The 144,179-nt window shown below is 32.0% G+C and overlaps 11 protein-coding genes and 3 non-coding genes across 16 annotated transcripts; 10 read left to right on the forward strand and 4 right to left on the reverse strand.

Moving 5' to 3' along the window:
- Window positions 1-1,060: 1,060 nt before the first annotated feature.
- On the forward strand, window positions 1,061-3,692 carry ARA4 (P-loop containing nucleoside triphosphate hydrolases superfamily protein). Its single transcript, XM_022282510.2, has 2 exons — window positions 1,061-1,596; window positions 3,108-3,692. Exons 1-2 carry the CDS (start codon window positions 1,260-1,262, stop codon window positions 3,425-3,427), a joined length of 657 nt encoding a protein of 218 aa, XP_022138202.1. The 5' UTR covers window positions 1,061-1,259; the 3' UTR covers window positions 3,428-3,692.
- A 5,193-nt stretch (window positions 3,693-8,885) lies between these two features.
- Window positions 8,886-11,052, reverse strand: LOC111009296 (RmlC-like cupins superfamily protein). Its single transcript, XM_088124665.1, has 7 exons — window positions 10,812-11,052; window positions 10,690-10,739; window positions 10,556-10,594; window positions 10,184-10,212; window positions 10,022-10,084; window positions 9,781-9,884; window positions 8,886-9,686 (listed from the first exon to the last, which is right to left on the reverse strand). The coding sequence occupies exons 1-7, from the start codon at window positions 11,009-11,011 to the stop codon at window positions 9,203-9,205; spliced, it is 969 nt and encodes a 322-aa protein (XP_087980791.1). The 5' UTR covers window positions 11,012-11,052; the 3' UTR covers window positions 8,886-9,202.
- An 11,718-nt stretch (window positions 11,053-22,770) lies between these two features.
- On the forward strand, window positions 22,771-26,640 carry LOC111009430 (U3 containing 90S pre-ribosomal complex subunit). The gene is made up of 6 exons (XM_022282508.2): window positions 22,771-23,082; window positions 23,255-23,450; window positions 23,570-23,642; window positions 25,542-25,591; window positions 25,845-25,958; window positions 26,160-26,640. The coding sequence occupies exons 1-6, from the start codon at window positions 22,815-22,817 to the stop codon at window positions 26,293-26,295; spliced, it is 837 nt and encodes a 278-aa protein (XP_022138200.1). The 5' UTR covers window positions 22,771-22,814; the 3' UTR covers window positions 26,296-26,640.
- Window positions 24,231-24,314, forward strand: LOC148211195 (small nucleolar RNA Z122). Its single transcript, XR_015791132.1, has one exon. It is a non-coding gene; the product is annotated as a small nucleolar RNA Z122 (small nucleolar RNA).
- LOC148211196 (small nucleolar RNA Z122) lies at window positions 24,411-24,494 on the forward strand. Its single transcript, XR_015791131.1, has one exon. It is a non-coding gene; the product is annotated as a small nucleolar RNA Z122 (small nucleolar RNA).
- On the forward strand, window positions 24,853-24,934 carry LOC148211197 (small nucleolar RNA Z122). The gene has a single exon (XR_015791133.1). It is a non-coding gene; the product is annotated as a small nucleolar RNA Z122 (small nucleolar RNA).
- Window positions 26,641-28,965: 2,325 nt separating the features above from the next.
- Window positions 28,966-30,850, reverse strand: LOC111009369 (UDP-glycosyltransferase 92A1). The gene has a single exon (XM_088123553.1). The coding sequence runs from the start codon at window positions 30,751-30,753 to the stop codon at window positions 29,260-29,262; it is 1,494 nt and encodes a 497-aa protein (XP_087979679.1). The 5' UTR covers window positions 30,754-30,850; the 3' UTR covers window positions 28,966-29,259.
- Window positions 30,851-36,601: 5,751 nt separating this feature from the next.
- Window positions 36,602-37,285, forward strand: LOC111009409 (putative lipid-transfer protein DIR1). Its single transcript, XM_022282481.2, has one exon. It carries the CDS (start codon window positions 36,758-36,760, stop codon window positions 37,055-37,057), a length of 300 nt encoding a protein of 99 aa, XP_022138173.1. The 5' UTR covers window positions 36,602-36,757; the 3' UTR covers window positions 37,058-37,285.
- A 1,792-nt stretch (window positions 37,286-39,077) lies between these two features.
- On the reverse strand, window positions 39,078-54,917 carry LOC111009248 (prolyl 4-hydroxylase 1). The gene is made up of 12 exons (XM_022282271.2): window positions 54,637-54,917; window positions 54,005-54,052; window positions 52,891-52,959; window positions 52,172-52,224; window positions 50,709-50,774; window positions 48,067-48,141; window positions 44,028-44,102; window positions 42,760-42,830; window positions 42,616-42,667; window positions 42,431-42,520; window positions 40,382-40,474; window positions 39,078-39,373 (listed from the first exon to the last, which is right to left on the reverse strand). The coding sequence occupies exons 1-12, from the start codon at window positions 54,701-54,703 to the stop codon at window positions 39,260-39,262; spliced, it is 873 nt and encodes a 290-aa protein (XP_022137963.1). The 5' UTR covers window positions 54,704-54,917; the 3' UTR covers window positions 39,078-39,259.
- A 5,759-nt stretch (window positions 54,918-60,676) lies between these two features.
- LOC111009382 (mitochondrial import receptor subunit TOM40-1) lies at window positions 60,677-68,579 on the forward strand. Its single transcript, XM_022282447.2, has 11 exons — window positions 60,677-61,059; window positions 61,386-61,467; window positions 61,586-61,685; window positions 61,764-61,859; window positions 61,958-62,008; window positions 62,724-62,789; window positions 63,762-63,863; window positions 65,594-65,662; window positions 65,889-65,972; window positions 67,667-67,762; window positions 68,309-68,579. Exons 1-11 carry the CDS (start codon window positions 60,909-60,911, stop codon window positions 68,363-68,365), a joined length of 954 nt encoding a protein of 317 aa, XP_022138139.1. The 5' UTR covers window positions 60,677-60,908; the 3' UTR covers window positions 68,366-68,579.
- Window positions 68,580-70,267: 1,688 nt separating this feature from the next.
- Window positions 70,268-72,520, forward strand: LOC111009246 (chitinase-like protein 1). 2 transcript variants are annotated; one of them, XM_022282267.2, is made up of 4 exons: window positions 70,268-70,434; window positions 70,515-70,913; window positions 71,049-71,208; window positions 71,756-72,520. In XM_022282267.2, the coding sequence occupies exons 2-4, from the start codon at window positions 70,529-70,531 to the stop codon at window positions 72,171-72,173; spliced, it is 963 nt and encodes a 320-aa protein (XP_022137959.1). In that variant the 5' UTR covers window positions 70,268-70,434; window positions 70,515-70,528; the 3' UTR covers window positions 72,174-72,520. The 2 variants fall into 2 exon arrangements, with proteins under 2 accessions (XP_022137959.1, XP_022137960.1); XM_022282268.2 differs by lacking the exon at window positions 70,268-70,434 and having other exon boundaries at window positions 70,441-70,913.
- Window positions 72,521-76,038: 3,518 nt separating this feature from the next.
- On the forward strand, window positions 76,039-89,540 carry KU70 (ATP-dependent DNA helicase 2 subunit Ku70-like protein). Of its 2 annotated transcripts, XM_022282221.2 has the most exons (19): window positions 76,040-76,479; window positions 76,586-76,663; window positions 77,353-77,469; window positions 78,561-78,675; window positions 80,238-80,343; window positions 80,504-80,621; window positions 80,707-80,790; window positions 80,881-80,939; window positions 82,976-83,109; window positions 83,209-83,252; window positions 83,534-83,610; window positions 84,316-84,463; window positions 84,841-84,902; window positions 86,754-86,814; window positions 87,418-87,510; window positions 87,585-87,702; window positions 88,596-88,698; window positions 88,819-88,999; window positions 89,209-89,540. In XM_022282221.2, the coding sequence occupies exons 1-19, from the start codon at window positions 76,414-76,416 to the stop codon at window positions 89,320-89,322; spliced, it is 1,878 nt and encodes a 625-aa protein (XP_022137913.1). In that variant the 5' UTR covers window positions 76,040-76,413; the 3' UTR covers window positions 89,323-89,540. The 2 variants fall into 2 exon arrangements, with proteins under 2 accessions (XP_087980148.1, XP_022137913.1); XM_088124022.1 differs by lacking the exon at window positions 77,353-77,469 and having other exon boundaries at window positions 76,039-76,479.
- Window positions 89,541-91,814: 2,274 nt separating this feature from the next.
- On the reverse strand, window positions 91,815-96,059 carry LOC111009466 (Far-red impaired responsive (FAR1) family protein). Its single transcript, XM_022282553.2, has 3 exons — window positions 95,947-96,059; window positions 94,664-95,220; window positions 91,815-92,252 (listed from the first exon to the last, which is right to left on the reverse strand). Coding segments are annotated over exons 1-3 (753 nt in total). The 5' UTR covers window positions 95,948-96,059; the 3' UTR covers window positions 91,815-92,057.
- Window positions 96,060-97,829: 1,770 nt separating this feature from the next.
- Window positions 97,830-105,465, forward strand: LOC111009345 (uncharacterized). The gene is made up of 5 exons (XM_022282396.2): window positions 97,830-98,057; window positions 98,942-99,114; window positions 101,824-101,922; window positions 102,021-102,172; window positions 104,833-105,465. The coding sequence occupies exons 2-5, from the start codon at window positions 98,944-98,946 to the stop codon at window positions 105,218-105,220; spliced, it is 810 nt and encodes a 269-aa protein (XP_022138088.1). The 5' UTR covers window positions 97,830-98,057; window positions 98,942-98,943; the 3' UTR covers window positions 105,221-105,465.
- Window positions 105,466-144,179: the final 38,714 nt, after the last annotated feature.

Genomic DNA, 144,179 nt, shown 5'->3' on the forward strand with positions numbered 1-144,179 from the left:
TATATAGTGAGGAGTGAGCGACACTTCCATATATTATTGAATTTTTTTTTGATAAAATATAAAGAAAATATCTCTAATTTGAAACATAATATTAATATTATGAAAAAGGAAAATTGATAAAACATAAAGAAAATATCTCATCTGAAACGTGATATTAATATTAATAATTTTAAAATTATTTAAAAAGATGAAATATTTATTTGTTATGAATTTTTTACTTTTTAACATTTTTAATTGAGACATCAATATTTCTATCGACATTTAGAATTTTGTTCCTGCCAAGGTTTTAAATGTCGATATTAATGGAAATGTGGAGGTCTCAATATATATAGAAATATTAATGGAAATATCGATCAAATGTCAATGTTGATCAATATTTTTAGAAGGGTTATAAAAATAAAAATTCGTAAAAATTATTTAAATCGAACAAATAAGTATTTTATCATTTCTAAATAAGTTAAAAACAATTGATACGTCTATATTAGTTGCAACGAGGGTGAAAAGGTAGACTGCCACGCTGAGCAGCCTAACAAGGTAGGCCAACCTAGTGATCAACTAGGTCATCCTCGCTCAGTCGTTGCCATCATTAGCATGCAAGAAAGACACTTGACTGAGCGTGGTTAGCGCCAATCACCAATCTGGCCACCAAGATCTGCAGAGGGAATCTCATCCTTCTTAATTAACCAATTCGTCTTCACCTATAAGTAGGAGTTGGTAATCCATTACCAAGGTATGTTCGAATCTCTTCTGAATATACTATACTCATTCTCCAACCATATATTAACTTAGACATCAGAGTGTTCACTTTTGTTTTATAGGTCACCCGACACACGGAAGGGATAAGCCTTATTATTTAGACGGACATTTCCATACACAAACATTATTAGTTATATTTTGTTAATATTCTTTTATATTTTATCGACTTTTTTATCATACCATAAAAACATCGAATTACCCCAACACATAAAAATGTAGATAAAAATATCGACGTGTCAACAGAAATCTCGGATATGCTACAAAATAGGAAAACAAAAGAAGATATGATGGAGGCAAGGCAAAGCATTACCACTAGCACTACATGCGCAGTTTGTCTCTCTGTGCCAGCTTAGCTTTTATAGCTTCTCTCTCTCATCCTCCATTATTGCTCTCTCTCTAAAAACTTGCAATCACATCTTTTCTTCCACAATCCTCTCCCCATAATCTTCATTCTTTGATTGATTTTTGTTTCCAAACGAAAGCAGAGGAATCAATCGGAGCCAATGTCGTCGTCGGACGATGAAGGCGGCGAGGAGTACCTGTTCAAGATCGTCATAATCGGAGACTCCGCCGTCGGCAAATCCAATTTGCTCTCTCGCTATGCTAGGAACGAGTTCAATCTCCACTCCAAGGCCACCATCGGCGTCGAATTTCAGACTCAGGTTATGGACATCGACGGCAAGGAGGTTAAGGCTCAGATTTGGGACACCGCCGGCCAGGAGCGGTTCCGCGCCGTCACCTCCGCGTACTACCGTGGCGCTGTCGGTGCTCTCGTCGTCTACGATATCAGCCGCCGCTCCACTTTCGACAGTGTTGGCCGATGGCTCGACGAGCTCAAGAGTGAGTAGTCCCAATCGCTTTTGCCTTTTGTTCTTGTAGATGTTCTAGATCTGGACTTCTCTTTTTGGATTTTTGTTCGAGTCGGTCAATTGATTTTCTTATACGCTTTCTTTGCTTTGGATTGCTATATTTTATTGAAGAAGTAACCGAGGCGCGACCGCTTAAAGATTTAAGTTCGATTACTTGAACTAACTCCGTGATGTGAAGAGGATGACAGTCTTGATTCTTGAACTTGAAGTTTTGCCGGTTCTCTGTAATTATTCAGATCTGATCCTATTTCGTGTTTTCTCTGTAGAATTACTGGCAACTTAGTAGTGAAATTTTGTCGGTTAGTTCTGCTTGTTCATTCCCCTGAAAATTACCCTTATTTTTAGCATCGAATTTGTGATTCATTTTTCATGTCGGTAGCTACTCATCAGCTTCTTTGAGTGTGCCATTTTGATCGGAAGTTGCAATGGACAAATTACTTGATCATTCTGTCCTTATGGTCTCATCTTGGAGTTTAAAAGATGTTGGTTTAAATTCTTGATTCCTGAACTTTTATCATATACTCTTTTGCCCTTAATTTTGAAATATTTTGGTTTGTTCTCTGAACTTTGTTAAATATACATTTCAGTCATTCTTGTTAAATTTTCATAAACCTAAGCGTGAGATTTCTGTTGAATGCCCTACTGAGATTTAATGTCGAGGACTAAAATGGATTGAAGTGAAAATTTTGAGGGCCACCATAATAGAATATTTGGGAATAAGATCATGGATTAAAATGTTAACTAAGGGAGAAGAGATGTTTTTAAGGTGGAAATGTTTCCCATGTATGAGATAAAGTTGTGTTGCGATGGGGTTCGTTTGGGTGGATGCTTATTGATGTAGTAAACCTTGCTGCTTGTATTGGATATGATGAACATATGCTACTGATGATGGAGTGGAGTGCCTATGACTTCTCATTTGCTCAATCACATAGGTTTCGTCACTACCATTTCTATTGTTGACATGTTCATTTCTTTATGCCCATAACCACTGTGAGAAGGGACCCTCGAGTTCTTTAGTAGTAAGAGTAAGGTTTTCAAAAGGCGTAAAACAATTCTCCAAATACCACTTTGATGTTACTTGTGTGCGAGTATCATTTGATCAAGAAACCACTTAGTCAAAAGATTCAACATGTTGAGTTGAATAGGTCATAGTGTATCTGGATAGGACTTTTTACTAGAGGAATCCAGTTGATTAGTATACAACATAGCTTACAGCCAAGTTTCAGTTTTGAGTTCAGAACAGGCGAATCACCTGGAGAAGTTGAAGGGGCCTCCTGTAATTGACCTGATAGTGATACAATGTGGACACATTAATCAACTCTATAAGTTGTAATTCATTAGCTACTTCATGCTTGATTTCTCTGTTCTACTGTTTATGTCTTAAAGTTGCTCTCTTTCCCTCTTTAGTGATGAATTTAATGCATATATACCTAATTGCTTAAAATGATCAGTTTTCATATCTTCATTCACATCATTATGCAGCTCATTCCGATACAACCGTGGCAAGGATGCTAGTCGGGAACAAATGCGACTTGGAGAACATCAGGGACGTGACTGTTGAAGAAGGCACGCAACTTGCGGAGGCCGAAGGATTGTTCTTCATGGAGACATCTGCTCTAGATTCAACAAATGTTAAAAGGGCTTTCGAGATCGTGATTCGAGAAATATACAACAATGTCAGCAGGAAGGTCCTGAATTCCGATACCTACAAAGCAGAATTATCCGTCAACCGCGTAAGCCTCGTCAGCAACGGCGGATCAAAGCAATCTGAAAGCTATTTGTCTTCTTGCTGTTCGAGGTGATGTTCATATCTCAGCTCCAAAAATTGAGTGTTTTCACCATGTTGGCCTCTTAGATTCTGTTTTTGGTTTGGTGATTCAAATTGGTTGTCTTTCTTTGTTTGTTTCCTTTATAATTTCTCTCAGGCTCCTCCAAATGCAATGTAAGACCATTTCCATATATAGAAATGAAATTATTTCTTTGAATTTAATTCAAGAAGAAACACTTTTGTATTAATTATTATTTGAAGCAAATAGTGACAGAGCAAATATCAACAGTTTATTATTATTTTTTTTTATAATTAATTTTTCATTTTGTAAAGTTAGTTGTACTTGGAGATCTTTGGATAAATCATGATCAAGAGGATCTTCTATGTTCAGAAGTTCCAATTATTTGTTTATTTTTCTTTCTTTTTTCTCCTTCTGTGGGGCCTGTTTTCATATTTCTACAGATTTTTCACTGTAATAGCAGGTCCTTTTTTTTTTCCGGAGAAAAAAAATAATGTTTTATGTATAATTATACTCTGCTTTTTGTTTTCTTTTTTAATTTTTTTTCTCATTTGATTCTGTCTCTTATTTTGACCATTTAAAATTAATTCCTTGAATTATAAATCTAGTCCTAGTCTTTTAAACTTCAAATAATCTTATGGTTTAAATTTCATTTCTGTCCTTACTTTGTTGCGTAACTTTTAAATTTTCTAATTTGGTTCCTAAACTTTCTGTTTTATTGTATTTTATTTTAGTTAGTGAACTTTTAAAATATTAATAGTAAAACAAACAGTTGACAAAATATTAAAAGAATTTATCAAAATATCATAAATATGGACATAAAATTAATAGTAATAACTTTAACTCATTTTAAATGTAATAATTTTAACTTATAAAATAATGAAACACTTATTTGTTAATTTAAATGGCTTTTTTTTTAAGAATTTCTTAATTTTTATTATTTTTTTTTTCATAAATAAACATTAGTATCGACTTTTTTATAAATTTGAGATTTCTAATATTTAAATTAATATCAACATTTAGTACCTTGAGAGATTATATCAAATGCTATCAATTTCTTAAATTGATAGATTGATTGAGTGTTAATTTTTTTTTACTTAATGAAATTTAAATAAAAATAATTTGTTAGTATTATATTGAAATTTCTGGCAGATTTGAACAGCCTAGAATTTGGGTGGAAATTTTGAACGGTAGCTTCCTTTTCTAGAATATTTAAAAATATGTTTTTTTTAGTGATTAAAAATATAATTGCAAATATTTAATGGAAAGATCCTTGAAATAATTTTAAAATTTTGTCAATTAAACTATGTTTATGTGTGGAATTGAGCGATGTTTGACGTGGACAAGGTCGGCCACGTGGGAGAATTGACTTGCCTTAACGAGAAATGACCTACCCAAGAGGGCAAACTCTTCGACACTCAAGTCAGTAAATAGTTCAGACTCAATATAAAGTTTGAGGAGAAATGCAATGCCTGGTGTGGAAATGGTGCCGTCTATTTATAGATCGATGATTCGACAGATCTTCCGACAGGCGGTTATTCATGTCGGAGATCATATCGGATATGTTGGAGAATTATGGTCGAACCAGGTGGTAGGTTGGACATCAAAACAGTTGTCGTGATCCGCATTTGATTATGGACTCCACCTCGTCGAACAGCTTTGAGGTGGACCTAGGTGAAGACGGTTTCCAGATATACCAATCTATGTCCTCCATATAGCACTACGATTTTCACCTCCAAACAAACTATATAGAGATGAAGATTTGGACATGTGACTTTTAAGACAAATGTATCATGCATTAACCAATTAATCTAGAAAATTTTAGAAATCATTGATTAACTTAAATAATGGTAATTACTATGTTTTTGTTTTATTCGATTATCATGGGTTAACATATAAATCCACCATTAACTTAGATTTTGATTAAGTTACATATTAATTTATTGCAACTACTAATTTATGCATTCTAATTTTTACTATATTTGCAATTATTTGTTTTAATTATTTTTTCACAACATTTTATTTAAATTATGCTATAGCTTGAATTTAGAATTTTAGGGTGATGAGTTAAATGTCATTCTTTTATTACGATCCCTACTTTTGAAAGTTAGGAATCTATGAAAATTAACAATCTATGACTCTGTGGCTAGAAAAAAATTGAATTGAAATTTGAATAGAAGAGATTCTCAAAAGAGATGAGTATAAATTTGAACCAATGAGCAAGTTGGAAAATGACAAACCAAAGTGTGATACGAGAAATAACTTCTTACCGCGAGTGTAAACCTTAAGTTTTAATGAAATGGTAAGTGACTATCGATATCATCCACGATATTAGATTTCTAGTTTATTCAAATACCACAAATACAATCGCTCAATTTTATCTAAAGAAACAACAGCGGATTTATAACACAATTAATAAAGAATAATGCAACTAAGATTGAATATGCAACTAGTCACAAATCATTCATGTCTCTTCTAAGCACAATTAATTCTCTCACTTAATATGAAACCAATATTCATATCTAGTTTCGTTAACAAATAAGGCCTTGAGTCTACTTCTTTTAATAACTTCTAAACAATTCTAAATCTCCCGATCTTAGAACTATCCTAGTCATACATTCAAGTTCCAATCTAAACCCACGTCTCCCGAGCATAAGATTCAGATTTATCAACAATTAGTTTGTGATAAAGAGATTAAAGATATTAAGCAAATAAATGCACAAAATAGATTAAGAACAAATCAATCCAGACAAAATTCAATCAATTTAATTCATAAATCGAGTGGCTACATTAATTCCTAAGACAAGAAATGTAGTTACTGTTCATGAAAATATAGAAAAATCCCAACAAGGGTCTCATTACAAAAACTTGAAAAGTCAAGGAAAATGAGAAAGACTAAATTTGTTGTGTCAATTGATCGTCCCGAATTCAATCTCCACGATCACAACCTTTAGACCGTCTCCCTCGTTCTTGTCTCTCGAACGAACTTAATCTTTTTTGCAAAAGTCCTCCATTCTTAACGGTGGTGCTCAATATTTATAAACATTGCGACAGTGTTGAAATGCTAAGGGCAACGTCTCAACACTACACCCTAAATAAACTAGGAATCTTAGTCGTTGTATACTTAAATAAATGAGGAATCCAAGTCGGAGCATCAAGACGCTACAACGATTATGCGGGATTGAGCTTCCATGTTCATAGCGTGGAGATGCTATGGGGCAGTGTCTCACTACCCCAGGACTTGGCTGCATGTGATAGCACTGAGACGCTCTGGCAACGTCTCAACACTATTTCCTTGGATTCTTGACTTCAAATTTGCAACTATATATAATTTCGTGGGTAAAATTAATTCGATTTTCGTTAATATCCGTAAAAATGAAGAATCCTAATGAAATTTGTCAATTATTCACATTATGGACACTTTTTGAACAATTAGATCTCAAAATAACATGAAATAGACTCCTTTTACTCTTGAAATCAAGAGTTATCAGGTGTTGGAAAAAAAATGGAAAACTAAAACATTTGAAAAGGAATTGCTAGATGCGCAAGAAGAATGTGAGCAAGAAAGCTCTACATTTACACAGTTCTCTTATAGATAATTAATTTAGGTGCGTCTTTTCACATTCCTATTCGAGTGTGGAGATATTTCAAATAAATGATTATTCATTTAGAAATAGAAAATAGTTCTATGAAAAAACATTCATTAAACATAGTATTGTTTAACATTAAGTAATATTAATTTATAACTTCTAAAAGTTGAAAAGAAAGATTTTGAGCAAATGTGTAAACAATTTGAAATGGGGAAAAGGAGAGTGGGAAATTCACATTTTGCAATCAAGCTCACTCAAGATTATTCTAATTTTGACAATTTTGTGTTGTGTTCCCATCATCTTCAATCCAATAATTTCCCAATCCAATTAATACAAGGAATAATTGTAACTCAAAGACCAAAATAAAGTGAGGGGGAAATTGTTCTTTTTTCTGAGTGAAATTTCACCAAACTCAAATCTATTTCTCAATCATTGTGAGCTGTGATCACTTCAATATATAGTAAATTGATGACACTAATTATTCTATGGTTTCATACCATAAAATTCGAGCATTTTATATCATAAAGTTACCTTGTGCTGCCAACCTGAGCATAACTCAATCAGTTAATTAAGGTAAATTTGAGGTTTGAATATTTGCCTCCCCACGTGGTTGAACTCAAAAAAAAAAAAAATTATTATATTATTTTGTGCTTAGAGAAGATATATTAAATTAAACCAGTTATTTATCTTATTCCATCCATTGCCCTTACTCCCAAAATAAAATCCAAAGTGGCGCCGATGCATCATTTATATTATGTAGGTTCTTGATCATATTATGCCCTGCAAACTAACACGAACAATTCGTTTTCACGAAATCTTAATATGTTTAACCCTGCATATCATTTGGCTTCGTTTGGGCTTCCTCTTTTACACTAACGACAATCACTCCCCTCCGTCTTCAACCTCATATATCACACAAATGTACTAGCCTAATGCCCTTAGCAAATATGGTTTTGATGACTTAACCATAGTACTAAATAAACTTCATCAAGTTAGAGTATACATTTCAGCTAATTAAAGCATCAATTACATTTTCTTATAAAGTCAACCGGAATATAGCTCAACTGGTTAAAAACATACATCATCGACTAAAATTAAGTCAAAGGTACGAATCTCCACCCCTGTACTATTATTTAAAGATCCAACATTCAAATCCTCGTATCCATTTGCAATATTATATTCTTAAAGAAATGTAAAAATGAGTACTCCATTGGGAGATATCCACCAAATTTTGACAAAATAGGGTTTTGGGTGAGAAAGGAATTAAGATAAGATTTTGAAAATTCTTTGCCCAAAATTTAAAAAAAAAAAAAAAAAAGTTCTATCCCTCCTTTTTTTTTTCCTACTCTAGTGGTTGTAGCAATAACATTTTTGTTTATGGTTGGAGAGTCACAAATGGGAGTGTTTTAGATATGATTGAGAAACTCAACTCACAAGAAAATATATAAACCCCCAACCCTACCACAACTTCCACCAACAACTTCATTTTCTCATCAAATCTAAAAATACAATAAACCAAAACAAATTTAAATAGCTTAGTCTCTAATATTCGCGTGTTTTTTTCAAATCGTTTTTCTAATCCTTTAGGCTGTGATTTAGGTTCTATCAAACTCTTTTCGTTACTAAACGTTGAAAGAAAGGTGATGCACAAATTCAAAAAAAAATTTTATAGGTCATAACAATGTCAATGTCGATTTAGTTTAACAATATCAAATAATCAATATAAAATATTTTATTTTATTTTATTTTTTCAATTTTTATAAAACGGTACGTCATCAATTTGGGAGAATATTACTTGACTATGTTTAAGTTTTATCATTCATACCCATATAAGATTGAGCTTAATCACTAAGAAATATAAAATGACATAAACTCTTAGAAGGTACATTTAGCCAACAAAATAGTTGATAAAATTTATAATAAAAATACATAAAAAGAAAAAGACTATTACAACCCTTTACCACCAACAAAAGTAAAAATAAAAAAATAAAATAAAAATAGATAAAAACATAAATTTTGACTAAGATAAGCTGACCCCAACAGAAGATTCAGCAGAGCATTTGGGGGTCTTCTAGAAGGTTTCCTTTCCTTAAAATGTAAATATTTTTGCTCTGTTTGGATAGAGACATTGACCAATTCTTTTTTTTTTTTTTTACTTTTCAAAAAATTCCCTTTTTTTTTTTTAGCTTTTTTTTTATTCTCACTGAGATCTCCAATGCTTTGCCATTTCAAACCCATTTTTGGAGTAGTGATAATCCTCAATGGCTTGATCAATTTCAGATTGTGTGTTCATCACAAATGGTCCATATTGCACAATTGGTTCATTCAAAGGCTTCCCTGCAATCAGAACAAACCTCAATGGCTTTGAAGATCTGTTCCACACGCTCACCCCTTCTCCAACTCCAAGCACTAGCACATGGTGGGCGCCCGCTCGAGACGAGCTTGGTGCCCCGAACACCCCTTCCCCCTCGATTATGTACACGAATGCGGTCCACGAATCCGGGATGCTTTGGTGCACTTGAGCCCTTGGTTTCAGAGTGAAGTCGAGGTACATGGTTGGGGTTCGTGTGTAGATTGGAGAGTGCACTCCCATGGACTCTCCTGCTATGACGCGAACTTCAACCCCGTCTTTCTCCGCTCTCGGAATGTTCTCGCTTGGCAGCTCCTGATACCTCGGCTCCATCCTAGCAAATTGCCACAATGTAATTGTCAATATAACATTCACGATCGATCATATTCAATAATTTCTCTCTTAAAACAGTTTTTTTTTTTTTTTACGTTTTGTCACGAGATGAGAGATTGATCCAAAGCTGCAAGCCCTTTTGACTTCCTTCTCCAGCAGGCATTTCCGAATGGATAATTCCTCTCCCTGCTGTCATCCACTGCCACCTCAAAATAACCCAAAATGTCAATTGTGACGTAATAAATAACCTCCTCAATACATCATATTTAAAAATTAAAAATAAAAAAAGCCACATAAACTATATATATATATTTTTAAGGAAATGACATATTTAACCTGGACATCTCCAGTCCTGATTGTACCCTTGTGGCCAGAAAAATCTTGATGGGTAATTCCTCCCTAAAATCCAAATAAATAATCAAAATTAAAAAAGAAAAAAAAAAGAAATTTGTCCCCACACCATAATTTCTTAATTTCACCACAGAAACCAGATTTTACCTGTAACATGTAGGTCACTGTCTCAAACCCTATTAAAAAAAAAACAAATCAACATCAAAATATGAGAAAATAGGAGACTTATTTTTAAAATAAGATACTTGGCCCCCCAAAAAAATTTAAAAATACTCCAAATCTTTAAAAATAAAAAAAAAAGACATTTCACACTCATATATATAGGAAATCGTGGTTTTAGGACACGGTTTCATTTAATACAAGACTTCAAAATCAACTTTATAAATAGAATATTCAAGAATTTTAAAAAATACAACCTCTGCTCAAAGTTAAAACGCGTGCATTAAAAAAAAAAAAAAGGAGAAGAAGTTTGTTAGAGGAGTTGGTATGAAAATTCAACGGAAGGAATTGAAAATGAACCTCTGTGAGGATGGTCAGGGAATCCAGCCGGCGGACTGACTGCAAAAGATGAATCGACGGAGAGAAAATTGAATCAGAAAACAGAGGAAGAAGAAATTAAAGCGAATGAATCTCAAGAGAATCGGTTCCGGTACCGGAGAAATCGTCGAGCATGAGAAACGGATCCAAATTCTTCAAATCAGTTCTGAGGAACAGAGAGAAGAAGAAATGAGTGGGCGGAGAAGAAGATTGAAGAAGATTTGAGAAGAATTAGTACCTTCCAATGCCTCTACGAACGACGGCGCCGTCTCCTTCGTGCTGGAGCTTGGCGAGAATCTTCTTGAGGACCAAGCGAGGAGCGGCGAAGGGCGATGAGCGATCGGATTCAGACATGGCGGAGGAGGCGGCGGCGGAGCGGAAGAAGGAGAATCTGGAAGGAACAATGGCGGGGAATTTGGAAATAGAGGCTGTGATCATGAACTGAATTTGGGAATTGGGAAATTGGGGATTTTGATTAGGGATTTGGGGATATATATATAAATGGAGTGAGGATTTGGGTTTGTTGGGGGTTCTGACAGAGAGGCGACGCATGGGGATTGGAATCGTGGGAAAATTCAGAAGTGGGGTCCAATAATTAAATAAAAATTATTTTGTTTTGTTTTATTTTTTTGATTCATTTTGGACCAATCATCAATATGATGTCAAGCTTGAATCATCATGATGAACACCTTTCTAAAACTAAAACTATTAACTAAAAAGCAAACACACAATCTTTTGCCCACCAAAAAACAAAACAAAAAAAACTTCGTCTTCTTCCTTTCTTCGGGATGATCTGTATTTGGAACCTCTGATTTTGTAAGGAGCAAATTATAGTGATTTAAAAAAAAAAAATTGCTCGTGATTAGTAAAGAAATTGGAATTTAAAATTGTGAAATTTGAAATTATTTATTCATGTCCAATTCCGAATTCCGAATGTCAAACACAAAATTAATAATTGAAAAATACTTAGGTATTTACTAGTCACATTCTATCCTTTGCTTACTAGGGAGAAATGCATAAATAAATAAATAAATAAATAAATAAATATATATATATATATATATATATATATATTAATGTTTTAGGAAGAGTTAGCCCTAAGATACGTAATTTTAAAGTATTGTTGTTAACAATTCAGGGGTGGTGTTTTTTTCCTTAAAATTGGTTTTCTAAAATTGGGTTTAGCTTCTTGTAAAAATGAGAGGGGTTACATTATATAAAGGTCATACTACGCGATTCCTCTTCTTTTACCTCGAAAGTTCCCAATAGCTAACCTATCGACCTCGATCAAAGAGGTACCAAACAGCTCGGTTGAACTGGAGATAGCTTGGAAAGGCTATATATCAAGGTACCTAGGTCAACGGTCTAACAGAACGGGTGTGTAAGCCCCCACTTCATTTCATCTATAAGTAGGAGCATCATTTCGTACCGAGGTATACTTATCTGATTCCTTGGTCTCAAAAACATAGTTAAGATTCTTATTAATTGAGTATCACAGTATTTGGTTTCTTTGTACTGTTCTTACCTCACATAATTCATTCCGAATAATTCGGCCATATCTGCTTCACGTGTGTTGGACAATCTAAAATTATCCATATAAACAGTAGATAAGACATCTATTATATTATTCCAGTGGTCAATAGTTCAATCAAAGTTCATCAACCTATTATAGAAATCTTATTTTGATTCCTACTTTCATGTTTATATCGTCTTGATTGAACTTTGATTATACGAAAACCAAAAAGAAGTCAAAAGCAAGCATAACTCAGCGGTAATTAGCATAGATCTTAAGTTCAATCCTCTACCTACACATGTTTTACTAAAAAATGGAAAAGCAAAAAAATAAATCTTTTATCATTTTTTAGTAAAACACTATTATGGTACGTTCCCTATTCATTTACCATTTCAGGAGAATAAGTTAAAATCAGGCCAAATCTTATTTTGATTCCAAAACTTCTAGGTGGGTCTACGTATTCATGTTAAGTTCAGAGTGCTTTCTTTTTCAAGTTATTTCGCGACTCAATTCAGACATTTTTTAGCTTCGTTTTAAGTTTTTGTTGATTGAATTTTGTGTGATAACCAATATATATATATATATATATATATATATATATATATATATAAGTTTAATGTTAAAATTAATTCCCCACTCGGACGTTTATGGGTAAAAAGGAATGAATTTTGCCTTACAATTATTGAAGAGGCCGGTTGTAAATTGAAAATAATCATTCTCAAACCTAAATTTAAAAAATAAAATAAACAAACGAATCAAAAAACAAGCTTTTAAAAAATAATTCTCCAAACTTTTTTATATAAAATTTAACTACCCTTTGATTACACTAGCAAAATTTTATGTTTTGTTTTAAAAATTATTTTTGAAATCTCTGAATCAATTTGGAAAATAAACCCATAGGATTTTAAAACTATTTTTTTTTTCATTTTAAAAATTGGATTGAGATTTCAAGAATTTTAAAAAAAATTAATGTGATGACTTGTAATTTTATAACATAAATTTTATTTTAATTTGAAAAAAAAATTTGTAATAAATCAAATATAAACTACTGAGTCTGGAATTTTAAAATTATATAAAGGACAAATAAGTCAAAAATAATTTTGAAACTATCTCACATTTTATATAATAAAAATTGATAATCAAAATTTAAAAATTAAATCAACGGCATGATTGAAATTATTAATTGAGGAGTTCGGGTAGAATTGTCCAAAAATAATTCTCCAATCTATTACCTTTTAATATAGTAAAATTTAATTATTTTTATATTTTTTATCTTTCGCAACCTTGACTTTGTTTCATTAAGCTATTTTAATCATCCTCCTCCCTATCAAAAAAGGCTACTTCAATAAAGAATTTGCAATTATTAATTAAATAGATGCTTTATAATAATCATAGATTCCTAAATAATCAAATGGGTATGACATATGTAAGCTATGCTATTTTTTAGATATATATTATAGGTAATATGTTTAATAACTATTGAAAAACGTAATATTTAGTATAACTCAATAAATGGTTGAAATATTTAAGTGATAATATTTGTTATTTTTTTGCTATTATAAATAATTACTCAGTTGTTATACATGTCAAAGTGAACATAACTCAACGGTAATTACATACTCTATACTTTGGCTTTTGAACACTTTTTTCTGCTTGGGTTGTGAACTTGTGAATGTAAATTATTTCATAAGCTTAAATTTAAGTGACTGAAAAAATAGAAGAATTAAAAAATTCATAGCAAAAAATTAGTAGATCTGGCGACCTACCCAAATCTCGCGATCCCACCAGATTAGACGACCCACGACGACTCCACCAGCAACATCCACATTCGATATCCAAATCCAACGACCACCTACCCGATCAGGCGACCCCACCAACGATGTCCATGAATGGCAACCCAAGTGTCAACTCCACAGTGGCAAGATCTGGATCATGCGACGATTCCAACGACGATCAGACCTAGAATCAGCAACGAGCGACGCTATTATTTTTTTGTTCAAAATGAAAAATGTTAGGGAATGACTTAGACCCATTATTTTTTTATGAAAAATTTTTCAGACGTTTTTGGTGTAAGAAAAGTTTTTTTTTTCCCTTGTAGTAATGATTCGAAACACATAAACTCAATTTGTCAACTCAAACCCATTAATATGAAATTATATTTATATTTATCATATTAATATAGAAATACAATAAATTTAATAAGTTATATTTAAAAAAAATTAAAAGAAAAATAAATAAATAAATGGATGAGGTAAAGATGAAATCATGCTGGCCATTGGATAATAGATTGTCAATTTATGTAGAACCTTCTTCTTCTTTTTTTTTTTCTTCCAAATAGATGGACAATAATATATTTGGACAAAATTAAGAAAAGTACATGTGGATATGGAATGACATATCACATAATATATTTATGTGACTTTGCTCTTTAAAGTCTATCACTATCAAACCATAAAACACACAGAAAAAAAAAACACATATTATTAAACTCGGTTAAATCAAGTTTTATTGTCACATCTCATCATTTGATTAAACCCTACATAATATCATAATCATATATGAGAAATAGAAATTCATCAGGATAAGTTATTTATGATCGTACAAAATCTTACTTTGTCGTTTTTTTTTTCACAAAATAATGTCTTAAAACGTAATCTAAATTCATACTTCTTTTAATGATGTGGTCTAAATTCTTGTGGCATTTCAACAGTAAATTCATTTTTCAAATTTCAAAAAAGAAAAAGTTAGTAACTTTCTTTATAAATCAAATGTTTCCATCTTGGTTTATTTCTTATCGTTCCTATGTTCTTTGGGACAATTATCTTTTTTCGTGAATTGTGATGGGATGCATGGTCACAGTGATGTAACTCTTATTTCTTTTTAATTCAATGTTTTTTTATTAAAAAAAAGTTTCAATCTTGATATTTGTAATATATGAAATTACATTATCTTATTCAATTAAGATAGTGTGTAATTAAAATTTTCTTAATATTCTGATTTGATTTGATTTTTTCCGACGTTTTAATATATATATATATATATAAAAGGGGTGATGAATCATAGAGTAGGAGATGTGGAGTTTTGGTAGGCTAATTTAATGTTCATGGAAAACCTTTCTAATTTGGAGGTCTATTTTTGGAATTTTTTGGTTGGAAATTCCAATTTTTTTATATTCAAATTATTTTAACTAAATATCGAAAACCAAAAACCACATAATTAAAAAATAATAATAAATGACATCCCCAATACCTAAGCATTGCGTTTCCTTTCAATTTATACACACAATATTTAATTTTATATTACATAAGAACTTTGACTTCTTCTTTTCTCTCTCATCTCTATCTTTTCATTTTTTTTTCTTCCACATGAGTGGGTAGCCACCTTAATTTGCTTCAGTTAAAAAAATAGAATATTAAAAGTAAAATATTATAAAATAAAATAAAAGAAAAGAATTGTCCCAATTTGAATGGCTAATATGAAGAAATATATGTAGATCATACAATATGTAGTATAACTAAAAGAAAAATATACTTTTTGGTAGATTTTTGACAGGTGTCAATTTGATTCCTTAAATTTCAAAATAAACATTTTTGGTCCCTGAGATTTGAGGTAAGTGTCAATTTGGTCCTTAAATTTTAAAATAAACACTTTTGATCCCTAAAGTTTGAAAAGTTGTTCTAAATGATCCCTCAGTATTATTGGACCGTTGGTTAACTTAACGAAAAAAAGACCGAGTAATGAACAAGTGACTGGTTAGGAACCAAATTGAAAAACAAATTAAAAAATTCCAATCACCAATTAATTACCACCTCAGAAAAAAAAAATTCAAACTTTAGGGACTAATAGTGTTCATTTTGAAACTTAAAAGACCAAATTGACACCAACCCCAAATCTCAGGGATTAAAAGTGTTCATTTTGAAACTTCACGGACTAAATTGACACCTATCTCAAATCTCATGGTCCAAAAATGTATTTTTCCCTACAATTAAATATAAAAATGTATAGTAGAAATAATAACATTGAGTTGAATATAAATGAGGTTCAGACTTAAAAAGGTAAAAAGGGGGTAAATTTGTAATGTTACCGATGCTCATTTCAATTTTTCTAAAAAAGATATTAATTTCAATTATCTGATCTCATTTCCGATAAAATATATACATTAAAACTTGGTCTATAAAGAATGAAAAAATTAGAAAAATAAGTAGTTTGGAATTGAGATGTGCCTGTGTTTGAATGTGCACATGATGTTCTATACCTATAAATGGGAAGCATGTATTTAGTTTGTATGGAATTAATAGATGGGTAATTTAAAATTTATTTTATAAAAATATTATATTTTTAAATAAATTGACTTTTTTGTTTGACAGAATAATTTGACTAATTTTAAAGTAGTGTGATAGGTATATTATATCAATCATGTTCGCATGTGATAAAAATTACATGATATTTGTAAATTTGATATCTTAATTACTATCCAAATTTTATATTTGAGTATTTTTTTTTTTATATAACAAAAGAGAGATTGACTTTCAAATAAAACAATCTTATTAAAAGAAATTAACATGTGACTAAATTTAATAACTTCTCTTAAAAAAAATTCAAATTAGAGGTCAAAGGCAATGGATTCTAGAAAATTGCAATTAATATTAGAAAAATACACAACAGCTACCTCCTATGGCTAATTTATTCCAGGGTTTTTTTTCTTTTCTTTTTTTAAAGTGTGTTTTTAGTCATTAAAAATGTGTTTTATATGAAAGTGAAAAAATATATGATAGTTAAAAAGGGATGGTTTTGGAATCTTTTTAGGTATGTAGTTAGTTTGGAGAAGTCAAAATATAACTGACGTATATCTCTAATCTATTCATATTATGAATAATGTGAAGTTGTCCGTTGAATTTATAATATTATTAAATATAACAAACTATTAGAACGGTAATATTTAATAGATGATTATTATATAATGATATAGTTTGTAGTCCAACATTTTTTTAGTATAACATGTGGGTTAGAAATCGAACTCGTTACTGTTGAGCTATATTCGCTTTGACCATTTGTAGTCCAATATTTATTATTTTTATTATTTTAGAATATTATTTTATTTTACATGAGTGCCCACTAGAATAGATCATTTAAATTATTATCTTCATCAGTGAAACTGTATATTGATTAAATGATTACGCTGCCATACTTTTCCAGAAGTGCCATATTTTCCAAAATATTAGTGAAATATGCAAAATTTTTAAAAATATCTTTTGTTAAAAAAAAATGAGGTCATTAAGGTGTAGCTAATTCTTTTTTTTAATACCTAAAATCTAATTATATTTGAGTTTAAATAGTATTTTGATTGATGTTATTTGAATTTGATTCTTTTTAGTATAGTGATTTCAACTTTTATTCATTTTAAGCGCAATACTTCTAAAAAGTAATTATTTTGATCTCTTCATTTTTATTTTGATCTTATTTTTTTCGGTCTTAATTTTAACATGACACTTGACTTACTAAATTTCTTAAAATATAATCATAAATTTTTACTAAATGGTTTCTATTCCGTATAAAATTTGTGTTAAAATTTTTAAAATATAAACTAAAATTGATCATTTTTCAAAGGTACATCGATTAAAATGGATATTTTGAAATTAAAAAGCTAACTAAAAAATAAAAATGAAAGTGGTAGGACCAAAACGTTTTAAAAAGTACCATGAGCGAAATGAATCAAAATCACATTTAAACATTATATTTTTCTAAATAATTAATTCAATGAAGGTTACAAGTTATATTAAAATTGTTAATAAGATTTTATGCAATAAAACTACTGTATACTAAATTTAGAATTAAGTATTTCTAATTAAAAATAGATGACGAACTTTTGTATCAATATTTTTTTTATGAGTTTAAAATGTCAAATTTCAATAATAACCCTTTGTCAAAAAAACAAAAAATCAATAATTACCTTGACTTTGTAAACTTATTTACTACTTTTTATTATTACGTACCAGATGTGTCATATGAATAACTTAAATGTATTAATTTTTTTTATTAAAAAACACATTTGGTCAATGTACTTTCACTAAAATAACAATTTAGTCCTTGAACGTTAGTTTCTAACGATTTAGTCCTTGTACTTTAGCTAAAGTAACAATCTAGTCCTTGAATTTTAGTTTGAAACGATTTAATCTCTATAGTTTAAAATTTGTATCAATTTAGTCCCTATCGTAAAAAAATTTATTAAAATTAAGTGTCAAAATTTTTCATATAATACTTTAATCTTTCTAATTTATAAACATGTTTGATCCCTTTATAGTTAAAAACTTAACCGAAAAAAAAATCATGATAAGGACTAAATCGTTGCCAACTCTAAATTACAACGACTAAATTGTTACAAATTTAAAAGTACAGGATCAAAAGTGTTTTTTTAACCTTAACTTTTTTAGTACAACATATGAGGATGAGGATTCAAACTCTTGGCTTTATGGTCGGAGATAGATATCTTAACTAGTTGAACGATATTGATAAATATATTATCTGCGTCAAGGGAAAATAAATAAATAAATATAAGATTTCAAATTGGACCCTATTTGCATTCTTTATTCACAACTTATTTTTTTAGAATGAATATTATATCATAAATATAGAACTTTTTTTTAGAGAAGTAACGATGTCTTAACCAAAATATTAAATTTCCATCAACATATCAACATTTCCACGAACTTCCATATGTTCATGAACTTGACATTGATACGAGGATGAAACAACATTTTCTATAGTATCACAATTCGACAAAATATAAAGAATATCAACATAATATCACTAATATGGAGATAACGTTAATATTACTAATTTTTAACTTATTTAAAAAGTGTGGAATACTTATTCATTAATTTAGATATTTCTTACAATTATTTTTTTTACTCTTAGTGTATTTAAAAAAAATATCCATTAACAATTGACATTTCCAACAAAGATCTCCAACATTTTCATCAATATCATCCACATATAAAACCTTGGTTTTATTTATGCTTAAGCTGACTCAATACTATTTTAATCTCATATTCATGTTTAGTGATAAATTTTAGTAAATGACTATAATAATAATTAATGTGCACATAAATATTTTAAGAAATATATATATGAATTATGTTTTTTTAAATACAATATGGAGTCAGAAATCGAATTTACAATTTCTCGATTGAAAATATATGATAAGTAACGCAGACGTATACTCGTTTTGGCTATATGAATTATTAGTTAACAGATCCAAAAACATAAAAAATAAATATTGTAAAGAGAAAGAAGATAATTGTTTTAAAACCCTAATAAAATAATTGGGTAAAATATTAAGCAAATATTTAGTTTTTTTTCTTTCTATTTAACTGAATCAGATATTTGTACTAAAAAAAAAAAAAAAAAGACCCCCTGGGATGTCTGACTTCGAAAGATGTTAAAATCTAATTTGGCGTCTAGATCTAGGTGTGAACCAAACGCTGCCGTTTTGTTTTGTCCATGGCCAGAGTACAAAGGGTGATGCCTATAAAAGATTAAAAAATAAATTCTCTCCAATATATATTTTTTAATTATTTAAAATATATTTTGATCTAAAACTTTCCAAGCTCTTCCATTCTTTTCCTATATCGACACGAATGGTGAACCAACATTTCTATAGACTTTTATAGATTCATGCACCTTAAATTTAAATAAATGTTGTAATTTTTACCTTAAACTAGAGAAAATATTGTAGAATTTTTGTTTGAAGAATTATGAAAAAAAAATTATTCTCTATTAATTACAAAACATGTCTTTTGTACTCAAATAAAATTTAATTTTGTGAAAATATTAATTTACATTGAAAAATTTATTAAGCTTTTAGGGATCTTTACATTACAAAATTAGTGAGTAAACTCGAAGAAATTTAACATTGAGTAAAGATTACTATATTTATCTAACTCTATGGTCCAACTGAATCAAAGTGAAAGATTATGATCCAAATTTATACACCTGGTAAGTTTACAGTAAGAAATTGATTTTTCCCCGTAGTTTTTTTGTCCTTATCATTAATTTCCAATCATATAACAAGAGTCAACTCGTTTGGAAACTTTAAACACCTAACTTGTTACATGGGTATGCCTTCCCATGCTTGTTTATTCATATATCTAATGATTAAGTGAAAAAAAAGTTTTATATGATATTAAAACAAAAGTATCCCCTTCATTTTTCCTTTTCATGTATCTATCCGTAAAATTTTATAGAAAAAAATTGATATATTAAGAAAATTAGAAAGTTAATTTGAACTTGTTAATTTATTATAAAAAAAATAATATATTTTCTAAAAATGTGTGTTTTGACTAGTCAAGGGCCCATAGATGTTCGTGAACTGATTAACAAAGCTTAATGGGCCCTAACGGCCCATTTAGAATATGTTTCCATCATTTTAGAACAAAATTTTAGGGGTTCTTTTTTTTTGGTTGTATTGAAATTGCAATAATATGAACCGAAAAAAAAATTATCATAATTTAAGATGACACTTGGCTAATTGTTTGTGCTAACTTAGTCGTTATCTTCTCTAAATTTCTGTCAATTTTCTAAATATTATGTCATGTAAGTCTATTATTAATCAATTTTGAATATTTATCGATAATGAAAGACTAAATTGAAAAATCTTTTAACACATCAGAGATCAAATTGAAATATTTTAAACATCATATAAATATATATTTAGCTTTTTCTTTTAATTGAAAGGTGATCTAGAACCTAAACACTCACCAATCTTAAATATATATTATTAAATTGTTCTATACTCGTTATCTTGTTAGGTGGAACAACCAAACAAATTTGGAACTCGAACAAAAAATTTTTTTTGGATACCGTGGGTATCCAGACCAGTTTACGCGCATGTCGATTAATCTCACGAGACAACCGTCTGACCCTACAATATTTGGTGTCGGAAAACATATAAGAATTACTAATTCTTAAGGTAGGTGACCATCATGGGACTTGAACCTTGACCCCTAAACAACTGGAACAATTAGATTAAACATAAAACGTCAATTAACCTAATCAAAATCAAACCCAACAACATCACTAAGATCATTACATTGTTGTACCACTCATCCATTCCCACTCCAAAATATGAACTTCAAACCAAAAAAAATTGAAATATGTATGGGTCATGTCTTATCATGATGATTTTAAGGATATATTTTAGTAACACATTTGAAAAGAGATAGATTTGGTATTTCTTCTAACCCTCCAATATGTTTGTCAACTTCTAGAAGCAAAGGTGGTGATTCCACCATAAGCTCTAGTGGGTGATTGGGGAGTTTAATTTTTTTTTTATTGACCTTTTATTTTTTTTATATATATTTTTTTCCATTTCAAGAGAATCTCAAAAAAATGTCAAACACTTCACTAGTGGACACTGCCCAATGCTTGATTCTCAAATCTTATTTTGTGAGAGGTTGAATTGAAAGTATGGTTGAGTTTGAAGCTTACCAACTCCTATGGATAAGTGTTGGAGATTGTGTTTGTATGAATGTAGTAAAAGGAAAATTCACTTTTACCCATTTATTTAAAGCATTTATGATGTTGTAATTCGACTCATACTTCTAAAGTGATTTTACAGGGTCAAAAGCTCCAAAAAGTTGTTCTCTTTAAGATTATTTTACGGTAATTTGACATTTGTAGATTAATTACTTTCATATATGGTGCAATAAAATAAAATTTGAAATTCACTTTTAAGAAAATATAATCAAATGTCAATACGAGCATAGCTCGATGGTTAAGGCAGTTTGCTCATTTCCTAGAGTTTAGAAGTTTAATCCCTTATAACCAAACACCAGCATCAGCATAGTTTAGAGGTACAATCCTCCATTCTCAAATTTGTTGCACCAATAAAAGAAAAAAAATTAATTGTAACCAAACATACAATTATTTTAACTAAAACCCTCTTTTATGAAAACCTTTTAAGATTTTTTTTAAGTGAATAAATTAAAAGTATGCCAAACTCACATCAAATCTATCCAAATCATTTATAAGACATGAAAGTCTCAAACCTTATGGTTGTAGGTATATACCAATTATCGTTGAGCTATGCTCGTTTTGACAAAATTTCATTCCTTTAATGGTGTTTATTAAATCGTAAGAATGAAATCAACTTGTAGGACCAACTTCAAACTTTATAATCACCCCCCCTAAAATGGTGTAATCTCATTTTCTCATACGACCTCGTCAATTTCATTCTAACTCCTTGTTCTGTGGACTACACACCTTTATAATTATTACTTTACAACATTTATTGTTTGTTTCTCATCTATTAATGAGACTCGTAACTTTTTAATTATTTATTTTATATTTTTTTGCCATTATGAGCTTACCTTAGCGGTAATTAGCCTATATCTTTGACGAGGAGGTCATAAGTTTGAATCTCCTCACCCTCATTTAAGAAAATTTACCGTAAACAACGTCAAATCAATATTGATTTTCATTTCATTTGCGCAAGTAAACGGTTCCTAAAACTTTCTATAATTTCCCTTTATGGTTGGGCCAATCAATATATATCAAATTTGGGCCGGGTTTCGATGTGATGGGCTATTTGATGGGGCAGAATTAGCCCATTTACCAAGCCCACCAAAGGCCCTGACTTTCCGCTCTCTGGGAGTCCCCCGATGCTATAAGTTTCGGCGTTGCATTTCTCAACTGAAACTAAAATCTAAAACCCTAGCTTCCTAATCGGCCATGGGAGCGGTGGGTTTAGAAAGAGCAGCCACGGCTTCCCAAGCTTCTCCACGAAACCCTAAAAAGAAGCCTAAACAGCCCAATTCCAAGACCAGCAAGAAGAGAAAGCACGCTGTGACCACCAATCACGAGACCCAAATTGGTCCCAATGACGTTGGAAGCAACGCACCGGAGGCTCTTCCGGTGGAGCCCCTCAGTTTTTTTCTCGACGAGTTCCAGACGGCCAATGATGTTCACGTTTCTTCGCTTGAGTTTGAATCCATGAAAGGTACTTTGTTTTGCTCCCTTTTTTCCTCCAAAACCCGGACCACATTTTCCATGGGGAAATTCTGCTGTATAATTATTGAACTATGGTTGTAAATGGTCTTTAACACTTCTTTGTCTACTCCCTTGAGTTGGAAATGTGCAAGATTTCACCTGCCGTTGTTGATTTTCTGTAGATACATGCATTCTGGGTCCCCCTCAAAGTTCAGTTCAGGATGATAAAACCTTGATGAAGTATATCAAGGAAGCTTTTGGGTCATCGTGGAAAGAGGTTCTTTGTAAAAGGGAACTCTTGCATGGAAAGGCTGAACCGGGCAGTCCAGCCGTTCTTATAATCAGCACATCCGCATTGAGGTCGATTGAACTTTTAAAGTAAGATGGGGATTCCTTTCATCTGAATAGTTGTTGTAGATTATCATATCTGTAATGAAGTCCTTTTCTGTTCATTTCTCATTCTCTAATGCACATACTAATATGTATTATTTCATCAGGAGTTTACGATCTTTAACTCAAGAATGCCATGCGGTAAAGCTGTTTTCAAAACACATGAAGGTTGAGGAACAGGTAGTTAGAATTTTCTTTTTATGTCATTTTTTTGTGATATGGAGATAGGAGAAACACATATGTTGCGTTGCAATTAATTTCATTGTGTAATTGTAAATTTTAAGTTGTACACTGCATTTATGAATTCATGTTTGTCATATATACATCAGACAACAACTATGCTGAACTTAATGCTTTGCACGTCAGTTTGATCCTGCATTTACAGTGCTTTAGTTTATTTGTCCTGATTTCATGGTTGAGGATCGACATAATACTTAGTTCCATCTGTTTTGATCTTCATAGTCACATGTTTATGAATCATAGTTGTAAATCTTTGGTTCTCTCAATGACATGCAAATCTCAAACAGTGGGTTAGTTTCTTGGTGTTGTATCTCACTATATTTATTTCCTATTTTGTTTTTTTTTAATCTATTTTGTTGCTGTGTATCTCGGCCGATCACTTGTCGTCCTTTCAACTATCTTACATTATTGTAGCTGGGTAGATCTGGGTTGAGGCAGGAGCATAATGTTACTGCTCTGTTTTCGTTTTTACCCAGAGCTTATCTTTCAATTTCCTCATTTTTTAATTTCAAGTCATTTATTATACGGTTTGGGAAATGATGACAAGCTACTTATCTTTCAAGGGCAGCTGCTATGCTGAACTTGTTATTTGCACGTCAGTCTGATCCCTTATTCTCAATCCTATATTTCTCATTTCCAAGCTTCTAAGTGCTAGACTTATCTCTCAGTTTCCTCCTGTTGTAATTTTAAGTCTTATATTTTATACGGTTTGGGAAATGATGACAAGCTACTTATCTTTCAGAGGCAGCTGCTATGCTGAACTTGTTATTTGCACGTCAGTCTGATCCCTTATTCTCGGTGCTATATTTTTCATTTCCAAGCTTCTAAATGCTAGACTTAGACTTACCCTGCTAAGTTTTATTGGTTTTTAAAATGGATAACCATTTTTCACTTCTATTTTTTTCCATTCAACTCCTTGTGGGAGTTTGTATATTTGAAAATACATGTAACTTTTCAATCTTGTTCAAAAAAGAAAAAGGATAAAGAAAAATATATTTGAGCAAGTCCTCTCTGAACATGTTAACATAAACTTTTACATGCTTCTCTTCAAAATTTTCCTCTTTCTAGCTTCTTTTAGTCTCTCTCCTTTTATTTATTTTTGGGTATTCCTACATCCATCATATTCACAAGGCTTTTCTTATTTTTAAAGCTTCGGAAATGAAGATAAGTTGAATTGTTCAACAGAGGTAGAAACTGTGCTGAACTCTATTGCACGTCAGTCTGATCCCTAAATGTTTACTGTACTTTAATCCATGCATTTATACACTTTTTTTTTTTTTGTAACTGTGAGTCAGAGCTTTTCTCTCCTGTACCCAGGGGCACCCGCCCCCGCCTCAAGACCCGGATCCAAGAGACATCAAGGGTTTTTAGTATTAAGCTCATTGGAAGGTTTGAACTTGAGACTTTTAAGCTAGTATGACTAGAGAGCTCAGGGCTGCCCCTTAGGAGGAGCATCCATGCATTTATATTCATGAAGTCTTATTTCTTCTATCCAATGTTAGGGGGATTTTGGTTTGTAACCTAGGTTACGATTTGGTCCGTTCTCTCAAATCCTCGTTACTGCTGAATTGGTGGTCAAAGATCCTTTTGATTTTGCCCGTATGCAATAAATCGGATGAAACTGGATGTCGTTGTAACAGCACAATGTCACAATATTAGCAATTTTATTTATATCTTACTTCCTGGTTTTGCTGCATAGTGCCGTCATTTAATTTTTTTTTTCCAAATCTGTAGTTGTTTTGTTTATTTTTGATTGTGGTAGTCTTAATGGGCATGCCTAAGAGTTTAAACTAAAGTTATTTTGAAATATTATTGTTTTCCCCTTTATGATTGATGCAGGTAGAGTTGTTGAAGAACCATGTTAACATTGCGAGTGGTACACCGAGCAGGTTAGTAATTTGTATTGTATATACATCAAATTTGTGCAAGATTTCCATTTATAGGATCTTGTATCCATTAAAGGAGTCCCATTGAGGATCTTGTATCCATATTTATAATTCCAGCCCTTCTACATCAAGTTACTTACCACCACTTGCATCGATATCCAAAGTTCATTTATTCTTCTTTCATCACATTTATTCTCAAGTTTGTTTACAGTCCAACTAATTCTTTCTGTCACATCCTCTTCTGTATGGATTTTAGGATTAAAAAGTTGATTGATATCGAGGCCTTGGGCCTTTCAAGATTAGCAGTTATCGTGCTTGACATTAAACCCGATGTTAAGGGCTATTCTTTATTTTCACTTCCACAAGTCAGGTTTGAACATCATTTATAACTTTCTCATCTGACATTAATTTATTTCAAATCTTCTGTTACATGCTTTGAATTGCCAAAGTACGCAAAATTTAACAAGCTTTCCTGTGTTTGAATATGGAGAAAAAAAATACAAATTGTGAAACTCCTGAAAGCTCACCGTCAGGCTTTTGAGGTTTCTTACTCAAGAAATTGCTATTGCAGAGATGAATTCTGGGATTTGTACAAGAGCTACTTGCACCCACGAGTGGTCGAGAGCAAGCTGCGAATCTGCCTCTTCGGACCTTTACAACCTACTCGGAAACAAAGGAAAAAGGAAGTTACTTCTGCAGTCAAGTAAAGCAGTAACGAAGTCGAAGTTTTTAAATCCATCTTTTGCTGTTGTATATGGTAACCCTCAAAATTTCAACTCTAGATCATTTTTGCTTGCCCCCCACCCCATTCCAATGTGTTCCTACGCTGACCCTCACATTTTTTAGCGAACCAAAATTTAGGGGATAAATCTGAAAACAACCTTAGTTGAGAGTCCTATTTTTATAGGTTTTCTTATTGTTTTGGATTGGTTTAATGCCATAAATATAGATGGAAAATGATGATGTATTTCTTTATCTCAGAGCTGTACGAAATATTAGAGGGAAGATTATTTATTTTTTAATTCTTATTTTTATAGGTTTTCTTCTTGTTATTACTTTTGGGAAAAAAAATTAAGTTATTTTCTCTTATCTAATTTTCTTATAATTAATTTCATAAATGAATTAAATGAAATTGTAGGCCAATCGTGTCAATACCAAACAACCAAAATATCACTGGAAAAAAAAAACATTGAGAAATGAGAAGAATATAGAAAGAAAACTTTCTCCCTTTCTCTGGTTGGCTACAAGAAAATTATGGATGCGATTTAAAAAATACAATTTTATGGTTTATGATAAAATAATATTTTTATTTATATTATAGAAAATGGAAACAAAAACTTGTTTTTCTTCTAAAACTTTTATAGAATTTTGAAAGTGATTCTAAAAAAGAGAGAAACATGTATAATTGATGGGTCTTTTTCTTTTCTTTTTTAAATAATTTTTTTTTGCAAACTAATTCAAAAAATATATCTTCCATTAATGTTTGGAGCATTGATCTATGTCAATCAAAAAATTTACTACTTTGGTGTAGTGGGTGTGTTCCTGTTTTTATATCTAAAGGTCTTGAATTCAAATCTATGTTATCCAATATATATATGTGTATATATATATATATATTTAGTTTAAGGGAATATCATGGAGCTGCATACTTTTTCCAAAAAGTGTTGAGTTTATGTTTATATCACGTATACAATATTAACATTATCAAATTATTATGATGTTTGTACTTAAAAAAAATAATTATGATCTTTGTAGTTCAACCATATGAACGAAGGATGATGATTCAAACCTCCGAGGCTTTTGGTTATCTAAGAAGGTTATCCAAGTTTTATTATTTTACTTTGCTACCACCGGGTTACAACAAATTGCATTCTAAAACCAAAATAAGCCACGGACTCAATAGTGACTTTGGATTGATATCTAAAAAAGGTATTTAAAATAAAGCACTTTTTTCTGTGAGTTTAAAGGAATACTAATTTCCAAAATCAATGTACCCAAATAGCATGAAAATTTCATTTTTTTTTCTTTTTATTGTCTAAAAGTACTTTCCACCCTTCCAAAAGTCATCCTAAACTTACCTTATATTGTAGGTTATAAAATATATTTTGTTCCTGTATTGTCATTGAAGTAACATTTAGTCTTTCCAAAAAAAAAAAAAAAAAAATCATAGTCTAAACTTCAAAGTAATTCAAAATTTATAACCTTTTATTCCAAACACTAATATGAACTCATTTGCCCCCATGGTTTAATCTATATAATGATTTAGTTCTTATCATGAAAAATCTCAAATTGAAATATCAAACTTTTAGTTTGTAACGATTTAGTTAATATAATTTAAAAATTCATTTGGTCTCGAATGATTTTTTTAATCTACGTACACTAGAAACTCTCATTACAACCCAATGTGATTTTTCACAATGTGGACTAAATCATTACAAATTTCGAACTATAACTAAATTGTTGCAAAATTTAAAGCACAAAGACCTAAATTGTTAGGTATGAAATTCTATTAAATGGTTGCTTTAATGAGGTACGATAAAATGTGTTTTTCAACCATACGCATAGCTTTTTCTTTCTTTCTTTATATTTTTGTTCTAAGTTTGAAACAATGTTTATTACTCGGTTATACATCGAAATTGAGCATGAAAGTGTGAACTTTATTCCATAGAGTTGTTACATGTCATCCATTACTTTTTCTTTAATATCTTTTGAGACATGTTTTAGGGTCCATTTGATAATATTCTCAATTATTGTTTCTAGTTTTTTTTAGAAACATAAAAGTCCTCTAATGTTCTTTGTTTCTCATTTCATTTTCGTGTCTTTTGTTTCTATTTCCATTTTTTTCCAAAACATAAATAAAAATATTATTTTTATCATTACATATAAAATGCACATTAAATATTATAAAATAAATATAACATAAAAAGAATTTGAATATATAGTTTTCAATAACGTGGGTTGATTGTGAAAGTGAAATAGCTCAATAATAATTGGTATATGTAGTAGTGCCAAGTTTAGTTTATTTTTTAGTCACTATACTTTAAAAAACATTTAATTTTTGTTCGTGTACTTTAAAAAATGTGACCATCTTAGTCCAAATTTTAACAAGAGTTTTTCTTTTCTTTTCTTTTTTTTTTGACAGAAGATACGAAAAAACATTAACTCTAATTAAATGCAACTCATATCCGAAGCTTTGCCCTAAATCCTTTGGAGAGCTTGATTTATTCCCGCCTCATGAGCTACTTTGTTCCCATCTCTTCTACAACGAGAGAAACTGATCTTGTTCGAGAGGTAAACGATTTCTGAAACCAATAATCCTACTGAGGGATCCGTCTTCCTTGTTACCTTGAATACCATAGAAACTTACACACAAAAGAAACCTTTTAATACCACCTCATATTATCTCGTCTTAAATTCAAATCTCCATTCTTATGCTACTAGATATCTAAAAAGGAAAAATAACATGGTCCGAATTCGGATGCCAATATATCCTCATGTTGTTTGTTCAAAATATTCCTTCCTTCACTTTTACTTCCGTTCCATACGGAGATTCAAAACTACAACTTTAACAAAGACCGATCAAAGTATACTCGCATCGGTTCATAACATTCTATTCCAACTCCACATTACTACAAACAACAGAAGCAAGATGAATGTACCACAATATTCCGCTATTGACCCTCTCTTTTGGATCCAATCATTGCAACAAACTCATCCAAAGCCCTCAACGATGAGCCCTTCTCCCCTCCCTCTTCCTTCATCGCAGCTCTCATTTTGTCCTTAACAATGGCGGCATTCTTCCTCATCTCCTCCCCTTCCCCTTCCCCCATCACCATTTGTACAATCTTCTTCACTTCCCCTCTCTTGATTTCACTCTCCAATCCCCTCGCCAGCTCCACCGCCACCCCCATCTCCTCCGCCGCCATCTTCGAGTTGTACGCTTGCTCCGCCGCCATCGGCCACCCGATCATCGGCACCCCCTGGCTCAGGCTCTCCACCGTCGAATTCCACCCACAGTGGCTCAGAAACGCTCCCACTGCTTCGTGGGACAGAATCTCCAACTGGGGTGCCCAGTTTCTGATCAGCAAACCTCGATTTGAGTCCTTGATTCGCTCCTCGAATCGCTCCGGCAGCCATTTATGAGCTTGAAACTCTGCTTTAATGTCGTGCCCTAATGGCGGCCTCACGACCCAGATGAACGCCGTCCCGCTTTCTTCCAACCCGATTGCTAATTCCATCATCTGGATCTCGCTGATTGTGTTCTGGGATCCGAAGGAGATGTAGAGAACGGAATTTCTGGGGTGGGAATTCAGCCAATTGATGCAATTTTGTAAATCCACGCCGGAATCCCTCTCCTTCAACCACCGGCGCCGGCCGCCTCCGCCGCCGTTTTGGGGGAGGAGAGGGCCGATTGCCCAGACGGGTTTCTTGATGTAATCTCGAAGAAGCTTTAATCCGAAGGATTCGACTTCTTCGACTGTGTTGCATAGCCACCCGTCGGAATTGAGGGACAGAGAGAGCTGTGGCCGGAAATATCTGGACCAGGAGTCGGTGCCGTCGGCGGCGCGGAAGAAGCGGTGGAGCAGGGAGCGGTGGAAACGGCACCGTTCCGGGAACCCCGGGATGGGGAACTCGTCGGCGGCGGTGGAGCTGTGGGGGAGATTCAGCCACAGGGAAATGTAAGCCAGAGTTCCGTAAGCGCCGGAGGTGGTGAAATTGAAAATCGGAATGTGGAAACTTCTGGCGACAGCCACCGCCCAGCCGAAGAAGACGTCGGAGATGATGCAGAGGGGGGGCTTGCCGTCGGCGGTGGCGATGTAGGAGATGAGGCGGCGGACGGGGAGCTCGAGGGCGGTGGAGGACTGGAACAGAGTGGCCATTTGGCTGAGGGGAAGATTCTCGGTGTTCTCGGTGTTGGGGGGGAGGCCGTGGTCGGAGCTCGAGAAATGGAGCTCCGAGAGGCGGATGGCGGCGGAGGAGGCGGCGGCGGAGGAGATGGTGGAGCGGAGGTAGTGGATGTTGGAAGGGGTGGTGGCGACGGTGACGGTGAAAACAGAGGATCTTTGGAGAATGAAATTGGCGAGGCCGACGAAGGGGATGAGATGGCCGTGAGCCATGAACGGAAGCATCAGGATGTGGCCGCCGGAATTTGGTTCGGAGCCCATCGGAATCCGGTCGCCGGCGAAGTTTTGTGTCTCAGAAGGGGTGAAACAGAGCTGTGATTGTGAAGTTGAGGAAACAGGGGAAGTGACTTCATTTATAGCAATGGCGAGGAAAAGGTCTTTTATTTATTTATTTTTTTTTAAAACAAATAAATACTGCATTAAAAAGAAATCGAACCACTCAGTGTTAGAAGAGCAGTGACGATAAAACAGATTATCTATTCAAAGAATTAGGAATATGAACAAATTTTAGCCTATTAAACATTTTCTCGAAAGACACAACATATTCAATAATTAACTGAGGTATCTTATCCATTGTGGCACCCCTATTCATAATTGAAAATATGTCTTAACAAGTTGATATATATATATTAATTTCAATTTTAGAAGTTGATGTTATTTATTAGTTTGAAATACTATTTTAGTCATTAAATTTTAAAAGTTGTACCTATATGGTATTCTTTTAGAATTTTGTATTTTAAGTTAGCACACTAAAAATCCAAAATTTCGTAATTTCATAAGGTAGTTATTAATGTTAAAGATTTAAAATAAATATAGCTCGATAATTGACGTATACCTCCAAAATTTTAAAATATCAAAGAAGTGATAGTTTGGGTAATGTGACCGTCAAAGTCAGGCGAGACCGATGGGCCTTTTTGTGGTAATAACTTTAAATACAATTTCTATTTTATTTAATGAGAAAATGACAGCCAATTTTTTGTCATTTTTTTAGTTTTAGAAAATGTTCAAACACAACACTTTTGTTCTTGACCAGATACTAAATCTTATCAGCATTATCGTGTGTTGATAGGTTGTCATATCTAACATGAGACTAAATCCATATTTTTATTTTACGTGTAAAATATAAAAGTATGCGAACAAAATATTACTAATATTAATTTATTATTAATAAATAACTAATTTAAAAAGTGTGAAATGTTTATAAATATTTGTTATGAATTTTATTATTTTATAATTTTACTAAAAATATCTATCGACGCTAATATTTTGTTGATATTTCTATCGACATTTCTATAAAAGTGAGACATCGATATCGACCTTTAAAACTTTAATTTTGGGTTTCTAGATTTTTTTTAATACAATAACAGGGGAATTGGAGATTTGAATCTCCGACCTTTTGACTGAAAATATTTGCCTTAACTAATTGAACTAAATTCAGGTTGGCATGAATAATTTTGTTTTTAAAAGGTTGGAAATGTAGTTTTGTATATATATTATAATTTTTATCTTCTATTTCACAAATTAAACTTTTCCAAAAAATAAAAAGTAAAAAAAAAAATCTCTCAATTTCATCTAATTGGACTTAAATTTAGAAAAGTGTTAATTTCTACAATAGTTCGAAATTCCTCTACATTTCACAAATATTGCACTTTTTTAAAAAAGTCAAATAAATTTTTTATTAAGTTTTTGTTTATAATCCACCAAACATACAGAGAAATATTATTTTAAGATTCTTCACACAAAAGTTTGACGATGGTAAAAGTTCAATAGTAAAATTTGAATTTCCTCTTTTACTTATATAGTTAATTTATTAAGTGGAAGATTATAATTTTGATGCATGTTGAATTATGTAATATTATTGAGTACCTCATAAAGCTACATTTCCCTTAGCTTGTGGAGAAAAAAGGCAGCCACCATTTCAAATTTAGTGCCTCATAAAGACACTTTGTGGAGCACTTTTCCTTTTTTTTCTTCCTTTCTTTTTTTCTTTTTTATATATTGGATTCGAGAGATTTAAATTCACGATTTTTTTTGGTCGGATACGTATGTCTTGACCTAGCTCAGCTTCTTCATCTCATTTTTTCCTAAGCCTTCGTAAACTCAAGAACTCACGGAAGATAAAAACTGAAGTCATTCTTCTTCCCCAAGTCTTTTAAGATTTTTTAAAGCATTTCATAATGACATAAATTGTCTCTCATTTTCGCATTGAATCGACAAATGTCTGTATTTTTCATTTACATCTAGATAATTAGAACTTTCTGTTCTAGTTAAATAACTTCCATTCGTGCACTTTCACTACTATTTCCACATTCACCATAAATGTAACTATAAATGTAATTCCTAGTGTAACTATGACTACCACTTAAAATGTAACTATCAATATGAGCCTGAAGATAACTGTCAATGCAACTATTAATGTGATTATTTCAACTATATTTAGTATCATACATGTAACCATTATACTGGGAATCATCTCTTTTAGATACATTATTGTGATAAGCAGAGTTACAAAAACTATAAAAAGAACTTTCTAGCTCACTTACAAAAGAAGGATCATTGTCAATCTCAAAAATTTGATTTTCAATATCCAAATATATGGAATAACCTATTACTATCCCTAACTAAAAAAATGTCATCATATATGAAATTCTGAACGACGACTAAATCATCAACAGTAATGTAACTAGAATTGTAACTATCACTATAATTAGGAATGTTTTTATTCATATTATTTATAATATGATTAGCAATGTTTTTATTGATATTACTTTTAACACCATTAGCAAATTTTTTATTGATATTATTTTTAATACCAAATAATTGGTTCTTCACTTTCACTGTTATTTTCAATAGGAGCAAGATTATTGATTGGCCTGAATTACCCATAAAAATCCCTTTAATCCCCTTCTTTTAAGTTCATTATTCTTTGTAGTATGTAAAACTCAAAACTCTTTTTTTACTAATAGATATAAAGTGTCTTTTCTATTATTAGAAATAGTGGAGAGGCAAAGTTTTCTTTTCATTTCTTTAGATGACTTCATTCAAATTTTAGCCTAACTTTAATAATAGATGAGAGAGTTGGAGCAAATGTTGAAAAGATTTGAAGGGCTTATTTTAAAATTCTATGCTTTTCTTAGGTTCAAACTTGACCTTTCCAAAGCTTTTCTACATTTTGCATGTGCAAATCTAAGTTAGTGATACTTAGGTTTGGAAATTTATAGGTTAAAATTTACATTGATCGGTTCGTACATGTGAGTGACGAATTCGTACGTGCGTGTTGTAAATTGTATGTGTAAGCTCTCATTTTAATTTTAAGCATCGTCCCTATTCTATGAAAAATAGGGTTACATAGTGTCCGATAAATTTAACTATAGGCATACTACTCAAAAGTGACCATGCTTTCAATTTATATTTACATGTAAATTGAACCCAACCATTTTTTTTTTTAAAAAGGGTTGGGTTGAACTAATCAATTTGAAAACTTAATTGCAGTATTGTTGGTTATGCTCTAATTAATAGTTGAGAAAGTAGAGTTTTAGAAATAAAAGGTCACAAATGGAATTACAAAAATAGCACAAGATATGTATGTTTTTTATTTCTCGATTCCATTGGTTTATCAAGTGGATCCCTATTATTGGAACTTGACCAGCGCACGACTCGAATGTCAGACATCGATAGTATCACAAACTCCCAAGCGTTTGCCACTACATCATCCCTACCAGACAAATCAACATTTTTTTAAATGCGTTTTTAGACCAAAATTGATTAACCATCAATGTTGTCAAACAATAAACTTAGTGTTAAAATTTCTCTCGTTGATGCAATATTCTACCGAGCTCCACATGTTGGTCATAGGCTTAACTGGAGAGAACCAACCTTCGAGACAATGGACCTGTACAAGGAATAAATACTCTGAAACCCAAGTTAGTGTGAGTAGGAGTTGTATCAAGTCGGTCGCGGAGCACCATAGCGTACCTGAAATGTGGGGTGGAGTGTCCCTTTTAATTTTAACTCCAACATCTCTCATAATCACTTTTTGAATGATCTCAAAATCAATCTCAAACACCCCTAAATATTATGTTTCTTTCATCAATTTTATTATCTTTGTAGTGTGTGGATTAATATGTGAAAAATATTAAAAATGTTCCTCCAAAGGTGGGGTTTGTCCTAGTTCAGCATAGGGGTGGGGTCCTACTTATTTAGCTGCACATGAGTAGGTTTTTTGTTTGAGTCTCTTTTTATTTTGTGGTGGTGACTCTTCACAAGTCTTGTCTACGTACCCTAATTAGCTAATCTCAAATGTGTCCTACATTTTGAAGCTAAAAAGTGTCTTAAATAGCTAGTCCAGCTGCACGTTGAAATTGTGTTCTTGTCAATAAGGTTTTAAATGTCAATATCGGCCAAAATATCGAGATATAAATTTTATGAAACTCTCGATAAAATGTCAATGTCAATACATATGTGTGGACACACCATAATAATCAATATATTCATAAATTATAATGATGAGTTGTTATAGTCAAATCTTAAACCATGGAACCGTTTTTAACCTAATTTTATTTTTTAATACAAAAATATATGGGTTGAAGATTCGAATAAACATTGTCCTAATCACTTAAGTTGGATTCATGTTGGCTAAACCAATTTTTTTTTTCAACTCTGTAAAATTTAAAAGCTATATTATTAAAAATTTTGGTTTTCATATGGATGTTGTGCCAACATCTCAATTTAATTAAGAAAACAAAAAATTGATCTAAAATATATATATAATATTATTTTTATTTTTTTTTTTGGGTTTGACTGTAACAATATTTATAGTTCATGAATGGTTGGTGCATTTTGCAATATCTAAAAATTTAATTGCAACAATTTCATAATTTAGGGAGAATATTTGATTAAATTAAAAGTTAAATCTTAATCCTCAGTTCGTTGTAAAGGGTTTTGCTCATTGATTTTTTATATGGACGAGAATGACTCATTAGTAGTCAAAAAGATAATTTTACAACGACAAAAATTCACCATTTTTTTCGCATATCAACATATTTTTAAATGTTTGGTTCGAGACTTGACACAATTTTTTCTTATTGGCTCAAGAGAGATTTAGTTCCAAGTAATATTATGAAACACTTGTTCAGTGGCGATCAATCAAGCTTAAGAAATGAAATATAATTAAAAATAGTTTAAGACTAAATTATAAGCTGTCAAAGTGAGCATAGCTAATACTAATTGGCATATATCTCTTGTAAGAATTGGAGTCCCCACTCCATGTGTTGTACTAAAAAAATTATAAACAGTTTGTGAAGTAATATTAATAGAGATCAGAAAGCCGAACTCAACTAACTACGTCTCAATATGTTCCACCATCTTCGAAACAACCGACGACTTCGGGAAGGAATGTAATAAGCACCAACGCAATTCCCACGGAATCCCGTAATCCGGGGAGGAATTGACGATTAATGACTTTTCCCATTTCGTGGTCGCCTATAAAGGCGAAGGGCAAAACCTATCCAATTCAAGCATGTACTAATGGGAGCGTCATAGCACTCAACCTCTGTCTTGCAGGTTTCAACGTTCACGAGAAGATTCACTTGATCGTTTGACAGATATTCAATGCTCAAACATCTACCATGACCACCAAGCAGTTTCCTTTCTGCATTCTAAATACTCATATTTAATATAAATCAAAACAATACTTACAAGAAACGGCCATTCTCTATATAGTTGAACCATATCTTTCTATATGATATAAAATCAAGATCAAATCTAGAAATATAAGATAGATCGAGAACAAGGAGAGAATTAGAACTTTCCCAATATATATATTTAATCATCATGAACTAAAAGATTAAAACTTTCCCAATATATTTAATCTTGAATTGAATTTTCATATCTTCTCTATGTTGAAAAAGAAAAAACACCAATGGACCTAATGAAAAGAGTACCAAACGTTATCCTTATATGTAGAAGACTTGTCCACAGCCACAACTTCATAGGCCACGTGAAATCAGTGTCCCTTGTTTTATTCTTTTGGAACCATTATTCACTCACGGACTTTCCTGTATTTTTATCCGTCCTCTTCTGAAGAGAATAATTGTTTTCCATTTTTCTTTGAGTTCTCGAACTATCCACCTTTGAAATGATAATAAATATTTTTTCTATACAACAATTGTCTCCCTCTCCATTTTAGTTATGTTCTTTCTTCCTATCTCTATAAAAGCCATCAAAATCTCAAGAGAACTCGAAAATATAGAGGAGATTGAGAGAGATGGACAGAGGTCATAAGGTGGTGGCTATGGCATTGGTGTTGATAGTTGCTTTAGGTTGGGGTGAAGCTCAGACCCTATGCAACATGTCGATTGTTGGTTTGTATGCATGCAGGCCGTCGGTGACGCCTCCGAACCCAACGCCTCCGAGCGCCAACTGCTGTACAGCGCTCTCGCACGCCGATTTGCACTGCTTTTGCGCGTACCGGAACTCGGGAGCTCTTCCTTCTCTTGGCATTGACCCTAATCTTGCCTTGAAGCTGCCTGAGAAATGCAAGCTTCCCAACTCTCCAAATTGCTAGAACAAGTGTGTGTTCAAGTTTGTTTTTTAATTTGATGAAAGAAAGAAAAAAAAAGGAGTTCAAATTTTAATACCAAAAGGGAATGTTTTGTTTCTCTTTTGTTCTTCAAAGTTTGAACCATTTACTAGTGGGTTAGTGAATTAATAGTGTTGTTCTATCTTCTATATGGTACTAGGTTTTGATAATGTGCTTCATGTTTTAATAATAAATGTTGGGTTAATTTTTGCAGCTCAAAATTTTGATTATGATTTGGATATTTTTTTCTTGATTTGAGAAGCAATTATTGGGGTTACTTTTTCTCAACATGTTTTTTTTTTTGTTTAGTTTAGAATTATTGATTCAGACATTGAAAAGTGCATCTTTTAGAAAAAGTTGAGGACCACCCAAAAGTGGAAAAAGATGCACTTTTAAATTTATTTGGCTTTTAACGTCTTGGTTTTTTTTTTATTTGTAATTTATTTTAGAAATATTTACATAAACAACATAAAATAAATATATTTTTTGAGATTTAGTCAGAAGTTTGAAATTAAATTCGAGCTCGTACTCAAACTCAAATGTAGTGAAAACGCTAAGAAAAGTTGTCATTTTATGCTATATTTGGACAAAATTAAAAAGTTGTGACAGTTTATAAAAAAAAGTACACATTAATTTTATGGTATGGAGTGAAAATTTCTCTTTATTTTATTATTTTATTTTAATCTTCAAAAAATGTGAAATAAATTAAAAATGATTACACTAAATATCGTAGTGTATTCTAAAATACTATGACCAATTGTCTTTTTTTTTTCTTTTCATTGAGTATAACAAATCTAGGCTTATGGAGATTTCAACATCTTATTTAAGAAAAAGCGTAGATGTCATCTTTTGTCAAGCTACGATCATCGAATACTATAATATTTATCTAAAAATATGCATGTGATACGTAGAATTACACGCCCTCAAACCCACACACACCATATCATTGAAACCAACTTTGGATTATATAAGAAATTACAATGAGTTTCAAACTTTCAATTTAGTTTATTATCACCACTTACAATATCATTGAAAATAAACTCTACCATAATGACTCTATCAATAGTCGACCTGAAGATGCAGAAACCATCGTGTGACATGTGATTATTTCTTTTCTCCTCTTTTTCAGCTCACTAACATAGAAGTGGAAATTCAAATCTTTTAATCAAAAATAAATGTCTTTGACTTAAATTGGTAGTGAACGAGTTGTTACGTAACTTACTCCATGGGAATTCCCCAATTCATGTTAAAAAAAAATAAGGTCTTAGCCCAGGCTAAATGGGAATTCCCACCAAATAAAAAATATAAAAAAAAAGTCAATTTGATGTCAAGGATAGAGATAGGAAATATATACCCTAAAACCGTCCCAATTCCTCAAATTTTGAGAATGAGGATTGAATTTTCCTGTGAGATCAAGGATGGGAAAGGTATCTAACCCTCAATGTCATCTCTATCATAAGCGGCTCGAGATAAAAGACGAGTTTTCATATAAATTTTAGCTAAAGGGTCTGGATCGGAAAAAGGCGACAATCAAACCGAACACACTTTTAATAAACTCAAATTTAACCAAGCAAAATCCAAACACATGTTTAACAAATTCATACCAAACAAACCTATTTTCTACACAATCCAATTCCAAACACATGCTTACCAACTCCGAACTTAATAAATCCAGAATTAACAAATCCAAGTAAAACTGCAAACGAGTATCAATTAGGACTCCGATATTAACAACCATAGTAAACAGAATATCATTCAATATTTACTCTCATACTTTCTCATTTTCAGTTAGAATACATGTAAGTACTAATCGTCAATTCAAACATAGTTCAGTGGATAAGACATCTACTACCATCCTTGAAGTCAAAGGTTCAATCTTCACCTCTATATTTGTTGAACTCTAGTAATCAATACTCTCAACGTACACAATAACATCGTTTAAATAGTCTGATCTTGGTTCTTAGAAAAGAAAAAATCTATAACTTCAGCAGATACACACACTGGGGGAGGATAACACCAGATGCTGTATTATTCATTAAATAAATTGATTCACAGTGAGTATTGTTAATATGTTAAACACTATCTAAACTAGCTTCTCTCTTTCTCTTTCTCTCTCTAAATTTATTACTTTGTTATGTAACAAAATATTAAATGCCGTATGCAGTGGAACTCTATAATAAGTATGAACTATGGTACCAGAGTACTCTTTTGCCTCATCCATTTTGTGGCAGACCATTTTTCGCCAGACAGTACTTCACACCCTCCATGAATGCTATTAGGATCCGACTGTCCATCTAATCCCTGATGTGATCACATCAAAAATGTGATCAAAAACAACATTTTCGAATATAAACCCAAATTTAACAAATTCCCATCTCTACCTCTACATTCATGTTATATTTTCGAATATAATGTAAAACTAAGCAAACGCATTTTGCGGGTTTTCTTTTTCCCTTTTTTATATAAATGGATTATGCGATTCTACTTCTTGCATTGGGTTTTCTTTTTCCTTTTTTTATATAAATGGATTATGTGATTCTACTTCTTGCATTATGTTCGTGACCCGTCCACTAATCTCCTCATCTCTGGGAGAGGCGCTTCGCCCACACTAAGGTGGAATCTCAAAGATCGACAACAGTTTTAAGTCAATAAGGATCTGTTTGATAACATTCTCGTTTCTCGTTTTTCGTTTCTCGTTTCTTGTTTTTTATTTTTTTATTTTCAACTTCTTATTGTTTCTCATTTTTAAGAAACGTTTCTAAAAAATTGCATAAAAATTTTGAAAACAACAAAATCAAGTTTCTTGGTTCGTTAACATGTTTATAGTTTTTTTCTAAAAAAATTAAGAAATAACATGTTTATAGGTGTTTAAACACGTACAAACATTATTGTATCATTTTTTACTTGTAAAATACATAATATATATTAAAAAAATTTAATATAACATAATTTTAATAGAGAACTTTTAATTTTTTTAATTTAATTTTAGAGAACAAGAAATAAGGAAGGGCTGCCAAACTTGTTTTTGTTAATTTTTTCAATTACCAAACGTAATTCTGATTTTCTTTATTAAAAAATAAGAAACGAGAAACGAAAAAAGAAACAAAAAACAAAAAACAAAACGTTACCGAAAGGGTTCTAAGTCAACCAAGGGTAGGACCAAAAACCTTGGTGGGTTGGCATCTTTAAACAGCAAACATCTTAAGCCTTAAGCCCTTACTACCACAGCACCTCTTAAATAATTTAGTGTTCAAAATCTTGCTTTCTTTCACATTATTCATTTCATTTTGAGAGGCAAAAGATACATACCATGCTCCAGAAAAGCACTGCATCTCCTTTGACTGGTTTAACGGACAACCCTGGGACAGTTTTCCCACCACAACTACACTCCCCAGAACCAGCCTGTGAAAAAACATACAAAAGCTCAGAACACGACACTTCCAAGAAACTTGAATACAACAACAAGAACAGAATTTCGAGCAGAAAACCAAATTTCAAGGGGGAGAACCGTGACATAATTTTGCCTTTCGATAGTTGTATTCATGCCAGAAAGGGAAAAGGAGCTTCAAAGTTCAATCATTATGTATCTAGGAGTAAGCAACTTCAATAACTTAGGGTGGCCTTCCTTTTCAGATGATAGGCTACTGGTCATTTGATAATTGCAAACGTACATTAGTTTTTTAAACCATAACTTCCAACTTAACGCAATCAAACGATACTCAACAGTCCAATTTGATAACAATCTTATTTTTACTTCTGTTTTTACCAAATTAAGCTTGTTAACTTCTTCATTTTCAAGAACACTTTTGAAATCTGCACTGAATTTCAAAAACAAAAAACAGTTCTAGTTCTTAAAATTTAGTAAAAATTTCAACAATATTTTTTAAAAATAGACTGTTCAAATAATGAAATCATGATGCCGTAGCACCATGCCGCTTTCTATCCCTCCATCTTCCAGTAATGAAGAATGTCATACTATGATCGGAAAGCAAGCTACTCGTCTAAATTATACATTTATTTTTCAGATAGAGAACGCCACAGTACTCAAGCAGGTGCCCATGAACAGAATTCTCCTCTTTTACCACATTCATCTGATGTCAATCAGCATATTATAAGTTACCATTGGTAATGAGTATGCCTATTCAATATACTAGAATTTCTCTACCGTACTTTCTTGTTTTTTTCTCTTCTTTCTACTTCTCCAAACTAAAGCATGGACGCTCCATTTTGAGTAGAGTACTAGTGTTGATACGTGCTCGATGAGAACATCTAAACATGCCGGAAGAAAAAGTGTAGAATACATGATTTGGGCTGTCCAACTAGTGAAGCGCATTAATACAGGCTCAAGACACACGGAAGACACGGTTTGTTGAGGGAATAAAGAAAAAGAAGGTTAAATATAAACAAATAGTAGTTTTATAACCAACATTTATATAATTTACATTAAGGAACTGGAATATAAATGAATGAAAGCATAAAAGCCTATGGAGAATAATCTAAAAGAGGAAAGAAAATAAGTAGATTTCACACGTACTAAACCTTATTGAAGTGGTATGTCAAGATGCGAAAATGACGTTAGAGATACGATCTTTTTCCCCCTTAGAGAAATTTGTGTATCTAATGGAACACTATACTTCACTTCATGTGAAAACTATTGTCTATGGAGGAATATGATTGACTTTATAGTAATTAAATTTGCTTAAAATTCAATGGTTGAGAATATGCTCTTGTATCTTAACTCTATATATAGTATAATTTGCATTAATATATAGAAAAGTATACTAAAATATTTTATTGAATCAGTCGACCTAAATTTTTAAAAAATGTCGTAACGTCATGCCAGTGTCATGTCCATCAATGGACTATGCCTGCTCTAGGCTAGTAGACTACTAGTTCTCACCCTATTCATCTCTTGCCTTGCTTCCTATGTCATGCATCAGAAACTCGTATGGAATATGAGAACACTGTCCGGTTTATCTATTGTGCTCCCGTATCAACTCCCAGCTCCATGATTAAAATGGTGTGTAACGAGTTGAGTGCTAAAATATTTAATTGAAGAGTAAATAAGGACATTGATGGTGAAAAGGACAAAGAGAACGAGTTTTTAATTGATGGGTAATTAAAGATATTTCTACTGAAACTGACAAAGAAGATTTTATGTAATTATCTAAGAAATGGTCTTTTAAGATAAACTAATGCCTCGAATTGGGCTTCTATATAAGAGGATGCCTTTATCCTCTTTTTGCTTCGTAATTGTGTCTTGCTCATTAATATCAATGGATTGTTTCTTATAAAAAATAATAAGTACTAATGAATTATAGCAATGAAATTTAATTCAGAAAGGAAAATGGTAAATACCTTCGGAAAGTAGGTTTCTCCACCTTCAACGTTGTCACTTAGATACATAAGCATGGTTGCTACTCGCTGACCACCACGCTTCAAGTTAAACTGTAAAGAGGAAACATGAAAGAAACGGCACTTACCATCAGCAAGAGCACAAGTTCAGCATACTAAGGCCATGGGTCAATAATAACAGATCTTACAGTATCAGAAAAGTAGTCATGATGAGGCTTGTAAAATTGATTCTTCTCGTACCTGTACTGCTTGAAATGTTAGCACTAAAACTGAAGTACAGACCACTATTTGCATTCACATGTATCTTCTCAGAAACAAAATTATATCCATACCTTAAAACTTGAATGAGCTCTCCATTTTCTATTGGTATTTGAGAATAGACAGAAATTCTTTTTTCAATTGCCTGATTTCACAGAATTCAAAACAGATGAAGTCTTTCACCAACCGACAGAGAGTGAACCCAAAGATAAGCAACAGGTTGTAATGATAAAAGATGAGTGGCAACGTTTAGCATGCTTTTTAACATTTCCACCTAAGTTGAAAAGGTAATACAAATTCAAAGAGGAGCTCCTGATCACCAGATTCTCTATAAAATTTGACATGCTTTATTATCTAAGGTTGTTGATAAAAAATTGAGAACTATTCTAGCCTCTACTATCTTAGTTTAGGAGCATAAAATCAATTTTTGTGAGGATTGTTGGGAAGATAGTAATCAACGTGTGTTATCCGGAAACTGATAGGTCCCAATTGTTTAAGCATACGGTGTAGAAGAAATAGGGTAGAGGACAGGTCTAATAAGTAGTTAGCGGGATGACATGTGTGGGACCATTATAACCAACAGTAGCTTGAGTAAGAATGTGATCACAGCAAGCAATCCCGTTTCCAGTAGGGACACTTCTTTTGAACTTAGCTGTATTTTTTGTCAAGAAAAATCTTGAAAGTAAAAAGAAAGAAAGAATACAAAAGAATCAAACAAGGAGCCGACAAACAAGGACTAAAACAAAAAACGTGCCCACAAAAACGGCAGCCCAAAGAGCCAAACAGGAAATAACCTAAGGAAACAAAAAAGGACCAACGAAAACAAGAAAGTGGCAGACGGCAGTAAACAAGGACCAACAGAAACAACAGATCAACTTTATCAGCTGTATTTAAACTTCCAGAATATTCACCATCCTTGAATATTTAGGGTCCATTTGGTAATATTCCTCGTTTTATTAAAAAAATTTAAGCACTTGACAAATATTTATGTTTCTAACATTCTCAAAATTTCATAGAAATTGTGGAAACAACAAAATCAAGTTTCTTAGTTTCTTGTTCCCGTTTTCAATTTGTTCTTAAACATAAATTAAAATATTGTTTTATCATTCTTGAATCCATTGGTGCCGAGGGCATGTAATTCTATTTCTCTTTACTAAAAAGTAGGAAACAAAAACAAGAAATGAAAACATTACTAAGCGGGCCCTTAGTTTCCCATAGCGACTTAACTAGAAACTTAGAAAAAGAGAACGTTCATATGTGCAGTTTTTTTTTAAATTGAATTTTTGTCTAAGATGAGTGGAATCGATTTGTAATCGATATACCTACTTTTTGTAATCAATACCTGGATCATTGGATAATTTTTCTCTTGATGACTTAAAAACATTCCAGAGCTCGTTCTGAAATCACTCTTAACTCCCTGAAAATAAATCCACAAGGGAGCTAACGTAAATATTTTAAAGATTGCCATCAGCTGGAAGGAAAACCTTTATTTTCTGATAGGAAAGAAAATATATCATTTAAGCAAAAGAGCATCAATATGTGGGTCCTCCAATACAAAAAAAAAATAATAATAATAACATGATCCACAAAAGAAAGAGGCAAAACTATCCATCACAATCTTGAACTATGAAATCCATCAAGCGAAAATAAATCCACACAAGGAAGAATAAATAAAGTACTAACGGTTACCCTATTTTGTTGGCAAGGAACAAAACAGCAAAAATTATGTAACGAAAAGAACAGTATTAGCACTTCTGTATAAATATATCATCTAGTCATAAACTATGATATTTTATCTTAGTATAATTATCAGCATAAATTTCAACACTCCATAAATACACAGTTTTCCGAGGCAAAGTAATTTAAAAAATAAAATCTATGTCGTGCCTGTTACTTAGGATCATCAGCTAATTTGTTATGCTTAATTTACCTAGATGGGGTCGACTCTTTCAGGTTTGAGAATATGTGACTTGATCATCCCTTTTTAAATAAATCTCTTCCTTAGTGATGGTCCAAATCTATGGACGGGAGATGGAAGATTTTAATTTCAAGGAATCTCACACTCCTGCTCTTAGAGATCGAAATTAGAACGTCTTCAGGTAAGCCTCACAAAAAAACTAGAAATGTTTTTTTTTTTTTTTTTGTGACGAGAAACAAAACTTTCATTTTTAAGTCAAAAATTAGAAAGGTCCAATTTACCAGGTATTACATGCATACAAAAAAGTATACTCCCCAATAGAGCTTACAGAAACCCACACCCAAAATGTGTTAATTACAAAAAATTATACTTGCTAGACTCGATTTCTAGAAACCTAAAAGGAATGATGAACTTTTGCTGACTATAAAACTTTCCTCCAATCCTTTCCCTTTTCATTGAACAATATGTTGTTTCTTCACAGCCAAATATTTGATTGGATTTACCCAAAGTTTCTTAGCTTTACTCTGGAAAGAATAGCCACCAAGTAATTGAAGTATATTTCCTTCCAAGAGCAGTGGAAAGTCCAAGAAAGTTCTAATATTTGTAGTATAGTACTCCAAACACCTCTGTTTGACAATATTCCTCCATGGTCCAAGGGAGAGCTTTATAGATTTAGAACCAGGTTTAGTGTTGTGGGCATCAACTGAATATTTTGCCACAATGAGTCTTCTCCAAAGTGCTATTTTTCTTCTCTAAATCGCCAGATCCATTTTGCAAGAAGGGCACGGTACTTGTGTTGCAGTCTATGAAGACCGAGGCCTCCCTGATTGGTAGGGCACACAATTTTTTCGCATCTAACATGGTGCATTGATGAAGAATCAGTACTGTTCCGCCATAGAAAGTTTCCGTGAAGCTTCTCAATGGTGAGAGCAACCCTGTTTTTTTTTGTCTCAATCTCTACGTTCTGTTGTACTTATTTCTGGGAGGATACTTGGGTAGGAGATAAACCTTTGTGCATTGCGTTCCCTCGGTTCTATCATCTTTCTGAGAAAAGGCTTCTTTCAGTGGCCGAGGTTCTGAGTCCTAGGGGGGCGGTTCCTTCCATTTCTTTGGGCCTTTCTCGTTCTTAGACGAATCGAGAATCTTTAAAGGTTTCCGCTTAACATGTTTTGTTGTCTGAGGTGCCCTCCTATTTTGGGAGGGAGGATGTGAGGGAGTGGACCCTCAACCCTTCGAAAGGTTTTTCTTGTAGCTCATATTTTCATATCTTGAATTCCCTGTCTTCATCTTCCCCATCGTCCCCTTGGTTTACCTCCCTTTGAAAGATTAAAATTCCGAATAAGATTAAGTTGTTTGCGTGGCAAGTCTTACTTGGGAAAGTCACTACCTTTGATCGTATCTAGAGGATGTTTTCCTTTTGTCTGGACGCGCGGTGGTGTGTTCTCTGTAGAAGTGCCTCAAAAGACCTTGAGCATTTGTTGTGGACATGTTAGTTTGCGCAGGATCTATGGCTTCGCTTCTTTAGGTGTTTTCGGATGACCCGGATCCGCACAAGGGATTGTAGGACGATGATGGAGGAGGTGCTGTTACACCCTCCTTTTCGCGATAAGGGACGTTTCTTGTGTCAAGCTTGTTTTCTGGCTACTCTTTGGGGTATTTGGCTGGAGAGGAATCATAGACTGTTTAAGGAGGTGGAGAAGTCTGTGGACTATGTATGGGAGCTCATTAGATATAATACTTCGTTATAGGGCTCGGTTTCTAAGGCTTTTTGTAATTATCCGTTAGGATTCATTCTTTTGGATTGGATCCCCTTTCTTTAGGGGGCTTCCTTCTTCGTGGTTGTCTTTTTGTAGGCCCTCTTTGTACTTCTTGTACCTATTTTCATTCGTCTCAATGAAAGCGTAGTTTCTTATCAAAAAAAAATAATAATAATAGAATCTTCTCCATAGTTAGGAACGGGGCATATACCTCCTTCTGGTATGACTCTTGGCTCCTTGACTCTTCCTTGGCATCATCTTTCTACACACTCTATCCCTACGGAAAACTGATACTGTCAAAGAAATATGGAACCCAAGTCTGTGCTTCTGGGATTTGGGTTTTACCCAATTCTTAAAGGATGAGGAAATTGTTCAATGGGCCACACTATCGGGTAAACTAGACACTACTCTCCTCCACGCCGGCGAAGACTCCTGGAAATGGCCACTGGACAGCAAGGGAACCTTCTCCACCAAATCCCGACTTTCTGGCATTGCAACGAAGGAAGCTGTCCTCCCCCCTCCTCTTGCCAAAATCATCTGGAGAGACACATACCCCAAAAGAACAAAATTTTTCATTTGGGAGCTTGCACACAAGGGGATCAACACTTCTGATAGGCTGCAACGGAGGCTACCATTCATCACTCTTTCCCCACAATGGTGCATCCTCTGCAAAAAAGATGGTGAATCACCCTCCCATCTTTTTCACACTTGCTCTCTGGCCAAGAACTTCTGGAACGAGATTCTCCATGCATTTGGCTGGACTGTAGCCCTCCCCATTGACATCCAAGACCTACTCTCATTTGTTTTCGTGGGCCACTCTTTCAAGAAAGAGAAGGAGATCATATGGAAACACATCATTCGAGCCTTCCTTTGGACTTTTTGGAATGAATGGAGTCATAGACTATTCTCTAACAAGGAGTTGCCTTTCATCACTCTTTTTGACAACAACATTTTTCATGCTATGTCTTGGTGTAAAGCATCTTCCTATTTTCATTCATATAGTTTGACTTCCCTATTAACCAATTGGAGAAGCTTTCGGTAACTCCAATGGTTTTTTTGTGGGTTTCCACCCTTATTGTAATTTCACTCATCAATGAAATTGTTTCTTATCAAAAAAAAAAGATAGAGATCCGTTTATTACAATCTCCCAAACCTCCAGTATTTCAAGGAATGATCTTCATTAAATCAAACTATTAGTTTAACTCAGAACACCCATACATTACTGAGTCGCTGGCCAAAACCAACTAAACTATGCCTCCCACCGTCCCCTCCCACTCCCTCTATTATAACCAACTTTTTTGCTAATTACTAATATACTCTTCTATCTTAATAACGTTCCTAATTACTTCAATGGCATTCCTAACATTCTCCATCCCTTCCCACTCCCTTTATTTATAACCAACTTCTGGTCTAGTAACTAATATACCCTTCCATCCTAATATTCACTCTAATGGCATTCCCAATAGAAACAGAGTAAAAACTAATATAAATATAATACCAAAGTTAATTCATTTTCTTTCCATTAAGTAGGATCCTACACATTCAAATTTTAGTTCAATTCAGCAGATAACATCCATAAAGTGTTAACAGTAAAAATAGTGTATGGATAAAAAGCAATAAGCAAAAAAAACGATTACCTATTGTAAGAGATCAAACTAATTCTCTGTTATGCTTAGAACTGATAGAAAGGTGATCATAACACATACCTTCCCTGTTTTTGTATCCACAACCGTGGAAACTTCAAGGCGAGGAAGTGCTACTGCCCTAAGATAGTCGCACTCCTGAACAAATAATCAACTAATCAAAACAATTATCTTCTAACCTTATCCATTATATAGGATGCATGGACCAAAAGTGGAATCGATACAATTCCATTAGAGTGAGATTCATAATTCATAGCCAAAACTGCAAAATAATAATATAATCATAAATTAACCAGAGAAATTTTCTGAAAGGATGTCTCTTTTTAAAAAAGGGTTGAGAGTAAAAGCCTATCCCTCAACATGATACCCAGCTGTGGTGGCTGGATAAATTGGGAAGTTTAACAAGCAAGTCTACCTTTAGACAGACAAATGGAGGTTACAAGTTTCTCCAAAAAGAAATGATCAGATGTGATTCATAATATCCTCAAAAGATTCAATTTTTCATGGTGCGTGGCTTTGGTTGGCATCCACACAAATGACAAAGTTCTTACGAGAATTCCAATTCTAAGCAACTTGCCTAACTTGTGTTGTCTTTTCAGTCAAATTGCTGAAAACCTTCACTGTCTTTTATTCAATAGTTATTTTGCCACTACCTGGTGGTGTGCTGTTGGACAAATTTGGTCATCGAGGTAGCCTGACTAGAACTTTCAAAAACCTCCCATACCAGGAGTTGTCTGCTTCTCTTTGTAGGAATAAACTGAACGACTCAAGGATCTGAGTCTTCAAGGATTCGGGCAAAAGCATTAAATATTGGTACTTGGTAGGAACGAAGTTTTAGTTTAGCTTTTTTATTTAAGTTATCCGTCATAAGTATTTCTGTATTTATAGTCCATAAGTAATGCACTTGGGAGCATCCTTTGGCAGTTTGCTTCGACGAAGTCTTCTTTCTCATCAAAATGAAAAATGAAAAACAAAGAGAAAAAAATTAATAAATAAACCTCCCACCCCAAAATATAAACAATCAAGAAAGAATATCACAAAAATACTTCTTGGTGATTCCAACCAACGCATTAAAATGCACCAGACTTCAAACAAAAGCTTGACACACTCTTTATTCTCAAAAGTCCTTACGTTCCTTTCAAGCCAAATAATACAAAATAGCAAGGACCGCTATAGAATCCTATTGCATCCAGTGAATGGTTTAAAGACAATAGCCTCTTTCAAGTTCTCAGACCTTTGCTTAAAAAACATAATTTTCATAATTGACGACATGAAGGGTCAAAACCTCCACCACGATTAACATCACTGGGCCTTATTTCTATGCAACAAAATTATACACTCCCAGCTGATGTTTTATCCTAAATTTAATCTACCTTCAAACATCCCACAATTCTTAATTCCCTTCCAGCTAAAAGTAGCAAGAACCCAAATGGTCTCATGAACATCTCATGCAAAAAGGAAAGAAGATAAAACATCTAATGATCATCTTGAATTATATGGACTTTGGTTTGATGAGAGATTCACCTATAAGGTCCATTTGTCCAACATTTAAATCATACACTAGGAAAATGGACAATTATGTTACTTCATTCTAAGAACGGCTGAGTTAGGAAAATTATTGCCATTACCATCAAAATTATCATGATGTTGTTCGACAACATACTTCATCTTTTGATCTTCTTTTAACACATGTAATTACATTTTTCAAATTATGAAATTACTAAACGTTTTTCAAACTTTTTCATAAATTGATGTTTAATAAATCTTTGAAAAATATATATATGACAATGTCAATACTCCATATGCGAATGAATATGATTATATGAGTATTAAAAATGATGAATTATAGGCTTATGAATAATAGTTAAAGTTTGATTTATTAATTCACAATGTCTACACCTATACATGATTTTTCTTTTTATATATTTCTGTTGACATTGATATTTTTTTTTTATATAAGAAACATCACTTTCATTGAGAGAATGAAAAATAGATACAAAAAATGGAGGGCGAACAAAAACAGCCCTGCAAAAGGGAACCCCTAAAGAAACATCAATTTTTTATAAGAAACATCAATTTCTGTTGACATTGATATTTCTATCGAACAATTTTGTCCAACACAATATTTTTTTTTGGAAAAGAAACAGATTTCATTTATGTAATGAAATGGAAAAGGAAACAAAAGGGGGAAGATCCCAAACCAAGGGAGTTACAAAAAAGTTCTCCAATTGGTTAAAAGAGAAACAAAGCTATAGTGTTTAAAGATAGGAGAACATTTACACCAAGATACAACCATAGACACTATAGCTTCAAAAATGATGCCAACAGAAAGCTCCTTTCCTAAGAAGATTTTGAACATTTTGAACCAGAAACATTTTGAACCTTGCAAGAACATATCATTATGCAATCTATTATTCATCTCTCAAGAATTAGAAAACCCCATCTCCCACGCATTTGGGCCAGTAGTTATTAATTTGTATGTGTGTTTGTCTATACATTATCTTCAGCTCCAGTTCCAAAATAATCCCCAAAAATATCAACCATGCAATTTCAGTTTTCAAGAAAATTATAATGACACTTTTGGAAGTATGTCTTGGAACTTGGAAGTATGGCTACATTTAATGAAGATTCTGTAAGGAATGAGAATCGGCAGTAAACAATAGCATCAGCAAAAGAAATTACCACATTGACGGGATTATGCTCACCTCTGTGCTCAAAAAATTATGCAATACAATGATTCGTGGTGACCAGCTTACTACTTCTGGTTTAACCTATTCCACAAAATAAAATGGAAAAGTTTCTTTTAGGACAGTAAATTCAAATGATAACATAGAAAACTAACCTACAAATCCTCCGAAACATGGCGATGTAGTATCAAAAAAGTTTCACTTCAATGTTATAAAAGATTGTCCATCCATGAAAAAGAGCAGGCCCATCAGAAGAAATGAGAAGATAGTACTCCACGTTAAGCTACTCTGTTAATTGTAGCCATGCAAGTACTCCACGTAAATACAGGGCGCAAAACTTCTTGATTTGATTACTAGCACATCATTAATTGACTATCTTCACTTTTGGAACATATTTCTAACTCTTTTCACATTGATATCTATAACTCTTTTCACATTGATATCTACAAAAGAAGCTTCCTATCCTCAGTTTGTTGCCCTCGGTTTGTGCTCTTTGTCAATCCAACGAAGAAAGTATGGTGCATCTGTTTTTCTTCTGTAGCTTTGCCAGGCATTGCTGAAGTATTTTGTTTGAGAAATTTAATTTGGCCTGGGTTTTTGGCAACAAGGTGGAAGATAATTTGGTTCAAATTCTTTCGGGGCGTATTTTTAATCCAAAAGCATCCTTATTGTGGATTAATGCGGTGAAGGCAGTGGTGTATGAAGTATAGTAGGAAAGAAATCTTAGGATCTTTGAAGAAAAGAGGCAGCCCTCTTCAGTTCGTTTTGACATTGCTAGATTTAAAACCTCGCAATGGAGTTCCTTATCGCCGTTATTTAAATCTTATTCCCCTAGTCTAATTTACTCTAATGGGGAAGTTTTTATGGCAGTGTTTGAAGTTTTAGCTTTATTTTTGTTTCAAGTTTTGCTTTCACTCTTTCAAGAGTTTGTATCTTTGAACAATTTTGTTCCTTTTCATTATTTCAATGAGAAGTTTGTTTCTTGTTCAAAAAAAATTTTAATGATGATTATCTTTGTCCTCGTAAAGAATTTTTCAGTATTTTTTTTCATGCTTTTAGATGGAATTCTTGCTTTTTGTAATTACTCTCCTGCCTTGATTCAAGTGAACTAAAGATCTTTTTTACCTTCTAGAATTGGAGGAGAGCCCATTTCCTATTTTTCTTTTTTAGATTCTCTCTAATAAGTTGCCTTTCTTTCTTTCTTTTCTTTTCTTTTTTTCCTCTTTTGGGGTGGGGTGGGCGCGAATATGGTTCAACTATGGTCTTTATTTTCTGCATCATTACTCATTTCTTCTTGAATGCAATCTTATAATATGTTTTCCCCCAACGTACTTGGTTCTTAACTCCTATTTTGTTTACAAAGGTAAAGAAACCAATTTCATGTTCATTAACGTATCTTCTTTGAAAGAAAACGCATCCAAAGATCCCAAAATTTTAAAATAAAGCTATACAATCAATAAATTAAGTAGTTATAAGCATACATAGCCAAGACGAAGAATTTCTGCTTCTCTGTCATTAATCCAATTAGGAAAGCCTGAAAATTAGCAAAGAAAAGAATGAATGGAAAAGACAAAATAAAAATAAATAAATCAGTGCGAAGAATGTGTTGATTATCCAACAAGCCCTACAAGAAAATGATGTGTATTTTTTTTCCCCTTTCTGGATAAGAAACAACTGTATCAAATCAGAAAACAAAATATAGAAATAGAGAAGATAAGGATTCCTAGTCTCAAGAACCAACCGAAGGAGTTTATTCTTAAATAATAATAAAAGATAAGGTTCTCCAATTGAATTGAATAAAATTTAGAACAATTACAAACAGAAAATACTTCGATGAAAAAATTAATTTTTTATAACCAAGCAGATGGAAACTTTCTGTAATAATTGTGGATAAAATATTGCTAGGTTAAAATTCTGGGAAACAGAACAAAATAAGCTAAAGAAATTGAAAGTTGTAAAATATAAGTCAAACTTCCAGAAAATCTTATCTTCATAATATGAAACAAACTGATGCTAAAACCAATCTTTTAAGGCAAAAACATAAATGAACAACTTGAAGACATGCCAAATCAGAGAAGATAAATCACACATCAATTTCACAGAAAAAAGATACATCCCCTTGAAACCAAATACAGAATTGATGATGCTTAATAGGAGTAAAATTTTGAGTTAAAGATGGCTCTATAATAGTTTTTCCAACCTCGGGGTAATTGACGATCGCCATCATACTGAGTTTTATGTAACCTTCCAGCAGATAGAAACTCCGTGCCTGCAAAGACATGGTTCATACAAAAGTCAGATCATTTTAGAAGTACCAAATAAACCATTCCTCATAAACATGTAGGATATAGCTAGCATCCAGCAAATTATCAGGATAGCTCCTATGTCATGCTGTCGGCAAAGATAGATAATACTATTTTGCATGGATGCCAAGAGTTCTAGGCTATCAACATTGTTCGGTCATTCTTCCAAATAAATATCTTGAAGCTATAAGTTCAATTGGATGCAAAACAATATTTTAAAACCTAGTGAGATCCATAAATCTACAGTTAGTTTCTTTGAGAGAATTGAAAATTTCTTTATGCAAGAAACAAAGCTTTTTTTCTTCATTTATTTCAAATTGATGCATTATGAGAGGAGACACTCAGATAAACTATCCTTTATGTGCTCCAAACTCCAAGTATTTGATTCCTTTCAGGTACTTACCATTAAAAATAATTTAGTCTAAGTTTTTTTTTACTTTTTATTGATGAGTGAAAAGTTACAAGTATTTTCAAAGATACGAACTCCTATAAAGAAGTAAAATAAAAATAACAGCCTGCTTGCTAAAGAGCATCGAATTGCTTAAAAGCCCACGAATTATGACAAATATCATACAAAGAGTAATTAACAAACGATGGAGATACAACCAAGATGATCTAAATATCCTTAAGCCTATGGTGCAGGCTTTAGCCTTCTCTAGGGGCTTTCAATTTGAAATATTTACATAAAGTACTTTCCTTTGCTATTTATTAGAACCAAAATAAGTTAACTCAGACTTCCTAATAATGGTAACCTCTATTTCCTCGACATCATATAGATCTTTTGATTTACAGATGTTTCCTGTTTTTTATCTAAATATTCTTTTTATGAGTAGACATGATAACAACGATACTTCATAAACATCTTAGTGAATGAAAATAAAGTTGAAGTGCGAGATTCAAAATTATCCAAATCCAACTCCAAAAGTTCTCACTCTCGTTCCAAATATATGATACTTTCATTATAATTTCAACTTTTTACATCCCAAAAGACAAAGCAACCGAGAAGAGTACCATAAGAGTCCTCCAGCCTCCTTATAAATGCTAATTGGAACAAAGCACCTGCAGTCGCCATTCAAGAAAGCACCTTATCAGTTAGAACTTTCCATAACTCTCTACAATTACAGGGTAACAATCTACCCACCAAATTTGATCGTATAAGCCCAAACAATCCAACAAATGGAACGAAGACTTACATTATAACATTTCAATTTATATCAAACACAAGAGAGGAGAAGGGTGTTGTCCTTTTCATTGAATCAAATCCACGAAAGAAACATTAACAAGTCGTCAATGACTCCATTATCACAAATGTAAGATTAGAGCCAAAAAAAGAAAAGGACGTAATTCACTAATGCTTGCAGCAATCCTTCGCTTATCTCAAGGACCCAGCTCAAAGAAGAATCGCCCGCAAGAGCTCCTCAGGAATCAGGTTTATAACATAACTCAGAATCAACTTACATTTCCAGATAGCTCAACGTTCTCTCCAGTTCATCTAGAGACAACACACATAAAACACCATTTCCGTTGGAACCCAGTAACATCATTAACCTCCCTTTTGACATCAAATGAGTAAATAGCAAGCTGCAATCAAATGGGCAGAAAACAAAAAAAAAAAAAAGAGAGAGAGAAACTAAAATGTGTACCAATGATCATGCCGAGGGTGACGAAGGTGAGCAGACCGAATACAATCCTCATCGGAGCGGAGGCCATGGGTGCCTGAAACGACTCCTTGGAGCGAAAACTGCCAAGAAGGAACAGAAATCAGCTCAGGGACCCAACGAGAAACCGCTCGCGCTCAGAGATGACCCACTGCAGAAGAAGATCAATTCGATTCCGCTTTTTTGCTTCGCGTTTACTTTGATTTCTTTCGTAACAGTGAAGAAAAAAAGAATTTTGCGATCCCTTTGATTTTGTTTTGCGGTTAGTTTTCCATTTTTTATGGCAAACTAAAACAAGTATTGTGTTTTTCTTTTTTTAGTTGCACAGACTTTTTTTAAATTAGTTTCTATCAAACTATACAATTATCCAATAATAACAATTAATCAACCATGGTATTAAAAAAATTAAAATTTTGAGAAATCAACAAAAACAAATGTACTGAACACGAGATCAAACCATCTACTTTTAGGAGGATAATACGTATCTTGATCTACTGATGTATATTTAAAATGACTCTTATAAGTTTAATTAACATTACATAAATTTAATGTGTATTTAAAAAATATTGTAATAGGTTTATGTTTGAATTTTACTTTTATTTTGATTATATTTTATTTTATAATTTTAGACTTCTTATTATACTGAAAAAATGTTATTTATGAAAATATATCTTTATTTTATACTTGAGCTACTTAGGATCTTTTCAAGAATAATGTACAAGGATTGATTTCGAGGATACGTGGGAGTGCTTTTATCCTATCAAATTCACTTCTAAAATCACTTTAAATAATTTCGAATGGTAGTCCAATTATTCTTTTCTTTTTTAGAAGAACTCCAATTATTTCTTTTTAAAGTATTCATGCCTAACAGTACTAGTTTTTAAAATTAATATTATTTTAAATTGAAAAAAGTGTCATTCTATTTCACTTTTTTTTATCACTAAATTATGGAGAATGTTACCCCTTTTTTTCCTTTCTAAAATTTTTTTCACTAGCTTTAACTTTATTTATCTCCAATTTTTTTGGTATTTCTTTATGTAACTTTTTTTTTTCTATCTCTAGCCTTTCTATATCGTTATCTAACTTTTTTTTTTCCCTCTAAAATTTGTCCTAAATTTTTTTTATCTCTCTTTCCCTCCACAGTTGTTCTTAGGCTCTTAGCCCAATCTAATTTTTGTTCTCTAACCTTTTTTTTCTCCCTATAATTTGTCGCCAACTCTGGAATATTTTAACCATATAATATAAAATAATTTATTACTGTACATTTTTTTTTGTTCAAAAGTAATTATAATCAAATCATTTTAACTAAAAATATTTGTTATAAAATCACTCCCAAACTCAAAACGTTAATTAAAATCTATCAAGATTGATCAATTTTAACAAAAATAACACTCTAACGAATCAAAATACAAAATTAAGTCCATACGAGTCAATGCACGAGAGGTAAAAATTGAACCAATAGTCACAATTTTCAACAAACATTCATCCATAGTTTAGATGTTCTCAAACTCTCTACAATTTCATCACTTTTTTTTAAGACAATAAAAATATATTTTTGAGTTCAACAAATGCACATGATAATTTTTCTTTCAACGACAAATATAATCCCAACTAAATGTATAATTACAACCCTTATTAAACTTTGAGTTAAAAATCACAATACTTAACTAAGTATAAGGTCCAATTTGTGAAATAAAACCTTTAGGGTAATAGTTAACTCACTGTCTAATTTTATGGGAAAATGTTAAGTTGTTCCCTATCAAGTACCTTAAATTTATACCCTTGATCTCTCATCCACACAATTTCTAATAAAAAAGTCATACTAATTATAATTTATTTGATAAATTGAGTTAAGTTCAAGGTTTATCGTTACAAAATGTGGGGTAGAGATTTGAACTCACAACCTTTTTTATCGAAAATAAGTGTCTTAATCGGCTGAGTTATGCTCATATTGACCATAAAAAGTGTCGATAGTATACAAAGCAATAATATAAATTAACCCTTTGCAAAAAAAATAAAATAAATTAACATTATATATTATTGACTTATCAAAAATTTTTTTCTCGAGAAAAGTCACAATATTCTTTTAGTTGCACAATTGTAGAGTAGGAAATGAAATTATAAGGGGTCTAATGTCTCATAATCACTCCAATGAATTTTGACAACTTTTCTAATCGTTGAATTCAATAAGTGTTTTTTTAGAGGAAGAAGCATAAAATCAATGTATTAACTTCAATAATAAATGTGCGCTTAATTCTCAACCATCATAGTTGCATAAAGTAAATCTATACAATCAATATCTAAAAGTCAATAATAAATATTCAAGATTGTACTAAAAAAAATATATAATAAAGGTCGATGTTGATTTCCAAACTGGTACCACATAGGTGTCATGCATGTCTTAATGTCTTATTCTCCTAGTTCAAATTTTATATGCACATAGAAATCTAGTATCGGTGTGGTGTTCTACTAAATGTACTTTGATATCCAAGTAATTATAACTTAAGGTCGAAGTAAATGGGTATGAAGCAAGTACAATGAGGAAAAAAAAACAGTAATCTTGGAGTGAGAGATAGTTAGTTTTAGAGTGTGTCATTGTGTGGGTCGAATTATCAAAATGAATTATGCAAGAAATTTCGACTTACCTCCATTAAGGCTTTGATATGTATCACATTCTTCATGTATAGTTTTGTTTGATCACATATCAACCTGTGATTCACATTTTTCGCCCCCTAATAAGGTAATTCATAATCACCAACGTAACTGAATCGAAAACTCAATCTTAAACTTTGGAGTGAAAGATAGTAGAAGTCGAGTTTTATAGATGTTTCCAAACAAGCATGAAAAGGAGCATCATTCCCTGCCAGATATCCTTTACTAAAATTCTGGAAAGCCACATCTTATTCATTTTGCTTTATTGTCTAAGGTTCTTTTGGACGGGAATGAATTCAATTAATGTGCATGCAGAATTAGGGCCCTCTTTTTTGTATGGAAGGAGATAGAGAGAAGGACAAAAAGAGTGGAAGGACGTTGCGCCTCGAGGGTCATGGGTACCACCAATATTCTACTTCCCTCCCTGCCCTATTAGAGGGGACGCGACGACATAGTAGATGATTCTCTAGACCGTATTGCGAATATGTCATAGGGTCTCAGTGCCCTAATCGCTGACTGTCTTTTATACGAGGAGTCCAAGTACGTTCGGTTCCTCGAACCGATGCACTCAAATTTTGGCCTGGATTGCCCGCTTTCGCTACACTTGGTTTAGGTGGTTCATTAGGTGGTTCAGTTATAACTTGGACAAGTGTCAATTTAGATTTATCCGATAGTATTCAAGTTTTTTTTTTTAGTTCAAAATATTGAACCTGCACTGATTAATTTGATATAGTTTAATATTTTAATTCAAATAATAATGTAGTCAGAATATTAAAATGATTGAAAGTTAAATCACAATAAATAATAAGTTTGCTTTCACAATAATACTATAGAATTAGAGGAAAAGTTAGTACAGAAATTTTGAGAAATTTTATTCCACAGTATAAATTTGATTTTAAAAACATGTCACCACTTTTTATTTATTTCGATATATTAATTTTTTTTTTTGGCACTCGAGAATAATGAAACTGCTAGTGAGAAAAATAGATGTTTTCACCCACTAAAAATCCTGTAAAAGCGATCAATAATTAATAAAATTAAAGCTCCACACAATGTATGTTTTTAAACTAACCAAATAAAATATGCAAACAATCCAACAAAATAAATTCAAATATTTGAAAACACAAGTTTTGGATTTTTTTTCCCCTTTTTGCAAATTTGAAAATTTCAACTTCCAGTTGCTTGTACAATTTGGTCCAAAAGGTTCGTTAAAAAACAATCCTGGGATGAATATGAATCCCATGGCTAACCTATGTTACACCCTCTAATATTTATCCGGTTCAAATATTATTTATGAGTAATGTTGATGCATAAATTTGACGTAATAGAATAACTATTATAACACCATTTTTCTTGAATAAAGGGATTCAACATAATTTACAAAAATAGAGACTACACATCGATATGGTGCTAATAGTCTGATGCTTGAGTCACAATCAAATTTGTGCTCAGCGTAGCAATAATTAGGGTTTTGTAGGGTATCTTATTATATTAAATTCTCACAATATGTTCCTAAAAAAAATCCTCACGATTAATTTGGGTAATTGATAGTACATTTTATAAACCGCATTTCATGACATTCAAGTGGGAATTATCTAGCAATTTCGGTCATTTATAGCTTGTTTATGTGCATAAGTGATGTTTTCACGTGATTGAGCCATTAGAAAGAATTGAATTGTAATTGATAAATTAAGAGGAACATTAGAGCAAGAAGGGGAGTTTAATTCAGCCACATCAGCACCGCAGCGCCATCATGTAGCGCCATGACGTCTGCAATAATCAAGTTGGATGGTTCGATTGGTCTTTAAAATGAAATGACAGGCTAGCTCAAGGTTCGTTTCAGTAATAGGAGCTAATAGGCTAGTTGGCCAATTGGTCTGCATCCACAGACTTGATTCGTGACACTAAACTCATGCATACAACTCATAGGATTTATACCTAAGGGTTGAACCTTTTGGATATTTCTTAACCTAATGACTTTGCTCGATCCAAATCGACTTAATGTTTTTCAATAGTTTATTCGTCAATCGAGGCTTTATTTCACCTCTAACATATAAGTTCGCTGATGTAGAAACGGCCAATATGATGCACAAAAAATACCATAAACTATCTAATTATTTGTCTTTCATTGTTTGCTCGTGTTAGCCTATTTTGGCTGAGACAAAAAGCAGTTTTGTTTGTAATTTTAAGTTTTATCATTCTAACACATCTAAAATAAATTAGTACTATCATTTCCTAAATATTAATTAATTATATATATGATTTCAAAATTCGAAAAGTCAAAAATATCTTTAAACAATTAATAAAACTAATACTTAGATGGAAGACATACAAATTGTCCCGTCAAAATAAGATATTATTGTAAATGAGTTTCTTCCTTTTTTTTTTTACAATAATAAATACCTTTTTCTTAAAAAAAAGTATAGAACTGTCTTTAGTTTCGTCCTCTTTCCAAAATTCGTTTACAAATAACTAACAAAAAGAACCAGCATAAAAAATAACAAATTTCTAAAAATCTCTTAGCCTTCAAAATAACTCATCCTTTTCATTTTGATTCATAAATTAAAAAATTAATTTTATTAGAGTTTAAATCACTTTAAATTGATTTTTAAGATATTACTTAAGTCGCGATTCTAAAATTTCATTTTTCAAAATTACTTATTCTATCATCACCCTTAATGTACATTGAAAAATTTTCCAATATTGTAGAGCGTATTCAAAATTTTCTCAAAATTTACAAAATTCAAACGTTTTTCCAATATTGTGGGCGGCGACTATTCAACATTTTCCCAAATTTTTCTCTAGATTCAAACATTTTTACAATGTTGTGGGATGCGGCTTTCTTTTTTATCTTTTACGACAACTCATTAATTTGTTAGACATATTAATTAGGTTATATAATCATATAACGATTCATGTTTATAATATATTTATAATTTATAAACACATTTGATCAATCATTACCTTATCAATCTATATATATAAGAAATATGATTAAATCTTAACACAAACTTTCACGACAAAATCGTTACAAACTTGATCACATATTTTTTTAACTAATATTATGGATATGTTTGAAAGTGATTTTGACATGAACGAAATCACTTTCCTTTTCATTGAGCATGTTCGACAAATTAAAAAATTAAATTTTAAAGTATCACTTAATGATGATTTTAAATCAACTATACTTAAATCTCTTTATTCAAAATCCCAAATTCTACCACCGTTACAAATATACTCTAAAACTAAGCTAAGTTAAAGATAACCGAATTGAAACTTATAAAATTACATGGCAAAAATTGAAGTTAAACTCAAACCAAGCCAACAAAATGTCAAAACCGGGCCGGGTTCCGGGAGTGTTCTTTATTCCAACAGACGAAGCTGGTCTAGGGTTTTAGAACATTTCCTTTCTCTCCGGGGTTTAGAGAGAGAAAAGAAGAAGAAAAAAAGCTACTCTCTGTCACTCTTTGATCGATACATTGCCCATATTTTCAGAAATCTACGTCGCTTCAATCAACATTGCCTTTCCGATCGTTCCCCATCGCCATTTTTTTCACTAGTTACTTGCTTGGTTCTCTGGTTTTTCATTTCGGTGATTAAATACAATGGCGGGTCTCGTTCCTCCGACCACCGCTGCTGCTACGGCTCCGGCTGCCGCCCAATACGTTCCACCGAAGAAGATACAGGAAGAGAAAGTCGATTACTTGAATCTCCCATGTCCTATCCCCTACGAGGAGATTCACCGTGAAGCTTTCAGTAATTCTCTAATGTCTCCCCTTTGGTTCAATGTTCGCGATGAGTTTGTAGCTCTAGTTACTGCGTCAACGGTATATAGGATTGTTTAATTTAGATATTTAAGGTTTGGGATGCTTATAGCAATGGTGGGATTCAGGAATTATATCATTCCACCATATACTAGGCTTCTTAGTTCCTTTTTTCAAATCACGTTTCTAGTGGAAATTGCGAAATTAGAAACAGGGGTTTTGGTTTTCGAAACTATATCTCAGTTTTCCTTTCATTATTCTGTGGGTTTGATGCATTATGCGGCTGAGTTATTTGATATATTTGTTTTGCTCTGGCAGTGTCTTTGAAGCCGGAACTGTTTGAAGGAATGAGATTTGATTTCACCAAAGGACTTAATCAAAAATTCTCCCTCAGCCACAGGTAGTTTGGTTTGGTGATGAATTTCTTCCGACTTATTCCTTTTGCTTTTTATTTTGGGTCATATAGAGAGTTTACTTAGCTGATAACTGTGCCTTAACAACCATCGATGACTGATCAGTGTGTTTATGGGACCTATGGAGATTCCTTCCCAATCCTCTGAAACCATCAAAATCCCTACTGCCACTTATGAGTTTGGTGCCAACTTTATAGACCCAAAGGTAACCCCACTTACTGGAAGTTTGTTGTTTCGTTATCATATTGAACTGCAATGTGATGTATTGGTAACTGATATGCAGTTGATGCTCTTTGGGAGGATACTCACTGATGGAAGGCTCAATGCCAGAGTGAAGTGTGATTTGTCTGACAATCTCATTTTGAAGGCCAATGCGCAGGTGATCTAGATTGGTTCTTTTATCATGTTATTTGGTGCTGTCATACTTCTCTTCTCCTTCAATTTTGTTTGCTGATTTATCTATATTTAATTTTGCAGCTAACAAATGAGCCTCACATGTCACACGGCATGGTCAACTTCGATTATAAGGTTGTCAAGTCTTGGAAGATTTACGATCTTGCACATTTTTATTTCATCATGATTTGATATATTTGTTTGGAATTATGACCACGATCAGGCACATTTTTCCTCAGTAAGCTTGTTTATGGCAACACAGCTAAGAACAATCTCTTCAGGAATAAAATATTGCCCTTCCTTTGTGCGTCTTAGTTGGCTTACTCATGTTTGCAGGCATTCTATTCTTCCAAAAATTCTACTAATATATTTACATCCTAATATTTTCATAATGTGAGTGGACAAACAATGTCAGCTATTATTCTATGATGTTTAATTTGGTAGGTTTTTGGGCCTCCATTAAGACTTGGATTTATGTTCTTAAACCTAAACCAATGAAAATATAACTCAGGCTCTTGCACCAAAGAATGCCTAATGCAAAATGGGACCTATAAGTGCGCTAGGCTTCTCAGCCTTAATGGTATTGTTAATTTTTTGGATTTGAACAAGTGGTCACTGGTTCACTAGTCCTTGAAACTGTCTACCTTGAATATTGAATACCTTAAGTTTTCTAAACTCCAAATGTGGTATAACTGCGGTTTTGAGAATGCTAGATATATCCTACAATCAAGTTAGATGCTTATATTGTAACCATTTTATTGCAATTACGAGTTCATCTTTTAACGATCCTTGTTTCCCTTTTATAGTTAAACATTTTGATTTTTTTCAATTGAAACTATATCTGGATCAGGGAAGAGACTTCAGAACACAATTTCAATTAGGAAATGGTGCCTTATTTGGAGCAAGTTACATTCAGGTATGATACTGATGATTTATATCATGAGTTTATCTTGTCCTTTTTTACGTTTCAGAGTTGGTTAGAAGTAGAAGTTTTGAAACACTTATATAATGTTTTGTTAATTGGGAGATTGTACTTATTTTATAGTTTTTAACTTTCTCTATTGGAGGTCTGTTACTCCACCTTTTGGGGGCGTGTTTTTTTTTTTTACCAACTGGATTACCTTTTGCTTGTCATACTTCGTTTCCCCCTTTTTGATTGCAAATGCACTTGATAAGGACTATATCCTTCTCCACCTGGTGAAAATTCTGTTTCACACTCACTCACTATACACATATAGTTATATTGGTGTTGCAGGATTCTGTACTTGTGATCTGATTTTGTTTTAAAAACGATTCACCTCTCTCCTCCTTTAAGAACCACCCCCTCCTGTTCTTTTGGCATTCTGCTGCTAAACATCCTGATCTTTTCGCTTTCTCAGTTTCTATTTCATCATAACTATACATTTCATTTTTTTTTCCAAAAGAAAAATCACATTTTATTTTGCACAAAATGCTCTAAGGTAATGTGTCCCCAACATTAAGTGTTCCCATCCTACTGTTCTCAATGGGAATAAAGGTGGAGATAGAGCAATATTCTAGACATTCTTGCACATTGTAGTGCCTCGACAATTTGAACAATTATTAGTAGCTTTGTTCATGTCCTCCTCTTTTTTGTAATGTTGTACAGCTCAAATCCTCTTGGTTGTGTCACAGATAGGTATAGGAAGTTATTTTGTAACTTTGAGCCTATCTATGATTATACGTGATTGGAAGGATTTTCTTTGCTAGCTTTGGGAGAACGTGCCCTCTAGCCCTTTCCCTTTGGTTGTTTCGCTTTCTTTTCCAGTCATAAGAAAAAAAAGTTGTTCATGTTTTAACTCTTTGGGGCATTCTCTTCTCAGCTATGTGACATAAAGAGACAATGCTGACCTTTTTTTCTATTTTGCAGAGTGTATCACCCCATCTATCATTGGGTGGCGAAGTTTTTTGGGCTGGTCAGCATAGGAAGTCTGGTATTGGCTATGCTGCAAGATACAACACAGATAAGATGGTATAGTAACAGCCATCATTCGTTGACTTTTTCTTCAATTTTCAATAAATTATAAGTCCATGTGCAATGTGGGTGAATTTTTTAGTTTGGTTTCACTGTATAACAACATAATTTCTATATATTGATTAAATTTAAATATCTAAATTTTTTTAATAATTAACACAGGCTTTAAGTTTATTATGTTTTTTTTTCAGAAAATATATTTGTTAAGCGTTGTTTTATCAATTTCATATTTTCATTAAATAACATTAATTGAATAAAAGCTCTTAACAAATGACATGTATGTTTAAGATTTAATAAGCTTTTTTATGATATTTACTCCATGTGCACATAAAGTCATGAACTCGTCATAAAAATGACATCAGAAAAGCGATACTCAATGGAGCTCAAGTAATTAGGCATAATGCCTCTCTTTGTAGGTTATTGGTTTGAATCCTTGCCCATAAAAGAACATTAGAATAACTTAGTTGATTATAATGTTGAAATATTTTCTTATCTAACTAATTAAAATTCACTAATTGAAAAATTAATGGCTATGCCCAAGCAGTGGCCTTGGTGGTAAGAGTTTGGGATGTTTCAGAATTTTCTCTTCAGCCTCAGGTTCTACGCTCTAGGTGGAGAAGTCAATAAGTTAAAAACTCTAGTTGTCTCTTGGAGCTAGCCTTAAGATAAGCAATGCCTCCCTAGGGATGGGAGGCAATAGACATGCAAGGTGTGGCCCTCTTGTACCCCCATTATTCAGAAGAGGAGAGAAAATTAAACAACTTGTATTTTTGAAGTACAATGAGACTGAAAGTACAATTTCAAATGCTTATATCAATAAACTGTGAACAATATTTGAACAAAAATGACACTATTAAAAACAAATTTAAGAACTAAAAAGATTTCATCATAAGCTTTTTATTTGATTTTTTCATAAAGTGGAAATTTAACCAACATTAACAGTAAACGAGCAAATACACATCATCTTTAGATGTAATATTAAATAATTTAATGAAGTGATACATTTTCAATTAGAGTGTATAATATTCAAAATATCATTCCCCACCATTCTTCCGTTAATATATTATAGAAGATATTGGATTAATTTGTTCTTGGTGAATTTATGCAAGAATGGTTGTGCTACTGTCATAGTTTTTTTTGGATAAAGGGACAATTCATTAAAGAGAGAAACACAAAAACAGCCTAAGGGATAGGGGACGAGAAGACCCCCTCCAAAAAGGAACTAACGAATCAACACTCTCCAATCTTGAAGGATCATGGAGAGGTTGTAGTTACAAAAGAATTTCGTATTCATATGACACCACCAAGAGGCTGTAATATGTACACTATTACAAAAAGAATCAAAAGACTTGGACTTATCATCAAAAGAGCAAATATTTCTTTCCATCCATAGGTTCCAAAGAAGCGCTCAAAATGCACGCTTCCACAAAAAATACGCCTTTCCTTTGAGATGCCAACCAGCAAAGCTTTCCATCATCCAATCCTCAACCTTTCTCGGCATACAACCAACAAACCTGAAAATCTCAAACAGAATCTGCCAACCTTTAGAAGCAAACGTACAATGTAGAAAGTTGTGCTACTGTAATAGTATCCAGACATTTAACCTTGTTAAAAAAAAAAAGTTCTGTATTCAAGATTGTCCGTCAGATTTTTGGAAATTTTATCGTGTAAATGCAAACTTGATCCTAAGAAGGACAAGATTTTGACTTCAATTTTCCAATCTGCAGGTTGCTACCGGACAAGTTGCGAGTACGGGCATGGTAGCTCTGAGCTATGTTCAAAAGGTGTCGGAGAAGGTAAGTAATAGTTTCATAGAATACTTCTGCTTATTAGAAACAAAAAAAACATTTCACTAATAACAGAATGTTTCACATAAATGAAGGGAAAACTAACCTCCTAGCAAGGCAGAAAATATTAGAAAAAATAACACTGAGCAATGAAAAGGAGGGAAAAAGAGGTAGAACTATCAAACTCTGTTATTATTTTTCACAATATCTTAAATCATTTCCCCCCTTATTTTAGGTTTCATTGGCATCTGATTTCACGTATAACTACATGTCAAGAGATGTAATATCCAGTCTTGGCTATGACTACATTCTTCGACAGGTATCTTCTGTTTTGTGAATTCTCTATCTAATACCAAATATGTGTTATCCACAATTCATTTTCTCTACTACTATTGTTTAAGTTGTCAAGGTGAAAATTAGTGGAGGGATTGAAGGTTTTTATGTCGGTAATCATAAGGTTCCTTCATCACAGTTATAAAGAAAAGAAGTTCATTCATCACATTTGCAGTTTGTAGATGATATAGTACTGTTGCAAGGATGGTGTAATGGTCGGAAATATGTGGAGCTAATATAGAGAGAAATAGAATGGAGAACGTGGCTCAAAAAGTGAAATACCTCCGTATGAATTATTTGGAGATGCTAGTGGGTAATTGTAGAAGAATGATTCTTGGCAGATGGAGGAGACTTTGAGTAAGCTAAGAAAATGGAGACACTTTTGTCTGATCGATAGGAGGTCATTTTGCACTATGTAATGCAGTTCTATCAACCGTGTCATTATTTCTTTAGCCAGAAAAGGTTGCATAGTATCTGTTAGGATTCATTCAGATTCATTCTTTTGGATTGAAGTCCTTTTCTTTGGGGGATTCCTTCCTCAAGGTTGTCTTTTTGTAGGCCCTCTTGGCACTTTTTGTACCTATTTTCATTTTTCTCAATTCTTATTAAAAAAAAAAAGGTTGCATAGTAGTTAGAGAGAAATATGAGACATTTCGTTTGGGAAGGGAAAGAAGGCGGCAAATTGTGGCTTTGATGGGTTGGCGTATCGTGTAGAAACTTTAAACTGTGGAGGGGGTTGGGAATCGGAACCATTAGGAAAAGAATGAAGATATGTTTCTATCAAAATGGGTGTGCATTCTTCCAAAGATGCAAATGATTTGTAGCATTAGCATAAGATAGTGGTATGAATTTACGACATGGATGAATATGGGTGGTATGGGAAAAAGTAAAAATGTAGGTCGTCTTGTGGCCGTTGGTAGAGTATTTTAATCATTTTTTAAAATAAGGCAAACACTTTTATTTTCATTGATGTACAAGTTTACCGTTGAGTAGAGAAAGAAAAATGACTCTGAAATCTTATACAAGATACTCATTTGACCACCTAAAACCAAACTGAACGAGGTTATGAAAAATCACAACTTCTAACCACCATGATTAATAGTTACGGGGGATAATGAAAAGATAAAAGGTTCAGAGGGAATGGGTTCAAATTCAAACCATGGTTGCTCCCTACCTAGAATTTAATATCTTATAATTTTCCTTGCAATCAAATATAGTAAGGTCCAATGGTTATCATGTCACAAATAGTTGTCCCATGAGATCAGTGAAAGTACGTGCAAGATGGCCATGGCCTAGACACACTTATAGGTATTAAAAAAATATCCCTTACCACAACATACCAAAAAGCTCTCTTGTTAGAATCAACAACAAAAAGTAGCCACACAACATTGGTTTAATATTATCTTTTGCTGGAATTTTTGGCTACGGCTGGTACAATAGACAAGTTTGATGGTTTTATGTGGAGCACTGAATTACTTCCTTTTGTTGCATTCTATCTACCACTATGCCGTAGAATTGTATGATTAATGTATCAATTTTTAGTTGCAACCGATGACTAGTAATAAGCAATTTATGCATCTACTTAAATCCACCTTCCGATCTGCTTAGCAGAACATCAAATAGTTCCAGTTTGATTGACCTTCATATCATGAAGACGTGTAATTATTATGGTTGTTACAGTGCCGTCTTAGAGGGAAGATTGATTCCAATGGTTGTGTAGCTGCTTTCCTTGAAGAGCGACTAAACATGGGTGTTAATTTCATTCTTTCCGCAGAGGTATTTATAAGTAATATTCTTTTATTTCCTTCACCTTTGCAAGACAACAGGAAGTTCTTCAAGTAGCTGAACGTTTAATCCCCTTTTGTTTTTAAAAATTATGTTAGTTTCCACAATTTATTTGTTTTTTAAAATAACTTTAATTTTTAGCTAAATTTAAAAAACAAAACTGAGTTTCTTTTGGGTTAAATTGCAAGTTGAGTAACTGGTGTCTAATAGGTTCCTAAACTTTAAAAGTGTAACGAGTCTCTAAACTTTCACATTTTTAGAACTCACGGACTTATTGGACATATACTAGACACTTTAAAGTTTAGGAACTTATGACACAACAAGTTATGGACTAAGATTTTAATTTAACCTTTTTCTAAAAAACAATTTTGGTTTGGAGTTTTTGATACTGTTTTTTAGAAGTAGACAACAGAACAAAAAGTTCCTGAGGATTTAAGTTTATTTTTTAGAAAAAGAAAAGTAAAAGCAGGTTGAACACTTTTTAACTTTTCTTGTTCACTTGACTGAATCTGTCTTCAACTGTGACCTGCAATACAGATTGATCACAGGAAGAAGGACTACAAATTTGGATTTGGTTTGACGGTAGGAGAGTAGATTGGCAGGTCTGGATTGGTAGAAACGTAGTGGAGTTCTTTCCTTAATTCCTTGCATGATTTTTCCTTGTGTTGAATTCTCAGTTTCTCAACTTAATTGTTTCAGCACATTATTTTTGAGCAGAATCTACAACTGCTGTTGCAGTTTCTAGAGGCCATATCTTATGTGTCACTATATCGAAAATTTTCTTTCTCAATTAATAATTTTTTCTCCATCTGAGGGCTGGCTAGACAACGAGGTGACGAAAATAATGCTGATTTCGTGTTTATTGACTGTTGGTTGATTTTTTACCTTGTTTTGCTAAATTTAGTCATGCCTTTGTTGGTTTTGTTGTTTCTGGGTTGGAATGAGATATTTGAGAAATGTCTTAAACTTGTTTCTAGGAATGAAGTGGAAATAGTTTCATCTCTTTCAGGTTTGCTTCATGATATAGAAACCTCCTTTTGGAGTTCCATTGTTTCAATCTGAATGAATCTCTTGAGCTTTCTCAAATTCTTATCAGTTGAATTGAAGTTATGCCCTATAGGACAAATTAATCATTATATTTGATGCATTGTCTGTAGTTTTCAAATTTTAAAAAGTTTTAATTGAGTTTTTAAATTTGGATTATGCTTCTGTTTAAGTTTGATTTATTAATTATTAAGGTATTGTTTATTGCCTTGATGAGCATTAGATAAATTTTGTTAATGATGGGGATGATATTAAAGATGTCATTAAAAAAAATTCAAGTTAAAATATGACCAAATTAAAAAAATATTTAAATAGTATTTTGGTTAGCTTTGATTAATTTTCATCCAAGTATTTTTTTAGTTTTTGTTTATTTTAGTGTCCTACTTTTAGTTTGTTTTGGTTTCTATCTTTGTAAAATGTAATCGTTTTGATTTGTTCATTTTAGTTTTTTATCTCATTCTTTAATCACAATTTTAATGACAATACAAAATAAATTTTTTGAAATGTAGTTATAATTTTGTATTGAATGGTTTTCATATAATTTGTATTAAAAAATTTTCAATAGAAGTCAGATTGGTTACTTTAAAAGAATATAGAATGAAAATATATATTTTGAATATAGGGATCAAAATAGATAAATCTTAAATATTAATAACTAGACGAATCTGGACCAAAATGGTATTTGAAAAAAAAACTAGTTTAATGGATCAAAGAGATAATATTTAATTTATTAGATGGTTTTTTTAAGTCATTTGATTTAATTTAACTCTTTCTATTAGTATGTAGGAATGGTTCATTTTACTACGTAAATAGATGTGGGAAATGAGATTGTGTAGAGATTGAATTTAACCTCTACACAAAGATGTTGAATCCTATAATTTGTTTAGGACAATAAATTTATCTAAAAATAGAACAAAGCTATGATCCTACGTGGGAAAAAAGTGTATTTACTTAACAATAAAATAATATGAATAATTCATGTTTCTTTTTCGTTTTGTCTAATTGAGATAAAATTCAAATTAAAAAAATAGACACAAGATATTTATTAGATGGGTTGTTTACTTTTTCTTCTTTATTTCTTTATTTGCATTCAGAGTTTACAAAACAAGATAGAAATAATTTAAAGCATGAAAATAATCCATCACATCACACTCTAAATTAAAATTAGTATTTTTGTTTATTTGAAAAGAAAAACACTCATCTAATAAGCAATAATAATAATATGCTCCAAAAAACAAAAATTAGGTCACACACATTAAATAAAAACAATGCCTTATTATTATTATTATTATTATTATTATGAGGCCCATTTTATTTTATTCAATGGTTTTTTCTTTTTTTTTAAGTGTCGGTGCAGCATTTCAGTGGGTCCCTCGTCCAGCCTGGAAATTCGGACAATGAATCTCCAATCGGACGGTCCACATTCACCGCTCTCTCTGTAACTTCTTCCAGAGCTCAAATGGCTTCCAATCAATGGCGTCTAGTAACTGAAAGAGACGCCCGATCTAACCACACGCTTTAATGATTCTTCATTCTTCTTCTTCTTCTGCCTCTTCACGAGTTTAACAGAACTTACTCTCTCAGATCTGCGCATTTTCCGCCATTTTTGGTTCTGAGAGGTGAGTTGAAGCTCGTGCTGTGGAAATTGGGTGAATGTAAATCTACTTGACCTTCATCTTTGTTCTTTCTGGTTTTGCAGTGGGAGAGGCGATAATGGCTGTGAAGCGGTCGCTTCTTGTGATACTGGCGCTGATTGTGATGGCGTCGGTTGTGATTGCGATTGGGGACGAACCCGCGGTTAAGCCGAAGGTTAAGGTTGTGAGGGGGAAGAGGCTTTGTGACAGAGGGTGGGAGTGCAGCTGGTCTACTTATTGCTGCAATTTGACCATTACCGACTACTTTCAGACCTACCAATTCGAGAATCTCTTCTCTAAGCGTAATTCGCCGGTGGCTCACGCCGTCGACTTCTGGGACTACCATTCCTTCATTTTCGCCGCCGCCCAGTTCGAGCCGCTTGGATTCGGAACCACTGGAGATAAGCGCATGCAGATGAAAGAGATTGCTGCTTTCTTAGGCCATGTTGCTTCTAAGACCTCTTGTAAGTGAAAAACGCTAATCTCTCTGACTTGGGTGGACTTGGATTTTCTGTAAAACGGCTGCTGTGTGATGATGGTTGCGTTTGAATTCAGTTTTCTAGAAAAATTCGTTTGCTCAATTGATTGTTGGTTTATAGGTGGTGATGGAGTGGTTACAGGAGGGCCGCTTGCCTGGGGTCTCTGTTTCAACAAGGAGATGAGTCCAAGCCAGGATTATTGCAATGACTACTTCAAGCTCACCTATCCTTGTGCTCCTGGTGCCCAATATTATGGCCGTGGCGCTCTGCCCATTTACTGGTTTGAAGTTTTCTATCGCCGTTTCCTTTTTCAGTGGATTTAATTTAGTTAATCTGGTTCTTACTGGGGTTTATAGCAGTGTTCCTTGTTAATACACACATAAGTATTCAATTTACTATGTTCTTTCACTTAATCGCCGCTATTTTGTAAATTGACATTTGCAGGTCTCTAACTTAGCTAATGCCACAGTTTTGTATGTTTAGATTAGGAACTAATCTCTGATAAGTTGTTGGTAACTTGGTTGGGTCTGAGAGAAGTATGAACATTATTTAGAATTCTTGTCCTTTGGCACCTTCATTTGAAGTTTTATGGAAATCAATATGGAGCCTTTGCCTTCTGATGATTATTAAAAATCGGAAGGCTCTCATTTTGTAGTTCTTTTGGCAGGTTTCCCTGGCCTCTGGGCTCTTCTTTTGTGCATTTTCTCCTAAATATCTCTCTCTTGGTTTCTCATGGAAAAATAGATATGGATCTGAGCCTTCTACAAACGTTTTTCCATATCAATGAGAATTTGATTAGAGTTCTTTTTTGTTATTTGTCATTGTAGGAATTACAATTACGGTATTATTGGGGATGGTTTGAAGTTGGATCTGCTGCAGCATCCGGAATATGTGGAGCAGAATGCTACCATTGGATTCCAAACTGCAATATGGAAGTGGATGAACCCAGTGAAGAAGTCACAGCCTTCACCCCATGATGTCTTTGTCGGCCATTGGAAGCCCACCAAGAACGACACCTTGTCCAAAAGGGTTCCTGGTTTTGGCACTACCATGAATATTCTTTATGGAGATTCTATCTGTGGGCAGGGTGATATTGACGCCATGAACAACATCGTTTCACATTACCTATACTTCCTCGATCTGTTGGGTGTTGGTCGGGAACAGGCCGGGACTCACGATACACTTACTTGTGCCGAGCAGGCTGCGTTTAATCCATCTTACGTTGCCCCAGCTGCAGCTTCTTGAGATCAGTCCCAATGGTCTTCCATCGCAGCCAGAATTACCATTAGTCCAAGTAAGAACCAAGACATCCTTATACAATTATTTTAAGTGTGCAGTTAATTAGCCGAACGATCAGTATGTTTGGATTGAATAATCTGTATTCTTTTTTTCTTTTTTGGTCTTATTTATACTTCTAGGATTACTGTATCTCTGAGATGTCAATGAATCGTCTGGTATGTAATATATCTGTATTTCTGTGAACAGTTTGGTTTCTTGGTCGAAATGTGTGTTGCCGACATGGTTCTGTTTGTCTGATGGCAGTGTCTCTTTCTGCCTCTTTATTTCAATTTCTATTTCCTACTTTTTCTTTATCTTCCCTCCTTTTTCCTGTTAGGTTGACGGGTTGGATTATATATAGATGCCAAGGAATATCTATTTGAATATGAACATCTTTCCATCGATGTTTCAATTGTATTGAGATCTCAATTTTATGACAACGTCGATAGTTTGTATCAATAAAACATCGATGTCAATGAATATTCATAAGAAATCAAAGAAGCTGTAGATTCAAATTGAATGGATAAATAAATATTTCACCGTTTTTAGACAGTAAGTTAGGAAATCTTTATAATTTGTAACTACCATGAATCTGAAGGGAATAAGTTCAAATCATAGTGGCCACCTATTTAGGATCGAATATAATATTAGTTTCCGTAGCAACTAAATGTAAGTTGTTATTAGTATATTTGTTCATATAAGTTATATTTCGTCGAGATTTTGGTATAATGAATATTTCCAACTTTCTTTTTGTCTTCTATTTGTTTTTGGTTGTTGTGGGGTTGGGTTTATTATAGAGACCAGAGAGGGAGTAAGCCCTGTGTCGGCAGCCGGCATGGATTAAATCTAATTTCAGTCAGCATGACTCAGAAAGGGTTTATATATATATATATATATATATGTATGCATGCTGCTAATGACACTCAAATTCTACCTAACGAGTATCTTGGAATTCGAACTCTCTTCTCCACCGACAAGACTTGGAAGAATTTCAGTTTGGCTATCTGATATTGTTTATTGAGCTGTTTTGCTTGTGCTACTCGCTCCGGATTGGTAAAGGTTTGGGATCTCTTGGTCATACTGGCTTAGAGATATCAAGTCCGAACCTTTCGGTGAGTTAATACAAAAAACCTTTTGATGTCCTCGGATCCAGACCTTGTGGCGGGCGTGGGAGTGTCCTTGGGTATAGGAGAAGAAAGTTTCGACCCCCGATTATTTAAAAATAAATGCTTGTGCTACTGTTCCCTTGATGGGCTGAAATTTGTATTTTGTATGACTGTATAATCTTACTATGTGGTTAGGTATTCTAGATCAACATTGAGGCCTATGTGATCCTTTTATGACATAAATTTGTTTCTTCGACTTTTAGAGCTGTGTTATTTAGCCTTGAATGAAAGAGTACACCAGACTCATTTCGGGCTTATGGAACTGGGTTACTAAAAGGAAAATATAAAGCCTCATTAGCCCGCATGTTCGGGTTGGAAGTTTGTTTATCTTCGAATATTTGTGATGTTTTGTCATGTTATTCTTAATTATAGACACAAATTTGAATGTTTTAAGAATGTAATTGAAAATTTCCATAATTCAATGACTAAGTAGACCAAACACAATTTAGGGATTGATAAATTTATAATTTAACCTAATAAATACGAATTTTGTACAAACTTACCCAATCATCCGTAGTATAGTAATGTTTTCTAGGGCTATTTTGACATTTTTGAGTTTACCAACGGTGGAAAAGTCAATTTCATCAATCAAATATAAAATCTTTTTAGCTAGCATGAGCTTAGTTCAACAATTGAAACATCAAACATCTTCCTCCTTTCTTAGTGGTTGGAATCTTACATCCCCACATTTATTATACTAATATATATATATATCTTTTAACCTAGTTAATAAAATATATTTTGTTGTCACGTCATATATTTTAGTTGATTGTAACATTTCTGTGACCTAAATACTAGATTTTTTTCTTAAAAAAAAAAATACATGGAATATGAAATTGTGTCTTTTAGAGAATTGGGAACGAATTTAAAAACTACATCAAACATGAGGTACTAATTTTTATACATTTAATCTTTTACAAAATGAGTTGCATGAACAACATTGCCAAGATGAAGCACCTTTCAAGTTTCAACCTTGTCCTGGTGAGTTTTTTACCCATGGAATTGATATGTCAATTAAATTCAAACTAAATGAATATATTTATTTATTTATATTAAAATTAATACAAAATTAAATATTCTCATACATTCTTATAAAATTTTCATTCAAAATTAACATTTTTGTCTCATGATGATGGCCAATGTCATGGTCCCATCATCTTAGACCATGATTCTACCTCAACGGTTGGCCTTACGTGTATCTAGTATAAATAGTTATATCATAAAATTTTTAGAGTTCGTTGAACTCAAGGTAACGTTCTCCATCTTCTAATCGAGTCCTCTTGAATTGCATTATGAATTACAATTATATATTGATGCTCACTTATTGATTATACTTAGTCACAAACGTGTTCGCAACTACATATGCATACATCTAACAAGCCATTATCATGCATGTCACTTTTGTGGGATATGTAAGAACATCGACCTAGAAGTTGAGAGAAGATCTTTAGAATATAAGAACATCGTCTCTATTAATATGAGCCCTTTGAATATAACCTTAAAGCATAACTATGTCATGTGAGCCCCATATTTAATAATATTGCCTTAGATTTTTGTTTGACAAGAGTATTGTTAAGGGTATGTGACACAAAGAGCGTCGGCGTAAATCATCTTGTAAATTGCTTCTATAAGCCATGTGATGATCTTCGAAAAAGAATAGTCAACTTGGATAAGAGTAAGTCTTTGATGTGTCCTCTGAACTGGTGGATAAATATTTGAGTAGAGTCTCGTTAGTCCTTTATTTGAAGGAAAGATATTGATTACACAAGTAAGGACGACATGTCTATTGGTACAAAGTCTTTTAAGTAAAACAAAAAAGAAAATCCATGTGAGCTTAAACCCAAATTGGAAATTATAAAATACGTGTCTTTTATATCCATTGTAATTCTAGTCGACTTGCTTCTACTTTAAGTTTAAGTCGAGCTATAAGTTAAACCTTGCTTTAATATTAGACTAAAAGTCATTTGAGTGCTTCACAAACGCTTTCTAAGGTCTCCCCATCGGGAAAGTGACATATTGCTTTGCTGCATGCTAAGGCATTTATCGCACAAACATTTGACTTTTCTTTTTGTCAAAGAGTCGTCCCAAACATCCGTCCACTAGGATTAAGGTAAATCGATATTTTCATAATATTACAAAAAGAAAAAAGAAAAATATAAAAAAAAATCAACAAAATATGTAGAAATAATTGTGGTGAAATGCTTATTTGTTAATTTGAATACTCTCATGACTTTTTCATAAATAACTGTTAGTTTCTTTGGTAAACAAATATAGTAGAGTCAGATAATTATCTTGATATAAGTACTAAAAAATACTTACAATATAAAAAAAAAGTCTATAAAATTGAGACCTCTGCGTTTCCATTTCCATAACATCGAGTTCTCAGATCTGGGTTAAAACATAAAATTATGCCAAAAAACCAAATTGATGACAAAAGCATTGCCCAAAAAACCAGTCAAAATGTCGTTTGACTCCATTCACAAATTTCGATCAAAACTCAAAAGTCTGTCTTGATTATTTTCCTCCCCTCACCCGAACAAGAAATCATGGCCAAAATTTGTGGAAGAAAAAAAGTCGGGATCGTTTTCATTTACGGTTTGTCTGTAAATCGATTCATAATTTTTCTTTTTCCTTCTAAGTTTGTCGATTGATTAGTATGCAAATAGATTTTAAGAAAGAATTGAATGAAAAGAGGGTGCAAAGTTTTTGTTCTATACCAATGTGAAAATAAATGGATAAAAAGATAATTTTAAATATACTTTTCGTCTCATACAAATCTAAAAATTCAAAATGGCTCAAAAATCCAATCCAAAAACCTTTCGGAGTAAAAAATGGCAACTTTCCATTCTCCAAAATTTATGGATTTGAAAAACTCTGTTTTCAAATTTTTGTCAGTTTTGTAAACCCAAGGAGTCAGTTTGGTCAATTTCGTCTCTAAGAAGTCTCACGAAACTTGCAAGAGACGCAGTAAGCTGTTCAGAAAGAGAGGAAAAAAACTCTTCAGCACTTGTTTTCTCAGTCGCAGTTCCCCCAAAATCGGCATGGATTTGGACCCAGATGAGGTTTTCAGAGACGACGATGACGATCCTGACAATCCACTCTTTCAGGTTCATGCCCACAAAAGATCATGCATGCGTTCTCTGTTTGTACATCTCCTCCTTAATCCGTTTCGTTTGTTTTGTTCGTTTTTTCTGCACTTAATTTGGAGAACAGGAAAGGGAGTCGACCAAGGAACTCGCGGTTTACTTGGTGGATGCTTCCCCTAAAATGTTCAGCACCACTTGCCCCTCGGTGAGTTTTTACACTCTTTGCTTCTCCTCATACTTTACTTTTACTTTGTTTCAATTCTTGAGCTGATTGTGGTTCTGTAAATGCTGGCTGACATGCTTCACCAATTTATCAGTGCACAAGCTCTTCGAATTTTATTTCGAACGTTATATGTTTTTCTTTTTTAAAATGAAAAACCTTTGAAGTGAACGTTATATGGTACTATGTTACTGTATTAGGGGAAAAAAGACTGATATCTTGAAATATGGTACTGCTGGATTAAACCTCGTCCATAGTCCTTCTCGCCAAACCAACTGATTTTTCCACGATCTGGACCTCCCCAGGGAATGATCTGGAAGATAGTGGGGGCTGACGTTTGGAAAAGAGAAAAATTAGGAATTTTATTGCACGATGGGGGAGAAAATTTCTCATTACTTTAGTGTATGCTTAGTAGTGTTGTCTTCCATGGCGCATATGAAAAACTTCTTAATATTCTTCTTTTTAATCTTGATAATTGTTTCTACTTTGTTACTTGGTGTGAAGTTTTCAGTTTATCATGTTCCTTTAAGTGATTATTCCAAGTAATTTTTGTTTTTATGCTTTAATGGATATATTGGGTCCTTGCTCCAGGCTTGAGAGTGCTTCATGCTTTCTGTTCTATTTGTTTATTTTTATATCCAGAATGTGATGAATAAAACAATTTTGGCTTCCAGGAAGATCAAAAGCAGGAAACTCATTTCCAAGTTGCTTTGAGCTGCATCTCGCAATCATTGAAGGCGCAAATCATTAACAGAAGTTATGATGAAGTTGCTATATGCTTTTTTAACACAGTATGTTGTTAACTTGGTAAAACATGATTTAACTTTACTTAGGTTTCCTGTATGAATTCGAGAGTACTTGACCTGTTGGACCTCTACCTTTGTTTTTTATTTATTTCAGTATGAAGAGATATGTTCAGATTATTTTGATATGAAATCAGTAGTTTCATAGGTAGTGTGAAATTACACAAAAGGAGAGGAGAGCCAAACCCCGAACCAAGAAAGATTACAAAAATTTCTTTCAATTGGAATACAATTGTATAAGTTTTAACGGTTGAAGTAGGGATATAATTTACACCATGATAAGGCAGCCAAAAACACTGTCAAGGAAGATATCTATGGTTTTTTCTTTATCATTGAAGAGCTTATTATGTCTTTCCGACCATTCCAAAATTTATATCCAATTAATGGTAGTCAGAGAGTCTTCTATTCCTTTTTGAAAGGGTGATCGAGCAAGTAAGACTCCAGAGAACCTTTGACACATTGGCAAAGCCACTTACCAATTGGAAGTTGAGAGGAGGGTCTCACAGAACCTAATTTCAATAGGGCACCTAAGCAAAACATGGCCAATATCTTAGGACTCTCTTTGCGAATAACACGACGGGAAGGGGAAAGGACTATGGACGAGGTGATCATAATAATAAACTCCAGAGTTTATTATTAGAACAGGACAAAACGACTTCATTGATAAGAAAAATTTTGCACAAAAGGCAAAGCCCATATAGAGGCAAGGGGTTACAAAAAGACATCTTGCCAAGAGGCTTTATTCACTTTTTAAAACCTACCTCATTGTAGAGTTCTTTTAATCTCCAAATTTCTCTTAAAGTAGGGGCAGGCATGTTGTCACCCTCGTTTTGTAATTATGCTCTAAAAGGGAATTGAATAGAATAGGAATGTGGGATTAAATTTATGACATGCAGTTCCCTTACTTTATATTCCAATTTGTGGTGTCCAGGTTCCTTCTTTTTGTAATTGAAGAAAATATGCCCAGCATCATAGTTTCTTGAATGTAATCCTGCTTAAGTGTTCCGATATTATTATCTATCCATACATATCATGTCGGAAGTTGAGGCCTAAATTTTTTTAATTTGAATTATTTTCAGAGGGAAAAGAAGAATTTGCAGGATCTAAATGGTGTCTTTGTGTTTAATGTCTCTGAACGAGAAGATCTTGATCGACCTACGGCAAGGCTTCTGAAAACCATTGACAGCATAGAGGGTAGCTACATAACTTACTTGTGTGGTTGGGTTGTGGGGACGGCTAGTTGTTGGATTAGTTCTTTTTTTAGTCTGTTTTGTGACTTTGTTAGTTACTTAGTTTGTTGATATCATGTATAATTAGAGGCATAAGCTCTTGTATTTGCGAATTTTTGATATTGAATATACGGCAAGGCTTCTGAAAACCATTGACTGTATAGAGGGTAGCTACATAACTGGGTTGCAGGGATGACTAGTTGTTGGATTAGTTATTTTTTTAGTCTGTTTTGTGACTTTTTTAGTTACTTGGTTTGTTGATATCATCTATAATTAGAGGCATAAGGTCTTGTAATTGCGAATTTTTGATATTGAATAAAAAATTTCTTTGAGTAGTTTTAGAAAATTAATTCTTTAGATGTTTGGCCACATTTTCATGTATCCATAGGTTCGACATCAATATGAGAGGTTAATCAATATTTCCATAGTATTACCAAAAAATCGACAAAATATGAAAAATATTAATAAAATATCACTAATATAGATATAATATTAATGTTAACCATTTTAAACTTATTTAGAAAGGGTGAAATGCTTATTTGTTAATTTTAATATTTTATATGAATTTTTTATTTTTATAAACTTTTTAGAAATAACCATCGACATCGACATTTTATCGATATTTTCCTCGACATTTCCATAAAATTGAGACATCGATATTTCCATCGACATCGACATTTAAAACTTTGGTTGCAACACTTCAATTTTGCATTATATATATTTTTCTAGTGATATATTGTAATTGAGACAAGATGTTAAAAAAAAAGAAAAGAAAAGATGTGAATGTTGTTTGGATGGATTTTTTTTATTTTTTTTTATTTTTAAAATTTTGAATTGCTGATGTTGGATGTCTAGAATGGGATGTAGATGATATGGTGGCAGCTTGTCTTGATAGCTTACTCTTACTGACAGAAGCGCGAAGTGTACTCATCTTCCTCATCTTAGTTTCTTTCCACAGATTTGTTTTTGCAATGTTTCATTGTAATGCCTCCAGCGATTTTGCCATTAACTCCTTCATGGATTAGCGGCGATTCGCATCTGATTGATTGAGAGGCAAAGATTTGTTGCAGGAATGTTGAATTGCTTTGCCTTTGATCTACTTGCCCGGCGCAGCGAATTAAAGCCTGCTAAATCCACAAAAAAAAAAAAAAGGAAAATAATCATGCTGTGCCAATCATTTAACGTAATAGTTATTTAGAGTAGCAGAAAATTTGTACTTACATTGCCTGGGCTCTTTTTTGGAGATATTTTCTGTAGTTTTGATATTTTTTGTCAGCTCCATTGCTTTGGGCTTGTTTTTGGTGGCCCCTTATTTGTTTTTCATATAACTTTATCTTGTTCTTTAGAAGAAAACAGTGTTCATGGAATGACGTGTTTTTTTGAAATTTGTGATTGATCCACTCTATTAGATATATGTTGTAGCTTGTAATTGTCTGAATTATTACAGGAGATTGTTGTTTTATATGGTCGATGATTTGTAATTGAGGTATATCTGATTCTTTATTGCAATTACTAATCTTTTTGCAGAAGTGTTTATGAAAGAGATTGGAAGTCAGTACGGCATTGTCTCAGGTTCTCGTGAGAATTCTCTTTACAATGCTCTATGGGTAGCGCAAGCACTGCTGCGGAAAGGGTAATGATCATTGCTATACAAGACGATTCAATGGATTCCTTTACCAATATAGAAAGTATATTTGGTGGAATGTGAAACCCCCTCCCCACCCACCCTTCACAGGCACACACAAAAGAGAAATGCTATCTTGATTAGTGTTTTCACAAACAATTTGTTTCAGATCTGCAAGGACAGTTGATAAGCGGATCCTTTTGTTTACAAATGAAGATGACCCTTTTGGAAATATCAAAGGTGCTACAAAGTTTGATTTGATAAGAACTACATTACAGAGAGCTAAGGTAGGTGCATTTGTTTTTAAATGCTTGATATTTTGTTTGTTTGTGGAAGTAGGTGTGCTGAGAGTTATCTGTTCCTCTTTTCCAGGATGCTCAAGATCTCGGGATTTCAATTGAACTTTTCCCCCTGAGTTGCCCTAATGAGCAGTTTAATATCTCCCTCTTTTATGGTGTATGTGTATCTTTGGAGTTGATGTTATCAGTCTGTAAACGATTGTAATGTTCATCATTTTACAAACTGGTTCAATATTTTGGACTTTAGGATTTGATTGGATTAGAAGAGGGTGATCTTGCTCAATATATACCTTCAGCAGGAGATAGGTACGTTTTCTGCCTACTTGTACTTCATGGTATTGATGTTATGTTGTGGTGTGTTTAGTGTTAACATCATGGGAAATGAAAATGTTATTTATTTTTAAAATATACTGCAAATGAAAATGGGAGAGTATCTTGTTTGCATTAATGCTAGTATGTAATACTATCATTTCCTTCTATCTTCTTGTTTTACAAAATTGGCAACTGTGACGATTACAATTTCAAAAGGGCTTGAAGTTTTTAGATTTGTTGCCTTTGGTTCTTTGGTTTGCTGATTTTTTTTTTTTTGGATAGGAATAATTTTGAGTTTGGTTTGGTTGTGGTTTTTTGGGAGGAGTTCCCACTGCAATGGGGGCTTCAAAATATACCTCCCAGCCCTTCATCCCTAGACCAGTTTTTTCTGGTTAGTTCATGGGCGTTCTTTGGTTTGCTTCTCGTTTCTTTATTTTTTGGAGGCTGCTGTTTTAGCCCAGTTTATTCGGTTGGTTATTGGTTTTTTCTTTTCTCCTTTTAGGAGGTTATTTTCATCAATCAATGAAAGTCGCTTCTTGTTAAAAAAAAAATAATGAATAAACAAGTTAAAATAATTTAGTATAAGTATTCATGTTTCAATAATTATAATTAGTTATTCTCTTTTTCTCTTTTGAAAGAAGCTAAATTTTTCATTGATGAGTGAAAGTTACCATTTATAATCAATCAATTTATATTAATGACTTGGAATTATTTTGATCAGTTCATTTTATGTATCATAAGCATATAAGATTTCAAGGATTAATCCTATAAAACAGATACAAACCTCATTTGTTACCACGAAAATTTAATAACATTCCCATGCTAAATATCTTATTCCCAGGCATTTAAAATTAATGGCCCCTAAGTTTCTATGGTTAAATATTATAAGAACTTTTCTTTGGATATTTTTGGAATAAGAGGAACAATAGAATTTTCTCGGATTAGGAAAAATCCCTTCTTTAAGTCTTACCTATGGGAGAAGATTATTTGTTGCTGCCACTTGGTGCAAGTTGAAAATTTCTTTCTATTATAGTTTAATTACTTTTTGTCGTAATTGGAATTTATTATTGTTTTTTTTTTAATGAGAAACCATTATTTCATTGAGAGAAATAAAAAATATACAAAGACATAAAAATAACAGCCCAACCAAAGGCTACCTCTAGAGAATGGGGCTCCAAGCCAAAAGAATCTAGCTTAATTGATAATTATAACAGAATTTAGAGACCGAACCCCACACTAATAAGCTCCCAAATAATCTCACTAGATCTCTCCATCTCCCTAAATACTATTATTTCTCTCAAGCCAAATTCCCCACAAGATAGCAAAAGAAACAGGCTTGCCACAAAAATCTTCCCCTATTGTTGGTTGGAGTTTTATTATTGTAATGTTTGTTGGCTGGACTTTTTTCACCCCCCTGCCTTGTAATTGTATCTATTCAATCAGATTGTTTCTTATAAAAATTACAAAAGAAAACACCATCCCAGCCCCTAGTCATGAAACAATATGGTTTTTTTTTAAGCCCAACAAGCACACCAACATGCTGAAAATGTTTGATTTGTTAATAATAAAAATAGCAAAACACATTTATTTTGTTATATTCAATACAGTAAAAAAAAAAAAAAAATTGTTGGTCCAATTTTGTGAAAAATCATCCACATAATATTTGATTCAGTCATGTGTTGTGTAAATATTCCAGAAATGATGGTCTATATTATGTGCAACTCACAAGTTTATTTATTAGTGTAATAAAGATATAGGGGAAATATGCACAATCTACCTTTGTAATATGCTTGTTCTGCTATTTGGTCCCTACATGATTTATTTTTTTTCTGAATTTTCCATTCCTCTGACTATTGGTTGTATTTACTTTCTGGTGCATGGTGCAAATTGTGACTGGTATTCTATATGCAGTGAGAATAATATGAGTGCCTCACATGATATAGTTGCTCTCGTGTTTTGTAGTTTACTCCCATCCTTTAATTCTTTCACTCGTCTCTCCCACATATTTTCTTGTCAACCATAAATTTCAGATTAGAAGATATGAAGGATCAACTGAAGAAACGAATGTTCAAGAAGCGTATAGTCAGAAGGCTCAAATTCTCTATCACCAATAGATTGTCAATTGATGTTAATAGTTATGCATTGATTCGTCCCACCCTTCCTGGTAACAATATTCCGATATACTTAAGTTGGAAGCATTTGCTTTTACATGTTACTTTGTGGCTTTGGTAATTGAGATTACTTTCCTTGTCTTGATTTATAGGAGCAATTACTTGGCTTGATTCCATCACAAATCGTCCATTAAAGGTGATAGTATCCTGCTTAAGTTTCATTGTTCTGGTTGTAGATGCACAAATTGATTATATTAAGTTGTATTTATCATGTGATCCAATGACCCTTAAATGATCCTCAATGGCTATTGATAAGGAATCAAATCAAACAGTCATTCTAAATATTGACTTGCTCAATAATTTTAAAGTATGTGCTTTTTGCACTCTATTACGTTTTATCTTAGGTTTTTCTTTTCATGTTTCAGCATGGAGGACTTGTATAATGAGTCAAAAGTTGTTTTTATTGGAATTATGCAGACAGAGAGGTCACTCATTTGTGCGGATACAGGTGCATTATTTCTGGAACCTTCAAAGCGATTTCAGCTTTATAAAAAGTAAGTCTTATAGACTTTAGCCTTTCTTAATATAAAATGTAAAACTTCTGTAAATTAATTTTTTCTTTGCCAAATAATTTTTTCCTTGGATAATAAGAAAGAAAAATGGAGATAATGTAGAGCAAAAGAATGGCATTGTTCCAATAAATTAGTGCAAATATATCTGTATGTTTTTCTCTATTCTAAAAACTACAAGTAGTGGAAAGAGACAAAAGTAAGGAAATTATAACCAAGCCAAACGGTTTCAATTAATGTAAGCCGATGCCAAAATGTAACCATGTTAACAGAAAGATCTAAGAAGTGTAAGCATCCAAGATTAAATACTTATAGGATAATTCATTAGAGGACTCCCTGTTTATGTCCTAACATATTGTTTATCCTACATCTTTGCCAATCTTTTTGGTCATGAAAATATTGACTTCGTGTAGTTAATGTTTTGGTATTGTGGCTAGAATTTTCTTGCATGCAACAAAAACCTAGAATTATTTATGAGCAACAGAAACAAAACCGCTAGAGAAGCTTTCGTAGAAACTGCTAATTATTGGCAAATTATCATCTATATTACTCTGTTGGAATTGGAACTAGGCAAATTATTTGAAGCAACAACACATATAGAAACTGCTAATTATTTATGCTTTGTTGCATGACTAATATATTGTATATTACTTGGTGAATTTCAGTGAAATCTTTTTGTTTAATATCTAGTCAGGTAATTAAATTCTCTGGGGAGGAATTATCTGAGATCAAGAGAGTCTCTGTTGGGCATCTTCGGCTTCTAGGTTTCAAGCCACTGAGTTGCTTAAAAGATTATCACAATTTACGGCCATCAACATTTTTATATCCTAGTGATGAGGTTACATTGTATCTTTTTTTCTCTTCCCTTTACATCTCCATTTGGTGCTTATGTTTATATTCTCAGGAGATTAGACTTTGTTGGAAGCTTGTCATTTTTCTAAATTGTGTATAATTAGGTGCTGCCTCCTGAACATTCTTTCACCTTTTAGGTTTTTTGATGCTTTTCATGTCTTTCTTTCTCTCTATGAATGCTGGTGGCCACTTCTTTCTTTCTGACAACCACTCGCATAAAGAATGCAACATATATTTTCTAATGTCGGGAAATACATGTGACTGTCTTTCATGATCCTCAATATTTTGTCATTACTGATTGGAAGGAAGTTTGTGCAAATGTGCCATATGATTGTTGGCTTTGACGGTTCTTCTTTATCATAGGAAATGGGTGGTAGCACTTGCATCTTCATTGCCCTCCACAGATCCATGTTGAAGCTTGATCGGTTTGTACATATAACCCCATCCTTATCTTATCTATTTAATCACATTGTTTTTCTCCATTGGCCCAAAAATCTTTATGTTTGTCATGCATATTTTATAGTAGCAGAGTTTTTCCCCCTTCCTTTTACGGTGATTAGAGCTGTATATTTGTCAGCATACCTTTATTTTTTGATGTTTGAGGCACACTAAAGTACAATAGTCTGTGGTTAAGTGCGAAGCTCAAAGAAAAGTGAAGTCTTTTTTAGGCGCACATTTGGAAAATGTGAATAATTTTTTTATACGTGAAAGAGTATAGTATTGTGAATAATAAGATAATAAAAAGTTTAGAAGTTAGAGCTTTGTGTAAAGAGAATTGTAGAGAGAAATGCATATTATTAAGGAGTATTTCATAGTTTTTAATAAAAGATTTAAAACTTCTATTGAGGCACATGTTATGAAGGCACCTTGCTTCTTGACGTTGCTTTTGGAACACTTAGGCATGCTTTTCAAAACTCTGCAACATGCAGGTGGTAAGGTTGCTTTGGTGTTAAATGGGATAGAACGGTAAGTGTGCTTAGGCTTGGTTATGTCCTTTATTGGGTAAGTCTTTGATTTGGTTATGGAGGGAGATTGTCCATCTGGTATGAATTTCAGCAAATGTCGTAAGAATCAAGCTACAAAACTAGGAAATGTACACTATTATTTGAGAGCTCCTGCCTTCTCCCAAGAGTCAGCAATTATTACAAGTATCCTTTAATGATATGTTCAGAAGGGCTCCTACAGTGGCGAGGCAAGTTAGGTAAGGTTCCTACTAATATCAATCAGAATTACGTAGGAAATCATGAGGGAAGGCTAGTAGCTAGAGAAGATTAATCGAGAAAGTAGTAGCTGCAAGGGCTCAGGTTTAAGAGATTCAGAGTACTCATTTTTAGTGGTAGGGGGAAAATGTGGTTTGAGCATGAGACGGTTTACTCCTTTATGGGGATGATAGTGAAGGGATTTCCTATATTATTATTTCTATTATTTTTCTATAAAGATGGTTGCTGCAATTGTATTTCTTTCCTGCAAACAAAGACTGCTTTCAGTTCTACATTTCTATCTTGGAGCTATGTATTGGTTTTGTTCTTTGGCCCAAACTCAAGAATCCCTTAGTATACAAAATGGATCTTGTTTTTTGAACAACTTAAAGGGAAAGAAAAAGATGTAAATGAGCTGTTACACTACAATTCACAGAAATCTGATAAAATTGAATCCTCTAAGAACTGTACGGGCAAGGATACAACTTCCACTTGGGATAGGGTACTAGGAAGGGAATTGATTATAGATTATCAAACTTCCACTTGGGATAGGGTACTAGGAAAGGAATTGATTATAGATTATCAAAAAGCTCGGAAGGTATATTATCACTAACTTTTCATATCATTGAAAAGTCTTCTTCCCTTGTCAAAAAAGAAATAAAGAACTTGGGATTTATTCTTCCTGGTTGATGTCCGAGCGGTTAATGGGAAGAAATCATTTAAAAAAATTGATTCAAGCTGTTGGAAGTATGTAGTCAGATGCAGCTTATTGGCATTTTTTAATCTCTTGTTTTAACTATATCCTTTGGGAATAAATTTTAAGTTTGAAATTCCTTGTAAATGTTTCATACCTAGAATTCTCTGCAAAAATTAGGAGAGATTTGATTATATATTCATTTGTTGTAATTTGTAGTTCGCACAGTCTCTACCTGGAGTTGTATATTATCGCCGAGTGTTGACTTATGTCACTGAAATTATTATATAATCCCCTTTATCATTGGTAAATGGTAGATTTTGTTTTTCAATTTTGTAATTGATGTGATTCTATGCAATAATCATTCGCTATTTATTACCCAGTTTTGCAGTTGCTTTTTTCGGCAGTCCATCACACCCCCAACTAGTTGCTCTTGTGGCCCAAGTAAGACGAAACTGTTCCTACCTTATTCTTAAGTTTTTACAATCAGGAATGCTTCATATAGAGTGTTGGGTCTTTATTATTATTTTCTATATAAAAAAATTCATTAATAAGAACATGGGATTACGGGAAATAATGGTTGTAATATGTACGATTCACCTTGTGATGTTGATCACAAAATGACTAGCACTATCTTTTTAAATAAACTCACTGTACAAATTGTTGTGGGAGTGTTGTGCATTCTGAGTTCATGATATTTCGGACTTCCTGTACAACATTGTAACAGCTTAAATATTAGATTCTGTAGTAGCACTGTCTGTTAAGTATCTTGAGAAATCTAATGCACATATCTTTCCTTTAATGTTATACTTACAATTTTTGATGCTTGGTCATCTCTGTTTCCAATTTGCACCTGTGATATTGATTTAATGGAGATCAATCAGATCACTGAATTTCGAGAAGTTGTTTTGAAACTTCGGAATGAAATTTGTTATTGTTGCATTTAGAACTTTCAGTTTTCATTCTATTGCAGTAAGTTTTTGGTACAATCAATTGTCTCTTGTTCTAACTTCATAGTTTTGCACTTGTCCTCTTGTAACTTCACAGGATGAGATCGTTACTGCTGGGGGGCAGGTTGAACCACCAGGAATGAACATGTTATATTTGCCTTATGCTGATGATATCCGACATGTTGAGGAGGCAAGACAAATGCTTTAGTTGGTTAGAGTAGTTTTCTCAAGGTAGCTGCTAATTAGTACTATAATGTGATGCAGCTTCATCCGGATCCTGATGTTGCATCTAAAGCAACTGATGACCAAATAAAAAAGGCTGCTGCTTTAATTAAACGCATCGACTTGAAAGACTTTTCAGTTTGCCAGTTTGCCAATCCTGGTATGTTCCCGAATTCATGTATGGTAATTTGATAGGAACCAGAATTTGAAATGGAAATTCACAGAAAATAGTAAGATAATTACAACTTTCTCAAGCACGAAGCAAATAGCTAAATACTAAATTGTGTAAGTTATTCATTTTATTATTATTATTATTATTTTTAATTGAGAGCTTTGCTTCTCTATACCTTGAGGTACCCGCGCCCTAAATAGTGTAAGTTAATATAATCATATTCCCATTTTCTTATAAAAAAGAGATCACATTCCTGAAATTCTTAGACATTTTCTCTTGGATGAAAAAGTATTCTAATTCTCTATGGATAGGCGACAAATTATTCGATTTTATGTTCGAATAATAAACGGTATTTTGACTCATATTTCATCTGCAAATGGTGTGGAGTGGATGCTAGCAGTTCCTTTAAAATAAAGAAGTGGTTGTTTTATGTTGGTAAAGTGGAGAGCATCGGTTCTGGCTTAAGTGTGGTTCCAAAGTGAGCTACATTATGATAAGTCTGCAATACAGGATAATAAACCAAGTGTACAACTAAACACCTTTCGAACGGGTGGAAAATAGGTTCAATCTCATTTATCAGATCGCAAACCATAGAGTATTACTTAAAAAAGATTGATGATTATGGTGCCGTGTTAATTGAGAAATAGACGCCAGTCCAAAAATATACTTTGGTGAAGTTTGAACTTCAATGTTGTAATACTACAGTAAGGAACCCTTTTTTTCTTTCTTCCCAAATGACTGTCATTCTTTTCCCTTATTTCGAACGTTGTGGCTTGAAGGCATCACACTTTCCTAGTGAAGTTGGTTTCAACGTTAGCTTTTTCGCTTTTATGTTGAGAGACTCCTTTGGTTTGATGTATAATGAAGGACGCAACTTTCAGCCTTGCAGAGACATTATGCAGTACTGCAGGCTTTAGCCCTGGGAGAAGATGACATGCCAGAGGTTAAAGACGAAACAGTCCCTGATGAAGAAGGAATGGCCAGGTATGATTATGTAGCTCTCTCTCTCTCTCGGAGTCTTAATCACTATGGAATTGTAAAGCCTATTGTTTTTGCTCATTTTATCTGCTTACAAGATGTTTTTCCGTGCATCTTTTGACATAGACCTGGAGTCGTGAAGACTTTAGAAGAATTCAAGCTATCGGTATATGGGGAAAATTACGAAGAAGAGGAAGCTGGAAAAGGAAAAGTGAGTGAAGCTGCACAAAAGAGAAAAGCCATATCGGAGAGTGCTGCTCAAAAGTGTAAGGAATACGACTGGGCTGACCTTGCAGACAATGGAAAGGTGAAAACTTCTTCTTCCCCCTCTTGGTTCGTTTTGATTAAAATTTTCTCCCTTATTAACCCCAAGTTAGATGGTAAAAGTTTGCCTCCCCCAATGAAAATTTCTGACTCCACCACTTAATATACTTCTGAGGGTCTCTAATTTGGAAATGTACTTTAGAATCTCAAATGTTATGAAAAAAAATGTGTTGTCTTCTTAATGTTTTGCAGTTGAAAGAATTGTCAGTAGTGGAGTTGAAGTATTATTTGACAGCACATGATCTTCCTGTGTCTGGAAAGAAAGAAGCCTTGATAAGCAGGATACTATCACACATGGGAAAGTAGAAGAATCCTTCACAGGTTATTCTTCTAAGGATGACAGAACACATGAGATTACCAACTGTAAGATTTGTATTCCTTTTCTTTTAGACTCTTCTTTAGTTAAACAGAGAGGGTCTCGGCTTGTTTTTGAGCTATTTTTGTTCTTTGTTCTTGGATTCAAAGATCTACATGAGTAACTCATTTTGGGATCCCAATTTAAAAATGTCAAAAAATTACAAATATTTTCATTTTCGTCTAGAGTTAGGCTCATTTAGGAGGAAGCCCAAATGGAAATTACTAAATTTTGGGCGCCATTTCATTTGATTTTCCCCCATTCCAAAGTTCCAGAGAATTTGTTTCTCTCAAAACTTTGTCCCTGCCATGTATGATTTCCTTGCAGTCCTAATTTCCCCATTCCATTCTTGTTTTGCACTGGCGAAAAGGAACCTTGGATTTCAGTTTTTCACCGGGGGCATTTGATTGTAACCGAAAATCGAGTCCATTGCCATTCGATTTTCACTGGCAACACACCATTGGTTTATGATTTTCAGTTGTATGGCTTCGATTTTCGGTCGTTTGGGTTCTATTTTAACCGGTGAGTCGGTGACAGTCCAACGACATTGAGGAGTATTCGATTTTCATTATCAGTCCAACGACATTGGCAACAGGAGAGTTTGATTTGTAGTAAGCTTCTCTTTATAAAGAGAGGTAAGATTCTTACATTCCATCCATATACCATCAAATCTGCTTGCGAAATTTTAGGATTAGAATGTAGTTCTAGACGATGACTTTCGAAGGAGAAGGCAAGAGTATGAGTATACACTTAACATATATTGATTTTTACATTCGGTTCATCGACCCTCGAATGCTACTTGATGTTTTTTATAAGATATGAATGATATGAGGTATTGCATATTGTACCATTATATTCAGGCGTTTGAGATCATGATTTGCTGTTCTTATAATATAACTTTTTGAGTCTCGAAGATGTAATTGTGTTAAATTATAGGAAGTATCATAAACATGAATATATGTTGTGACTTATGCGATGATCTACTCGTAATATGACCATATTCATAATTTAATGTACTAAACGACCATGTGAGAAATGCTACATATGAAGCAACTCTCACTCTAAACAATGACTAGCTAACAAGGCATGAAATCATATTCGATCTCGACATAAACATTATTCTACGAAAAATGGGCTATACACTAGTTATTCAACATAACCTAAAATAACCTTATGTTTTACGATCATACGCTAACACATATATTGATTATGATGATACCAAGCTTGTAATTTGTTCATATTTCTAGTTCTTTGAACATATCATCTGTTTTATTGGCTAAGTGTAATGATTGTTTTTATATCTTTTGAGATAATTGTTTTCCTTTATGACTCCTATTTGTGGTGCACTGTCATCCATGTAACCCTTAGTGGTAGTGGTATGATTTATTTTTAATGCATTGTTTCATTGATTAAAACAAAAAGAAATCATGTAATACGTGAAGTAATCATGCAATTGAAATTCCATAAATAAACAACTATAACATTATCATAATTCTATAGTGCACATATTCAAGAGTACTGATTAGGTAGCTATAAGAAATGACGTCAGACATTATAACTTATTATCCAAATGACCTTTCACATACAATGAAATCAAATAAGATAATATTTGACATACAATGAAATCAAACAACATAACATTATCCAAATGGCGTAAACACAAATACTAAGAAAATAACTTATTTTGCAATACGTACTTAGTTCAGCGTAATTAACACTCATCTCTAATCAAGTTCGAATTTTCCCGTCCTTACTTGTTGTACTAAAAAAGAAAAAGGAAATACCATTGAACAATGTAAATATGAAATGTTTATGACATTGAATATTCATTTTTAGGATTTATGCTTATTTGTTAAAAATATATAGGATAGTGATTGAAATGTTACTCCCCTTTTTTAGGCATAATTTGGTCACATTTATACTACTCAAATGGAGATTTTTTTTTTAAGCTTTTGATACAATTATGTAGGTCATACAACGGTTTTCACAAGGATTGAAATTAGTGAACCTTATAAAAATTTTGTAGATATTGGTAACTAAGATGTTTTAATTAAATGATTTAACCTTACTTAAAAGAGATGAATTTTTTCGATAAATTCTGATGAACTCCATAATAAGAGAGAAGGTAAGTTCTCACAAAATACTTTACAAAAGTTAGCCTAAAGGTTTCTATAACGAAGTCACCTACCAAACTCGTAAAAGTAGCATTCTTTTTTTATGATGTTCGGAACAACTATATTTTCCTGATAACTTTTCATGTCTACAATATATTTTCGGACAGGTGATTTCTTTTTCTTATGAGGTTCGAAACAACTATATTTTCCTAACAACTTTTCGTGTAAATCACCAATTTGTCGAGGCACCAATAACCTTCCTAAAAGTTGGGGTTCGTATCCTCATAGTACTAAAATAAAGTTCATCAAAATAACTTGAAGAACATAAATTAAAAATTAAGAAAAAACTGAGACTAATGAAAATAAGATACAAATCGTTTGAATGCTGTACAAAACATGACATACATTGCGATCTACATGCAACGAATGCCATGCCCAAATATACTCCATTTTTTGTGAAACTGAATTGACATCTAAATGCTGGAACATACCACAATGATTTCTCACCAATCAATTTCTTCATCTTCATTTTTGAATCCCAAACTGCAAGTGTAAAAGGTATAAACCAAATACTATCTGTGATTCTGTTGCTCTATGCTTTCCATCTCCTTCACATTCTCTACTATATGTTGGATCTTCCTCGACAAGTTATCGTTATGCTCCTCAATGTATTCGAATATTACTTCTAGATGCCTTTTATATGTTGCCGATCGCTTTTTCTCCACTGCAAGCTGTTGAGATAGTTCCCGTATCTTATCGTGTTCGTTCTGCAAGAGAAGAGGAGCAATACTTTGACATGTAAGACTATGGAAAACAAGTTATTTGATTGAGTTATCTAATAACACCCTTTATGGCGAGCTTCATGTTAGGTTGTTTCATGATCCCATAATAAAAACTACAAAAAGAATGGCTTATAATAACTAATCTTTATCAACACATGGGTTATAAGAAGAGTCAAAAGCTTAAGCTAGAAACAGAAGCCAATGAGATCTCAAAAGGGACACGGACTCTGGCCGGGAAGTTGATTCCGTAAGCCGAGCTCTAACATCCCCTTGAGTAAACCTTCCAGAAACTCTGTTTCTATACAATCTTAACACACATCAGCAGAAAAACCAAAGATGCCAAACCACATACTGTTCAAACTAGCAAGAGAGGTAAGATCAAGAGTGTCCTCTATGCAACAAGATAACCAAATTTACACTACATGCATAAAGAAAAGATGGAAGAACTAATTTTGGCTCCTTACTAAAAATACTTAAATTCAGGCTGACAGAATGATGTCAAGCGCTTCCCTAATGATGTCAAGCGCAATCCCAGGAGGGAAGAAACATTGTTAAGGTATCTATAAAATATTAAATTTACAGTAATCCATAAGCTTAAGCTTTTGGTTGATTGGTGATTTAACATAATATCAGAGTAGTAGATCCTGTATTCGAAATCCTGTAATGTCATTTCCTACTCATTTAATGCTGATTACCACTTATTGGGCCTTGGACAAATTTTCATGCCTACAAATTAGGGGGAGTGTTAAGATATCTATACAAGATTAAATTTTCCGCAACCCATAAACTTAAGCTTTTGAGTTGAGTTTTTGAGTTGATTGACGATTTATCAGACATCATACATAACCATATATTTAGCATATTTTACCTGTACACTAAATATGATTCTAGATGTCTCCTTGAGAAATGGAGCATGGGCACTGTCTTACAAAATCAACAATATTTTAAAGACCTCCCACCATTTCCACAGGAAAGAGTAATAGACAAACAGAGGATTAATATCTTCACATGCTTTTCCACTAAACACACAAATCTGAGGCTCAAAATGCAAAAACTAAAGAGGGAAACAGTTTTAATGTTCTAGGGTAAATTTTCCGTAGTACCAACATCCACATCAAAATTGGATCATCTTTGAAGATATTGACCTGCACATCACCAATCATTCTGGTCTAATCAAAACCCAAAAAGTCTTCTTCATAGTTATAATGTCCAAATATCAAGTCGGCTAATTCAAATTTATATTGATCATTAGGGGCCTCTTTTTTGTCCCAAAGGCTTCATGTTGGAAATGTAGTTGAAAGGGAAGAGAAGTTCATTCAAAGGGGATGTAGAGAAACTTTGCGGGGCCTTGGGAAACAGCTTCTTCTTGGTGTAAAATTGAAAAGTTTCTTTTTGGTAACTACGATGTCTCTTCTATACCTGTTAAATAAAGTGTTCTTTGGAGCCCTAATCAGATTTGAGCGCACAGTATGTATCATCCTTCTCATCTCCTTTTATCATCTTTTCATGAAAAATTCTGTTTTCTATTAAAAATTAACATGGTCAAATCAGATTCATGACTCTACTCGCTTGCAGCAGATAACTAAACAACAAACAAGAAGAATGGTTCCCACAAGCTTCCAGTTCTAGATTCTGAAATCCTGCCTCAACTTCCCCCTCAAATTTCTTCTGGAAGTCAGATTTCAGCTTTAGGCCACCCCGACAGAAATAAATGCTGTGCCCGTAACGTACTAATCTCTGATTTGAAAGTTCCAATAACAGGCCAAGTACTGTACTTCTAAATTCAACATATTTTCCCACAGCACACATCAAACAACAGATAGGATGTGATTGATAGAAAGCACAACACAGAGAATCCATATCATCAATCTATCACTTGATGCACATAATTTTAGTTAAAAGTTGGTTCTCGAGCGACTTTCCTTCTTTACGGTAGATCAATTTCTGGAACAAAGAAGTAAGAAGCCTACTTCTCCAAAACCTAATTGGTGAAATATTTCAAAATCTTATACAATACAAAACACTAACAAGATGGAACAAGGGGGGACATCACAAGATCACCATATGGACTGTTTTCATGGGTTCAAATAAAAGCAACAGAGATAAATAAAATACATACTTCACTGGTTTATTAGCCGTATTGTCCATTTTACTCCTTTTTAACCCTTTTTAACCGATAAAATCACAGTAGAAAGCTTATTAGTGAAAAGCTAGATCACTCCCAAAGAATCCACTTGACAACTTCTTGTTTTCAATAAGAAGAGAGAATCCAGTTTACAACTTATGCACGCCCACCGCACCAAAAAAAACTTATGCACGCCAGATTACAAGAAGAACATGTGTCACAGTGTCAGGATCTGAATATGCAAATTTTAGAATAGGGAACAAGATCTTACCGGATATTGATCATATATGCAATCTCTTCGGCTTTTCCCAGGTGATAAAGGATGAGTATGCTCTTTTACAAATTTAGTCACAACCCATTTACCAGAATTCACTTTTCTCACCAAAATCATTGCCCTGCAACCTACCCTCGTCTCTGCCCTTTGCCTCACAATTTTTTCCCGCTTGTCTGGCATTCTATAACCCTCTTTGTTGCAAACTAATGCACGGCCAATAGCTGTCCCATCTCGTCGTGATCGCGAAAGCTTGCTGACACGAATTACAAAACCCACACGTGTAGCATAAGAATTATAAAATGCATGAGCAGCTGCCTCATTGTCAAATTCCTGGCCAACATACGGCTCATCTGCTTGCACTACTGGTAATCCAGGAACTGAATCCAGAATCGCATTCCTTCCAGATGAATCTTGAATTATTTTCTCATCTCGGTCCTGATCGAAAATCCTTTCGATAGAACTTACACCTGTTTCATTTTCATCAAGGGGTTTACTATCCTCCACCACAGTCGAATTTCCCACCACCTCGCTATCACCATCAACCCCGAACTCCACTGCAATTAACAATCAATCCTTTTTCAGAAAATTCCTTCACCAAAATGGAAACAAAAATAAGAACTGAAGACTGGTGTTGCAGAAAATTTACCAAAAAATAATGTACAAGCATATTCTGTTCACTCAGGGGTGAGAAGCCAGACATTACACGAGAGTTGATATGGTAACTGAGTCAGTGTGTGCCCGGTGTAGATGATTAAACCAAACCAAGAAAACTTCTGTATTTTATTGATTGATGAGTTTATCACTTCAACAAACTATAAATCCTTCAAAAGTTCAATTGCGATCTCCACACATAAAAGTAACTGCAAAAGGTAAAGGAAAACGACCCAAGTCACCAAACCTAAAACCGATTCAGATAGTTGAAATTCTCAGACGCTCAGAAATCGAATGTTTCTCCCATTCAATTACCCATAACACAGAGACAATTCCTAATTTCACAGGGAAAAAAAACTACAGAGACATTTTCCTTCAATTTCAACATTATCCCTAAATTTTTCTCGGCCCCCAAACAAAGAAAGCCTCCCAATTTAACAACAGAAATGCACCGAATTCCCCGATTCACCTCCGATAAACTCACTCCAACCCCTCGTAAACCATCCAAGGAAAAAAACCCAAAATCAAAAGCACGACGAAATGCCCAACGGAAATACAGAAACTCCATTCAGTTCAGAAACTAAGATTTCAAATTAACTCATCGCTGAACGTTTAGAAACAAAACTTACTGAAAAATTCACGACGATATTTGATCGAAGTGGCAGAGAGGGGAGGATTCGGAACGGAGTGGGAGAAGGGGGAACAGAGACGGTGGTGGCGGTGGTCGGGTTCAGGTTGTAAAGATGGGGATTCGACTTTGAATGTCGTGTCGCAATCTGATTGGGCCGATTTCAAACCAGAAAGTCAACGTTTAGAACTAAACCAATCAGAGGGCGACACGTAGTTCGCTTTGGTGGACCTCTTACGTGGAGGTACTGTTTGGACTTCAACCGGTCCAGTTTTGGTTGGGCCGCGGTTCGGTCCAATTTGATGAGATATTTAAATAAACACATCCCGTTAAATTACAAGTTTGGTCCTGAATTTGGAAAATTTTTTAGTAGGTATATGAACTATTAGTTTTGTATCTAATTGATTTATTGGTTAGAGATCCATTGTATTGAACACAAAATTGAAATTTAAAAAATTTATTAGACCCCATTTTAAAAGTTTGGATACTAAACTTGTAATTTGAATCCATTTATTTTTTCTAAACTTGTAATTTGTATTGGTTTTTCTAGCGACTACTTTGTTGAATAAAAAATTTTATAGTATTAGGATTCAAAAGATATATTTTACGAATGGTTTTGAGATATGACTAGTATTGATTGAGCAACAATTTGTATGGATGGAGGAGATTACTTAATATTGAGTTGTTTTGAATCAATAACGAAACAACAAAATAAAGATGATACCCATGTATGAAATTTTAGGCTTCAACATACAAAACCTGATAAGTTAAAAATACTAGTCCATGATCGCTAAATAAGTTATGGATTGAAATTTTGTTTGAAAGGTAAAACGACCAAAAGACGGTTGCAAAGCCTTTGAACCACTCAAGCTGATGTACTTAGATCTCTTAGTATAAAATGTTATCGACATTGATATTCTCTTTCGTTCTCGAAAATATTAACAACAATACTAGTTGATTTACATCCACTGAAGAGTTTAAGGAACATACAAAATAGTTTTGGGTTGTGTAAGTACCTTAAATGATGTGTCTCATAAACTATAGTACAAATTGGGAGATTGTTGGAGTTTATATATAGTTATATTAAATAATCAAACATTACTAGGTGTGATCTTAACTATGTGTAGTTAAAGTATATTGCATTACATTGTTGATAAAACTCAACCATGGATCACATGTATATCAAGAGAGTATTGTCTTTTACTTAATTATATGCTATAGATCTTCTCATCTTATAGTTTTTTTTTTTTTTGACAGGGATAGGAGAAACGAAACTAAGAAAGGGAAACATAACAATTAGAAGTGATTAAAAAGGAACTTCCTCAAGCCAAATGCGATCCAACTGTTGAACAACTGCATTTTCGTGTTAGGTTGTGAACGCATTACCTTCACAGTGAGTAAACGAGAAACGAACCAAACCCGACAAAGAACATTGCCTGTGAATTCTAATCTTGTAGTTGACATGAGACTATGTTGGTTTCACATTCCTAACACATGTTTGGTCAATCATGTCTCATCATCGAATTATTCTCAATCTTCTCATATACATCTTGCATTTTACGATATGAGTAGTTAATACATTTTAGACAGAATTTTTTGGCCTTATCAATCGTACCCCTATTTTCTTATGCTAACCACTACCACATCAATAAAATATTGACAATATAGGATTATTACAACCATAATCGAAAAATCAATTAAACTTCTTTAAAGTTCAAAGACCAAATAGACGAAACCATCCAAAAACGGTCCAAATATGTAATTTAACTTTAAATTATCTTAATTAGGCACAAATTGAAAATTCCAATTTCAATAGGGCAATTTTTGACAATAGGGCAATTTTGGAGGACATATAGGACAATTTATTCTATGTTGTGCCCAAAAATGCTTTGCAAGTAGGCCAACCCCAAGTCTCAGTCTTTAGCCGACGTTCAGATTCAGACTGAAAGAAAACTCGCTTTCTTCTCTCCCAAGCGAGGCCTTCGCCGGAAGCTTTTCAACCCCTTCCTCCGCCACGAAGCGAAGCCCTCGCCGGTCCGTTTTACCCCTTCAATTTCTCCAATTTCCGCTAAAACGAACCCAGTTGATCTTTGGGTCACTCCTGTTTCAGAGGTTCGCTTTATGTTTTCTCTTTATTTGCTTCATCGGAAATTGATTTGTTCGGAATCGGGAAGATATGGTGTATGTATTTCATTTCGTTGAATTGCGTGGATTGTTACTCTCTAAGCTGTTTCTTCTTTCTTGGTTCGTTTTCTTATCGAACTGGAGATCTCATTCTAGTGTTGCGACTGCTTCTCTTGTTATTTTGGAATTGTTAAGATTCGTCCTCCGTGAATTCGGAGTCTTGGGGTTGAGTGTTGAATGCTGTGTCGTGATTTGGGATCTGATTGGGTTCTGGAAATCGTTGTAAAGAGCTTAACTTAATTTATGGGAACTTTTGTGGCTTTGGTAAAGTTGAAGAAAAATTTTCTGTGGGGGATTGTTCCATGCAATATTCTAAGAAAATTCCCGTTGAGAGGCTATTTCCAACTTCGTGATAGGTAATGCGGGATCAAGTTATGGCTTAGCTGTAACGATGCTTGCAGTTTTGTGTACTTTAACTCCACCAATATAGTCAATGATATAACAGTTATAATATGAAACTTTGAGTTAATGGTGTTTGTTTCAGATTTTTTTACCATTTATTGTGATTGCTCGTTTTAGATTGTTGTTCCACACTGGTCACGTTTGATTCCCTAATCTTCATTTTGCAATTACATAGATGTCTTGATATAATTTTTCTATTAAAAATGTTTTTGATTTGTTACTAAAGCTATAGTCTGTTGGTGAAAATATTTGAGTGCAGGCTTCATCCTTCATTTTCAATACATAAATAACATAGAATTGGAAGCAAAGCAAAAAGAAAACATCTTAGATAATCCAATACTCTTTTGTTGAAAAAGAGACAAGGACTGCTTCTTTTGTGCGTTCACCTTTTCTTTCTTTTTCAAATGCAGAAATGTATAGTAATGTTGAAGCCCAGTCCGCAGCTCCAAAACCTCCATCAAGCTCTCAGCCAAATCCATTTGGAAATGCATTTTATGGTGCCGGATCAGGACTAATTCGAGGTGGACTGGGTGCATACGGAGAGAAAATCTTTGGATCAAGCTCAGAGTATGTTCAAAGCAATGTGAGTACTAGTTACTTTGCAAACTTATCACCATTCAAGACTTAGTTCAAAAAAGGATTAATACTTCTATAAAAATACAAGATCACAACTTGGTGATAATGGTTAGTGCTGTTTCTTATTTGTCTGTGCATTAAAAAATTTTTCATTGAGAAACATTTTTTAGTTGAATTAGTGAAAAAGTGCATCAAGCTTCTAGAACATTTGGCAAATTTCCTTTTTATCTTAAGGGTGATCTAAGAAGCACAAACACTTTAGTTTCGATAACGTGTTCGTGGTCGCCACGTGTCGACGTGCCACCGTGTCTGCGTCATGTTGTGTTTCTATTTCATGTTTGTATCCTTGCATCTCAGAGGGTGGTATATCAATGCCCTCCATTTCTACTCTACTCAATAATGCTTTACAAACTACCCCATTCATATTAATTACAAAGGAATGGAGATAGAGAACTCCATGCGCTTCTGGGATATGGCCAAGCACATATTTGGGACTCCCCCTAAATGGGAACCATAGAAAGGAAGCCTTCTGGCTCCCTTTAATTGAAAAGCTCCAGCATTGGCTAAGTAGATGGAACAACCTTTTCATTTCCAAAGGAGGCAGATTTACTATCTTACAATCTGTCCTCACAAATCTCCCCATCTATTACCTCTCCCTTTTCATGCTACCTGGAAAGGCTGCGGATCGTCTTAGTAAAATCTTCAGAGATTTCCTTTGGGAGGGATCGAACTCAAATGGCAAGCCCTATCTTATCAACTAGACCCGCACCCAACTACCGCTACACGAAGGAGGCCTTGGCGTTGGTAACATCAACCAAAGGAACTGAGCTTTATTATCTAAATGGATTTGGAGATTTATTTTGGAGCCAAACCACCTATGGAGGAGACTCATTGCGGCCAAATACAAGGCTCACTCTCGGATACCTGGCCATCCAATCGTAGAAATTGTTTTAAGGGGCCATGGAATGGAATTTCTATGCAAATCAGCATTGTCAGGACATATGCTATTTGCAAAGCGGGTGAAAGAAGCGCCCTCAGTTTCTGGCACGATAAATGGCTCTTTCAAGGCACTCTGGACAGCCTCTATCCCAATCTCTATGCTATTTCGACCAACAAAGAAGCCACTATTTCTGAACTTGGTCTCACTCTACAGCCTCCTGGGATTACAACTTTCGCAGACCACTTAAAGATGATGAGCTCTCTGATTGGCTGGCCCTCTCCCATATACTAGATACAACCACCCCCACCTCTCTTGATGACCAATGGACATGGCATTTGGAAACCACCAGATCTTTTTCTACAAAATCTACCTATCGCATTCTCACCACTAACAAAGATCTCACTGCCTCCACCCTCTCCCCTCGAATTTGGCAAGGGAGCTGCCCTAGGAAAGTCAAGTTCTTCTGTTGAGAACTTAGTCATGGGGCGATCAACACCCATGACAGACTACAGATAAAACTCCCCCACATCACCCTATCCCTAAACTGCTGCCTTCTCTGTTTTAAAGCAACAGAAACACAGGGTCATTTATTCACTCAATGTGATTTTGCATATTGATTTTGGAGCCATCTACTCGCAGCTTTTGGATGGGAAACTCCCTTGCACAGAAATCCAACTATCTTTCTTGACCAGATATTGGCGGGACACCCTTGTAAGAGAAGGGAACTGACTCTATGGATACAGTTTGCTTGGGCCTTCTTTTGGAGTCTTTGGTTGGAAAGGAACAACAGGGTTTTTAATGACAAAGCTCTCCCTTTTGATTTATTTTTTGATAGGGTTATTACCTTAGCTCTCGGGTGGTGTAAATGTTTCTACCCCTTTTTGTAGCTATTCTCTAAATGATCTTATTACAAGTTGGAAAGCTTTCTTGTAATTGTCCATGTGGCCTTTTGTATATTTCAAATCATCAATGAAATATTTGTTTCATATAAAAAAAAAAGAACATCTATTTTTTCTCATTGCCCCTTCAGTACGTAGTTATGTTCATTTCTCTTCTCCACTATCAAAGTCTCTAAGGTACTTGAAGTCTGAAGATTTAGTCAAAGAAAATGTGGAGCTATTTTTTTTGTGGACATAGATTCAAAAAATGGAAAAAGACGTCTACATTGTGGCTTAATGTGCCGACAGCTTTCATGTGTGTGATATGGTTATTAAAAAATGAGAGAATATTTGAAGTATCCGAGTTTGGAAGAGGTACTAGATCTAGATAAATTTCATGCCTTATTGGTGTACTTTTTCAAAATCTTTTTGTTATCATACTTCCTTTCTAATTAACTAAAATTGGGGTGGATTTCTGTAATACCAATAGGGAGTGTGGAGAAAGGAGCATTAACATTTCACGTAATCAATTGAAAAGTGTTTCTTTTCCCAAAAAAAAAAATAAAAAATAATAATAATAATAATAAAAGAAAAGGAAAAGAAAAAAGGAAAAAAGAAAAAGAAAAAAAATTTGTTGATAAAGAAGACTTGGCATTCATAATCCTTCCTAAACATTACGTTATCATTACTCTTCTTTAAGGATGATGGAAATGGTTCTCTTTCTTGCGTGGATTGAAATCTTGCAAGAAAGATGAATGCCTTCTAATGATTGAGCACCTTGAGATTCTTAAGCATTTGCCTAATTGTTTTACTTCATTCTTTTGTTCTCAGATGAGAGAAGGCATTTTTTAGACTTTTTTAATTATTTTTTTAATTTTACTTTTTTTTCAATGAACAGATAAGTAGGTACTTTTCTGATCCTCAATACTACTTCCAAGTGAACGACCAGTATGTGAGGAATAAATTGAAGGTTGTCCTATTTCCATTTCTACACAGGGTATGTACCAATCTTATAATTTCTCCCTTGTTGATTTTTTTATTTTTTTGTTGTCCCTACTCTCCTCCTTACCCCTTTACAATTGTTCATTGTTTCAGGGCCACTGGACGAGAATAACTGATCCAATTGGAGGACGACTGTCGTACAAGCCACCGATTTATGATATAAATGCACCAGACTTGTACATTCCATTAATGGCTTTTGGCACTTATGTTGTTCTTGCAGGCTTCTCACTTGGTCTTCAAGGAAAGTGAGTGCAAATAAGTTTCTGGGTGTACCATTAAATATTTTTATTTTATTTTATTTATTTATTTTTTAAAATGAGAAACCATACTTACGTAGACCAAATGAAAGGATTTACAACCGGATAATAAAAAGAATAGCATAAAACAAAAGGGACCCAAGGACCCAAAAAACAAGCACAAAACATTAAACAAAGGCTCCAGTCGTTGAGAATAATAAACAAAGGCTAAGTACAATGGAGACATCGAATTTAGATGTAGTCCTTCCTAACCTCTCCCAAGACATCTCCACTCCTAGTCAAAACTTGTAAGACATCTCCACCTCTGTAAAAATCCACTTGTTTCAAATGTTCCACAAAATGGCCTCCTCCACGAGACTCCCTAGTCTCTTATGGAGAATGAACCAACATGTCTTTAACCATCTAGCGAGAGGAACTATTACAAGCCAAGAGAAGATCAAAAGTCTCCAAAAATTCCTCCCAAATCAAGGCAGCAAAGTTACCCAAAAGACACACCATTGTATACCCAACAACATCAAGGAAGCCCTTCAAATAAAATTAATAGCGTTAATCCTCCCATTCTAGACTTCTAGGAAAGAAATAGAAAACCTTCTCATGGACTCTAACCTTCCACTCGGAGGAAAACAAAGAGGGGTTTGGAAGGGAGGAACCAGACAAAAGGGAAAAAGAAAAACTAGAATAAAACCCATGCTTGAAGGATTGGGGCTCCACATACAGACATTCCTTGATCTAGGACAAAAGGAAACCTTGGTAATAAGTTATAACTGGAAGTAACATGGAGCGATTGAAACCAAATTTCAGTCTCAGAGAAGACAGAAAGTGAGGCCAAGGGAAAAGGGGGTAAAGAGTGGTCTCCATTAACCAAAAATCCTCCAAAAAATGAGCAACTAGGCCATCCGAATAAAAAGTTTAATAAATTTCGGAAAGGAATGAAAACCAGATTGGGTGCCTTCGTAGGATTCTTGCATGTGCTGTTAAGCCATAACTCGAGAGATACTCAACTGAATGGGTCTCATATTTACTCACAACGATCCTATGCCACAAAATGTTAGGCTCTAAAGGAAAGTACGACGTGATAACCACTCGGCCGCAAGGTCTCTCATTATGAACTCTCAGATTACCTATACCCAAAGCACCTGACTCACCCCATTTTAAAACCATGCCTTACCAAAGTAAGTCTCATAATCCTCTTCTCATGACCAAATGGATGTACCAATTTTAGCTGTGTCACTTCTTTTTTCATTTTTCCTTCTCTCTCTGTGTTTTATGATCGACCTTTGCAAAATACATGGAAGCTGGATTCTCTGTGTGTTATTTAGTTGCATATTTTCTGATGAAGTATGAATTATTTGTGCTCCTGAAGTATTGTTTCAGTTTGATGTATATGTTTTTCCAAGCGTATCATAAATTTTGATTAAAAAACTGTTTTGGGAAGCCGAATGGTAAGTACTTGGTTAACACAGCCACTCTCATAATACCAATCGTATTTAAACTAAATTGCTGAAAAAGGTTAGAAAGAAATTGAAAGACTAGATAGAAAAATCACCAAGTGCCATTTTTTTGGTAGGTTATCTTTGGGGATGTAGGAGTAGATGGCATTTTGATTTGCAATATCAGTAATGAAGACTGGTTTCAACTAAGGTAGATAACTTTGTTGCAAATGAATTTTTAATTAAGCATCTACAGAAATTTGAAGGAACTCTAGACGCATGGTCAAGTCATTTGTAACTAAGGTCTAGGATAGTTACTACTAGCCAAGTCATCAGGTTATGCAGAGAACTTTTTTTAAGGCCGTGAAATGGTAAATCAGTTTGCATCGTAATCAGTGCCCACTGAATTTAATCAGGTAAAAATAAACATCTTAGGTGGTTTTATTTAAAATTTTATTCATCCAACACTATGGTTGTGGACAGTTCTGAAATATCAGAAATATGTTGACAATATTGAGAAAATTATGGAAACAAAAGTGAAGAAAAAACAAATAAAAAGTTCTCCATATTCTTAAAGGAAAAAATATACTTGAAAGGTGCTCATGATCTTCATTTCAAGGAACGGATAATACCTATAATAACTTCCTTCAAATAGGTTGCTCCATGGGCAAGGTTGGATGGTGAGGGGATTGCCTTGGGTAACTTATCCTCCAATTTCCTAATTGACATCAGCAGTTATTTAAGCATTCAATATGTTGAGGCTGATTATATTGCTGATGTGCTCGCTGTTCCTAATATTTTTCCTCACGAGTTTTGTTATAAATATAATTAACACTAGCACTGTATGGTGTATAACCAAAGGAGTATTAAAGTTTTTGCTGTGATATTTCTTTTCTTAATAATTGTTATTTAAATATTTACAATCTCATGAGTTCTTGATGTTTGCTATATTTGAGATGTCAATATTTTGATGAAACCATCATTTTTATTCTTGGATGTTTAGCAGATTAGGATTTCCTTTCCTTAGCAGTTGAGTACTTGAGCTGTGCTCAAGTTGTGAATGCCCCTCTGGAACGCTTATGACTTTGTTTCACACTTCAACTTTGATCTGCTCATCATTCTCAAAGTCCTTCTACAGCCTTATTTCAATTACGACTACCCATCCAACAAGAATCAGGATTATTTTTAATTAATTATCATTTCCTAAAATGATTGTAGGTTTACTCCAGAAGCTTTGAGTTGGTTGTTCATCAAGGGATTGCTAGGTTGGTTTATGCAAGTCATGCTGCTTAAAGTAACACTCTTGTCATTGGGAAGTGGGGAGGCACCGTTACTTGATATCGTTGCATATGCAGGATATGCATTTACCGGATTGTGTCTGGCTGCCATTGGAAGAATATCAATGAAATACTCTTACTATTTTCTGATGCCGTGGACGGCCTTATGCATGGGAATATTCTTGGTGAAAACGATGAAGAGAGTACTATTTGCAGAGGTGAGGAGCTATGATTCAAGCAGGCATCACTATCTCTTGCTCTTTATTGCTTTGGCTCAGTTCCCACTTTTCACTTGGCTTGGAAATGTTAGTGTCAATTGGCTGATATAAGTGCAATGTTTCTGTATTTTTTATTAGAAGCATGTCCTTAGCCATCTTTAGATGTAAGCAAACTTTATGAGATATCAACCATTAACAGCTTTTTGTGCCTTCCTAGTTTTACCATTGTAAAATTTTTTGTACTGGTTTCTTCTACTATTCCTTAGAGTTTCAGTATTTCTTTTTTACCCCTGAATATTCATGTGCTGGCCTGGCCCCAAAACTCAGGACAGGAGTAACATGGAACTTTTTTTCAATGTTTTCTTTCTTCATTTTCTGTTGATATAAAGGGTTGGTTTGAAATTAACATGTATGTCTAAATTAAAGATAGCATTCTGTTTTCCAAAGCTACTTTCGAAAGTTATTTTTTGGTTGGTTTTAAGTTTTTCGATTTTCAAATATCTCTTTTATAAGCATAATTTAAGATGTTATGACAGTTGCAGCATGTGCTGCACAGAAAAGCAGAGAAAAGGAAAGAGAGAATGCAATGCAGCTACATCATTTTGATGTAGGAAATCGATTACCAAGTAGTTGCTTCTAAACTGCCGTGGAGTATTGTCGTTTTTCTTTTCTTTTGTTTTTTTAGTTTGCAGGGTGGGATCGAATATGGACCTCTGGGATGGTAATCTACTCAACTATACTCGGGTTGATGTCTATGGAACATTGTGTTTTTTTTTAAAGTATAACATGGAAGGTGAGAATTTGAACCCATAACTTTGTTTATCGAGATATAAACTTTAACTAGTTTAGTTATGTTCAGGTTGGCATGTCTACGGGATTATGACATATATATTCGATCAAAAGGTCGGAGGTTCGGGAACTAAAAAGAAACTTGAGGTTTACGTGGGTCATTTTGATTAAAATATAGATATTCAAATTTTGCTTTTACTTTTGTAATTTTGAGAAGTGAGTCAATCTTAATTTTAAACTTCCAATTTTATGTAATTAAGCCTTAAATTTAAATAACTTTAAGTGCTTACCAATAAACATTTAAACATTTATTTGAAACGATACCAATAAACATTAAAACTTAAATTAATTTTAATTGGGGTGAAAAAAAGCACACAAGAGTTCCCCATACTTGTCGTACATTGAAAACTTACTAACTAATTAATCATGTGTGTGGTCTCTCTGTTCCCAAATGTTGGCATAAAACACCTCATTGTCACAAGAACTGTGGATGGCAGACTGATTGTGAACCTATAAACCCTAATTCCAAGCTCTCTTTTAGCCACCTCGGCACAAACGCCTCCAATCATTCTGCTGGCTGATCTCCTGAGCTCTTTCATCGACCTCTTCATCTTTCCTCTCAAGCCATCATCATCTCTTCCATATCCACGGGAGAAGTTATAGCTCTTTAAAAAAGTCTGTCGAGCATGCCAAAAATCACGGTCATGACGACGTCGGTTTGCGTCGTCTCCTTGCATGACACTTGCAACTTAAGCTCTAAAGAGATTGATTTTGCTTCAAAAAATGAATGTGAAACTCACATATATATAGAAGAATACTTAATATATAGTAATTGATTTATTCTCTCTCTCTATTCTTTAATACTTGTTTAGGTTGGTAAACCAAAGGACATTTTTGGCCTTGTGTGGTTGTAACCTCTGATCTCTCTCTCTTTCTCTGTGGTTATCTTCACAAACACTCAAGTGAAGAAATTGGCAAAGTGGCTAATTAGGTTGGTTTATGTTAGTTAAGAGTGGTGGAACCAAATTTCTGACCTTTTAATCATTTTATTGAATTGAATCTTGTTCAATGTAATGGATCATTAATTAAGTAGTGGCCTTAATTTGTCACTTTTTATTTTATTCTTCAATACTAAAAAATATGTGAAAAAATATGCAATAGCTTGAATAATGGATCGGGAACAATCTTTGCACCAATTCAGATGATGATAATTCCTTCTTTCCAATAATGGGATGGGAAAAAGGTGGAAATGAACAAATTGAGCAATTTCTAACGTAGTGTTTATTGTTACCAGAATTGTGTAGTTAGAGTTATCCCCTTATACTGGGAAAGTATTAATAAATGGTTAAATTTATCGTAATCCATCTACCTAAGTTTTTGGATTGATCGAGTTAACATGGCATCAGAGGTAAGAGATCTTGTGTTTCGTAACTCCCTACCTAGCATTTATTATTATAATTATTTCAGATTCAAAATTAGCGTATTTCGATTGATTTGTTTACTAACGCTTGGGATGAGTTATGGGAATCAATTTAAATTAGATGGGCAGAGACCCATCACATATTAGATTAACAAAAATATTACAAAAATGAAAAAAGAGGGATCCAAAATTTAAGAATCAAAATGAGATTTTTCACCCTCTTGAAAATTGATCAAAGAAATCCCAATTCCTCCGAGGTCGAAAATAGGGTTCATGATTTGGTGTGACATATAAATAGGGTTTAAAATGCTAATGTGTCGAGGTTTGATTTTTACAGAAAAAAAAAGTTTAACAATGTATTTTGTTGGTACAATACACCGGGATAGTGATTCAAACTTACGTCGGTTTCGTTGGAGATCCGTGTTCAAACTAGTTGAGCTATGTTCAGATTGATTGTTTTTAGCCAATGTTAATAAAAGTTTTGAGAAAAATCATGAAATCTTATAAAATTCTTTGTATTAACAAATGAGATATAATTTAGTCCTTGTATGAAAAAATCATTTTGGTCTTTGTCTATCAAGTTTCAAAAATAGATTTTTAAAAATAAACCCAACTTGCATCACAATTACATGAATGATGATTGAGTTTCTGTCTCTTTGGATAAAGTAAAAATGACTTAACTACTGAGTTGAATTGAGGTTGATATATTTGAACATAAATTAAATACGACAGTGACTTAGATAATTTCTTTATAAATTAAAATAGAAACGTTATAGACATAAATAGAATATTTGAAAATTTATGGACCAAAATAAAATAAGCATCAAAGCTTAAGGATCGAAATCAGATTTAAATGTATTTTATGCCCTCTATTTTAATCACGTAAAGGTATTTAGTGAAATATATTCTTCTATGATTTATTTGTATCTTATTCAGATTAATGTATTTCTCCTCACGGTTTTTTTTCTCATTTATACGAATTATTACTGCGTTTTATTATTTTAGGATTAAATCGATGGTTGAGATTGAAATTATTATTAAAGAGGGTCTATTGGATTTTCATTTTACAATTAAATCAAAACGTGATCCAAAATTATAGGTCAAAGCTTTTGTCAAGCGGGCCTTGTTACATTTCTATTACCACATTTTATGGTTAAATCAAATCTAATCTGCCAAGTTAAACTCTATATATCTCCATCAAAAGGTTGTGAACGTAATTTAAGATCAAGGTTGAAGTTGCACTTACAACTGTGCCATCTCCCGAGGGACAATAATAACCTTCTTGTACATGTCATTGCTACATTCATGACAATCATGACAATCATCACAGGGTCTTTGCACTGTTGCGTGTGTGGACGATTGGTTTAGGTAGGGTGATGATCGATTATCTACGGACACCCGTAAGGATTAGTGCATGAGACTGCGATCCAAAAACTTACTCATAAAACTGACCCTTTATTTAGAAATGAGAAAAGGAAACATTAGCATATCACAAGAGCGAGATGAGATTTGGAACCATGAACTGGGAAAGTGAGACCTTGTGACAGTAACTATAATCTATATGAAAACTAATGAAAAGATTATTCCGAGGGAATTTTGAAAATCTTAGGGGGCCTTTTTTTTTTCCTTCTTCTTCCCCTTTTTCTGAGAATGTAGATGTCAAGCATCTTCACATGCTTGGAATTTAAGATGCCCGAAATTTTAGATGTCAAACATCTTCAGATAGTCATTTTGTTTTGCAGGAAAATTTATAAGTATGTTCGGGAATATTTAGATAACAACGTTTGTTTTGTAAGATTTGTACAAGGGAATGTATTTAAATTACGTATTGTTCCAACCGTCATCATATAATATATATGTTAAATTTAATATTATTTAAATTCATATAAAAATTTTAATTTTATTAATTTAATATTATATATATATTTTTTCGATTTTAGTTTATGTTTGGTTAGTATTGAAAGAGTAAAATAAATGAAAGGTTGCAGGCTAAATTTGAGTTAAAATAAATTAATATATTATAACACGCTAGATTTAAACTAAAATAAATTAAGATATTATACCATTATCTAATGTCCATTTTATATCTAAATGTAGCATATAAATAAAATTTTATTTAGACATTTATCAATAAATTAGTGCAACCCTTATTTTTAAAATATAATAAAACAAATGAAAAATAAAGATTATTGATGAAAAAAATATTATAGAACAAAAATGACGAGGGACAAAATTGTCAAAAGAATATTTTCAACATGAGAATCTTAAAATTCTATGTTATAGGAGGACATCTAAAATTAGTCAGACACCGTATGGGCATCCTAGACTTTTAAAATTGTCCGAGTATCCAACATTCCAAATTCCCACTAAACAAATGGCCCTAAGATTAAAATGGTAAGCTTTTGGCAGGTAGGGACAAATAAATCTAATAGTGAAAATTCATACACAAAAAAGACATTTGTCTTTAAAACTTAAGTCTTGACTATCCTACTCTCATAAAACAATAAATGTCATACATAAAATATATTACATGAAGATTACATGTCCAAAAGGGTAGATCTTGTTTTCAAATTTGAATATAAGGACATAATAATAATAATAATAATAATAATAAATCTCTAACTAACCTCTTTAGGCAACTTACAATTGAAATAATAATGACCAAGCTATTTTATATATACATAAAAATAGAATTTTGGAATGATATAGTCGAACGAGCTAATTTTGAAATGGTATAGGGTCCATTTGGTAACGTTCCCGTTTCTTTTTCTCTTTTCTAGTTTTCTTAAGAAATCTAAGTATTTTACAACTAACTTTATTTCTTGTTTCTCCTGTTTTTGGAACATTCTCACAGTTGTATAGAAATTTTGGGAACAATCAAAACAAGTTTCTCTTTTCGGGTTACCATTTCCAATTTGTTCCAAAACATAAATAAAAACATTGTTTTATCATACTTGAATTCTTGGAAGTTGAAACCATGCAATACATTTTTCTTAATTAAAAATAAAGAAACATAAACAAGAAACATGAACGTTACCAAACGAGTTCACAGTCGATTAGCAAACTTATAGTTGGACAAAAATTAGCAAATTTAAATACCGACCAAATTATAAGTTATACGTTAATCACTCGATTTTCTCGAAAATTGAAAATTAATACCAATGAATATCACGAGAAATGATGACATGGATTTATGATTTAATTTAGACTTCTAATTTAACAAATAACTATATTTCCAAAACAAAAAAAAAAAAAAATACAAGATCCCAAACATCCAAAACATGGATGGATCATTGTTATGTTTTGTTTGGGCCGAAAGTAGAAAGCCCAATTAGTAGTATTTTCAAAAAAATTGTTAAAACTATTAAACACAAAACAGAGATCAAATGATATAATACAGAGCCTAGTTTCTTTCTTTTTTTTCTTTTGTTTTTGTTTGTTTTAATAGTTGAAAATGAAATGAATTGTATATGTATTTTACTATTGAGTTCATTTATTATTCTTGGAGATCTAAATATTTATTTTTCAGAGCTTGTTTAATTTTTTTAAAGAAAGAATTTAATGCAATCATCAAGGTTTTTTTTTATTATTAATGATTTTTAATCTAATTTTGTTAAAATAATAAAGCCAATTCCACCTATCACATGCATTGGCATCATTAGGGATTTATTCTTACATTTTTAAACCTTTTTCTTTTCCTTCACTATATTACTAATTTATTAAATTATAGCTTTTATTCTTAAATTATAAAATTTGAATTCTATGCTCAAACTTTTAAAAGTTCTAAATATACCCTTAATTTTGTTTTTTCTTTCTGGTTTCAAAATAGCCCTTTGACCATTAAAGTTCAAGTACATGTTTCAATCACAAAAAGATTGAGGGGTAAAGTTGAGAATATTTAAAATTTAATGTCTAAATTTAAATTTTATTATTGAAATCTATTCACAGAGTGGGAACCTCGGCTACTAATCTAATTTTGTCAGGGAGAAGGATGATGAAAGCTTTATATGTTACTTGAATATAATTTCATTAAAATTTATTTTTAGATTTGATTTTCATTATTTTTAATTTGAAAAAGTATTTACTCTTAGATTTTTATGACTCATTTTAGAGAACAATTACAAATAACTTGTCACACTGAGCTTTTATTTCTTTCTCTATAATAGGGATATTTGGTCAAATTTAATCAAAGAACAGAGATGATAATGAAACTGTATAAAATATAAAGATTAAACTAAAATTAAGATTAAAGTACAAATTAAAAATATAATTTAACCATTTATTTTTAATTTTGTCAATCATGTGGCTTTAACTTTCCCATGCAAGTTGGTCTACTTTGATGGGCACCTAATTCTCTAGGGTACATAGCCACCATTTCTTTTCTTTTCTTTTTTTTTTTTTTTAATTTTTTAAAAATAAAGTGATATATCCATGAAATTTAATAAATAAGAAATAAAATTTATATGTGAGGCTGCTAAAGGGTTTGGCAGAAGCCTTTGTGCTGAGGGACCAATTGTTCCTCATAAAGATTTTGACTCATCAAGTTTAATAATCAAAAGTGAATCATATTGTTCCATTTTTTTTCCCTTTTAAAAGCCTTAAAGGAAATTAGAAAAAGAAAAAGCATTGAAACCCAAATTTCCAAATGCTTTTTGGGTTTTGTTTATGTTTGAGAATTATGGGGGCACCAAAAAAGTTGAGTTCAGATATTCTCATTGAGAAATTTTGAAATGGTGCAAAGAGATTTTGATAAATGATGTGGGTTCAAAATCACCCCTAGAAAATAGTGTCGGGTTTCATAGATTGTGATATTTTTGTTGTTTAATGTCGACATGACTTATTCTGTCCCATGCATGTGATTTTTAGTCGCATGTGGTTCACCGATTCCATAAAAAACTTCCATTTATTGAAGGGGATCGGAGCATAGTGCGCTTTAGGCACCAAGCAAGAAACGTCTAAGTATGTAGGGTCGTATAAAAATGTATCTCTAGATAATATTGGGGTGCCTAACAATATGAATTAACTTCCATTCATTAACCTACCTCTTGCTTTTAAAATAGGTTAAAAAATATAAATAATCACATAAGCAACATAGATGATAAATAACTAGTTATATATTATATATTGCTTACATATGTTATATAATATATACGCAAAGCAAGTTGTTAGAGTTTGATAGGGTTCAATAGTTTTCTTTTAACTAACCTAAAAAGAATTGTAAACATGAGTAAAGTTAAGTGGTTAAGACATCTTACTCTTTTCTTTAACGTTGGAGGTTCGATCTTCATTCTCACATTTATTATACTTAAAAAAACCTAAAAAAGGAAACTAGAGAACCCTTTAGCGAGTGTATGTTGGTACATTAGCAATAAAAATAGTAGCAGCGATACCAAAATATTAAGGGACAAAAGCATTATTTAGATTAGAGGACAAAAAGCAATGAAAAAAGAAAAAACATGTGCCTATTAACAAATTCGATCTTCCCAACCATCAATCTTATAGACTTCAAATTTGAGAGGTAATACATATTTTCTAGCATAGGAAACACATTCTTTGTAAGGCAGAAATAATAATGAATTTATTAAAAGTCATCAATAAACTTTGTAAAGTATTTGATATAAGATCAAAGATATCACAGTCGAGAAGACCCTCATTCACTCTACGTAAGATAATTAAAATAGTAAAATATAAACATGGTATAAAGTAAGACATGTTATGGCAAAAAGAAACGCAAGCTGATTTTCTTTAAAAAAATTTTTTTCTACTTTTCGTAAAAATTATTTTCTTGGTACAAAACCATTTGAAATATGAACCAGTTAATTACTTTTTACATAATTAATGCAACCTAACCTTGATTTTAAATTAACCTCTAATCAAGGTAAGGATCGCTATTATTTTTGAAGATTTTGAGCTGATGCGCCCTGTGAAAACACGCTACTAGCTAAGCTAGAGACACTATAACTTCGTACGAGGATAAATATAAATGAAGAGAATAGGATTCAAAAGAGTCCAAACAAATAAAAAAAAAGTAAATTGCTACATAACTCTTAGAAAAAGAAAAAAAAAAAAACTAAATTGCTACAAATATTGTGAGAGAGAGAGTCCACGTGCAATGAATTTAGTGGGGGACAGTGGTTGTCCAATGAAAGTGAAGATAATTATTCTTTAATTATTCTGTAAAAATGTATCCATCAATTGACCACGTACCTGTCCTATAATTGAGGCCACGTTTTTCCACAGCCGCCTCTAATTTGTCGTTTTCTTCTAATTATTATTATTTTTTCCTAATTTTCTTTTTCAAATTATTCACTTCTGAAAATAATTCAACGCAACACACAGCCAAAAAGTTACCGACAATTCGTTTTTGTTCATTTTGTAAATTAAATTTGATGTTTTCATTTGTCTTTTATTATTATTTTTTAATTTCATCAAAAAATAGAAAAATCCTCACCATATTTGGCAAATCTTTTCATTTTTTTTCAACTTAAGAGAAATAATAAGCACAAATAATTTCCAAATTGGTCCGTTTAGATCCATCTAGAAAATTTGAGAAGACAGTCTTGTAACATCTAAAATTAGAGAAAAATATATGTTTCTACTTATCTCACCCCTAAATCAAATTTAATTTAAGAATTTAAATCTGATTGAATTAACTTTAAAATCAAATTGGGTACGGACCCACATTCTAGTAACATAAACACCTCGAATTCAAGTATAGAAAGTTAAGGTTTAATTACATATATGCCATTGTTCTCCCCTAAGATTAGTCGATGTGCGTGTAAGTTAGTTTAGACACTTACGGTATAAAAAAAACAGATATGTTTTTTTTGTATATATCTTGAGAATCGTATTTGTACTAAGTATTGGTACTTTATAAAATTTCTGTAATAGTCATCCCATTTTAAATTCTTTGTCATTATTAACATTTATTTTACACAAAATATCTTAGACATTGATATTTTATCCTTGAAACTTAGATGAGGTGTAGTACGATTTGATAGCTAGTTAGACATATTCGAGAGAGTGATTAGAAAAGTGAAAATTTATGAACACATCAAATATCCAAAGACATAGTTAAAAATTGACCAAGTTCAAGAACTAAGTAACTATATAAGGTTACAAAATCTACCATTTTAGGTATTTGCATCATTTTTTGTTAGGTATATATAAATAGTACAAAATAAAACCGACAAAATCATCAAACACCCGAGAATCTCAAAAGTTTTCAACCGTACAGTCAAAATTAAGAAAAAAATTTAATTAAACTAAATAAATTAATTAATCATAGAGAGTGAAACAAAACTAATATCTTTTTTCTTTTACAAATTACTTATACAAAACATCTAAAAATATATTAAACATCATACACAAAACACAAGCACAAGCGACCCAAGACAAAGGCGAGGCTCTCGGATCGACATGTCGTTACTGGTCACAAACCCCAGATATTTTATTTATTTAATGATATAAAGCAAAACAATTTAAAGAAAAAAAAAAGGGTGTGAAAAAAGTCAAAGAATGTGTTGTGTCGTGTCGTCCCATAAATATTAATTTGTATTTGTAATAAGAGCAGCCGAACATGTTGTCTTGTCGCCATAAATCACTTGTTCTTTTGTGTTACAAATAAGAATCTCTCTCTATTTGCAATCTGCCATTTGATTTGATCTGATCTCTGGTGGGGAGAGAGGGCCATGCATATTTTATATTATACAACTGACAATATTTGTATACACTAGAGTCAAACGAAACGTTGTTTACCGTAATTCGAATATAGTTCAATAGATAAAATGCTCGTTACTTTTCCAAAGATCAATGATTCTATCTCCTATCTCTATAATAATTTTATTATCATCGTCCGCTTTGAGCATAACCCTCACAACTTTGTTTTTGGTTTCAAATAAAAAATCTCATACCAATGGAAATAATTATCCTATCTTATATACCCATGATCACCTCATCCCCTAGACAATGTGAGACTTTGTTTGCATTCCTTATACAATCAAGAATTTCACCGATACAACTAGACTAAGACTATGACTCTGATATCACTTGTTAAGGACAACGGTACCCCGAGTACCCTAAGTATTGACTTTGCTTTTTGTTTCATCCAAAAGGCATACCAATGAAGATATACATGATCAGCTCCTTCCCTAGCCAATGTGAGACTTTGTTTGTGGTCCTTATACAAACCCAACAAGATCTCATGCCGACTTTCTAGCATATTTTTACTGGTTTATTTTTAGTATATTTAGTAGATACATAGGTGCATCCCACTAACCAATAACCTTTTTCTTAAATCTGAGTTGAGCCAGCTTCATGTTAACAATATTTTATTAAAATAATGTGTGGGTCTCGATTCAAATCATGGTAGCTACCTACCTAAAATTTAATATCTTACGAGTTACCTTGACAATCAAATGTAGTAGGATCAAACGATTATTCATGAAATTAGTCGAGATGAATGCAAGTTGGTCCTGATACTGACGGATAAAAGAAAAAGGTGTGGGCCCACAGTTATATTATATACTTAATCTTACAATTTACAATACATTTATGTGGAAGGAAAGGAAGAAGAGAAGCTTCTTTTGCTTTGTGAATACATGTACATATTATATATTTTAATTAATTAATAAAGCTATCTACCCTTTGTTTTGTTTTTTCTTTCTATTGCCCACACACCTATAAACACATGGGCTTGGAATAAAATGGATCTCTTCAATATTTCAATTTGTTAATAAATTAATTAGTTGGTGATAAATTCCATTGTCAGGCCTATTATGAACAGCGATGCTAGAACATGTGGGTGAAAGTAATTAGGATTGAATCCTAATAATTATTTTTAAATCATAATTTTGTCTCTGTTTTCTTAAAATTTCCTCTCAAGTGCATACAAAATTTAATTATATCAAATCCTATCTTTGGGTAAAAAAGGTTTCAGGCCTAATTTTTATTTTTGTTATTTATTTATTTTTGATAACAATGAGTGTTAAAAGTCAATTTGTGCGCACCACAATTAATCTCACGAGACAATCGACTAACTCTACTACATTTGGTTGCCAAAGAATCTTATAGGATATTAATCATTAGGTAGATGATCACCATGGTTTGAACTCAATTGTCTCATAATTCTTTAGAATTTACCTCGGTTTAGAAACAGATCTACAGTAGATTCAGGAGGTTTGAGTTCTCACATATGGTATATTAAATATACTTAGAATATAAAATTCTCCTATTGGCGCAGTGGAAGAAGGGCCAAAGCCCCTGACTTGCGTGAGTTTGAGTCTTGAATATTCTAATTATTTCCAAAAGTTTCAAAAATTATGTTTCTTTATAATTTATATGTTGTAATTATATATAAGTAATATTTTTTTCTATTTATTTATTATCTATAAATCATCCAAATTTCAAGATTTGATTGTTTTTATATATATATATTTATTTGAATTTTGTACTGTCTAAACAAATCAATTTGGATTATTGATTGACTAGATTACATTTTGCCATTAATTTTACTTTTCATTTGTACTATGAATTTTACGTTTAATAATGTACCATATATATATATATATATATATATATATATATATATATAATGGTTAGTGTTGAGGCATGAATTTTGACCCTTCGACTCTTCTTCTCGCACACACCTAACTCGATGATAAGGGAATCGATACCTGCAAAATCAAACCGATCTAAACCGGTGTGACCTTAGTCACACGGGCTCCGATGCTTAAGTTAGCGAGGGAGAGTTGAGAAAATAGTTAGCTAGGGATAAGTCAATTGCCCTCTCAGGGTTGGATCTCACCGCTATAGCCGTGAAGATGATTCCAGAACCTCTGTAGCCAAACCCTAACTCAGCGTTGCCGGGCCCGAGGGATCGTTGATCGCAGGCGGGAGATTCACGGGTTGGGCCGTGGGTCGAGAAGGGGTCGGGACCGAGCCCTCTCAGCCCGATTGGTTCTCCGCCGGTCACTTTCCTCGTTCTCTACATTGGCGCTAGGTCGTTCTTTGGGCCGACACGTTACGTCGTGGACCGGTCTCCCCCAATCAATGATCTCAGACTTCAACTCATTGTCCCGTTTCGGGTCGTTTTTGTTCTCTATAACAGTTAGTAAAAATAGTCATCAAATAAAAATTTTGTATCCACTGCTAGCTAAGTATATTTATTGAATTTTATATAAAACACCCATGAACATAAAATATAGAACCACAACTGCCTTTGGTTTGGTCCTTTAGATCGCTAGACCAATCCATGATGATTTTAAAACTAATTTTTTGGACTATACTATTATATTTTTAGAACTTTTCTAAGAATTGTTCAAAAATAATTTTATAATTACTATCCTAGGGATTTCACTTGGGAATCAAATTTAATTAGAATTTGAAATATTAGGCAATTTAATTGTTTAATTTACTTATTCAAGGAATATTCTAAATTGCATTTAGTCATTCATGGATGAATATCAACTTGAAAGATGGATAATGGGATTGCACTTGAGGAAGCAATTCAAATAAGGATTTGCCTTGGGCAAAAATATTCTCTTTAAGCTTTTGCCTATAAACTAGATTAACTTTGAAATAACGTTTAGACTTAATTCACAATTAGTAAAGAGATCTGAGTTTAGAGATCCAAAAGTCTTCAATTTCACATTCAAATATTCCTATGGGCCTTCATGTTTCTTAAAATCTCCTCCATTCATGTTTTTTTATTTTTGTTAATTTAATTACTTTCTAGACTAGTGGTAAATCTGTGGGAAGATATAAAAACGATTGCCTCTTCTTGGTTCTCCAAATCGACATTCTTTTGTAATTATGATATTTCCACCATCTATTTGAATTGGAATGCTTTTACTTAGTCTCCCCTTATTTTGTATGTTTCTCACATATTTTGATGTCTCGCTTTCTCAAAAAATTACTTTATAAAAAGTTTCAACTCACTCAACTCCTAGTTACCTACTTTTTAAGTTTGCCCACGTAAATTAGATATTGAGGAGCTTATACCAATCTTATTACTACAAAACCTAAGAGTACAAAAATTAAAACATATGGGCATAACCATAAGATAAATAATATCATACAGATTAAGTAGATAAATATGATCCATTATCTTGGTAAGTGGTATTAGAACCCATATCTCAAATTTTACAAAGGGGATGGAACTCTTCAAGTGCCATTTATTTAGTGGGAATCCAAGATTTCCGTGAGACGGGTATCTAGATTTCCACGTTTATTTTGTGGTAACGTAAGATACCCGGATATCTCGAGATATCCAAGGATGCCCATTTGAAAAGCATCCGAGTCGATTTGGATGCTCTTTTCAAACATGGGTTTATGATTCCCATGTCGAGGATATCCTATGTTGATATTTTTATCCTTTGTTATTTTCTCATATACATATTTTTTATAAAATTTCTTTAGTTTTATCTGTAATTTTATAGTTTAAATAAATTAATATACTCATTGACTAATAAGCAATTAAATATATTTATGTACCATAAAATAAACTTTAATTAAATTATATAATATCTTCATTTACTTTTAATATTTGGAATGAATTATTATGAATAATATCTATTATCTTAAATACATAATTTTAAAGCAACATTTTCTTAACGATCAGCTTACTTTTGATATTTTTTTTCTTAAAAGAATATAATTTGATAATATAATAAATGAATTTTACCCCATATAACATTAATTATGTAATTGTATTTTTTAAAGAATATTAAAGTTGAAAATGAAATTTATATTCAATATTAATTAAAAGTCTTATATTAATATGAATTCTACCTAATAACATACAAAAATTAATACATGTATGCAATTAATAGAAAAAACCTAAAATATTAAATTAATTTTAAGAAAATCTATTATATAAATGTAAACTATATTAGATTAATGTATAAATTATATGAATATTCGTAAAGGTATTTTTGGAACATTATATAAATTTAGAACATTCCCATGAATAAATCCTGCAAACCAAACCTGGCTATCCAGATATCTCAGACATCCTTATATATTTTCCTACTAAACAAAAGTGGCTATTTGAAGATGTCGAATATCTAAAATTCAGGACATCCAAAATTCCAGACATCTGAAGATGACGAACATCTGTATTTCCAAAAAGTAAAGGACCCCTAAACGTTAAATGGAAATATGTAGTGAGTTTTTAAAATATTTTTATGTGGATAAAATGTTTGGATGTGATAGAAGAATATGATGAGCTTGAATCATCCCACGAGGATGTGATATGTGGTAAAGTCTTTTGGGACAATTTTATTCCCATACTTTTAAACGTTTTATTTAGGTTTCAATATAATAATTAATTTTGATGATCTCCACCATTTTTTTTGGTACGTTATGTGCGGGTGGGGATCGAACTCACAACCTTTTAGTTGAGATGATTTCCACCGTTAATAATTAATAATGTTAAATAATATTGACATAGCTAACGATATTGTGATATCACTAACATCTTGGTCACTTTTGGATAATTGATTAGAGAAAAGAAAGAATCACAAGTTGGCTAACTAATACTCAAAGTGGATACCCAAATCAACGTTTAAAGATGAAAAGCCTTTCACTTTCTTATGGAAAGAGGTTGAAGTTTTAATGGCCAAATATATACAAATCATAATGAGACCGTGGTTTATGATAGTTTATGAGTAGAAAAGGCAAAGGTGTAATGATTTTATGACGATGTACCACTATAATTTGAATATAGTTTAATGGGTTAAGATATTTACGTTCGATGATGGTCGTGAGTTCAAATCGTCCTCCACCCTCATATGTTGCACTAAAAAAACCTTTGATATTATTGACCGCACACTAATAAATATATGGTATATGCATCGATGAGTATTTTCATATTTCTATAATAATATGATTAATGTTATTTTGAACTTAAGTTCTCGTGAATTTTTGCATTTTGACTCCACTCGAAAATTCGAAGTTATTTTTACTATATACTTAAAGATTATTTTTGTTCTCTGTGAATCGATGTAGGACTATATTTACCTCAAAATTTGCGACTATATTTATATTATTTTTATTTTTATTTTTATTTTTTAGGTGAAGATAGGCTCATCCAACTTTCCATATTAGTTAACTCTATCATTACCATATATTTACTGATTTTGGCGTAATCTTTAGACTTTGATGTTTTTTATTCATATTTATACTCAAAAGATTTTCCTGACGATCCAATATTGATCAAATAATAAAATCAAAAACTTTTTTAGACCTTCATTTTATTTTTGCTTAATTTATTTATTAATATCCATAAACAAAACCCAGAGCTCAGAAATTGCAATCTAGTGTGATGCAAATAATAGAATTCACTTTATTGCATTTTTCAGAAATTAGTAGCTTTATTTGTGAAATATTGACAATAACATGAAATCTACAACTTTTTTTTTCTCTCTTTTATTTGCTTTAAGAAATATTTAAGAGTGTGTTTGATTTACAAGTTTTTTTTTTTTTTTTGTCTTTTTCAATACAATTATCCGTGAAGATAGGAATTCAAACACACAACCTTTTGATAGAAAATAAATGTATTAACCAACTGAAATAAGCTCAAGTTGGTATGTTTGATTTACGAGTTAGAGCTCGCTCAAAGTAATGTAAGTTTATTTATTAGAAAGTAGCATAAACTATTGAACCAGCAAACACAAATTAAATCAAGGTTCCTAAAACCCACTTCTCAAGATCCACTTATTTTTAAGGTCAAATTATACGTTTAATTATTAATTTTTTAGGATTCTATTCAATTGATCCCTAAACCTTAACAAAGTGTTTAATAGGCCTAGTAAATTTAGAAAAATGTTGAGTCGCGGTCTATGAGATACAAAGTTGAAAGTTAATGGACACGTATTTGATGGTTATAAAGTTTAGTAACTTATTATACCTATAATTAAAAGTTTAGGGATCTATTAGAAATTTTTTAGAGCTCAAGGACTTATTAGAAACCACCTTAAGATTTATGGACTAAATAATTTATTTATTTATTTAATCATACATAAGACAGATGAATTCAGGGTAACTCATTCTTTTGCATGATCTAAATACAGATGTTCTGATCAAAGAACCACATTGGTTAAGGAAAAAGAAAAATCTTGGATATATAAATTAGAGACACCATCAAGTTAATGATGCATTTTGGCAATTCCAAAAATAACACTATGAGCATTTATGTCTAAAGTGGACAATATAATATACTACGGAGAGTGGATGGTCCCTTGTCCTTAGCGCCAACTCATGTTACAAACACCAAAACTTATTAGAACCGTGACCAAAACATCGTCTATTCTTATGGCTACTTTGTTATACAATCCGATTGTGTATAAATGAAGCTACTTATCCTTCATTTCATGACTTTTTCTATTGGATCCTTTTGAATTCCATCCTTTATTATGAATAAAGTTTACCCATGTTTTTTTTTTCTTCTTTTCTAGTTTCTACTTCATACTAATTAAATCGAATATTGATTAATCCACTCTTCAATTGGTCGGAGAATGGCATCGTTTGGTGAAAAATAAAAAGGAATATTAAAAATTGCTTAAGCTGAAGTACTCTCTAATATCTAGATTCAAACTTTATGTAACTGGGTAATAATATCCCAATTATTTGTTTGATGAAATAGATGAGCCAAAATTGAAATCTATTGAAATTGAGATCTAAGTTTAGTGATCTAAATTAATCAAACTTTCCCTTGTAACCGCAAAATTTGTTCCGAGCTAAAAAAGTTAATTAAAGCAAATCCCAAATCACTTAATTTCGAGAGTCTCCTATATCTTGATCAATAATGATTTCTTCGAGTAGCAAATAAAATCTTTCTCATTTTAAAGCTTTCCATTTAATATTGAAATTATATTCTCCCCACTTTTAACTTTGTCAAAAATTGAAAAAAAAAGGAAAAAAAAAACTATACATTCTCCAAGGATAGTACTTAAAAGAATTAAGCTCGAGTTTACTTTACGACTTTTTCAAGTATGAAAATATTTGTGCAATAAATAAACTTCAAATCTTTATAACACAAAATTGTGTTGATACGAACTACCTAATTACGATTCTAGAAATTTCTCTTAAAAGTTAGAGATAAAAGTCCCCGCCACATAAAAATTCAAATCAAAGATTGTATACCATAATGAATTCATAGTTTCTAAAAAAAACACAAACAAAAACAAAACTTTTGTGAGTACAAACTTTTCCCAATTTTAGAAAATTAACCAACAAGGATCTTCAACATCAAAAATGAGGATAAAAAAAAAAAAAACCCTGTTTGAAAAAGGGAAATTAAAAAGGAGACAAAGTGAGCAACTAAACAAGTTAACATCATTAACAAAGATAGAAGAATAATGTGATGTAATTAATTTTGCTGTACTCTTAGGTTCAATTAAACATAATAATATGCCAACTAACAAAGAATTAACTAGAATTGACCAAACCCCCAAAGAGGAAGATGAAAGAATTTGATGATTTCTTCATGAAATCTTTGAGAAAGAAATAATAATCATAATTAGGTAGCTCCAATATTAATTAAGAGCTGTGTTAATTGGGTGAGGCAGGCAGTACAAGATCCTCTCTTCTTTAATTATTTCAAGTTGTATTAACTTAGACAGCAATCAAGTTCTTTTAATAATGGGTTTTGAATCAATTTTCTTACTATTTATTTTAATGTATAATTTTAATTTATGTGTCTAAAGGCAACATACGTAAAAATTAGTGTCTAAAGGAGCTCACTAACTTCAATGAAATCAAATTTTGCACAAAATTAATTTTGAATAAAGCACAAAATCAACTCTACTAAAATTTACAATTTTTGTTATTTGAAAAAAATCAGCTCTAATTTATTTAATTTTCCGAACCCAACGTTTTTATAAATTTGGGATTGAAATATTTTTTTTTTCCACATTTATGGTTGGTGGAGCCTTTAAACTAAGAAATGGTTTAAGAGGCCCATAGAAAATGGTTCCTGGTTTTGGAATTTGGAATATATTTGTAATATTCTTCCATGTGTCCAATATATTTAAGTCATATGCAAAACTTATGGCTCTTGTTTATTCTCATTCCCCTTTTTCTTTTTAATGATAAAATTTAAATATAGCACCATTTGAACCTATATACTTCATCGATAATTAACATCTACCTTTTTATTGAGGTTAGAATTGTAAATATAGCACACCTGAGTATAGTTCATCGGTAATTAACATCTACTTTTTTATTGAGGTTGGATGTTCAAACTCTCATATTCCTACTTTGTTGTACTAAAAAAGATAAAGTTGTAAATATAATGATTCGTTATCATTATACAAACTAGAAAAATTGCCTAATAATCAAGGTCTGTTTGATATTGTTTTTGTTTCTTGTTTTTTATTTTCAATTTTTTAAGGGAAATATTCGTAGTTGATAACTGTTTCTATTTTTCGTTTCTCACTTTTAAGAAACTTGTATAAATTTTGGAAATAACAACCAAATCAATTTTTTTTTGTTCATGTTTCTAAATTGGTTCAAAACATAGATAAAAGCATCATTTTATCCTTTTTATCTACAAAATTCATAATAAGTATCAAAAAGTAAATATAATATAAAATTTTGAATATTTAATTTGAAAAACTAATTTTCATATCCAACTTTTACATTTTTTTAATTTAAAATTTTAGTGGAAAAAAACGAGAAAATGTACCAAACATGTTTTATGTTTCTCTTTTCAAATAAAAGAGAGAACAAAATGAAACAATTGCCCATACAATTTTTCTCCTTCTTCTTTTTCTTTTATTAAAAATTAGAAACCAACTAGAAATAAGAAACCTGAAACGACAAACCAGAAAAGAAAATAGGAAAATAAACATTACCAAATGATGATTTTCATACATTAGTATAATATTTGGAAAAAAAGTAATAAATAAAAATAAAAAAATTGGACAACCTGAAATGTTAAAATTTAGTGGTATATCCCTCTGCAACTAATTTGCTAAAGAAGCTACCAACTCCAAGACCATTTATGTAATCCCGGCCAATCGGGGTAGTTCTCGACTTTATATTATACTTATACCTTAATTAAATCTTATTGGTTCAAACAACATGATAGTTAGTCATGTCATCTTTCACGAAGATTACGTCAAATAATCTTATCCTTCTTTTTATCGTATTATGTAAACTTTCATAGAAATTGTACATGGATTTCTAAAAATAATATTCATTTGTAAGGAAATTTAAATTTAAGTTCGATAATTTAATAATAAATGAACTTAGGATTCCAATTATAATGTTGGTTCTTTGTTGACTTTAGTTTCATTATATGGGTTGTTGCCCCACAAGGTGTCATGTCTTGAGTAAAGAAAATCTTAAAAAAATCCTACTTGTTTAAAAAAAAAAAAAAAAAATTTCCACAAACTTAGTTGAGGGCATTGAATTAACAAATAAGATTGGGCCCCTCATTTTAACACTCATTCCAAATAAAGTTTGTAGGAACAATAATATAAATTTGAATTTACATTTTAGCTGATTAATTTTCACAACCTAAACGGGTCAAGATATCTATTTTTGATTAAAAAAATCCTGAGTTCACATTTATCCTTATATTATGTTGTACTAAAAAAACGTAATTTTTAGGCGACATTTTTTTACTGAATTAGATTTAAAGTCACATAATTTTAATATTGTACTTATTTAGTTCTTAAATTTTAAATAATTTTAATTATATCTTTGAATTTAAGACAATAATTCTATGTAATTGCTACTATTAACATCCTAAACTAAATAATAATAAAACGCATGAAACAAATTTGGTTAATTAATTTGACACGACGTGATGGATAAAGTGATAAAAAAAAAATTAGAAGATGAAGAAAACGACCAAACAAAATAAAGTAACATGCTAGTTTTTCTATGTCACGTGTTACATCTTTATTCATTTTTTTTTATTTTTAATAGACTGTGTTACTCTATGTATTGTCAAGTTATCAACTTTGCTCTATGATTTATGTGTACTAATGTATCAAATTAGTCAATATTTGTAAATAAATGTGTCCCGTGTCATAATTTATTTAATGATATTAATGATACAAACTAAATACGATCATAATACAAAGTTCACGACTATAATTGAAAATTTTCAAAATTTAGAGTTGAACGGTTTTATAAAGAATTTAAGGATTAAATTTAAAATTTTACCAATCATATCTATCTGTCAAACTCTTGAACAAATTTCAATATATAAGTCACTTAAGATTTTATTTAATACAATCAAGATTAGAATGATATTTAAAATTTAAAGATAAACATAGAATATTTAATAATTTACTAATCAAAACAAGATAATAATAAAAAAGCTCAAGGACCACCCTAAGATTAAAGTCCAAATCTATAGGTTATAAATTATAAAAGATATAATTAACTTTTAAGTTTTATTAGGAACATAGCCAAGTTGTTACAAAGACGATGTCTAATTTTGGGTAATGTGACAAATAAAGTGCAAAAAGTATTTAAATAATGGAATTCGTAATAGGTGGCATTTTGTTAGAAAATAAAAAGGTTTTTTATGACGTCATGGTGGGCAATCCATAAGGCCACGTGTAACTTTGCAAATTGCTGGGATTGATTTAAACAAGAAGCCGCCTTGAGCTTGTCCTTGCGATTGCATTATTCAAAAATAAAAATCAAATAATAAAAAAAAAGTTTCTCGAAATTTTAAATTTTCTATTTTAGTCTCTAAATAATTTAAAATTTTTATTATAGCCGTTAAAAATATGGATCACGTGAGATTTTAAATTTTAAATGTGTATTAATTCTGCTGTAATAATTTATTGAGGCTATGCAATAAAACAGAAAGAATTAATTACTTATCTTTAACCACACCTTAATTTAGTAATCTAGCCATTAAAATTTATTTAATTCAGAAATCATATTTTATCATATTAATTTAATTATGGGGTGATTAAATGATGAGGTGGTGTGGGGGTGAAACAATGGAAGGTGTTGTATAAAATGTTGGTAAAAATAACCAAATGAATGATGGAGGAAATATAGTACACAATGATCCAATCCATCTATATATTATAATGAAAATACATGTGCATAATTTTAGGCTATGTTTTTAAATTCTTGATTGATTCATGAAAAATATGGAAATGGGTAATAAAAATAGTAATTATGTTCTATTTATTTATAAATAAATGATTGAACAGATTCAATCAATTAATTTGGACATCTAGCTAAACTTTGACTCACAAGGTCGAATACAATCATAGAAGAATTTACAACTAATTGAAAGACAGTTTAAATAGTTAAACATTAATATTTTTTTTCACTAAAAAAAATTCTCATTTTATAAAATTTTGGGTTTCCTCTTTTATATGTGTTATTATTTTTTCTAATATATATATATATATATATATATATATATATATATATATAATTGAAAAAGGACAATTGTTTGATAATTTTTGGGTGGTTGGTGTGCAAACAAAGTCTCATTAGTTAGGGGAGAGAGTGATCTATTGTAGATAAGGTAGACAATTATCTCTATTGATATAAGACATTTTAGATGAAACGAAAAGCAAAACCATGAGAGTTATGCTTAAAACGGACAATATCGTCATACTATTGTAGGGATACTATACGTGTTGGATAGAAGTAGACTCAGGGTTATGCTCAAAGCAAAGTTGTTGTCTAGTACACTCATGGATATAAAATAAAATTGTCCGCTTTGAACAAAGTACCACCAAACATCGCCTCAAATAGTCATCCAGCTGTCCAACTCCTCTTTTTCGGAGCACACGATCTTTCTGATAGAACTCAACCACATATCACATCATGACTACCCTTTTCCAATTAGGAAACAATGAATTTTTATTTTAAAAAAATAGTGATCATAAACCTTTTTAATTTTTTTATTTATTTTATTCAAGCTACTATGGATGTGTTTGTTTACATTTTCATTCATTACAATGTCGAAAATTATTTTGACATAGAATAATTTGGGAGAACATGGTGTGTAAGAAGAGATTTAGTGAAAAAATATTGAAATAAGTTAGTGGGTGTATAAATAGATTAATAAAAATATATGTAAGGAAATATATATATATCATTAATCTTTTCTCATGTTTTCTTTTCAATACAACATGGGTCGGGAATGCAAACTCACTACATTTTGGTTAGAAATAGATGTCTTAACCAGAATTAATCTCTCTTGTTTAAGAGTTGCTAAGGAAACTCATAGGAAGTAGATGGACACCATGATTTAAATTTATTCCCTCTAAGTTCTTTATAATTTATTTTTGTCCCTTTAGACCACTAAAATCGTAACCTACACGATTATTATACTCCTATAAATAGTAGTGGTGTGGATCTTGGAATACACACCTCAAGTGAGAATCATATTTTTCTCTCTACTTTCTCTTCATCTCTTCCTCGCATATTGTTGTTTTTTGTTCTTATTTTGTTCTTAGTTTCATAACATTGTGAAATATTTATAGAATTATATGAAATAATATATTTATGAGTTGGATTTTAGTTCAAACGAGATTGTTAATCTACTAATTTTTTACTAAGTAAATCAAACTTTGATCGACTTAGGATTAATTTATTAACAGAGAGTGAATAACTGAAAGAAAAAATGTAACAAAATAAATGCCCATCCTTGATAATTAAAGAAGAATGAAAATTTTGAAACTCCAACTTTTGAAAAAGTAAGTAATGTATTAATTAGTTGAGCATAGCTTAACTTATTCTTCGATTAACTTTTTTATTTTTAAATGATTAGTCCTGAGATTTTTCTAATTCCCATCAATATCCTATGCATCTAACAAACTAATTAGTAACTTAAGGATGGATGAGTACTCATACAAATTGTAAAGGAACACAACTAAAGAGAGAAAAAAGGAAACAGGCATTTCAAAAAAGAAGTCAAGCTCAATCAATATTTATCATTCTTTTTAAAGTTTAGATAGAAGTAGTCAAAACTACCTAAAGATTTCATAATTAAGCAAGTAGAAAAAGAACTAAAAGTATTTTTAAAGACATAAATGAAAGATCTAGAAGATAGACAAACAAATAAATAAGAAATAATAACAAGAAATTGTCACTATTACAGACTTTAATTTAGATCATGGTTGGATCTATTCTAGTGTAGTCTATATTTAATGTCTATTAGTTAAGATCGTGGTTGTTATAAGAAGAAAAAGGAGGTCAGATTAAACAACCAGAAAGGAGGAATGGAATCGAAGGAGAAGCGGACCCACGAAGCAAGTTAAGTCGGTCGGGACCCAACAACCCAGACTGGCCATAGCCAACCCAGGGTCAGCGCCAAGCACTCGTCGAGACCTTCTCGGCGTCTATGAGTTCTCGGCCCCATGGCTGAGAACTTCGTCGGTTCTCCCCAACCCCTACACAGCCCGATCCAAGTTGACTTGATCTCGACTCTGAATGCAGCATGAGACCTAGTCTGTCTAGATCTCCTGAGTGCACTAGGATTCGACTTATGTAAATCCTAATAGATTATAGGTTAAAATAAACTTTTAGTCTCTGTACTTTCGCTAAAGTAACAATTTAGTTCTTAAACTTTAGTTTGTAACGATTTAGTCCCTGTACTTTCAAATTGGTAACAATTTAGTCCTTAAATTTTAATATATAATAATTTAGTCATTGTAATTTAAAGTTGGTAACGATTTAGTCCTTATCGTGATTTTTTTTTTGTTAAGTTTCTTGTATGTATAGATTGATAAACTAAAGAGGAACCAAATATGTTTATGAATTAGAAAGATTAAATTGTTATATGATAAAATTTGACACTTACTTTAATAAAATTTTTTACGATAGGGACTAAATTGTTACAAATTTTAAACTATAGGGACTAAATCGTTACAAGTTAAAGTTTAGGGACTAAATTGTTGCTTTAGGGAAAGTACAGGGACTAAATCGTTACAAACTGAAGTTGAGGGACTAAATTGTTACTTTAGTAAAAGTACAGGAACCAAATATGTTTTTCAACCTAGATTATATTATTAGATAACATTATTTGAATTAATATTAGGTTTAGATTAAGATATAGTTTTGAATTAGATTTTTTTATTTGAACTATCATTAGAAACTATATTAGTATAAATAGGTTATTAGATTTGTATTTGAAGCAATTCAATTCAATGAAATTCTATTTGTTATTCTCTCTATTTTTTCTACTCCCCTAAAATTAACATGGTATTAGAGCCTCCAAAAATTGACAGTGAGCACTCTCATGCAATTTTGAAAATTGTATAGGTTTTAGCCTAGGTTCTATTTTTATTATTTGGGAACCTAGGCTTATATGCTAGTGCCTAAGCATTTTTTTTTCGTCATTTTGTTAACAAATTTTTTTTTAGTATAACACGTAGGGGTGGAAGTTCAAACTCATGATTTTTGGTCAGAGATAGGTGCCTTAACCACTGGAGCTATGCTCGGTTTGGCAACAAAAAACTTCTTTTTAACTCCATAGTATATTCTTTATTGATCCGTAAAGTAAAACACAATAACACATGTATAATAAGATATCCAAAAAAAATTAGCATGTAACTAAATTACATGGGGATTCAAATTTTAATTTCATCACATTAGGCATTATTATACTTAGATAAGTGTTATAATTTATTTTATAGTCAATTTAATACATTGATTTGATTAGCATTGATCTTGTATATTGATTTGTTAAAGCTAAGACTTGATTTTCGTTGAATTTAGTGACTTTTGTTTTTGGTTGAAATCAATGGGTGAATGTAATAAAAACATGACAAAAGAAAGGAACACGGATAAAAATAGTATTTATAAATTTACACAGCTATAATTTCTATTCTAGATGAAGTTGAAAAAATGTCACAAATAAGTCTGGTTTTATCAAATGCGTTCTTAGAAAGAAGATATCTCTTCTATTTAAAATTTTGGTTAAATTACACATTTTACTATCCCTATACAATATGAAGATTCGAACATCTGATATTTTAATAAAAAATATATGACTTAAACAAGTTTAGTCATAGACGGAGATTGAACCTCCGATCTAAGAAAAGAGCAAGTTGCCTTTAATTGCTGAACTATGATTATGTTGGTAAGTCTACATTTTATTTATTCTAAATAAAAATGTACTATCAATCTGATGAATTAGTGGTATAAAAGGTAACATAGCTATAAGGTCCGTTTGGGACTTCTTTTGTAAGGGCCAATTTGAAATTGAAACTCACAACCTTAGGGATAGATAAGTAGTTGAATTATGCGCTCAAGTTGGTAGGGACAACAACTTCTTATGAATCAAAATTTCTAGAAATTTTGAGGTCTCTTCTAAACAAAAATTTTAAAATTTTCAATTGTATCATTCTCTACGTCTTTCTTTTCACATATATTTGCATTTTCTTATGTATAAAAATTGTAATAAACTTTTGACCCTTCAATTTTTTGTAACTATTGTTTTCCTCATATTTTATCAAATAATTTAGAGTATAAGAGAATAATTGTTATTTAAATATTCATATAAAATTTTAAATATTTATCTAATTTCAAAATTAGTTATTAAGTATGCAATATAAAAATAATTGAAATTATATATCTACTCTGTTCATTAGAGCTAAACCACACCAATTTAATATTAATTTATCAAACGATATAACCTACTTTATTTCTAGATTTAAAATTAAAATTTTACCAAACACTAATTTACTATAACTAGTTTTTTCTCAAAATATAGTTACCAACCACATTGTTTTGTTTTTTTTACAGCCACAACAATTCCAAATTAAGCCAGTCAAAATTAATACTATTCACTAAGTAACAATTAAGAACTATATTAACAATATTTAAACCAAAATACAGTAAGAAACATTTAAAAATACTAGGATAAAGCTGACACATATGCCAATACAAGAATTGAGCATATAATTTACCTTTACTTTATTTTATTAAGTTCTAGGTTTAATTTTATCATTTTTACTTGTGTTTTTTTGTCAGAAAAGTAAAGAAACAAACAAAAATTAAATAGAAGATTGTTAAATATAATGCCTGTTAATTTTATGATCAAAGTTAACTATCTCTGGCCATGCTAGAAAATAGGATTAGGTATCTAGCTATATGCATATTAATTAAAATAAAATTGTTGATAACTTTTTTTTTTTTTGGTTATATAATATAATATTATCCAATTTAATTATGAGGATGATTAGATTAGGATCAAGTTGGAGGAAAAGTAGGGGAAAAGCAATTGAGGGTTTCTTCTTTGACAAATAAAAGATTGTTGAAACAGCCAAATTATGGAAAAGCAATTATTATGTATCAAATCTCCTGCACAAAGATCCAATCCAATATATAGTCAATAATATTATAATAGTAATAATAATAATATAAAAAAGATCCAATCCAACTTTATAATATATTAAGATTATTTAATCCTTAATTTGGTAACTGAAACCCTACCTTACTTTATAATTAAAATTCTCTGTCGGTAGCTCTATGCCTAATACATAAACAATTATAATGCTCCAAAAAAAGAAAAAATCTGATAAGAAATAAGATAAAACATTTCAGTAGTTATTTTTTTTTTCTTTAGGTTTTCTTTATGCTTTGATCTTCCAATTGATTTTAAAGGTTAATTATATAATTTTAATTTCTAACATTTGTGTTATTTTTTGTCTAATATTTTTAAAGTTTTAATTTTATCATTTATTTGAACACTATTAGAAGTATTGCGTATGAATTCAAAAAATGTGGGTATATATTATGGGTAGGGATATGGCAACGGGATGGGGTGGGGGCCATCTCCATCCTCGCCCCGTTGGAGAATTTTTCTCTGTTTCCGAAATATTGGGTGCGAGGACGGGTAGGGATTCCCCGATCTGGGATGGGTTCCTGCCGATAAATATATATATATTTTTTCATTTATTTTTATTTTATGGGTGTTAAAAGTAAAAGAAAAAATTGCTGAATGGACATTGGACTTGGACTTTAAAAAAAAAGTATTTATTAAAATTAATATATATTAATATTATTATATATAAAAATTAATAAAATATTAAACGTGGCAGGGTCCGGGACGGGACAGGGAGACCTTCCCCCGTCCCTATCTTGTCTCCGCCGGGGACCCCAATTAGGATCCCGATTTAACCCCATCCCCGATCAAACTGGGGATTCCCCAATCCGATTGGGTCGGATACGTGTGGAAATCGGGTCCAGTTGAATCTTTTGTCATTCCTAATTATGAGGTTGTGTTACTATAGTACTATTTTTGTTGAGTCTAACTTTTAAACAATAAGTCATTTTTGGTGCAAGGTATTATATTTTTAGGTCAAGTTATTTTAGTGGGCCTTTGATTTTATGAATGGGTACACTTGTTTCATGTAAAAGTGATGATCTCATAAGTGAGTATTAAATATGTAGGTCGATATCTCAATTTCATGAAAATATTGTAGAAAAAAATCATAAAATTCGATAAATTTATAAAAATTATTTTAATTAATAAATAAGCATTTTATATTTTAAGTAATAAATTATTATTGCCAAAACGAACATAGTTCAGCGGTAATTGACATGTATCTCCAATCAAAAGATTGTGAGATCATTTTATATTTATGTAGTCTAGTGAACTCACTAATAGACTACATAAAAATTCAAGCAACAAAACATCTAAAATCAAGAGAAAAAAGCCCCAATTCAATTATAATTGTTAATTTATTTTTGTTTTTTAGTACAACATATGAGAAGAAGATTTGAACTCATGATCTTTCAGTCGGAAATATTAGAAGGTATTGTTAATTACCTTGTGATGATCACTTACCTTAGGAATTAATTCCTATACATGTTTTCTGACATCAAATGTTGTAGGGTCTGTGAGATTGTGAGGTGTGCGCAAGCTGTTTTGGACACTCACGGATATAAAAAAAATTATATTGTTAATTTGCTACATGCGCATAGCTTGGTAATAATGATGATTTTTTTAAATAATGTTTCCTTTTAAACTTATTTTTAAAATAATGTTGTATAAATAAAATTTAAAGAACAATGTGTTTTTCCAAACTTATTTTGAAAATAATGTCTGAAAATTAGGGTGGGACTTGGTCGACGACCGTTGAACACAGTTCCTAGGGTTTCATAATTTTTATCCACAAACACAAAATTCTTTCACTGATTTCATCGTCCCAAATTGAAGCGCTCTCTCTCTCTCTCTCTCGCTCTCACCCACTTCCTTGCCTCGTCTGGCCAGAGGATTCTCCCCTTCCCTTCATCCTCGATTCCCCCAACGATGTCGTTTCCTTCACCGTCGTTGACACCCATTCCGACTTCCACCATGTCTACCGCCATGGAATTGGATTTGGAATTTTGTCCTTTGCCATGGAACTGACCCCAACATTTGAAAGAGGCCCCAATGTTGTTCGAAACCCAAGAAAAGACTATCAAAATGCCTATATAGAACTTAAAAACAGAAGAAAACCAACCGACGAAACAAGAAAAAAAAAGAAGGAATTGGGAGTGGGATCATGAGGAGTGCAAATTTGAAAATTATGAAACCCTTTTCTATGGCCAACTGCCGTGAGTCCCACCTTAACTTTCCGGCATTATTTTTCAAATAAGTTTGGAAAAACACATTTTTTTTTAACTTTAGTTATACCAACATTATTTTTAAAATAAGTTTAAAGGAAAACATTATTTAAAAAAAAATCCTAATAATGACACCTACTCTATTTTAAGTTGGAGACTCCATATATGTAAAAAAGTTGGAGTCTTACAATATAAGATTTAATTTAATTTTAACATTTTTCTTAGGAAGAATCGTAACTATTTGTTAGAGAAAAGTTAATAAATACTCCAATATTCTCCATTTTTTTTTTATTGTGAACTTTTTTCTGTAATATCTACCATTTCTTTCGGATGCTTTTATTTAAAGTTTTTATTTTATTTTTATTTTTTTAATGTTCCTCGCACACCCACATTAATGAAATAGTATTTTTTTCTAAAAAAACCGAACCGTTGACAAATTTCTTATGCACTCTTTCTCCTCTTAAACATCAATAATTTGGTATCAATAAGGGTTTCACTTAACCAATTTTTTGTGCAATGGAATATAAAGTTTCTTTGAATCTCAAGTCACTTCTTTATTAGCCCATGTTGTTGGTACAATTTAAGCTTCGAAAAGTTGGTTTCGATAATGATTCTCTAGTGAAAACCTAACTTCTAAAATCAGTCTAATCAGAATATAAGTCAATTATTAAAATATTTTGAAGGCAAAAGTTTGAATCTCTAAGCTCCCTAATTGTAACAATGTTGTAAACTAAAATCAAAATAAATAAAATAAAGAAACAATCTAAAATTTGTTAAAAAGAGTACATTGTGATCAAGTTTTGGTTACTTTATAATCATAAATTATTTTTAGAAATACTTTATGTATTAAAAATAACTAAGACTATACTCTTTGAAAATCACAAATCATTAAAAAGCTAAATAATAATCTAACTATTACAATTATCAGTAAATCACACATTTACTAGCCTTTTTATATTTAATTCTGAAAAATAATAAAATAAACACTAGCCTTTAAATTTAATTCTACAAAAAAATATTACATTAGTTTCAAACTTACCATCCACCATCAAAAAGAAAAGATTTAAACTTACAATAATTCTAAAACCCATTTTAAAAACGATGGTTGATATATTAACTATGGAAGTCATGTGTTTAAGTCTGGTAAATTTAATTATACAACAAATTGGAGCATGGAGTTTGAACTTTTGACTTCGAGAAAAGAAGCAGGTGATAATTACTGTTGATCAATACATTGAAATATGGAATTTGAACCTTTGACCTCGAAAAAAAGAAGTGGATGACAATTAATGCTGAACTAGGCTCGTGTTTACGGATGATTAATTGAATTTTGTATTGAAAGACATGACTTGCTTTGCTTTGCTTTGCTGTACCACACTGCCGATCCGACATCACATATCTGATCATATAAATTTCTTGTGGAGAAAGTTATTAATAATCAACCGGATTAAAAGGAATTATGTTCAAAATAAAATAAAATAAAAAGGAATTAGTTGTTTTTTTTTATTGGTTGTTTCTTTGACTAAAGAGCTCTATGATCCACACGATTACCTTGGCTTATTTTTTTTTTCTCAAATCTTATCCACGAGGCTGTTTCTCTAAATCAAAAGTTTTAATTTTTGAAAAACTATTGAAATATAAACTTCCAAACTTCATAGTTATAGATATGTTATTGTGTTCCAAATTTTAAGTCAACATATAACTTACGTTTTGGATCTGATTATTATAGATGTATAAATGTCCACCACGTGGCTGTCATGGATAAAACTACATGACAATGAGGTATAGAATATTTCGATCGTGACAAAAGTGGAACACTTGACTACTAGTAAGGTGGAGCCTACTTCACTCCGAAATCACATCTCTCAGATTCCCTACGAATTGCACTTGTGGACAGGTACATGAGATAAATGCTTGCTCAGCTCGACACTACCTCAATCAAAATAATAATTTAAACATTGGGGTATGTTAGGCAACACACCATATCGATGTGAGTTCTTTATACAGGTCATCGAGTCACATCCACCTCAAATTTGATGTCGGAAAAGTTCACTTGGGCTAGAATCATTCATCAACATTAATTAAACTGATAATTAATATTGATCTAGTTTCTAAATTTTGAAAGTTTAAATTATATCTTTCAATATATAACCCTGCTCAACTAACTTAGGTATTACTATTACTTTCCCTCTTTGAAGGTAGGAGATTCAAACCCCTCACTCTTTTAATTTGTTGAACTAAAATAAAAAAATAAAAATAAAAATTATAACAATAAATTTTGAATTGTGACTCTTCTAATCTTTGTGACGAATATCATGAAATGACATGTTTATTAAACAAATATCGTTCACAAATTTGACCTAAAATATAAAATGAGAAACAAGGTAGAAAATATGGACAACTAATAAAAGAAAGTAGCACGTGAGAGTATATTTTTTCTTAGAGATTAATTCTTAAATTCGAGGTTGAACTCAGAACTATATTTCATAATTCTTTTGATTTGGTGAACAATAACGTTGAAAATAAAATTATTTTAGGGTCTGTTCGATAACATTTTTATTTTTTGTTTTTTGTTTTTCATTTTCAATTTTATCAAGAAATATAAACAATTCATACTTATATTTTTTGTTTTTCATTTTTAAAAACATTTTCAAAATTATATAGAAATTTTGGAAACAACAAAAACAAGTATCTAATTTCTTGCTCATTTCCGATTAGGTACAACATAAATAAAAATCTTGTTTCATTATTCTTAAATCTTATAGGTCTTGAGGGTCACGCAATTCCATTTTTATTTATTAAAAAGAGGAAACGTAAACAAGAAATGAGAACGTTGCCAAACATTCTCAGTAACGTGAGTAAACATGGTATAAAAAATTCATTCAAAACATTTAGAAGATAAAACATCCCTTTGAATATATTTGATATTTTCACAAATGGAAGTGTAAAACACAAGGTATTAAAATTTTATCAACATTTACGCATGTCTATGAGTTTGATATCGACGTAAGGAATGAATTGAAATTTTTTTATAATATTGTAAAAAAAATAGAAAAAATAATACAATCAAATATCACTAATATGAACATATAATATTAATATTCCTAATTTTGAACTTATTTAAAATGAGTGAAATATTTATTTGTTAATTTAAATATTTGTTTTATCAATATTTTCACCGACATTTTTATAAAATATAATTGAGATCCAGTTACATTTCCATCAACATTCAAAATCTTGGCTAAACATGTGTCTTTGTGATAACCAATATTTCCAATATGTCATAAACAATATTGATTAAATATAAAAGTGTCGACAAAAATGTGCCATTAATAATAAAATAATTTGTATAAAATTTCTTGACTTCGAACTTTTATACTTATTTTGTTTTTATCTCTATCTTTTAAAATATTTTATTTTGGTTTTGGTTAAACTTTCAATGTCTTTTATAATTTCTAAAACTTTTCATACTATTTTAGTTTTTACTATTAAATTTTCATTTATAACTTTAATAAAAATCTAGGTCCAACATCAAAGCTTGGCACCTAATTTATTCCAGACAACTTTCAAATATTTATTTACATAGACACGTCATTAGATGATCACATCAGGTTTCTATTAAAATAATTTATACAAAATTAGTATCAATTTATGAAATAATTTTTTTTATTTGTAAACTTCTGGGAAGATTATGACCTGTTTGGTAACGTTTCCGTTCTTGTTTTTCATTTCCAATTTTATTATTTAAAGAAATCTAAACATTTGACAACTATTTATATTGCTTGTTTTTAATTTTTTAGAAATATGCTCAAAATTGTATATAAATTTTCGAACCCAACAAAAAATATTTCAAGCTCCCGTTTCCCAACATAATTAAGATCTTGTTTTATCATGATTGAATCTATAGATGTTTGGGCCTATGCAATTCTATCTTTCTTTATTAAAAAAGAGAAAATTGAAATAAAAAATAAGAACATTGCCAAATGAGAACTTAAAAACTAAAATAAAATAAATATAGGGATCGAGATCCACCTCAATAATTCTATCAATACTGAGAATTTAATAAGAAGCAAGTAGAAGAGTGCATCCATAATGCAGACAAAGTGATTACTAATTAAAGGATATCATTTGCCATTTGGCCAATTTCCTTCCATCACTATCCTAACTAAACAGAATAGACTTCTTGATGATAATATATTAAGTAATAATTAGTAAACAAAGGAATAAGTTTAATTTCTAAACCTACAAAGCATATGGGGTTACATATTTTAATGTAAATTAAAAAAAGCATGAGATATAACTTCTCTTTGATATAAATCAAAGTTTTATTAATTTTAAAAAGAGTTGTTGGAGTCAACTTTTTGGCATATGATGCAAGAGATTCCAATTCTATTGTATTTTTTTGGTATTTTACAAGAAGACTCTATAAGGTCTCCTAAGTCCTACCATAGAGAACATATTATCCCACCGACACAAAAGATTTTTCATCCCTTGTGTTCTAAGAATTTGTATAACAACATTATATTATATGGGACTTAATTATGGATAACGTTATTCATATATGAAGAAGTTGGTCTCGAATTTTGTGTTTAACGCTTTACAAGTTTTAATTTTATATTCAACCTTTTAATTTCATTAGGTATTTTAATGATTTTTTTTTTCTAAAGATGGCCGGCTATAACTTATAAGGTTTGCTAAGTCCCTATACTGTAGGAAACTTAATCATAGATAATGATATTAATATACGAAAAAGTTGGTTTCGATTTTTTGTGTTTGAAAAAAAAAATCGTGGGATTTGAATTTAGGATCTATCGATAAAAAATAAGTGTCAATACTGTTGAATTAAGTTGATGTGGGCAACATTTTAGAAGTTTTAATTTTATTTGACCTTTTTTACTTGATGTATTTTAATGGAAGTTACAAATAGATGGTTTTTTTTTTAGTATATATATATTTTAGATTTTCATAAATTTGTGGAATATTTAGAAGGACCAAATGGTTATATACACATCACTATTTCACTATTTAAATGATAAATTTGATATTCCGAATGAATGAAGTTCAAACAAAAATTTAATTAATTAAAATTTTTTTATGGCAATTATATTTTTTATTATTTCGTTTTGATTTTAATCCGTAGTTAATGATTTGTCTTTAATTATAGATTTATGAATAATGACTTTTTTTAGTACAATACGTGGAGTGGGGGATTCAACTCACAACTCTTGATTGGAGATATATACTTATCAGTTGAGTTATGCTCGTTTTGACAAAAATATAATAATTTCAATCTTTAAAATATTTTAAATACTTTTAAGTCATTTAAATATGGTTTTAAAAAATCTAGTTCTTCATTGGTCTAAAGGAATTAGGGTTAATCAAGAGACAATGAGTTAAAATCTCATAACAACCACCTATACCTTAGGTATACCTTAGGAATTAGTAATTATGTGTGTAGTAAGGTATACCTTAGGAATTAGTAATTATGTGTGTAGTGCGCACAAATTGGCCCGGACACTCACATATATAAACAAAAATAATAATAGTAAATATAGTTCTCAAAAATTATTTTTGAAAGTAAAAACAAAAATATTTCGAAAACACAGTGAAAATCTACTAAGAAGATTATTGAAAACAAAGCTAAATATATATATTTGGGAATTTGTTTTTGGGTTCCCAATTTTTTGGCGTTTCCATTTTTTTGGCTTATGTAATGAATTTTTTACAATTAAATTCTTATGGTTACAAAACATAAAAATCTAACAGAATGATGATCAAATGTTCAAATAACTTTATTAATCTGTTTTTAAAAAATTACTTTATTAATGAAACGCTAAAATTGAACCCATTAAAATAAAATTTAAATTACTAACTGTTATAGAAAATTGACCCCATTAAAATAATGTTAATATACTAATAATTGACAATTTCATAAAAATTATAATTTTTAAATTCATATAATCATCATTTTTCTATTATTTATGGAGATAAGTACTTACTTAATTAAAAAAGTTCAATTTGTTACGTTAAGGCACCGGTAAGAATTGTCAATTCGAACATAATTCATTAGTTAAAGCACCTTTTACCTTTCATAAGGTTGAAGATTCGCTCTCACATCCATATTTATGTTAAACTAAAAACAAAATTAAAAAGATCAATACATCAAAGACTAAGATATATATTTAGCAAAAATATATATAGCAAGAAAAGAAGTAGACAACCAACATGTCAGGGATAATTGATATTTATATTTGACGAAGAGGTTATATGTTGGAATCTCCATTTGTTGTACTTAAAAATAAAATAAAATAAAATCAAACTCGCAATCTGTTAATTGGAGATATATGTTAATTATCGTTGAACTATGCTCGTTTTGACTCCAATCAAAGCCAACTTAAAAAGAAAGAGTGTAAAACAAAATTAATCCGTTACAATTATGTTCTCAATGTAAACTAATGAAGCTTCTGCCCATCAATAGAAAGAAGTCTATTTTTCATAATAACACAAAAAATTGAAAAAAATATAAAAACTGTCAACATAATATCAGTGATCAAATATTTGTTACAATTTTTTACTAACTTTAGCGATATTTCGTTAGATTAAGACATGACATTTAGATTATTAAATTTTATTTTTATTTTTTGACGAAAAACTATTTGGTTGTCAGAGAGAATTTAAATGGATAATAAGTCCCTAGTACTTTAATTAAGATTTAAATTCCTTTTTTAAATTCCTTGTTTATAGTTCAACAATGTTGGGATCAAGGATTCAAATATTTGACTTTTAAGATAAATGTGTTATGCCTTAACTAGTCCATCTATTGCTGATCAGACTAGTAAATTTGGTTTTGATGTTTGGACTTTTATACTTTTTGTTACTTATCAGACTACAATAAAAATCATCGACGAAACCTGCAAAATCAAATAACACTGAGTACTGGTTGCCACACAAACTCTGATTCTTAAGTCAGAATCGGAGTAGTGAATATGAAGAATAGGGTATTTCGACGTACCTTTAAAATTCAACTCACTGTTATATTTATAGAGGTCGAATCCTGATGGCCTCAGAAACATTCCTTATTGGGCTATGGGAATCTTGTTGGTCAAATGTTGAATCAAAGAATTGGTAGCCTGCAGTAGAATTTATTACACAGTACACACTCCTTTATATTAATGAATTAATTCCCTTGACCTCTTAACTTAGTGTAATCTTTTTAATTCAAATGTTATAACTATGTGGTAAATAAATGTAAACATAAAATCAACATGAACATAATTCAATTGATTGTGACACCATCTTCTCGATTCAAAAAGTCATAAGTTTGAATCATCACTTTCAGATGATTGAACTAAAAAAAATGCGAACTTAAGATTTCATCACACATATATAACAAAACTAAGGGATATATTCTTTGGTCTAAAAGATGAAAAAGAAGAAATATATATAAAAAGAAGTTAAAGAAAAAAGGAAAAGGAAAAAGGAAACGTGTACTTTGCTCTATGGTTGTATTGGGAAAAGTTAGGTTGCTTGACATGTTGTCTCTACTATTTGTGTTGTTAGTGTAGGAAGAATATCAACTGCATTTGTGGGCACAAGAGGGGCAATCGTGTTATTGAGAAGCTTCTTAATTCCTTGGGTGCTACTTAGGCAATTTTTATAGAGCCCAATTAACTAGGATTTTTGTTTTTGTTTCTTTATTTTTAATAAAGAAAAATAGAATTACATGATCTCAATATCCACGAATTCAACAATATTTATATTTGTGTTTTGTAACAAGTTGGACGTGGAAAGAAGAAAGAAGAAACTTGTTTTGATTGTTCCCAAAATCTCTATACAATTTTGAGAGTATTTCTAAAAAATGAGAAACAACAAACATAATTAGTTGCACAATCTTTAAGTTTCTTAATAAAATTTAGAAATAAGAAACGAGAACTTTACTAAATGGGCCCTACAAAACTTAATTCTTGTTATTCTAGTTGCCAAACTTGTTGTGCGAGCTTTCTGGTTTATGCTGACGTTTTGATTTTTTCATCGGTAACGGATGATTCTCATTACAGTCTTATGTCGATAATTTCTTTCTCAAGGAAAATTTTGCGTCGAGAAAACCTGCTTTTTATATTTTTGCCAATGTTGTTAAGGATCCCACATTGATAAAAGAATGGACCTAACAATTGTTTATAATAGACCTGTACTACTCCTCTCCTTACCAATTGATTTTGAGATGGAATCCATGAATATTAATAAACGTTTTTCTGCCTCAGCAAAAATGTTATATTATCAAACGGAGTCCTAAATTATGTAATTATATTTCATACCATTTTCACTTACCTTTCATCTTTTTACTATAACTGCCCACTCAAAATTTAGAAACTCGATAATACTATTGAATGTGTTTGTCTGTGTTTTGTTGTTTGTTGTTGATTTTAGTTATTAATATAGTGTACTATTTATTTTCATTTTTTATTATTATTTTTTTAAAGTAGGAAGGCACTTGTCTTATTGTCCATGTTTAATGTGGATTTAATCAAGTTTTTCCAGAACTTTAATTTGGTGCATTCTTGGAACTTATGTGTTTGGAGCTAGGGAATTTTTAAATATATTTTTGGAGGTTTATATTTAGATATAAGTTTGGATGTTGTTCTTCCTAAACTTAAGTAATCAAATATATGTACATAAGTTCGGATACATACGAGCTCTTTTTCATTGTATTTATGTACCGATTGGAGATGAAGCTAAAAATCGACCGAAACTTAATATTATTTACTTCCTTTATTTTCTAGGACTATAATTAGTTCCAAAATCAATAAATGTAATACTTGTTTTGTGATTATTTTTCGGCTCCGTAAATCTTAACATGGGGTTAGAATTCTAGTTTTTCCAAAATGATATTCTCATTCTCGAGATGAAAAAGAAGGTTTATTCATTATGTTTCCTGTCGATCTTATTTAGGAATTTGGAGTGATTTCATAGAGTTGCCACTCTTGATTGGTATGTGTAATGAGTGTAAGAAGGAAGTCAAACCTCTGGCATTGATTGAAGTCAATATTGGGAGTGGTTATTAGGTGCAAATATAATTAGGAAAAATAATGATGAAGATAAATACCAAACTAACCCAACAACAGATCTCGGCAGTCGAGAGATATAAACTTAAAAGGTTAAAATATTATTTTTGGTCTTGTACTTTCAGGTTTAGTTTATTTTATGATCGTTGAATTTTTAAAATATTTATTTTGAGCCGTGTATTTTGAACTTTTGTTCATTTTAGTATGCGTCGTTCATGATCACACATGAAGGAGAAAAAAAAACTATAAAGGTTTATAATAGACATTCACTACGTTTGTGAATTGGTTTTGATCCTTAGTACTTTTAAAATGTGACCATTTTGGTCACTATTTACAAAATTTTAACGCAACACAACAAAAATCTTTAATAAAAAATAATGATTACATTTCAAAATATATTGTGTGTAGTGTTGTGTTAAATTATGATAATAAAACTAAGTGACCAAAATTGTCACATTTTAAAAGTAGAAAGACTAAAACGAACATATTTTGAAAGTACAAGAACTAAAATAAACGTAAATTAAAAGTATATGGATCAAAATGAACAAAATCTAAAGGTATAGAGACGACCAAATAACCTAAATTTAAAAAAGGGTTGGTCAATTCGGTTTCAAGTTATATTCAATCAATTTTAATGAGTTTCAGCTCATTCGATTTGTATCAAGTTGATAATCTAGTCTCGATTCGATTAGTGAGAAAAAACGTGTAAAAGAGCACGAGAGGAAACAATAGAAGAAAAGTAGACCATTCTTTTAGAAGTATGGCACAATCAACCACATTTTAAAAATGAAATAAAGAATAGGTCATTCATATTATATATAACTTTTGTTAATAATGGGCCCTTGCAAATAAATCAAATAAAGAGAGGAGCGTACCTAAAGAGAGTGATAGAAACTTGAATTGGAAGTGAGAGGGTAGTTTGGTCATAAAAATGTCAATTTCTTTTGGCCTAATAATCAACTTCAACATCAACATCTTGTTGAATAATCAATAGTAACCATCTCTCTCCCAAAGTTTCAAATTTTAATTTTTTTAAAGGGTTAATGGTAAACATTTTTTAATTAAATTATGTTTTTAGTACAACGACTTTAATTTTGGTTTTGGTTTTTGTGATTTTTAAATTTTGATTAACGTCCCTACCCTTTAAAGATGAGCTCCAATGATGTGAAATTTTGTTTAACAAGTTGAATAGCAAGTTTCATTTGGTTCAAAAACATAATCTTTCAAATACATGAATAAATCTTGG

The sequence above is a fragment of the Momordica charantia genome (assembly GCF_013281855.1).
Source record: "Momordica charantia cultivar OHB3-1 chromosome 5 unlocalized genomic scaffold, Mcharantia_2.0 BLBB01000005.1, whole genome shotgun sequence".
Lineage (NCBI taxonomy): Eukaryota > Viridiplantae > Streptophyta > Magnoliopsida > Cucurbitales > Cucurbitaceae > Momordica > Momordica charantia.

What these genes read in the sequence shown, in the direction of transcription:
- ARA4 (XM_022282510.2), top strand. Translation starts at nt 1,260, where the DNA reads ATGTCGTCGTCGGACGATGAAGGCGGCGAGGAGTACCTGTTCAAGATC. An exon ending in ATGGCTCGACGAGCTCAAGA is followed by an intron (nt 1,597 to 3,107) that starts GTGAGTAGTCCC and finishes ATCATTATGCAG; the next exon opens with CTCATTCCGATACAACCGTG.
- LOC111009296 (XM_088124665.1), bottom strand. Translation starts at nt 11,011, where the DNA reads ATGATCACAGCCTCTATTTCCAAATTCCCCGCCATTGTTCCTTCCAGA. An exon ending in CAGTGACCTACATGTTACAG is followed by an intron (nt 10,085 to 10,183) that starts GTAAAATCTGGT and finishes TTTGGATTTTAG; the next exon opens with GGAGGAATTACCCATCAAGA. An exon ending in TCAGGACTGGAGATGTCCAG is followed by an intron (nt 9,885 to 10,021) that starts GTTAAATATGTC and finishes TTGAGGTGGCAG; the next exon opens with TGGATGACAGCAGGGAGAGG.
- LOC111009430 (XM_022282508.2), top strand. Translation starts at nt 22,815, where the DNA reads ATGGGAGCGGTGGGTTTAGAAAGAGCAGCCACGGCTTCCCAAGCTTCT. An exon ending in TGAGTTTGAATCCATGAAAG is followed by an intron (nt 23,083 to 23,254) that starts GTACTTTGTTTT and finishes GATTTTCTGTAG; the next exon opens with ATACATGCATTCTGGGTCCC. An exon ending in ACATGAAGGTTGAGGAACAG is followed by an intron (nt 23,643 to 25,541) that starts GTAGTTAGAATT and finishes TGATTGATGCAG; the next exon opens with GTAGAGTTGTTGAAGAACCA.
- LOC111009369 (XM_088123553.1), bottom strand. Translation starts at nt 30,753, where the DNA reads ATGGGCTCCGAACCAAATTCCGGCGGCCACATCCTGATGCTTCCGTTC.
- LOC111009409 (XM_022282481.2), top strand. Translation starts at nt 36,758, where the DNA reads ATGGACAGAGGTCATAAGGTGGTGGCTATGGCATTGGTGTTGATAGTT.
- LOC111009248 (XM_022282271.2), bottom strand. Translation starts at nt 54,703, where the DNA reads ATGGCCTCCGCTCCGATGAGGATTGTATTCGGTCTGCTCACCTTCGTC. An exon ending in AAAATTATCCAATGATCCAG is followed by an intron (nt 42,831 to 44,027) that starts GTATTGATTACA and finishes CTGTGAAATCAG; the next exon opens with GCAATTGAAAAAAGAATTTC. An exon ending in CAGTGCTTTTCTGGAGCATG is followed by an intron (nt 39,374 to 40,381) that starts GTATGTATCTTT and finishes TGATCACATCAG; the next exon opens with GGATTAGATGGACAGTCGGA.
- LOC111009382 (XM_022282447.2), top strand. Translation starts at nt 60,909, where the DNA reads ATGGCGGGTCTCGTTCCTCCGACCACCGCTGCTGCTACGGCTCCGGCT. An exon ending in AAATTCTCCCTCAGCCACAG is followed by an intron (nt 61,468 to 61,585) that starts GTAGTTTGGTTT and finishes ATGACTGATCAG; the next exon opens with TGTGTTTATGGGACCTATGG. An exon ending in ATGACTACATTCTTCGACAG is followed by an intron (nt 65,973 to 67,666) that starts GTATCTTCTGTT and finishes TGGTTGTTACAG; the next exon opens with TGCCGTCTTAGAGGGAAGAT.
- LOC111009246 (XM_022282267.2), top strand. Translation starts at nt 70,529, where the DNA reads ATGGCTGTGAAGCGGTCGCTTCTTGTGATACTGGCGCTGATTGTGATG. An exon ending in TGTTGCTTCTAAGACCTCTT is followed by an intron (nt 70,914 to 71,048) that starts GTAAGTGAAAAA and finishes GTTGGTTTATAG; the next exon opens with GTGGTGATGGAGTGGTTACA. An exon ending in GGCGCTCTGCCCATTTACTG is followed by an intron (nt 71,209 to 71,755) that starts GTTTGAAGTTTT and finishes TTGTCATTGTAG; the next exon opens with GAATTACAATTACGGTATTA.
- KU70 (XM_022282221.2), top strand. Translation starts at nt 76,414, where the DNA reads ATGGATTTGGACCCAGATGAGGTTTTCAGAGACGACGATGACGATCCT. An exon ending in AACCATTGACAGCATAGAGG is followed by an intron (nt 78,676 to 80,237) that starts GTAGCTACATAA and finishes ATCTTTTTGCAG; the next exon opens with AAGTGTTTATGAAAGAGATT. An exon ending in CGATTTCAGCTTTATAAAAA is followed by an intron (nt 83,611 to 84,315) that starts GTAAGTCTTATA and finishes TTTAATATCTAG; the next exon opens with TCAGGTAATTAAATTCTCTG.
- LOC111009466 (XM_022282553.2), bottom strand. An exon ending in GCATATATGATCAATATCCG is followed by an intron (nt 92,253 to 94,663) that starts GTAAGATCTTGT and finishes CTTCTCTTGCAG; the next exon opens with AACGAACACGATAAGATACG.
- LOC111009345 (XM_022282396.2), top strand. Translation starts at nt 98,944, where the DNA reads ATGTATAGTAATGTTGAAGCCCAGTCCGCAGCTCCAAAACCTCCATCA. An exon ending in CAGAGTATGTTCAAAGCAAT is followed by an intron (nt 99,115 to 101,823) that starts GTGAGTACTAGT and finishes TTCAATGAACAG; the next exon opens with ATAAGTAGGTACTTTTCTGA. An exon ending in TATTTCCATTTCTACACAGG is followed by an intron (nt 101,923 to 102,020) that starts GTATGTACCAAT and finishes TCATTGTTTCAG; the next exon opens with GGCCACTGGACGAGAATAAC.